The sequence below is a fragment of the Ochotona princeps genome, chromosome 4 (assembly GCF_030435755.1).
Source record: "Ochotona princeps isolate mOchPri1 chromosome 4, mOchPri1.hap1, whole genome shotgun sequence".
NCBI classification, from domain to species: domain Eukaryota; kingdom Metazoa; phylum Chordata; class Mammalia; order Lagomorpha; family Ochotonidae; genus Ochotona; species Ochotona princeps.
The window spans coordinates 54,580,752-54,719,562 of NC_080835.1; the positions used below are offsets into that span (position 1 = coordinate 54,580,752).

Sequence of the window (138,811 nt, forward strand, 5' to 3'; positions counted from 1 at the left end):
TTTACTGATCATATTATTATCATGAATAAATTGTATACTTTCATTTAATCCCAGAGGAAAAACATAAGGTGATCATTGTTTCAGAAAATGAGATGTCATTACTCATGAGCTTGGAGCGTATGTCAGGAGCATGACATGTATGACCAGGAACACTCTCGTCACCTTGGAGAGTGCAGGTAGAATTAAGCCTTTTGTTTAAGGTGATCACAGAGCAGGTGGCAGAACCAGACATCCAGTCCCAGACCTCCCGGGCTGGGACAGGAGCCTTTCAGGGGAGGCCTGAGTGCTGGAGAAACAGACTGTACAGGCGGGAAGGAGGAGAGCGCACTCTGAGGACAGGGATGACGTCAGCAGGGACACACGGACCTCTGCGGCAGCTGGAAAAGAACAGGAGGTGATGACCGAGAAGCGGGGCGGCAGGGTCAAGGCTGGGATGGCCAAAGGTTCAGAGGGGGCTGAAGGACGTCCACAGGAGCATGGGGCCTCAGATGGGTGGTGACTTACCTGGAAGACTAGTGCTGGGAAGTGGTCCAGGGACAACTCAGGTTCTAGAACCAGACCCCAGGGGCTCCACCCTTCCACACCACACACACACCCCTTCTGCCATTCCCCTTCTGCACAGGTGTACAGCACAGATTCCGATTCTTGATCCTCGCTGCTGATGTGGATAGTATATATGCTTCTAACATCTCCGGGAAAGAATCCTGACACGGACAAGCATTCAACAAATAGCAACCGTATATATTTTTTTCCCTTTTTTAATTGTTATTCATTACATTGCATTATGTGACATAGTCCCATATGCACTGGGATTCCCCCACCCCTCTCCAAACCCTCCTCCCATGGTGGATTCCTCCACCTTGCTGCATTACCACAGTTCAAAATCAGTTGAGATTCTTTCATTGCAAGCATATACCAAGCATAGAGTCCAGCATCTCATTGCCCAGACAAATTGAACGGCTTGTTGGGGAGGCCATCTCTGGTTTGAAGGTAGAGCCAGCAGAGCACCATCCCTATCAATTAAAAGTCCCGACATAACATCAGCAACAATTTATAACATCATGGAATTAATTGGCATAGTATTGAGCAACCAACATGTTAAAAAAAATGCAAGTTTTTGGGCCCGGCGGTGTGGCCTAGCGGCTAAAGTCCTCGCCTTGAAAGCCCCGGGATCCCAAATGGGCGCCGGTTCTAATCCCGGCAGCTCCACTTCCCATCCAGCTCCCTGCTTGTGGCCTGGAAAAGCAGTCAAGGACGGCCCAATGCATTGGGACACTGCACCCGCGTGGGAGACCCGGAAGAGGTTCCTGGTTCCCGGCTTCGGAACGGCGCAGCACCGGCCCGTTGCGGCTCACTTGGGGAGTGAATCATCGGATGGAAGATCTTCCTCTCTGTCTCTCCTCCTCTCTGTATATCCGGCTTTCCAATAATAATAAAATCTTTTAAAAAAAAATGCAAGTTCTTTTTTTTTTTTCCTTATTTTATTTTATTTATTTATTTTTTTCCATTTTATTGTATTGTTGTTGACAATCTTTACATAGTTAACTATAGTTGAAGGAAAAACAAGAAAAAGAAAAAAAAAAGGTTCAGGGGGATAGGGAGGTGGGCAATGCTATTATGTCAGTATTGATTCCATCATGTATCTGAGGTAGAGTGGGACACTGATGGAGAAGCCCCACCTGGTTTCCCGCCCACCCCAAGTCCTGGATGTGGGGCATGCTCTGAGATATGTGCTCAAGTGGTGTTAATAGTTCTCCAGTTATGAGTCACTGCCAGTTTCGCTCGATGAGGTGGTCCACTGATTGATATGGTCCATCATGAAGTCTCCATTTGTCCCATATTTCGCTGCCAACATGTAGCTGAGATGAATGATTGTCCTATTCTGTCTTCTGTCTTTTCTTGGTTAGAATTCTGAGTCCAGCAGTTCAAGTGGGGAGATCTCCAAAGATACTTTGAGGTATTCCCAGATTAGTTTCTTGTATGTTCTAGCAAGCACAGGGCCCGGCACAGTCCATCACCCTGATCAGCTGGTGGTTGCAATTGCTGTGTTGGTTCTGTTTTCAGTCCCGAGTTGCACTGGAACCAATGGGTGTTGCAGTTCAGTCTGGTTCGGCCCTTACATCAACCAGTGGGAGCTGCAGCCTAGTTGGGGCGACCCACAATAACCCCCACCAGACCGCCCCCTACCCTGGTTTGCCAGTATGTGTAGCAGAAGACCAATCTGTCCCCCATCCCATTTGGCTCTGGCCCTTGTCAATGGGTATTAAAGCTTAGTTCCATCTAACCAACTCAACCATCCAGCCCTCACAGATATTGTTGAGTACCTCTCTATCTAGCCATCCCAGCCCCCGTCCTAGTTTTCATGCCCTCCCACGGGAATAGTGACCCAAGAAGGGGGAACCCACTTTTTCCCTCCCAGGTCTCTCTGTCCCGGTTTATGCACTCTTTAGGTGGTCCTGTGATTTGACTCGACAGAATTAGTCCCCAGTGCCAGCTTCTGCCAGCTGATGCTGTGGCCCTGATCTAGTCCACATGCAGCGCACAGGTGTTGTAGCCTTGCTTAGTCGTGTCTGTCTCTATCCCAGCCCACGCTCTCCAGTGGGAGTGGCTGTCCAGCGAGGGGACCAGCCCCTTAACCCCCCCGCCAGTTCTGCCCCTCCCTTCCTGGATCTCACGTGTGCTGGATGGGTGCTGCATTCATATCCAGTACAGGCAACCACGCCCTGGCGTTCCATAATGTGTACTGGTTTTGTCGCAACCAAACCCGGCCCATTCCACACTCTGTTCTGGTGATCGGATTTGCCAGAGGATGACATGAACTGATTCAGCCTGGTCTGCTCCTGACCCATGCTGAATGCATGCCAATGGGAAACTTTCCATGGCCTATTCTGGGCTGTTTCCAATCATGCTTCTTGCGCTTACCTGCAGGGACTGTGTCCTGCCAGAGGAGTTGCCCAGGCTCCTCCATCAGAACCCCTCCCAATGCCAGATTTTGCGCTTGCCAGGGGGTTCTTGAGCCAACCCTACTCAGTTCACCTCCTGTCCTAGCAGGAACAGTGGCTTTTCCTGGCTGGCTTTCACCCCATTCTGACTCTTGTTGTTGGATGTTTCAGCCCGGCCATGGCTCGTCCATACCCACATACAGCTCACGCATGGCTCAGAAGAGGAGTGAGACCCAGCCTAGTCAGTCCCACATCTACCCTGGTTCTCCATAACATGGTGCTGGGATCTGAACCGGCCTGGTGCATCCAATCCCAGCCCACACTAGTGCCTCGGGTGACTGCAACTGTTTCCTAGATAGAACGCAGCCCCCATTCCAGCACATACACCCCTTGGTGGGAACCTCATCCCAGCTGTGGCATCCCAGATTGGGACCGTTCCTAGCCGTAAATCACGCACCTGCATGTGGTTGCTCTGAGGACCATTAGGTGCCAGCCTGCTAGACAAGAAGGAGCTTATCTTTTACTTGATAGGTGTTCAAAGCTCAGCATTATTAAGGGATTGGAAGTTCTTCAAAGGAAGAGTTACTGGCATTGGGAATCTTTAGGATTGACTCAGATCCCAGAAACAGTGGGGTCACTCTAGAGCTATCTCAGCAGCGATTCAGACGTCCAATACCCCAGAGCTCCCCGGCCGGGCGGCCAGCAGGCACAGCCTGGCGCCAAATGGCATACTGGCTGCCCGGGCCCAGCCCGCCATGAGCCATGGGCACATGGCGGACTGGGTTCGGGATCCGAGCTAGACGTCCTCTCCAGCAGCCCTCGGCTCGCCTCTGGCAGCCGGAGGTTAAATCCTGCAGGCCCAAGGTTGCGCCTCTCCCCAATCCCGTTCACCACCCAATGAGGGTGGTGGGTGGGCCCCGGACATGCCCAGTCACGGAGGCCTCCCCCCTCGGCGTACTCACCCCAGAAGGAAGCAGGCCCCGCACCCAGGCATGTCCGGGCCCAGCCCGCCATGAGCCATGGGCACATGGCGGACTGGGTTCGGGATCCGAGCTAGACGTCCTCTCCCTCAGCCCTCGCAAAATGCAAGTTCTTTACCACGTACTGTGACTCCTTCGCCGTCACTTCAACTTTGGTTTATACATGACCAGGTTCTATACACCTTAAAATGACCATAGGCTACCACTCAGCTGTTTCATGTCTATTTTCATTATAGTATTACATTTTACATATACTGTTTTTCATATTGACATCGTGTCATCTTAAATTAAGGCAAACATGTGGTATCTAACCTTTTGCAATTGGCTCATTTCCCTTAGCATAATGGTTTCCAGTTGAGCCCATTTGGCCACAAAGAACTGCATTTTGTTTTTTTTAATAGCTGAGTAGTATTCCATGGAGTATATGAACCATAGCTTTCTTATCCAGTCTTCCGCTGATGGGCATTTCGGTTGCTTTCATGTTGTTGCAATTACTGATTGTGCTGCTATGAACATAGGGGTGCATGTTGGTTTCTCATGAAACAGGTGTTTTGGATATATTCCTAGGAGTGCTATTGCTGGATCAGATGGTATGCAGATTTTGAGTTGTTTGAGTATTCTCCATACTGTTTTCCAAAGAGGCTGTACCAGCCTGCAGCCCCACCAGCAGTGGAGTAGGGTTCCCTTTTCCCCGCAACCTTGCCAGCAAGTGTTGTTGGTGTTTTTTTGTATGTGGGCCAATCTTATTGGTGTTAAGTGGTATCTCATTGATGTCTTAATTTGGACTTCCCTTATTGCCAGGGAACTTGAGCACTTTTTCATGTGTTTGTTTGCCATTTGGGTTTGTTCCTTTGTGAAATGTCTGCCCATTTCCTGTGCCCATTTCTTGAGTGGTTTGTTCGTTTTGGTATTTTTGGTTGTTTTGGAGTTCTTTGTATATTCTGGAGATTAGCCCTCTATCACCTATGTAGTGTGCAAAGATCTTCTCCCATTCTGTGGGTTAATAGTAACCATAGATTAGCAGAGAACTCAGCTGTTTTAAAGGGAGGTTATCGAATGGATCATCTTTATGCTGCTAGAAAATTGGGGGTGGCAGAGGACAGCTAAAGGACAGAGAAGGACCTCATCACATCCCAGTACAAGCAGCACGGACCAGGGTTTGCCCAATAAGAGGCCTTGGGGAAGCTCCCAGTAGCTATATTCACATGTTCTGTCAAACAAGGATTGCTTTAAAGTGCCTCACTGTACTTTTGAAAGTGCAGATTTTTAGCCACACATACTAGTTGTGGTCTCACGATGTGTCAAGCACTATTGTAAGTACAAGAGGGCTTCCCAAAGACTACTTTATTGCTGAGCTTTTTGAGGATCACCAGCAGGCACAGAATACAAAATATTTTGTGCAGTAAAACGCACATATCTTTTTTATTATTATTGCAAAGTAGATATGCAGAAAGGAGGAGGGACAGAGAGGAAAATCTTCTGTCCCATGATTCACTCCCTAAGTGAGTGCAACAACCGGTGCTGCACTGATCCAAAGCCAGCAGCCAGAAACTTCCTCCAGGCCTCCCACATTGGGTGCAGGGTCCCAAGGCTTTGGGCCATCCTTGACTGCTTTCCCAGGCCACAAGCAGGGAGCTGGATGGGAAGTGGGGTGCCGGGATTAGAACTGGTGCCCATTTGGGATCCTGGCCCATTCAAGGTGAGGACTTTAGCCACTAGGCCACTGCGCCAGGCCCAAAACACACATATCTTTGCATTCCATTTTCCCCCAACTTCTTGTATCTCATTTAATTCTCACAACAACATAGGTGAATAAGGATTGTTGTTATCCCCGCTTTACAGATGAGGACACTGAGGCTTTAGGCCATGTCCTCTAAGGTCATGCCACTGGGGTGCATCCACACCAGGCTTTGTGAGTCCAGCATCTGCTCCCTTCCCTCTCTTTGGATCTGCTTCTCTGGGTAGGAAATTCGATTAGGGATCCATGCTGTGGGCTTTTCCTTGAAGCAACCAGATCAAAAGTTACTTGAATCCTGTTAACTTTGGACCTCAGACCAGAGGATAGGAAGGGGCTGAGGAAGCTGCCTTCTAACCCAGTCCCCACCAGTGGCCCTGGTGCAGCAAGGAACCTGCAAAGGAGAGACGAGAGAAGGTAACAGCTGGGAACATGTTTGGGGAAGGCATTGGATGGTTGTCAGTAAAGGCTGAGGGATGGCACCAGGAGGAGTCCCCACTCTAGTAAGCCCTCCTTGTCCTGTAGCAGATACTTGCTCAGTGGGCTAAGTTGACCATAGAGGGGGGTCAGTGCTATAGTAGAGCAGATAAAGTGATCACCTGTAACACTGACATTCCATCTGGGTGCCAGTTCTGTGTCTCATCCAGCTCCCTGCTAATGCATCTGGGAAAGCACTGGATGGCCTAAGACCTTGGGTTTGTGCCCATATGGGAGTCTTGGATGAAGCTCCTGGTTTCCGGCTTTGGCCTAGCCCAGTCTTGGATGTTGAGACATTTGAGAGGTGAACCAACAGAATGAAGACTCTGTCTCTCCTTCTCTCTCTGTAATTCTACTTTTCAGATACATTAAAAAAAAAACAAAACCTAGAAAGGATAAAAATTGAGAAGCAAAGAACATATCAGAGTTCAAAGAGTTAGCATCTAAAGCTGAATATGTGATGGATAAAGGATATTTATACTAGATGATGATGAAATAGCATTTTTGGATTTATGGGGTTCAATTAAGAAAAGTAAAATCCCGGCCCGGCGCAGTAGCAATGGTTAAAGTCCTTACCTTGCATATTTCCAGGATCCCATATAGGTGCTGGTTCAGGTCCCAGCTGCCCTGCTTCCCATCCAGCTCCTTGCTCGTGCCCTGAGAAAGCAATCGAGGATGGCCCAAAGCCTTGGGACACTGCACCCATGGGGGAGACCCAGAAGAAGCTCCTGGTTCCTGGCTTTGGATTGGCTCAGCTCTAGCCGTTGTGGCCACTTGGGGAGTGAGACAATGGACAAAAGATCTTCCTCTCTGTCTCTCCTCCTTTCTGTATATCTGCTTTTCCAAGAAAAATAAATCTTAAAAAAAGTAAAATCCATATTGCTTGCTGTTTTTTCCTTAAAAAAAAAAAGATGCATTTATTTGAAAGTCAGAGTGACAGAGAAAGGGGAGAGAGAGGGACAGAGGATGGGGGGAGGTGTCCTCCATTGCTGGTTCACTTTTAGGTGCACTCACTGGGCAGTTTCAAATTGCATAGCACAAATGGATAGGATGAGGCAGTTAGCACGTTCATTTCTGCTCTTTCATGTCTTCAGGCAACTACTCCTGTACTTCCTTTGTGAAGTGACTACTAGGAAGTTTGAAACGCCACCTTGGCTCATGTTGTATTTCTTTTGGGCAGCGCAGGTCCCAAACAACCCCCAGCTCCTGCGCCAGTGAGGACTGGGCTGGCCTTGGCTTTGCAAGTTGGGTTGGCATCTGCTGCGGGGCTCTGTCGCCCCCTGTTGACCTCTCCTCCAAGTCATCCTTTGGCTGGCAATCCTTATCTGCTTGTTCTGTCCTCTATTATGGTAGCAGATTTCCTCTGCAGGCTCCAATGTGCTGCCATATTCTCCATGTGCATATGGATATGCTGTCCACTGCTCCGTCAAAGCCATTGAGGAGGCCCAGACCATTGAACCTGTACTTGGCCCCATGGTTGGAGTTCTGAATCCAATTGTTCGGTTGGGGAGATTCCCAAAGAAACTTCCTCTGAGGTGATCCCAGACCTGATTCATGAGTGCATGCCAATACAGGGTCTGACACAGTCCGTCACCCAAATCGGCCTATATGCACTCTGTTAGCTGTAATTGCTGGGTCAGTTGTCTCCGGCCCTGTTTTCTACGCAAACTAATGGGTATTGCAGTCCAGCCCAATCCTACCCATCGCACACTTGGCCCCTATGAAAACCAGTGGGAGCTATAACCTAGTTGGAGTGACCTGCAATAACCCCCACCAGGCCCACCTCCTGCCCTGGTTCTCATGCTTGCCAATATGTACAGCAGACTGATGTCTGTCCCACATCCAATTTAGCTGTCATATGTGCCAATGGGTATTGAAGCCTAGTTCAACCCAACCAGACTCACTATTCAGCCCACACACATGCTGGCGGGTACCACTCTGTCTAGCCATGCCTGTCCTAGTCCTAGTTCTAGTTCTCACTAGTCAGAGTGGCATCCCAAGAGGGAGGTGCCCACTGTTCCCCTACTGGGTCCATCCCATTCCTGGATCTTCCACTCTCCAGGTGGTTCTGCAGTTTAGCTCAACAGAGTTTTCCTCCTGTGCCAGTATGTGCCAGCTGATGCTGCGACAAAGCCCAACCCACCCTCACCCACTCTGACTTATGCATGTACCAGGTACAGTCCACCTAGCCTGGCTTGTCTCTCACCCAGCTTACATGCAGGACAACAGGTGTTGTAGCCCTGCCTGGCCTGATCTGCCCCCATCCCAGATCTCATGCTCAACAGTGGGAATAATGCCCCAGAAGAGAACTCCCTGCAGCCCCCTATCGGGTTTGCCCACTCTTCCCCAGGTCTCACGTGTGTTGGTTGGGTGCTGTGGCCCAGTCTGGCATGGCCCACCTCACCTCAGCATTTGCCAGAGCTAATCCAAAGCCAGGATTTTCTTCCAGGTCTCCTCCATTGGTGGCAAGAACCCAAGGACTTGGGCCACCATCCGCTACTTTCCCAGGTGCATTAGCAAGGAGCTGGATTGAAAGTGGAGGAGACAAGACTTGAACCAGTACCTATATTGGATGCCAGTGTCACAGGCACTATGCCACCTTGCTGGTCCCAAATATTTAATCTTCAAAGGAGGACTGAGCTGTTCAAACTAGTTCTGAAGAGCTAGGCATTTCCAGGGCAAAGCGTGGATCAAGGAGAGATCCAACCAAAAGGAAGAAGGAAATTCCACAAGGCCACCCCCACTGGGATGATCAATGCCCAGCTCTGTGTTCCCTCAAGGAGCTCTTGTTGTTTGTCACAAGCCAACCCCCCCCCCCTTAATTTTTGCCTTCTCTCAGATTTTTCTCTATTTCTACACTGAGCAACAAGTGTTGCCCAACCTGGACATGACAGCATTATGGGGCAAGGATTTCATAAATCCCGCAACGCAATGCCTGCCACATTGTAAACTAACCAGTGGGCTTTGAAATGAAGTGCTGTTTGTGCAAGCTGTTATGTGTTGAGGGTGCCACTTGGCCCTAGCATCCCAAAACCTCCATTCAGATCCTTCCCGATGCCTCAACAAAGGAAATGGAACTTTTCATGATACTAACTTTTCATGGGTCACACGGCTGGGAAAATGGCCAGCTGGTCAGGACCTTCCTGGAAAAGTCCTCGGCAAAGCCAGCTCAGGTCACTGGGCCAACCAGGGCAAGGGGAGTGGACGTAGGCTAGGTGACGGGTCAGCTCCACTGGGAACTTCACATTTTCCAGGCTGCACGAAGACATTCCCAGGGTCATGTGGGATGGAAATACAAATTCAAGGGATAGGGGTGGGGGGGAGAAGGCAACACAAAATGTCTTCAGTAGTTAATTATGGGTAGCAAGCCACTGTGGCAGTTACACTGTTATAGATCCAGTACTCGAAGAGTGACTAACTGCCTTAAAGGTTTGATAGAATGATAATGCCAGAAATTACAGCCTTTCCAAGTTTATTTAAACTTAGGTATAAAATCTTCCCAGGTTAGAGTTCCACAACACTCAAAGGGCACAAAAGAAACCCGCATTCCCAGCTGGCAAGTTAAACCTCAGCTTGTGACGCTAGCATCTTACATCAGAATCTTGGGTTCAAGTCCTGCCAGCTCTGCTTCTGCTCCAACTCCTGCTAATGTGCCTGGGAAGCCAGCAGAGAATGGCCAAATGTTTGGGCCGGTACCATCCACGTGGGAGACCCAGATTGAGATCCAGGTTTCTGTTTGCAGGCGTTTGTGGAAACTCTTACTCTGGCTCTCTCGCTTATAGACAAACGAAAAATAAATCTAAAAACAGAGCGCCCTCTGCTGCCTAGCCCCTGTCCTAACCAGGACACCGGCAGGCGGCTTTGACTTGGGCAGGCAGTAGGGCAGTTGGCAGCCCTGGCTCATCACCTCGGCAGAGGACGCGGTGGCATGCTGGGAGGTTCCCGTCCTGCAGCCCAACGTACCCCTTATTGCTCTCAGATCCCCAAAGGGGCTCACCTGAGGGCGGGCAGCGCCCCTCACACTTTCTGGGAAAGCCCGCGACAAGGCGTCTGTCGGCTATGGCCACCGGAGGGCGCAGAAACGCGCTTCAGGAAGAGCCCGCCTAGGAAAGGCGGCACAAACCTGTCCCCTGTGACGCCGGGGCTCCGCCGCGCGCCCTTCAAGAAGTGTCCAACAGCGTGGCCCCTGGACTGTCCTCCCGCCCCCGGCCTTCCTGGTTCCAGGGAAGGCCCTCTTGCTAGCCCCCTGGAGAAATTGAGGGCTTTGGGCTCCCTAGGTTCTGTGTTGAATCCTAGGTGGGAGCAGGGTGCAGATGATTGGTCCAAGAATCAAGATGCTTGTGTGTGTGAGTGTGTGTGTGTGTGCGGGGTACCTGGGTTTGATACACAGCTCCAGCTCCTGACTTCAATTTCCTGTTAATGCACACCCTGGGCACCAGCGGGGACAGCTCAAGTGGCCGAGTCCCTGCTACACACATGGGGCACCTGGATGGAGGACCCACTCCCTGTTTCGGCCTCCGGTCCACGCCTGGCGGCTGCGGGCCAGCCCTTGGGAAGGGAGGCAGCAGACCCAGTGCTGCTGCTCTACAGCTGTTACTTTACGGTAGCATCCAGCGGGTGTGTTGAGCCACTGCAAAGGCCACATTTGCAGATTAGCAACCATACAGGCAGCTTGCTCAGGAAAAGCTGCTTGAGACTGTGTTTGCACTCACCAGCTTGCCTCGTCATTCCGTGAACCTTGGCATCGGTGGGTGGATGAGGCGTGTGTGTGTGTGTGTGTGTGTGTGAACAAGCAGGCCAAGGCGGTCTCATCCCCCTGACTTCAGATCACCAGAAACAAACCTGCGTTCCCCTTACCCGGGCTCCTGCCCTTCCTCAGGCTGAGTCTCCGTGCCATGGTGGGTCCCAGGAACCGGCTGAGCAGAATCTCACTTCTGAAAGGCTGGCGTTGTGGCATAGAAAGCTACTGCCTGCAATGTCTTAGATACACTCTGGTTCAAGTCTTGGCTGCTCCACTTTCGATCTAGCTCCTTGATCTCCTGGCTTCCAACCAGCCCAGTCCCGGCCTGCAGACATTTAAGGTCTGAACCAGTGGACGGAAGGTCGCTCCTCTCTGTAATTCTGCCTTTCAAATAAAAATAAATGTCTTTTTCTTTAAAAAGAGCCTCAAACATGAGATTTTCCAAGAGCGATGTGAAAAAAGCACACATAAACAGAGTTTTAATTTCTTTTTTTAAAAAGCTGTATTTATTTTTATTTGGAAAGTCAGATATACAGAGAGGAGGAGAGACAGAGAGGAAGATCTTCTGTCTGATGATTCATTCTCCAAGCGGCCGCAATGGCTGGAGCTGAGCCAGTCCGAAACCAGGAACCAGGAGCTTCTTCTGGGTCTCCCACATGGGTGCAGGGTCCCAAGGCTTTGGGCTGCCCTCTACTGCTTTCCCAGGCCACAGGCAGGGAGCTGGATGGGAAGCATGGCTGCTGGGATTAGAACCGGTGACCATACGGGATCCTGGCCCGTTCAAGGTGATGACTTCAACCGTTACACTATCGCACCGGGTTTTATTTTAATTTCTTATTTATCTATTTGAAAGGAAGAGTATACAAAGAGAGAAAGGGAGAGACAGAAACATCTGTTTGCTTACTCCCCAAGTGGCCGCATTGGCCAGAGCTGAGCCAGTCCGAAACCAGGCAGCTGGGTGCCTCTTTCAGGTCTCCCTGTGCTCGCAGACAACTAATGACTTGAGCCATCCTCTCTGCTGCTTTCCCAGGCAGGCTGAACCCGTTCATTTGGGATTTATCTCACCTTTGATTTTTGGTTCATCTGCTTCATTATTTAAGAAAGACACACACAGAAAGAAATAGGAAGACTTTCCATCCACTGGTTTATTCTCCAAAGGCCTGCAGCAGTTGATCCCAGATCCACCAAAGCTAGGAACTGGGAATTCATCTAGTTCTCCCACGTGAACGGCAGGAACCACCACTGGAGCCATCCCTGCTCCCTCGCAGGGCTTCCCATAGCAGGAAGCTGGAGTTAGGTACCACACCCAGCCACTGCTACAGCATGGGATGTACCTGGCTTAATCTGCATCTTAAAAGTAAGGCTTGGGGGCCCGGAGGCGTGGCCTAGCGGCTAAAATCCTCGCCTTGAACGCCCCAGGATCCCATATGGGCGCCGGTTCTAATCCCGGCAGCTCCACTTCCCATCCAGCTCCCTGCTTGTGGCCTGGGAAACCAGTCGAGGACAGCCCAAAGCTTTGGGACCCTGCACCTGCGTGGGAGACCCGGAAGAGCTTCCAGGTCCTGGCATCGGATCGGCGTGCACCGGCCCCTTGCGGCTCACTTGGGGAGTGAATCATCGGACGGAGGATCTTCCTCACTGTCTCTCCTCCTCTGTGTATATCTGGCTGTAATAAAATGAATAAATCTTTAAAAAAAAAAAAAAAAAGTAAGGTTTGGGCCAGCGGCGTGGCCTAGTGGCTAAGGTCCTCGCCTTGAATGCGCCGGGATCCCATATGGCCGCTGCTTCTAATCCCGGCAGCTCCACTTCCTCTCTGTCTCTCCTCCTCTCAGTATATCTGACTTTGTAATAAAAATAAAATAAATCTTAAAAAAAAAAAGTAAGGCTTAAAGCCCGGGATAGCAATCAAGGACGGCCCAAAGTCTTGGACCCCTGTACCCGTGTGGGATATCGGAAAGAAGCTCCTGGCTCCTGGCTTTGATTCGGCTCAGCTGTGTTGTTGTGGCCATTTGGGGAGTGAACCAATGGATGGAAGATCTTTTAATAAGAAGAAGAAGAGGAAGAGTAAGGCTTAAATGCTCACCCACATTCACTTCTTTTCCCTTCTCTGGCCCTTGTGCTTAGCTCCCACGGAATTTTATTTTATTACGACGCCAAGATTATAGGACCAGTTGTTTTGTATCAGAGCTATTTCAGTGCTACAGTTAAATTATGAGCACATGAGCCACCCCTCTGACCTGTTCTATAGATCGTGGAAGTGAGATTGGGAGCAGATGAGCTAATAAACAGAAAGAGCCTGGAATAGTCTCTAGAACATTAGTACCGATTAGACACGGTCACCATTCGGACTGGAAGAAATGGGGTACAGATTAGGGAATATGGGAGCGTTAAATAAATATCATTGAGGGAATTTGAAGATATTCGTTAGCATTGATCTGAAAAAGTAGGGACCAGGGTTCCACGCTGGTCAAACTCTTGCTGTATCTTTGTGCCTCTTCTTCCTTCTTTTTTCAAGTATAGACCTACAGGCTAGGACTGCCTTGTAGTTCTAAACTACAGGCGCTCTATTGAGTTAAAACTACATTTCCCATGAGCGCTCGCAGTCGTCGACGCGCGCGCTTTTTCGTCATGGCGCCGAGCCGTTTATACCCATTTCCGCCAGCAAGTTACTTCCTTTCCTTTCGGCTGCGAGCGGCGTCAAGATGGCCGTGCAGATCTCTAAGAAGAGGAAGGTGAGGGTCTGGATCCCGAGTTCGGGGAACTGCCGTGTCGTGCGGTTCGGGGATTGTGGAGCTGCTGGCGCGAGAGATGCAGCCCCTTGTCCTTCCTTGGGACGTGGCCTGGGCCGCCTGATGTTGCCGCGGGGCCGCGGATGGCGGCGGATTACGTGCTGGGCCCGGCGCCGGGCGAGCGCGGGCTTGTGTGGCCGGGAGCGGAGAAAGACTAGGAACTGGACAGAGTTCCGGGATGAACATGGGGCGGCTCCCCTGCCCCCGAGATGGCTCTTGTGAGACTTTGTCGGGCCGTGTGTAGTGGCCTGGAAGACGTGCCCCAGGACGCTGCTTGTGCCACACATCGCGGGTTCGAGTCCCGCGTGCGGACGGGGAGCCGGGACCGGGGGCCCCGGCGGGTTCTCCCCTGTGAACGTTCAGCCCTTCTGTGAGGAGGCGATGACGAGGCTGACCGGGGCGTGCTCTCTTTCCCGGTGTTGGCGTTCTGCGACCCCGGGAAAGAACCTTCCCGAAGATGACCTCGAGGCATTTGTCTGAGAAGGGCGGCGGCGTCCCTGTAGGAGCGGGCCGTGCTGGGCTGACGGCGTGGAGGAGCTTGTGGGGGGCTAGGGGAACGTGACTCTCACCTTTTTTTTTGGTCAGTTCGTAGCCGATGGCATCTTTAAAGCCGAGCTGAACGAGTTCCTGACCCGCGAGCTGGCTGAAGATGGCTACTCCGGAGTGGAGGTCCGAGTGACACCAACCAGGACAGAAATCATTATTTTAGCCACCAGGTAAAAAAAGATCTCGTTGAGTGAGGGGGTTCGGCTGCATCCATTGTGGCAAGTGCATGGGTTATTGCGCCCACATACCCTAGGCAAGTTTTAAAGTTTTGGCCTAGGATGCTACTAGGGTCTGCATGGGTGGTCTCTGTGTTCCCCCCCCCTCCCCCCAGGACGCAGAACGTGCTTGGTGAGAAGGGCCGGCGAATCCGGGAGTTGACTGCAGTTGTGCAGAAGAGGTTTGGCTTCCCCGAGGGCAGCGTGGAGGTGAGTGCTCTTCCCTCAGGCCAGGGGTTATGGACACAGAATGGTGCTTCCCCTCTCTGAGTTATCAACGGGTATTACAGTTGGGGTTAGTATTGGCTGAAGTTCTCAGTAAGCAGTGGGCCATCTTGAGCTCAATTCTGGTGGTTAAGGATTTTATGTATAACTTGGGTTATAACACATGACACAGTGGGTCCTGGTGGGCCATTGGTCTCCCTGCTTTTGCTGTAGGAGGAGCCACAGGTGGGACTCTGGGGTTTGGTCGGCTTGTGTCTGTTACACATGTGGGCAGAAGTGTTCTGCTTGAGGGATGCTATTATGATAGAATTCAGAAGGGTTTTAAGAAAGTGGAATTAAAAGATGATTTATTTTTTTATGACTGTTCATGCAAGCATTTCCAAAATATTCGCACTGAAATAATCTTAGCTTTGAATCCCTTCCGCAAACCCTGCACCATGATTTTGTATATGAAATGTAGGAAAGCTCATCATTGAAACCGGGGTGAAGGTGACAGTGTGCTTTGGTTCCTTTAAAGCTGTATGCCGAAAAGGTGGCCACGAGGGGCCTGTGTGCCATTGCCCAGGCAGAATCCCTGCGCTACAAACTCCTGGGAGGGCTTGCTGTGCGCAGGTAAGTGCTGTGGCCTCAGGATCATGCAGCAGAATATGTTGTGTGCATCTGTTAATTTAGCACATGAACTCTGTTGTGGCAGAATCTGCTAGTCAGGAGTTGTAGAGTACTGTTACTCCGTGCTTTTGCTGAATTAAGATTGGGAAGACCAGCGAGGAAGCAAAATCCTGGGAGTTGGAGAGTGTTCTGCTTGTAGAGCAGAAAGAAAAATGTCCAAGGAGGGGCCAGGTCACCTTGGTCCCTGGGTAATGTTGAAGTATTCTGGGTGGGAGCTTTAGTGGTGGAGCAGGCAGAGTGACCCATCAGTGGCTTTTACTCCTATTGACAACTGTAAGAAGAGAAAGCATTCCTGATGAGAGAGCTTGAAATTGGGATAAATAATTCTGTGGGCTATGTGTAGATAGTGAGGAGACAAGTGATGGTATAAGTGACGTGGAATTCTGGTGCCTACACAGCCAGGCTTGCTAGCAAGGTTTTTTTTGTTTTTGGTTTTGGTTTTTTTTTTAAGATTTTTTTTATTTTTATTTGGAAAGTCGGATATACAGAGAGGAGGAGAGACAGAGAGGAAGATCTTCCATCCGATGTTTCACTCCCCAAGTGAGCCACAACGGGCCGGTACGCGCCGATCCGATGCCAGGACCAGGAACCTCTTCCGGGTCTCCCACATGGGTGCAGGGTCCCAAAGCTTTGGGCCGTCCTCGACTGGTTTCCCAGGCCACAAGCAGGGAGCTGGATGGGAAGTGGAGCTGCCGGGATTAGAACCGGCGCCCATTTGGGATCCTGGGGCTTTCAAGGCGAGGACTTTAGCCGCTAGGCCACGCCTCCGGGCCCTTGCTAGCAAGGTTTTGATTGGCTGTTCTCTGAAGTAGTTGGAATGCCTTGCCTGGGTGTTTTGGAATTTCATCAGCATATAGAGCGCTGGGATTTAGCAGAGGAGTGACTTGCCAGGTGTGTTGTAGGTTCACCTGGTTTGAAGGCTGGTTCTACCTGTAACAGGAGTTCTCAAAATTTGGTTTCTGGTTTAATGTCATTGTCATCTGGGAATTTGTTAAGAAACAAACATTTTTCACCCCACATCTGTTGAATTGGGAGGATGGCTCAGCAGTCATATATAGCTCTACTGTGTAAATTTTGTGCACGTGGACATTTTGAGTTAGAATTTCTGAGACTTAAATTGAGCAAGTTGCTGAATTTTGAGAGGCACAACAGGGCAAGGCACTGACTCTGTTTACTTCCCCAGTGGCTGCAACAGCTGCTTCTATCCCAGGCTGAAACCAGGAGCCAGGAACTCCAACTGGGTTTCTGATATAGATGACAGGCCCAAGTACTTGGTCCATCTTCTGCTACTTCCCCAGGTATATTAGCAGGGAATTGGAAAGGAAGTGAAGCAGCCAAGACTCCAAACTTGTGCCAGCACAATAAGTGTCTGCTTGACCCAGCGGCATGGGAAGCAGAGGCAAGCTGGGATCTTTTTAAGTCTGGGTTGATTTGATGCTGAGGTTAGCAAGCACTGACATCATTTCCTGGGAAGATTAGCCTCAGGTATAGGAAGAGGAAAGCACAGATGGTTTTGTAGTCGGGCTCTTGTCAAAGTTAATCTTCATTAAAGGGATAGTGAAAACAGTTGTAATTTGTGGGATATATTCTGTCTTGGCTAGTAACCCCAGTTTCTCTCCCTGTTCTTCCTGAGGGCCTGCTATGGCGTGCTGCGGTTCATCATGGAGAGCGGAGCCAAGGGCTGTGAGGTTGTGGTCTCTGGGAAGCTCCGAGGACAAAGGGCCAAGTCCATGAAGTTTGTGGATGGCTTGATGATCCACAGTGGGGACCCCGTGAACTACTATGTCGACACGGCTGTTCGCCACGTGCTGCTCAGACAGGGTGAGCCACCGAGAATGCTTGGGACAGGGGCGTTCGTGACTGGATGTTGGCAGAGATTTAGGGAAACTCAGTTTGAAAGTAGCCAGGGTTTATTGCCAACCTGCCTTGAACTGCAGGAATTGACATTGCTGATGAGTGAGATCCAAAAGTTGGTTAGTTCTTGTTTTAGCCATCTGTGTACCCTTCGGTGATGACACGATGACGAGTCAGAAAGGTCACATCCTGCTTTTGGTCCTTGTCGGTGCCATGTTCTGTGGTGCTGTGCATGGGTGCCTTTTGCACAAGTGCCCTGTTCATTGATTGATTTAGAGGCATTTGTCTGAGAAGGGACCAGAATCTAGGGGGAGTTTTTTTTTGTTTGTTGGGGTTTTTTTGTAAATTGCCTTCTGTTTAGTGAGGGTTGGTAAAGCGCCAGTAAGGTCCAGAGTGTGCTGCTTCCTAGGTGTGCTGGGCATCAAAGTGAAGATCATGCTGCCCTGGGACCCAAGTGGCAAGATTGGTCCTAAGAAGCCCCTGCCTGACCACGTGAGCATTGTGGAACCCAAAGATGAGATCCTGCCCACCACCCCTATCTCAGAGCAGAAGGGTGGGAAGCCAGAGCCACCTGCTATGCCCCAGCCAGTCCCCACAGCTTAACAGGTATGTATCCAGGGACACTTGGCACTTGAGAATAACATTTGGATTATATTTGTTTTGCATAGGAAAATCCAGGTTGGAGCTCTTTTAGTCCACAATTGCCTCTGTTAGGAGTTCCTGTTTAGATTACAGGGCTTGAAACAGCTCCTTTACTGAAATTCCTTTGCAGAAGGTTAAGGCACTCTGTAGTAATTAGGTCCTGCTACTTAGGTAATAATTTTTTGTCCCCTTGTGCACATTGGGAGTTTTTTGTTTCCAGGTGCTCTCTGTAACTTACTGTTAATTTTCAGACAAGCTGTAAGTGGGACTAAGTGTATCTTTTTGGTAGATGAAGGAACCTAATAATACTCAGATGGCTCCTCTTACTCTGTTGTGCTTTATTTTGGTTTCAGGGTCTCCTTGGCAGCTGTATGGCGTTTGGATGATACTTTGTAAAAGATCTTTAATAAAATCTTGCACAAAGACAAAACCTGACTAGACGGCCACTCTTCAGCCTGAGGAGGGTGTTGGTCTGTGGACATTATTTATCCTGTTGGACCCATTCTTGCATTTGCAAGAGCGGAGTGGGAGGACCCAGGCAGAGCTAATCAGGAAAAATTCTACATGTGGTCATCCAGTGACATGAAGGCTCTTGGCTAGCAGCACTGGCATTGTCTTGCGGTTCAGGATAGTGAGTTTAGAAGAGGACCTTCCCTTGTGCTGTTTTCCTGATGTGTAGGGTTTTGTATTGAACATGGAAATTACATATGATGGTGATGTTTGTGTCCCATGCAAACTCAAGTAATCCTGCATGTGAGCTCAAAGGGGATTTGGCTATGGTGACAAACTTCAGCTCAGAAGTACATAGGCCTACACGGTATAAAGCTTTATACTGCCTTTGGGATCCACATTCCTAGGTTCTGTGTTAAGTGTCATTGTTCTGTAAAGAATAGTTCATCTGCCAAGGTTTTGGGTTTTTCATTTTTAGCCAATGTTTGTATTTTTCAAGAGGTTGAATAGTTTATTGAGAACTTAAAAGGGGACAAGTTGGCTTGGGAATCTTGTAGGACTGATGTGCAAGGGACAGTCCTACCTGATGGTAGCTGGCAAGGGCTGGGGCCAGGATGCAGGACCATTATGTCTTTTTTCTTTTTTTTTTCTTTTTTTTTGAGTTTTATTTATTTTTATTGATAAGTCAGATATATAGAGGAGAGACAGAGATCTTTCGTCTGTTGATTCACTCCTCAAGCGGCCGCATTGGTTGGAGCTGCGTTGATCCAAAGCCAGAAGCCCAGAGCCTCTTCTGGGTCTTTCGCGTGGGTGCAGGGTCCCAAGGCTTTGGACTGTCCTCGACTGCTTTCCCAGGCCACAAGCGGGGAGCTGGATGGGAAGTGGTGCTGCTGGTGTTAGAACCAGCACCCATATGGGATCCCAGCACGTGCAAAGTGAGGACTTTAGCTGCTAGGCCTGCCATTTTGTCTTTATATGCTGTTGGCTATTGTGGCATTACTAGGGAGTAGGATCTATTGCTCCCATGGGTGGCAGAATCTCCCCTGCTGAAGTGCCAACTGCTTCATTTCATGGAGCCTCTGTTTACTATCCTGAATGCATGTAAATGTGTTGGATTTGTCAGAACAAAGATTGAGTTCTGTTAAAACTGACCTTCAATAAAACGACATCTTTACTGCCTGCCCACAGTCTGACTTCACCCATTCCAGGAACAGGCCTTCTATCAGGCTAATGAAAGGTCTCTGGGAATAGCTGAGAATGCTGAGCCCTCACAGTAATTGTCAGGTGAATGGCTGGTTCTGCTGGCCTACCCCCAGCTCATCTCCCAGATCTAACAGAAGCAGCTGTCAAGCTGTTGCTTGCCATAGGAACTAAAAGTCTATAAGATATTACTTAGTCTTTGTGTGTAAGGCTGCTTTCTATACTTCTGAACTTGTGGGTTAGTTCAGTTGATTTGAATATTCACAGTCCTGGGTGCTAGAAACAGCTTACAATAGTCTTAGCACCACATAAGATCTTAATGTGGCACTGGGGCAGCCAGTTTTAAGTCTTGGTACATTAGACAAGGTGATTTAAATTTCTTGTCTAATAGGTTTTCTATATTCAGTTTTACACTTAAAATTGGAAAGTCTGGGATGTTTCTAATGTTCCACCAGATGGTGCTATAACAAAGGAAATGTACTTCAGTAGTAACGGACTTGTGTGCCAGGAAAGTATGGAAATTATTAGGTTGTAGCTTGATGAGTTATGAAACACTCCTGTGACCAGTAAAAGCAAGTCTCAGTCTTATACGATCTAAGGAAGTTTGGGAGTTGGTCTTCCAAATCCTTTCAGAAATCTATGCAAGACAAATGAGCTTGGGTGAGAGCTGCCTATTAAATACAGTTCACCTTATAGCCCCTCTGTGTCTCACTCCAGCCATGACCCTTTCAGAAGTTATTTTGATGGTTCTTGATTACATCTTAAAGAACCTGTTTCTTGATTGAATGGGTTTATTTTTGGAGCCAGAGCAGAAGCTGAGTGGTTTGTTTCCTGCATGAAACTGTTAGGGAAGATGGTGCAGGGCTGCTGGCTGGGGGGCGGCTCTAGGTGGAGCCCTCCCATAGTGCCAGTGAACTACAGCCATCCAGTGGTCCTCAGTAATGTTTAGCCTGTGCAAATAAGTAGATGAGCACCCAGGTAAAGCCCACCTGCTGTACCCTTCAAAGTGCCAAACAAGGACATATCTCCTATCCCTCACCACTTCCCTGTGTGCTGTTGCCCTGTTGTGTTCTCTGCCTGCGCCCTTGCGACAGACCTAGAGTTTGCTTTTGACACCTTCCCTGATTTGTCTGCCCAGGAAGAACTAAATTGTGTCCCTCAAAGTTTATAGGTTGAAGCCTCACTCTACAAAGTAGCTGTTTACAGGAAGATCCTTTTCGGAGGAAATTAAGTTTTTTTTTTTTTTTAAGATTTATTTTATTTTTATTACAAAGTCAGATACACTGAGAGGAGGAGAGACAGAGAGGAAGTGGAGCTGCTGGGATTAGAAGCAGCGGCCATATGGGATCAAGGCGAGGACCTTAGCCACTAGGCCACGCCGCTGAGCCCAGAGGAAATTAAGTTTTAATCCGGTTGTGAAAATGGGGTCCTGATCAGAAAGGGCAGGTGTCGTTATGGTAAGGAGAGACCCTCAAGGTAGTTGTCAGCAAGCTGCGAAGAAGCCAGTGTCCTCTTGTACTTTAACAAGCTCTGGGTGGAGGGATAGGTACAAGGGGAAGCAGGCTGTACCTTTCCACTCATGTTGGAAGCCCACATCTCACCTGGGCTGAACCAGGGACAGCTGCTGTGATGGGTTCCTCCTGCCCACCCAGACCGCAGTATCCTGCAGCCCTTGGTACTTGGAGATAAAAAAGCTGGACCTTTTGGGTGCCAGGAGACAGTGCAGAGCACTGCTGGCCTGTAAGGTGTTTGAGCCCTTGAGGAGGAGTGCGGGCAGCACCAAGACACTAAATATGACCCCATGTGGCAATTGCAAGACAGTAGTACGTTTAATCTGTTTGGAATAAAAGAAGAGACTAAAATAGTAGTCCTAACAGATGGCTAGAACTGCTTTAAAGAAACCTAAAAGCTAAACTCGGTCTGTGGTGTCTTTTGTTAAATTATATACCCTGAGACAGGCTTGCTGCTCTTAGGGAGGGTGGAGGACCTGTGTGGCCAAGGAGTTGGTGACTTGTGGTCTGGGTAGCTACCCCTCCCATGTAGGAGGTGGCCAGGGGTCTGATGTGCAGTGGACCCTCTCCTGAGGTCCTCATTCCGGGACGTGCAGTGTCATCTTTGCTTATTTTCCTGTGACCCATGTCTCCTAGTTGCAGGCCTCCAAGGACAGGGATGATAGCTATCCCAGCAGGCTGAGATTTCCCAGGGTGGAGACTGCAGCACCATCCACATGACAGCCTTGTGTTACAACAGACATCCTGCTCTGTCAGGTTAGAGACAACATGGCCGAGTTGGCTGGTCCTGGGTTGGAGTCCTGTCCTTGCCAGCCTAGGAACTTTAGACATATGCAACTCCACACCTCCCTCTCATTCTGAGTCCCTGGTGTGTCCACAGCAACATAAATCTAGATGGGGGTATAGGCTCAAAGGAGGAGAGGTGGGGAGCAAAGATTCCCGAGAGGAGGGGAAGCTAGCAGAGCTGCCCAGGCCCCATCTGCAGCTTCTCTTCATTTGCACTGTTTGCCTTTTGAAGAGCTGTCATCTACTCCCGTCTTCCTCCTGACACCCTCCCCGTTGTCTAATGCCCCAGGGCCTGCTCTGCCTGGCCCTCCAGCTGGGGCTGGCCCTTCACAGCCTGGCACAAAGCCCCGACTCCCTGATTATCCCAGATTAGGGATGCTGTGGCCATCTGGACATGGCTGATAATGGTGGTGGGGGGGCAGCATGGATCCCCCCAGCCCAAACAAAGTTCCAGATGGCCTGCTTTCTCAAGCCACAGGAGGGTAGGGCCAGGGAAGTTTGTGTTTCCCTGCAGAGTGCCCCGTTCTCCCCTGGACTGTGTCCCCAATACTCCTGTGCAGGTGTTGACTTACTGCCCTGCTCTGTCGGCCTGAGCTCAGCTGTACCCACAACAGAACCTGCTATGGAGTACAAGAGTTGGATGACAGGGTCCCCAGGTCTGGCTCTGGCAGCCTCTACCCCATGGCTGCTCTGGGTCACACCACAGTTTTTTTGTTGTTTGTTTTGTTTTTTAAGATTTTTATTGGAAAGTTGGATATACAGAGAGGAAGATCTTCTGTCCACTGATTTACTCCCTAAGTGACTGCAACGCCTGGAGCTGAGCTGATCAGGAACCTGGAGCCTCTTCAGGTCTCCCACAGCCTTGGACCATCCTTGACTGCTTTCCCAGGCCACAAGCAGGGAACTGGATGGGAGTGGGGCCACCGGGATTAGAGCTGGTGCCCATGTGGGATCCCGGCGGGTACGAGGCGAGGACTTTAGTTACTAGGCTACCGTGCTGGGTCCACATCAGTTTTTTGTTGTTGTGTTGCTTTAGCTTCCATGGAGAAGGGGTTCCACCTGGACCTGGCTTACAAAAGGAGCCCTGATTTGCAATCCTAAAAGGAACCTGAATTTGCATGTCTGTTCTGTAGCCCTTGATGTGTTTGCTTGTTTAGAAGCCTGTACTTTTTTTTTTTAAGATTTATTTATTTTTATTACAAAGTCAGATATACAGAGAGGAAGATCTTCTGTCCGATGATTCACTCCCCAAGTGAGCCGCAATGGCCGGTGCTGCGCCGATCCGAAGCTGGGAACTAGGAACCTCCTCCAGGTCTCCCGCATGGGTGCAGGGTCCCAAGGTTTTGGGCCGTCCTCAACTGCCTTCCCAGGCCACAAGCAGGGAGCTGGATGGGAAATGGAGCTGCCGGGATTAGAACCGGCGCGTTCAATGCAAGGACTTTAGCCGCTAGGCCACACCGCTGGACCCAGAAGCTTGTACTTCTGTCTCTAGTTTCCTGGTTTTCAGGTCGTTGCTAGGTGTTTCATTTGGAGAGTGCACTTTGAAAAGACCACCCAGGTCAGCAGGGCGCATGGGCAGTTCTTGTCATTGTTCTGACATATGAGGCAGGTCCTCATCTGTAGAACATGGAGGAATAGTGAGTTCATGGCATGATTCTTCCAGCATGTAAGCGTAGTGCTTATCCCTGTGAGGCAAGTGGGGAGAGTCTGCAGAAGCATTTGTCACTGTTTATTAACCTCAGGGATAGGAGCAAAGATCCTATCCCTGTTTGCTTAATTTTTTTCTCTGCTGGAAATGGCTTTTTTTTTTTTTTTTTTTTTTTTTTAAGATTTGTTTTTATTGGATTTGTTTACATAGAGAAGGAGGGGAGAGAGAGATCTTTCATCTGCTGGGTTAATTCCCCAAACGGCTGCAACGGGTAGATCTGAACTGATCTAAAGCCAGGAGCTTGTGGTGCAGGGTCCCAGTGCCTTGGGCCATCCTTGACTGCTTTCTCAAGCCACAAGCAGGGAGCTAGATGGGAAGTGGAGCAGCTGGGATTAGAAGCAGCGCTCATGTGGGATCCCAGCAGCTGCAAAGAAGAACCTTAGCCACTAGGCTACCACGTGAAACTGCTCATTTTTTTTAATTTATTTTTTTATTTTTATTTATTGTATTTGACAATCTTTACATAGTTAATTAGGGTAAAAAGGTTCAAAGGGCTATAGGAAAGTGGGTAAGACTATTATTTCCATATTGATTGTTTCCTTCATGTATCTGAGGTAAAGAGGGTTTTAAGGGAGAAGCCCCACCCAGTTTCCCACCCACCCCAGGTCCCGGATGTGGAGCATGCTCTGAGATTCTTGCTCAACTGGTTTTAATAGTTCACCGGTTATGAGTCGCTGCCCATCTCGCCACTCCAAGCACGATGAGGTCCTTGAAGAATCCACCGATTGACATAGCCCATCTTAGAGTCTCCGTTTGTCCAGTATTTCGCTGCCAACATATAGCTGAGGTGGTTGATTGACTTGTTCTGTCTTCTGGCTTTTCTTGGTTAGGGTTCCGAGTCCGGAATTTTGATTGGGGAGATCTCAAAAGCAACTTTGTCTGAGGTGTTTCCAGTCCAGATTCTTTTAAGTACTAGCAAGTACAGGGCCCAGTACAGTCCATCACCCTGATCAGGTGGTGGTTTCAATTGCTGGGTTGGTTCTGTTTTCAGTCCCGACTTCCACTGGAACCAATGGGTATTGCAGTCCAGCCTAGTTCTGCCCAGCACATACTCGGCCTTCACATCATCCAGTGGGAGCTGCAGCCTAGTCAGAGCAACCCGCAATAACCCCCACCAGGCCCGCCCCCTACCCTGGTTTGCCAGTATGTGTAGCAGACTAGTCCAGTCTGTCCCACATCCCATTCGGCTCCCGTACGTGTCAGTGGGTATTAAAGCTTTGTTCTCTCTAACCAACTCCACTATGCAGTCCACACAGATGGTGTTGGGTGTCTGTCTAACCACCCCAGCCCCTGTCCTAGTTTTTGTGCCCTCCCGTGGGAGTGGTAACCCAAGAGGGAGGAGCCCACTGTTTCCCTCCCAGGCCTCTCCCACTCCCAGATTATGCACTCTCCAGGTGGTTCTGTGGCTTGACTTGACAGAATTAGCCCTCAGTGCCAGCTTCTGCCAGCTGATGCTGTGGCTAAGCATCACCCACTCTAATTTTGTTTGCACCAGTAGGAATAATCAGCCCAGCCTGGCTTTTTCCCTGATCTAGTCCACATGAGGCGCACAGGTGTTGTATCCTTGCTTAGTCTAGTCTGCCCCCTTCCCAGCTCACGCTCTCCAGTGGGAGTAGCTGTCCAGCAAGGGAACCCCACTTATTTCCCCTGCCGGCTCTGCCCCTTCCCTTCCTGGTTCTTACTCGTGCTGGTTGGGCGTTTCAGTCACATCCAGTACAGGCAACCTCACCTTGGCATTCTGTATTGTGCACTGGTTTTTGTCGCGACCATACCTGGCTCAACCCACACCCTGTTTTGGTGCTCAGATTTGCCAGTTGATGACGTAAACTGATTCAGCCTGGTCTGCCCCCGACCCATGCCAAATGTGTGGCAGTGGGTAACTTTCCATGGCCTGTTCAGGGCTGTTGGGGTCTGTGTCCTGCCGGAGGAGTTGCCCAGGCTCCTCCATCAAAACCCCTCCCAATGCCAGATTTTGCGCATACCAGGGGGTCCATAAGCCAGCCCTACTCAGTTCACCTCCTGTCCTAGCAGAAACAGTGACTTTTCCTGACGGGCCTTCTATCCAAACTGGTTCTTGCTGTTGGATGTTTCAGCCCAGCCATGGCTCGTCCATACCCACTTACAGCTCACACATGGTGCAGTAGGGGTTGAGACCTAGCCTAGTCTGTCCCACATCTACCCTGGTCCTCCAGAGCACAAAGATGGTGTTGGGGTCTGGCCCGGCTTGGTATATCCAGTCCCAGTCCAACACTTGTGTCAAGGGAGACTACAACCATATCCTGATCAGAATAAAACTCCCATTCCAGCCCATGCGCCCCTTGGTGGGAACCTTAACCCCCCAGCCAGGCCTGTTCCCAGCCATAGATCACACACATGCAAGTGGTTGCTCTGACTCGGCTTGGCTCAGCCCCTAACCTGACCCGACCTCTGCCTTAGACACTGGCTTAGTGTCCCTGGCTCACACAGACCAGTAGGTGCAAGAGCCCAACTCGGCTTTACCTGTGCTACATGCTGGTTTCTAGTTTCACTTCTGGGCTAAGGTTTGCTCAGTCCTGCCCAGTACACCCTGTTCCGTTACCGATCCACACATTAGCCAGCTGTTGGAGCTACTTTGCCCAGCTTGTCCGACCCCCAGGTCTGAACCACATGTTCACCAGTAGGAGCTATGACTCACCAGGGGAGTTTCCCTAGTTCCTCAACTTGATCCCCTCCCAGACCCAGTTCTCATACATGCCATTGGGTTTAGGCCAGGTTCCGGCAAAGTCTGGCCTTCCATTTGGCCATGTATGAGCTGGTGAATGTTGCAGCCCGGCCCACCCCACACTCCATTCAGGATGCACATTTGGGTGCTGCTTCCTTGACCAATCCAGACTGTTGTTGGTTCCTTTACCTGTGAGTGATGGCTGGCTCCTGGGTCACATCTAGCTTAGTCCATCACCATCCCAGCTCTTGAGCTAACCAGTCAGGCTAGAATTTCCACAGAGTTTGGCCCACATATTCCCCACGGAATCTACCCCCGGATATGGTTCTCAACTGGTAGTGGCCCCGCCTGATGTGACCCTTCTCCTGATCCATCATCATGGCAGGCAATAGGATATGATCTTGCTGGACAAGCCTCGAGCCTTAGCTTTTGCATGGGCTAGTGTTCGGTGGTAAGCATTGTCATTAGGAATCTTTAGAATTGATTCATATCCCAGAAGCACAGTGGGTTCAAACGGGAGCTACCTAAAGAGCGATTCAAAGAACCAAAACCCCAGAGCTCCCCAGCCGGGCGGCCAGCAAGCAGAGCCTCCCGCCAAATGGCGTGCTGGCAGGCCTGGGGACAGCTCACCACATGCACGTGGTGGCTGGGATCTGGGCATGAGACGCCTCGTCCTGAGACCCCCTCCCAGCAGTCAGGAGGCTGCCGGAAGTTTAAGCCCCTTCCCAGTCCCATCCACCATTCAATGAGGGCAGTGGGTGGGCCCCCGACCCCAGGTCCGCCCAGCCCCGGAGACCTCTCCCTCGGTGTACTTACCCCGAAGGGAGCAGTCCCTGGAGCCCAGGCAGGCCCCGGGACAGCTCACCACGTGTACGTGTTGGCTGGCTCTGGGATCCGGGCATGAAACGCCCTGGCCTGAGACCCCCGAAACTGCTGATTTTTAAAACTTCCCTCAGTACTATTATGGGAGTGGCACTAGCCAGATTGAAATGTGTGCCTTGGGCTGAATGTTGGTGTCCTGAGATTTTACTAGCTGGAATCTCACACCTAGTGTGACTATGAAGGGGTGGGCCCTGGAGGAGATTTCATTATTTGAGCAATGAGGGTGGAGTAGTGCCCTTTAAAAAGAGGTTGCCGGGCACTTCTCTGTCCCCTTCTATCAGGTGAGGTCACAGCAAGAAAGCAGCACTTGGGACATGGCCCTGACACAGGACAGATCTGTGGATACCACGGAAGCCTCTTGGACCGTAAGAAGTAAAGTCCTAAGTTCTATTGTTGCAGCAGCCTACACAGACTGGCAGGATATAGGTGGTTTGTAAGGAGCAAAAACTGGGAGCCGCCCTGGAGCCATGGCTCCAGGCAGAGCAGGCTCTGGAACACAGACTCAATCTTTGCGTGAGGTTTTATTTCCACAAGAAGGGTAGTATTTTCAGAATTGGTTTATAAGGCAGTGTCAGAAGAGGAGCTGAATGTGGTGCAGAGTCACCTGCTCAGGCTCTGGAGGATTGTGACACAGCCGTGGGAACTGGTGCAGCGCTGCAGGGCTGGCTGGGCCTCCACCTGCCCGCTGCTGGGGTCAAAGGTGAAGACTCGGTCGCTGCTTTCCCCGCGGTCATCCCGCCCGCCCAGGATGTGTACCTTCCCGTCACACACAGTAAGGCCGCAGCTCTCCTGGGGAACAAAGGGAAAGACAGTTGGGCTTCAACATGGGCTTCTCTTGTCCTGCCCTGGCCAGGCCGGCTAAGAGAACCTGGGCAGATTGAACAGGCAGTCTGGCTGGCACAGAGGCAGGAAACGGGACAGACCTGAGTTCAAGGTTTGGCTGGACCCTTCCTAAGTGACTGAACTGGGGCCTTCCCTTTGGCCTCTCTGGGCCTTGGTGTCACCTGTGAGGTGAGAAGAGTAACTGCAGTACCTTCTTGACAGGGTTACACAGAATCGCCAGTGCCTGGGATGCTGTGAGCATACTGACAGCAGGCAATGTGTGTGCACATGCATGTGTACACACACACACACACACACACACACACACACACCTGAGATGCTACAGATCTCAGGACTGGCCAGCCACTGGGTTCTCTCAAGTTTCAAGGGGAGCAGTCTCCAGGATGGGGCCTCCCTTCTGATAGCCACTGTTCCCACTTTCTGCCCCAGCCAGCAGCTGTGGCCTTTTAGGCAGTAGGAAATACAGGGTCATGGACCAGACTCCCTAATCCAAGTGATAGCATGGAGCTGGGATCTAAACTGCTCCAGTGTGGCCGACTATGGCCATGGCCCAACCTCTCCAAGGCCATCTTGTCATCTGAAATGCAGGGTGATGATCCTCTGAGGACAGTTAGGAGAACTCTGCAAGTACCCAGCAGGGAGTGTCAGGGCTCCTTTGGGGAGTGAGTTTCACTCTTGAATGGAACCAGTGCCAGGCCCTGCGCCCTACTCCATGGCCTCCACTTACCACAGGGCTGGGAAGAACAGCTGCCTCCCCCCAGACATCTGTGCCAGGGTTATAGGTGAAGATTTTGCTCATGAGGCCGCCCACCACGTAGATGGTGTCCTCCAGGGACACAGCCTCCAGGCACCGCTGAGAGAAGGGCGCTGGTGACCGCAAGCTCCACTGGTCCTCTTTGAGGTTAAAGCACTGCACCTGAGGAGTGGGAACCATGGCAGCACTGAGGCCTCAGCCCCCATTGCCCTGCTGCCTGCTTCCTGCCACCTCTGTCGCCAGGACACACATGCACCGCAACAGTCACTGTCCACCAGACCTGAGCTGGGCCAGGAAGGCAGAGGAGACCCCACTGTCCCTGTCCCCAGGGGCTCTGCACCTTACTCTGTTCTTTCCCCAGCCCTGTTCTCGCCTTGTGGGAAGCTGCCTTGTCTTTCAGGGTCCATCTCAAAACCCAATCCTCAAAGCCAAAACATTAAAGTCTAGGTGAGCTGCTGATCTGTACAACCTGTGGGCGATTTTCCTGATTTTATGAATTTATTTCCTTGCAGAACCTGAGGGTGACAGGTGATGGGATTAAGGGAGGAGGTAGACAAGGACCTGAACATTCCCAGCTGTGCAGCTGGCACAGGGCAGGTGCTGGCTCCTTGCCCTGTCTGCAAGCCCTCTCTCACCTGCTGAGGTCTCCCCGCCCAGGCCAGCACCCACCTTGTCTGTGTTCACGCCATCCTGTCTTGCGCCTCCGATCACATAGAGCTGGCCTGCGCAGGTCGCCACTGCCGCAGAACTCACAGCCTCTGGGAGGGGTGCAGCAGCTGCCCAGGTGTTGGAAAAGGGGTCGTAACGCTCCACACTGTGCAGGCGCTGCAGGCCGTCAAAGCCACCCACGGCAAACAGCTGTGAGTAGGGACACCCACGGGGTGTGGGGTTGGGGTTGACTTGATCCCACTGCTTCAGTCTGTGATGAGAGAAACTATCCCACCCCCAGCTTCAGGACTGAACCAACCTGTGAGGGCATCCCAAACCGTGTTGCCACCACTTCCCAGGGTCAGTGTTCTCTGGTTAGCCATAGATAATGAGAGCCATCTCTGGGACATGTACTGAATTCACATTAGATCCATGAAATGCCGCCTGGTGGCACCACACTGCTTAACAGTAATAGGTAGTTCATTAAGGATTTGCCTCTAATAATAGCATCCAAGAAGCACTTTTTTTGTATTTTTGAATTCTAGTTTGCAGGGTTCTTTTTTTTTTTGTTTTGAAGGCCAAGTCAAGAGTCAAACCTGTACTGTACTATTTGGCCCAGGGCTCACACCCTTGACTGGGAGGCCATACTGTTACATTACTGCTATTATTATTAGCATCAGTGTTACTGTGTGACCTTGGGAAAAGTCCCTTTTCCTTTTACCCTGGCCCCCCATCCCTACTTACAAAGGTGGCCTTAGGTAAGGACCTCCCCCACCCCAGGATATGCACAGATGGGTGCCCTGCATTCCTGGGCAGCAGCTACAAGTCCCTACCTGTCCATGCACAACTGCCATTTTGTGCCTCCACCTGCCCGTGTGCAGTGAGGCCACCTTGATCCAGGTGTGCAGATGGGAGCTAAACATCCACACATCACGGCTGTTGATGTGGCCTCCTAGGGATGAGAAAAGCAGCTAGAGAAAGGGCCTCCAGATCCAAAGGAACAGCTGAGAGCAGACAGCAGGAAGGACTTCCCCCTTGGCTGGTGCTAAGACTGAGTTTGTGATTCAGTGTGCTTTGAGCAGGAGGTGAGGACTTGAGTGGAGAGGGGACTGATGGCCTGATGCTCTGCACTGGGTTCCAGTGCTGGCCTGCCAGGCCCTGTGCCCAGGGCAACAAGGAGGGAACAACATTCAGAAGGTACAAGTACAGAGGGGACCTGAGGCAGGCTGCAGAACTGCACTGGGCACGGAGAGATGCAGGACCACCTGCCCTGGTCCCTGGGAGAGGCACAAGGGGTCCCAGAATTCCTTCCAGTCTCTGTACAGGAAAGCCAGGTGAGGCTGATAGCAGGACTGACTGCTGAAAGCCACAGGGCTTCCTGTCAGAGCAGCGACCAGACCTGCTGGGCCTGCTGAAGGACACAGCCCGCCCTGTGGGTCAAGGCACTGGGATGCAGGCTTAGAGCCCCCCTACCCATACTGGGGCAGCACTGCCTGTGCCACTCTGCCTGAGCCCTGGACCCAGCCAGAGCACCTCCTCATCCTCGTCCATTAGGTCTCTGCCCGCAAGGGGCTTCACCCAGAGCTTCCCACCGCTCGTTCAGAGCATGGGACAGCAGCTTGGGGACATATTCCTGCTGAGCCACATCTGCTCTGCACCCCACTCTATTCCCAGGGACGCCCAGCAGAGGCCTGGCATGCTGCCCTGAGACTGCAGGTGGCCTTGAGTCAGTTATCGCCTGGTAGCAGTGGTGCAGATGGTCTCCGAAGCCTCCTTCGTTTATTCTGCTCCACCTATAGCTCACCTCGCTGTCAAGTGCAATCTCCCCCAACCTGGAATTACCCATTCCCATGCTTCCTGCCTCAACTACAGTAACACCTCTCCCATATGCATCCTAAGGGCAGGAACTCCTTCATGCACACGCCTGCCTGCCTTTTCTTACGCTGTCTCCTTGTTCAAGATCTAGCTGTTCCCATGAAGCCAGGCCAGACCCCCTGGTCATCATTTGGGGATCCTGAGTACCCCAACCAGTTCTGCCTCATGGTAAAGCCAGACCAGGTTCCCCTCTGCAGGGCACTCCAGGGAAGCAAGCACTGTGTTCCCATCCTCTGGGTATTGGGGAGGGCATGGGTGTTTGGGATCACATAGATGGTGTGTCTTCTTGCGCTGCCATTTTTTGAGATAAGGAGAACTTAGCCTCCCTGAGCCTGGGTTCTCCCATATGTTAAATGGAGTCGTAGCTGTAGTGGGGACTCCATGGTAACACCAGTAAGCTGACCAGGCCGTCTTGGCAGCTAAGGAGTGGAGTCACGCCTATATCCAGCTCTGGGCCCTTGTGAGAAAGCCCTGCTCCCAGCAGCCCACCGGAATCGTGCCCTCACCTGAGATGTAGATGTTGTTGCGGAGGGCACAGGCAGCGAACTCAGAGCGCGGGTAGCCCGGCAGGCTGGGCAGTGGTGTCCATCGCCGGCTCTCTGGGTGGTAGGTGTCAGCGAAAGGCAGCTGCAGGAGACCCTTGCGGTCACAGCCACCAATAACCACAATCACTTCAGCCAGGTCCATGAACCTGGAGTGAGAATAAGCCTGATGCCTGCTGGCCCATGCCCATCTCGCAGTTCCCAGAGGGACCATGACACTGTAACTTCCCTGAAGCCAGGGAGGGCTCACTGCCTCTCACTGCATCCTCCCGAGAGCCAAGTTACAGAGGCAGCGCCTTCCTGGAGCCCTGCTGGGTGCAGGTCCTGCACTCAGCCCGATTTAAGTACTAAGACTTGAGTGTCTCCCGTGGGTGTCACACCATCTTGGACTGCGCCATACCCCATCTCTAGGTGTGTGTGCCAAGGGACAGAGCAGGCCTTGTTCCTTTTTCCCATGCACCCTCCTACTTAAGTCCCTCACTGATCTGTGAGTTGCTGGAGGATAAAGGGTCTTCTCCAACACTCCCGAGTGTACTAGTACAGGACCTGTATGGGCAGGCATCAGGACCTGGACAGATGGGTGAGCAAGAGAACATGTGCCAGGTGTGTCCTCCTTGCGTCTCCCACCCTGGAGTGCTGACTCGAGACCAGGACAGAAGAATAATGGAATGAGTGGCTGGAAACCACACGAACAGCAAAGGGCAAGAGGGTTGTGGTTGTACCTGCGCGGCCGGGCCCGCAGTGAGCCTGCCTCTCTGCCCAGGATGAAGCAGGTACGGGCCTCGAGCAGCAGCGGTCGGCACTCGCCACAAGACTGCAGCAGCTCGTCGGCCTCCACCTTCTCCACGAAATAGGCAGGTGCCAGCAGTGGCAGGCGCACGTGCTCCAGCAGGCGCGACAGCTGGCCGCGGCGGGCCGGTGCGTCGTGGCGCACCCAGCGCATGGCCGCCTCGAACACCACCTCCTCGCGCGCCACGCCCAGCGCGGGGTCCGCCAACAGCGCGGCCACCTCGTCGGGCCCCAGCTCCAAGAAGTCTGCGTGACGCGCCACCTCGACGAAGGCCTGGCGCAGCACACGGCTACAGCGCTCGGCCAGCGGCGCGAGGGAGTAGGCGGCGGCCACGCGGCGCAGCGCCAGGCTGTTGTGCGCGCGCAGGCGGCCCTCGAGGAAGCGCGCGCAGACGTCGCGCAGGCCCGCCACGCCGAGCCGCTCGGCCAGCGCCAGCACGGCGGCCGCCTCGTCCTCGGCGCGCAGCCGCACGCCCGCGCCGTATACGTAGTCGAGCACGGCACCCAGCACCGCCGCCGCGGCAGGCCCGCCACCAGGCACTTCCACGGGCACGAGAACCGGGCTGCCCTCTGGGTGCCTGGCCGCGGCGGAGGCAGCGAACAGGCTGCAGAAGTAAGTGCTCCCCGCGCTGAGTGCGGCGCGGTGACATGGGAAGTCACTGCCGCCAGCGTGCAGCACCACATCGGTGAGGGTGCCACTCCGCCGGAAGGCGTTGAGGGACTGCAGTAGGCGCTGCGCGTGGCAGGACCCTGCGCACGGAGCTGCGCAGCCCGACACCGTCTCCTCGCGTCCTGGGAGCTCCCGCATCCTTCTGGGGAGAGAGTACAAACAGGGACCGGCAGAGGCCTCATCCATGCGGGTTTCCATCACTTGCCCTTCCTGCCATTGGCCTGCGATCCAGGCCCAGCCTGTCTGCTACCTACCTATTTGCCTGGCTGCCCGCCCACCCCAAGGTCTAGGCCCAGCGGTATCTATTCTGCGTTCTCCCTCGCCTGCTCAAAGGTAACAGCACATTGCATTCTGCTTTTCAGACCAGCCCGCCAAGGTGTTTCCTATCTTCATCAGCAGGGTACAGATGGCACCTGCAGATACAGGTAGGAAACATCTGTGCAAAGTCGAGTGATGATTGTTCCACAGGTATTTTCTCAAGTGCCTCTTCTGTGCCGGGCAGCAAACAAGGCAGCCATGGTTCTCACCTTCCAGAACTCCTGGCTTGGCAGGCGTCCCAAGGGAAGTATAGAATACTAGGGGAGCTGGTGGAGGGGTGGGCAGTAAGCCCATTTGGAGGAGAGGCAGGGGAGGCATCCTTGAGGGAGGGAGCCTTCAAGCTGAAAAGGAGGGATGGGATTAGGCAAGGGGCTAGGAGTGGATGGAGTAGAGCGCATCCTCTTTGAAGGTGTAGAGGTAGAGTGTAGGGGTGGAGTACCGGGCGGGACGGGCAGCTGCCCTTTTCCTGGGGCATTCTCTTGTTTTCCTGAAGGCGGGACCTTGCAGAAACTATAGCAAACTCTCTAGGGACCAGGTTGGGGTCCTAATCCTGCCGTTCCCTCTGTGTGAGATGCGTCTTTGGACTGAGGCCATCTGGGTTTTTCTATTTTGTCACGGGGAAAGGCACATAGAGGGTGCCTTTCCGCCAGGGGTTTGCTGCGAGGACCAGAGGCATGGCCTTGGTGGATGCAGGTCACAGCCAGCGGCTCCTTGCTGCTTACCTTACCACTAGCTGTGGTGACCCCACTGCCTCTGCTAGCACACCTCCCAGACAGGAGGTCGCTGCTCTGATCCAAGCTGCTTTGCTGCTCCCCCTGCAGGCAGGCCAGATCCTTGCCCTGGGAAGGGCGGTCAGCCTGGGCCACTGTAGGCAGTGTCACAAACAATGAGACCCTGATGGATTCAGGAGTTCAAGTGCAGGGGCTGGCCAGACTCCAGGATCTGCAGGCCTGGCTGCCTCTGCCTGGGGACAGCAGCCTGAGGTCAGCTGAGAGGGTCAGCAGGGTCATCAGAGCGCTCCCCTCCTCCTCTGTTCTGTGCTGGCCCTAGGGACAGCTCCTTGGAGACCCAGGAAGGGCAGGGGTCATCAGCCTAGCAGTTGACCCTCCCATTGGGTGTCTTGCAGCACCAGAGGATTCCTGCAAGGAGGGAGGGCGTTCCCTCCCAGGAAGTGTGGCAGTGCGCTCTTGTTCGTTCTACTGCCATCTGCCCCAGGCGCTGTGGACACAGGGGCATCAGACCAGTTTCCACCGCGGGGGTTCCCAGTTTGGGGGCCAGAGGACCCATGGAAAGTCAGGATTCCCTGTAGGGCTTGGTGAACAGCCTCCCAGGGTGGCTAAGTCTAGGCACTTGCAGCCAAGGGTCACAATGCAGATCCATCCTGTAGAAGTTGACTGAACCATCCCATCCCACTGTCTTAGACACACGTACCACACAAGTACACATAGCACAGCCAGGGCAGCCCTGCCCCAGAAGTACCTGGTGCTTACCTGGCCAGGCCCTTTCCCAGGTGCTCTGCAGCTGCTGCTCTTGCAGGGATTCCCCCGGCTGTGCCTGCCACACACACCCCTGACCGGCCAGGCTCTAATGTCCCTGTGCTCTGCCCAGACTCAGACTCTAATGTCCCTGTGCTGCAGCTCAGCTGAGGGAGGACAAAGAGACTGGACTCCAGGGGGAGGGGAGAGCAGCATGGGAAGGGGGGCAGAGGGGGATGCCAGGCTTTTGTTCCACTCTTGGGCCAGCCCCAGGAGGGAGGGAGGGAGGAGGCAGGAGTACGTGTTGGATAGATTGTGTGCCTGCAACTCCGGGGTCTGATGGGCTTAGGATTGGGGTAACCCAATGCTGGCCTGGGCAGATGGGGTGTAATTGTGTGGGGTGGTGGTGACCATGCAAGTGTGGCTATGGATATGTCCTGCCACAGTTAGCAGTTGTGGTTCGCCTGCTTCTGCCCTGTCCTGCCACGTTCCTGTTCATCTCTGAACCTTCACTTGCTCCAGCACTGGCTGGACAGCAGGCGTGATGTTGTGCAGCTTTGCGTGACCCAGTCTCTGTGATAGTCTGTGTGTGTGTGGCAGAGGTTTGTATCTCTGTACTGTGGATGTCACAGTGTGTTAATTCATGGTCCGTGTGGTGCCAGAGGCAGGTGGGCTGCGTGCACAGTGATCAAGAGAGGGGTAGGCCTCAGTACTGGGCTGGCTGGGCAGGTGAGCTCATGGCAGCTCTGGGGTGGTGCTGGGTCACTCCCTCCCTCCACAAAGGACTATGGGGCCCATGATGGAACTGGCTTTCCTCAAAGCCAGTAGTATGGCTTGGGCCCTGGTCCTCCTGACAGGAAAGAGAGGGACCCCTGGCATTTGCCTGTCTTTGCAGGCTGCTAGGACACTCAGGAGACCAGGGGCGCTGCGGGAGGGCAAAGCAGCCCTGCGCCTCTGGTCTTCACTGGCTCAGTTGGTCAGCAGCAGAAGAGGAGGGGGCATCCCTGTGCCCGAGTGGAATGTGGGGGCCCAGGGTAGGTTCTACACTGGTAGGAGGCTGGCTCTTCACCTTCTCTCAGACCCAGAGACGTTTTGCCAGAGGTCTGGAAGCACAGCATTTGTGTAACACAGGCTGGGACTAGGGGGCCAGCCCACCCACCTTTCTCCAGTACACACTTGAGCCCAAATGGACTCAGAGAGCCAAGATCCCACTTACAGACCTACCCTGACCTACCCTGACCTGCGCCCCCTCCCCTGCTCTGGCCCTTTCCCACAGAGGGCAGAAGCACCAAGAACTGGGCTGGGGGCTGAGCAGCTGTGGTCCCAGGCTGTATTTGGCTTTCAGCCCAGATGCCTGCAATGTATTGGACATAGGGTCAGGTCCAAATACAAACCCTGCTTATGGGAAGAGGTGTCTCTGGATGGAGAGCTTGTCCCTGCTCCCCCCGACCCCAACCCCACCAGGGAGCTTAGACTGCCCCTCTGTGGCCACAAGGGGGCCTGCTAACCCCTCTCTACATCAGACCCAGGAGCCCTCCCTATTTCCAGCGCCATTCCTAGCTAGGATTCTGGCTTTGCCTGTTCTCAGCCATGTGGCCTTGGGCAGTCCCCTCCCCTCTCCCACTGTGGTTCATCACAGTAAGAAGACATGGGTTCCTGAGCCCAACACTGCTCCAGTAGGGGCCTAGCTGTCCTGTCATGTTGCTGTTCATCCTTGAACCTGGTTAATTCTCAAGTGATGCCCAGGCCCACCCTCCCACTGGCGGCGCACACACAACACGTGTCCAGATGGCAGCTTTAATTGTCCTGGCCAAGGCCCACAGGCTCTCTGTGCTGCAGGCCCACTCTTGACCGAGCCCCAGGGACACTCGTCCCAGGTAGACTGCAGCAGGGAGCTGCAGTCTCCCAGTATGTGGATCTCAGTGTCTCTCCACATCAGCTGCTCCTGGGGCACACGGCTCGGGCCCTCTCCTTGGCAGGGCCGTGATGCGGGTGGAAGGCCAGTCTGGGAGGAGGCCACACCACTGCAGTTGGCCTTCCTTCTGGGTGAAACCTCGTTGTGCTTTGAGACTGACCAGAGGGGAGAGCCTCCGAGGGCAGAGGCCCAGCCCAGGCCCGTGAGGCAGGACACATGGGAGAAGTCAGTCACCTTGTGGGCATGGACAGGACAGATGAACGGAAGTGGGGAGGGACAGCGGAGTGAGCATCCTTTCTTCCGTAGCCCAGAGAACCTGGCCTTGTTTCCAGGCATAGATGCAGGGAGGGATCCTGGGCCCCAGGCCCTGCACTTCTCAGAAAGAGCCCCAGGCCCGCCGGGGCAGCCAAGAGGCAGGGGACCTGACCCAGGGAGGATCCCATGCCATTAGAGGCCATGGAGCTAGCTGCCAAAGCACCGGGATTCCAGATCCGCTCCTGTCCGCTCTCCCAGGTCCCCCCAGTGTGTTGCCAGGCTGGGACACACAGGTCTTCAGTTAACGCCCACTCGAGTCTGTGAGGGTCCTGGTGCGGCCGCCACCCCCTCGGGGGCCCAGAGGGGTAGTGGAGCTGTTGGCATAGGTGTCGTAACTGTTGTCCGAACACACAGAGAGCTCATCGGAGACTTCCACGCCATCACTGATCTCTGAGAGGAGGAGGAGGAGACAGCAAGTGAGGGGGAAGCGGGAGGCTGAGGAAGCTGCTGAACCCCCCACAGTGAGGGCCCTGCTCTGTCTCTGATGGAACCTCTGACCTCACCTCAGTTTGCTGTGTCCCTGGAACCCTACCTGTCAGTCCCAGAAAGCCATCTGCACTGTCCCCTAAGCTCAGCCACCCCCTTGGGAGTGACCTCCCTGTCTTAAAATCTGGCCCTGGGAGGCTTTTGGTGCTGGTGTTGTGGCTTGACAAGTCAAGCCTGAGCTTGTGACAACAGCATCATATGTCAAAGTGCCTGTATGGGACACCCATATCAAGTTGTGGCTGTTCTGCTTCCGAGCTGGTTTCCTCCTAATGCATGTAGGCAAGCAGCAGATGATGGTTCCAAGTACTCAGACCCCTGCCACCCACATGGAAAACTCAGATGTAGTTCCTGGCTCCTGGCTTTGGAATCTTGCAGCCCTGGACATTATGGTCATTCAAGTAGCGGCCCAGCAAACAGAAGATCTCTGCACCTTTCCCTGTCTGTCACTCTACCTTTCACATAAATAGAAATCTTAGACACCACTCGTGATGCCTGGACTGCATATTAGAGTGCACAGCTCCGCCCACAATTCTGACTGCCCGTTAATGTGCACCCTGGTAGGTAGCAGGTGGATGATGATTTAACTGCTTAAGGCGCTGCCACCCATATAGGAGACCGGGGCTGAGGTTCAGGCTCCTGTCTCTGGCCTGGACCAGCCTCGGGTGCTGTGGGTATTTGTGGAGTGAACCAGTGGTTGGGTGATCTCCCACTGTCAGTAAAATCTGGCTTAAGTCTCATCTGTGTCTCTTTAGCCTTTCGGGCAATCACAGCCATCAGGGTGGCAGCACCTGCTTTCCTCTGCTCTGATTGTACCCAGCACCTCCAGGACAGGGTGCTGGGCACAGGACAGGGGCTCTGGGAGGATCTGTTGCATGGGGGCTCAGCCTGAGGAATGGTGTGGAGGGGCGTCTCAGCTCCTGCGTACAGCACCTCTCCTCATTCCCACTGCCCTGTCAGTCACCCAGACCCTCCCTCACCATCCCAGGAAGCTCCAGTGGCCCCCTCTGTCCCTAGTCTCCCCTTCCTGGAGAGCTCTGTGACACCCCAGTTTTGCATGTCTTGGTTTACACAGCTGCCTTCTCCACTAGAGCGGGCATGTCATCAGGGACTGGCAGTGAAGAGGAGTGGAAATGAACACCTGTGGGGTGTGTGTATGAGCTGGATAAGCAGAGTGGGCTTCAAAACAGGCTCCTCCTCTGACCTGACACCCTGCCTACCACTGATGCCACACGGGGATAGGCAGCTGATAGCTGTGCATGGGGAGGGGGTGGGGGGTGTGTGTGTGAGGGGTGCGGGTTGAGCCAGATGGGTTTGCGTTCACCTGTGCCCTTACCTAAGTGTGAATATGCATGCACATGAGCAGATGCTGACACCTCAGCCCCGCTGTGGACCACGCACCTGAGAAGATGAGCTTCTCCTTCATGATGCTGACGTCCCGGCTGCTCCTGTGTACCGCAGCACTCAGCATGATCTGTTCAGGGTTGTAGCTCCGGATGCCACCCAGGCGCCACCTGCAGGGAGGGCCCCGTGGGCATCAGGTCCTTTCCCCACCCCTCGTTGCATAGGTGGGGAAACTGAGGCCCAGGTTCAGTTGACCAAGTCCTGGCCAGGGCCCTCCTGCCTTCACTCCCTCCTCCGCAGAACCCTTGAGTAGTATACCCTGGGCCAGGGAGATGGCTTGGGGTTGGTTACACATTTGGCTCTCGGGCTAGGACAGATTTGGGCAGGTCAGCAGGGATGACTGCCCTGGGGTACACACAGCAGTCTCACAGGGACAGCTAATGCAGCAGAGCCAGAGGGGAACCCCAGAGAGGAGGGGAAGGAGAGCAGGGGAGGGCAGGTGTGAGGCTTTGCTCTGTTACAAGTTCCTAAGGCAAGGAGCCTCAGAGGGACTCGGGGCAGGGTTGTCTGCTATTCTGTCCAAGTGTCTGTCTGCGGAGAGACAGGTTGGAGCAGAGTCCCTCTGATGGCCAAGATGGGTGGGACAGGATGGAGAGGAGGGTGATGAGTCAAGGGCAGGCTACAGGTGAAGGCCCCAGGCCATGCAGGTGTACCAAGCACAGGCCAGGGTGGACTCAGCTCTTGTGTCCACCCCAGGGCATGGTTTTTGCGGCCTCTGCTCCTCCATGCCAGCCTCAAAGCCCTGGTCTCTGAACTTGGACTCTTTCTGGGATCTAGACAGCCCACCCTATCCAGGCTACTGGCTTCCTCCCTAGGAAGCTGGACACTGCTGGAGTGGGTGGAAGGAGCCAAGACTGCTGAAATGGACAGACAGGTGGCTAGTTGGACAGGGCAGACAGACAAGGTGGGCAGCCAACGGGGGGGTGGGGTGGGGGGAGACGCCTGCGTCCTGGCTGGGCTGACTGCCCCACGGGTCCTTGAGGGTGTGTCTGGGTCTCACACTCACTGAGGTGTCCCCAGCATCAACCCCAACACCTGCTTTAAGGGTGGCCTGACAAGTACCAGGAAACTTCAAAAAGTTTGTAGAATTAAAAGAAGTACATTTTAGGGCAACAGATTTTAAATTCATGCATAGTTTCTTTTATAATTTTTTTTCATGCATTTTAATGAAGGTCCTTTATATACATGAAATTTAAAAAATGGTAGCAAAATGACTTATCTTTTAATTCTATTTCTATGAACTTTTGGAAGTCCCTGAATGGCTGTTCAGTGAGCCAATGAGTGGAGGAATGAAGCCCCCAGGGCCTTCTCCCCTATCAGGTCACTGCTGATCATCGCCCTCCCCACCCAAGGAGAGTGACATGGGCATGGCTGTGCCACAAGGCGAATTGTTTCACAGGGTGGCCTCCCAGCACACTGCGGGCCGTGGGAGACTCCAGGCTGCACTGAGCAGGTACAAGGAGGCAGGCAGTGGTGGCCTTTGTTGGGCCTTGTCTCCCAGAGAGCTTTATCCTTGTGTAAGTGACCAGCTAATCCACCTGACCCAGGAGGGCCTGAGCCACCTGACCAAGGGTGGGGCTCCAATCCCTAAAGATGGTGGTCTCAGCTGAGAATTAGGGTTGAGGCCACAGTGTGCAGCCAGCCATCCCCAGGACAAGAAGCTCACCACTGTGGGGCCTGTCCCAAGGGGAAGGGGGAAGGGCTGGGTGGGGGAGGAGGAGGAGTAGGGGTGTGAGCCAGAGGCAGAAAGTGGAGGAGACACAGGAGAGAAAGTAGTGGGGTGGGGAGAGACACGGACAATGCGGAGATAAGAAAGTGAGTGATACAGGTGAACCCAGGATAGAGACAAACAGGGCAGGGCCTGCAGGGGGTAGGTACTGGGCTCCTGGGAGACAGGTGCTGAGGCAGGGCCCAAGAGGGGCCAAGGCAGGAACCTGCCATAGGACACTTGTCCCCACCCACAGAAAGGGCAGCAGAAAGGAACGCGGAGGGACACAGGGAGAGTTGAAACGCACAGGGTCAGGGAGGCTGCAGGCAGGGGAGACCCAGGCAGGGCTTCAGAGGGAACTGCAAAAGAGAGTGGCCAGAAGGGACCAAGAGGAGGAAGAAGACCACACCAGAATTACCTGATCAAGTGATAGCTGTGACATGCCAGAGTGCAGCAGAGAGAGGAGTGGGGGAAGAGAGAGGGGGAGAGAGAGGAGGGACATGCGCCATCAGAGCAGGATGGGACAGAGAGAACGTCAGTCAAGAATAAACCCCCCCCAGACCTCCCCCTGCAGCCGTGAGCCCCAGCTGCTGTTCTTGTGTGTGTGTCAGAAGTCCACAGGGCACGGGGAAGCTGAGTGCTGGGGCGGGGGGACTCAGTCAAGGCCATCAGCAACATGGGCAGAGCCCACATGAGGCCATAACCCAGGGAGTCCACACAGTGGGGGCAGGGCAGGGCTTGGCCATGGGCCTCTGGACGTCCCCCACCCTTCTCCCTGGGTCTGGCCTCTCGAGGGCCCCGAACTCAGGGCCTGGGGCAGGTCAGAGCCTACTCACTTCTGAAGCACAAAGATGCCCACGATGAGAGTGAAGGAGATCAGGTCAGCGGCCACCCACAGGAGACAGTACTCTTCTGGAGGCTGCAGATAGAGGACCCAGCCAGCCCCAATCAAGCCCAGGGCCCAAGGACCCATGTGACAGTTGGGGAATGGGTTAGCAGCTGGCGATGGTGGCTGGCAGGGGTAGGCACTGCACGGGTATGCTTGTATGTGTGTGTGCGTGCATGCACATGTGCACACCTGTCCAGTGTGTGTGCAGCCTGGAGAGCCTGCTCTAGCAAGTCCAGCTAAGCAAAGACACTGTGGACATGGCAGGGAGCAGCCACAGTATGGCAGCTGCTTGGGGTAGGCGTCCACATATCCCTGCTGGAGAACTGCAGCGGGGGTCCCACCACTACCACCCCCAAACACCCAGGGCGCAGAGGAAGCACTGGGAAGGGCCTGGGGCCAGGTACTTCTCACTCTTGGTCATCTCCCTGTGGCTCCAGAACCCCCATAATCTCATCACTGTAGCAGTCCCTGAGCTGGCAGGCCGTTCATTGCAGGGGGTTTTCAGGAATTCCAGCATCTGAAGGCCACTTTGTCTTCCTCCTCCCTTCTGGCATCCCCCTAGTCTCCCTCCTTCCCTAGGTGTTATCCCCTTCATTCCCTCGCCCGCCAACCCCAGCTCAGATCTGACTCATCAACACTGGTACAGTCAGCCCTAAGGATGCCCTCCACCTGCCTTCTGTGTCCTTGAAGGTAGGGGTGAGCAGAGGCCAAGGGCTCCCAGGCCCCAAGGTCTAAGCAGGGCGTGCCAGTGCACAGCAGCCAGCTGCACCGTGGCTCTGCTGGCGTCCTAGAGCAGGTGATAACATTCCCCATTTGTGTCCCAGTCTTACCTGCCCTCCCCAGCAGCCTCCAAGTCTTTCAGACAAATCATAATCAACACCTCCCAACCTCCCAACCCTGTCGGAAACCCCATGGAGCTGTCTGCCCACCAAGGCCCTGCCGGTGATGCTTCTCTGGGTTTCATGCTCAGCCACCTTGGCACAGACTCCAGAGGCCAGGAAAGTCCTCATGCCTCGAGTGCACCCCACACCCCAGCCAGGACTCCCCCAGCCCTAGACCTCACCAGCAAGGGCCCAAGAGTAAGGCTAGCTAAGTGACAAGGCCAGGGCACAAGCCACTCCACACCAGCCCCCCAGCAATCTCCCACCTCTGGGTGCAGCAGGAACACCAACCGCACCTGAGGTGTCCACATCCCACGGCGCAGTGTGGTGACTAAGTCCTGGCTTCTCCCCCGGGTGAGCAGCACAAAACAGCTGCAGCACTCGGGCTGCCTGCTACCCTTGTGGATGACCCAGATGGAAAGCCAGGCTCCTGGTTCAGCTGCCAGCTGGTGCAGCCATTTGGGGTATGAACCAGCACACAGAAATGTGTACACGCTTGCTAACTGCCTTTCAAGTAAAATGGGGGCAAAAAAAATCCTCAATTTTAAAATGTTTTCCAGCTTACCATGATCCAGAGTGGGGAAGGGACTTGGGACAGGGCGTGGGAGTTGTCGGAGGTGACTGAGGGGACTCCTGCACACCACAGCAGAGAGAAGAGCCAGGGCGCGTTGACAGTGTAGAGGTTCACACTGAGGTTCCAGGCTGCATAATCCCTGGGGGCCGGGGTGGGGCAGTGGACAGGCTGAGCCCCGGCGGGAAGCCTGCCTGTGAGGCATGGTCCCTCCTCAGCCCACCTCACGCCACCCTCCCAGCTGAGCCTGGAGGAAGGCCACACTCAGGCACAATACCCAGGCCTGCTCAGGGGTGCTCTCGCCCTCGTATCTCCAGGCCCTGCGTGCTCAGTTGGGTGAGCCTGGGGCAGGGGTGGGGGGGCACCTGAGCTCCTGGCCGGACACCTGAGTGTAGCGCAGGTTCAGCCACTGGATGTGACCCTTGCGCAGGCTGGCAATGGCCTCCTTGGAGCCCGATGTCTGCTGGAAGCCAGGTGCCACCTTGCGCACCAGGGGCCGTTGCCTGTTGGGTAGCCACATGACCTGCAGGCAGGAGAGAACATTCTAGTGTACATACATACAAGGGTCAGGTTGCTGAGGTGGGATCCATCCACAGCGAAAGCTCAGCTGACACATGATCAGGGGACGCTTCCCTCCAAGTGTGCTCATGACACTACAGTAGCCAGGGTGCTGGCATGAGTTAGTGTCCAGGGGCCAGCACTGTGGCTCAGTGGATAAAGCTGCTCTCTGCTTTACCCGTATGGGTGCTGGTTCAAGTACTGGCTGGTCCACTTCTGATCCAGCTTCCTGATAATGCACCTGGGAGAGCAGTGGGGGATGACCCGTTTGGGATCCTGCCATGCAGAAGCAGCTCCTGGCTTTGGCCTGGCCCAGTGGACACTTAAGGGAGTGAACCAACAGTGGAAGAGTTCTTCCACCCTTCCCATTCTGCCCTATAGCTCTGATTTTCAAATAAATCAGTCCTCAAAAAAATAAAATAAAAAGGTGTCTGATTTCTTCTGTTCCAAGGGAGGAAGGGACCAGAGCCCGGCCCCACTCCTGCCCCCATGTGTGTCACAGGATTTGGTTGTCCCCGGCCGTGGAGGCCAGGGTGCATGGCTGTAACATGGCAAGTGTGGCCTCACCTGGTGCTGGGGGATGCCAGAGCGCAGCAGGGCCTCCAGTGTGATGTTGAGAAAGCTGCTGCGGAATGGGTGCTCCCGAGGTGGCTCCCGCAGGCTCAGCAGCAATGTGGCGTTGCCCTTGACCAGCTCCAGGAGCTCTGCCAGGCTGCAGATGGACTGGTTCTGGGCCTCCCTTTGATCAGCGGGTGACAGGGAGCTGGCCGTCCAGAAGGGGTCAGTCTGACAGAGGCGGGACCACACATGGCCATGTCAACAGCCCTTTGGCCCCCTATTCCTCCTCCACCCTGATCCTGCCCTGTGCCTTCCTGGCTCCCAAATGTGGGGACCTCTGGACCACCATGGCTGCTGGTGCCCCACAGCCTGCTTCCCCAGGGGGTAGGCAGTGGCTTGGGAGACACCAGCAGGTACCACCTTCTCTTTCCTGCCCTCAGGTGTTAGAGCGCTCAGGGCTCTACCGCCACCAACACCAGCTCTTCCCAATGAGGAAGACGCGCCTGGGGCAGCAGAGACAAGCATGGGATCTGGGCCTGGGTTGCTGTGCTTGGGGCCCGGGGATGGTCAGTAACTAGCCTGGCTGGGGCATGTGCTTCACACGGGGGCTGGGCACAGCCACACCTTCAGGAACCACTGGCCAGCGTTGAGCCTCTGCAGGATGGTCCAGTTGAGCATGGCGGCTGGCCGGCGGGCCAGTTCCGGGAACTCCTGCTCCACATTCGTCGTGCGCCGCAGCGAGGTGTCATGCATGAGGAAGGGCACGCCGTCCAGGCTGTAGGGAGGCGGCCAGCAGCTGTGTCACCCTGACCAGGGTTCACCTCTGTACCCACCCACACACACCTTCTCGGGGCTGTGGGCTCCCCATTGGCATGGGGAAGGCAATAGCAGTAGCTGGTGGGCCATGTGGAAATAGAGTTGACAACCCTAGAAGGAAGGTGCAGCCAGGAGAGGGGTGCATCTGGATTGGAACCACAACTGGGTGATACCATGATAAGGGCAGTGTCCACGCGGCCCCCTTGGACACATGCTGCCCCACCTGTCCCTCACCAGGGCTGCTGGAGACCCCAGTGTGTAAACTGCCCCAGAGTGCATTTCTGACACTAGAAGGTGGTGAGACATGCAGTTCTGACAGTGTCCTCATGTCTGTGCTCACCTTGAGCAGTGCACAACCTGTCCCCCAACCCTGTCCCATTCTTACAGGGGACCTTTTCTGCTACTGGACAGGCAGCTATGCTTTAGTGAGGTCTCAGCAGCATCCTTGCCTCTGCTCGTCTGCCCCAGGAGCCTGTGTGAACCTCGCCATGTAGAGCCATACTGGTCTGAGCATGTCTGTGGCAGAGTACCTGAGCTCCAGCCCCACCCCTTCTTGAACCAAGAGCATCTGTTCTTTTTCTCCCTTCTATATCCTTCCAGGAACAGGGCACCTGTTCTGCCATGGCTGAGACACAGCTCCCCCCAGCCATCTCCAAGGCCCTGGGGCCTGGGGTGCCAGCAGCAAGGGCCCAGGCGTGGGTGCTGTGAGGTGGAGGAGAGGTGCCATCCTCTCTGCTTCCCCTCCCTTCCCCAACACCTACCTGATGGTGACATCAGCCTGCAGCCCATGCAGCTTCTGCTCCAGGGCCTTCCGGAAGGACATCAGCGTGTGTTCTGGAGCCAGCTGGGGACAGAGGACGGCAGGGGAGACCCAGGGTTCAATGGAGGCCACCCTGCCCAGCCAGTGGGCAGTCCTGGGGGCAGGGAATGCAGAGGGCAGTGTTGCCATGCTGATTCTGTTGCTTTAGCGGAACCTAATTCAGTCTAGGTGTTGAACTAAACTGTGTGTGTTAGGGTGTGGGGGGAACCTTACAGTCTGCCTGCATGCAGAGTTTCAGGCTCATGGGGAGAGCCTGGAGCACAGGAGGGGGTGAATGTGGAGGCTGAGGTTCAGAGAAGGTTGCACCCCTTCTCTGGCGCAAACCTGACACCACCACCTTCCTCCCTCCCTCTCAGGTCACACAGAAAGTGCTTAGTAGATGGCAATCTAACAGACGACTCATGACCTGGGTCAGAAGATCCTGGCTGCAACCCCGCCCCTACTGTTCACTAGCTGTGTGCCCCTGCGTGCAGTTCTCCCTTTTGTGGGCCACATTTTCCCTAGCTTCTGACCCAGGGTGCTAGGGTCCCCTTTTCAGAGGTTCAGAGGTCCCGTCATACCCTTTACTGCCGCTGAGGGGCAGCACCAGACCAAGGCCAGGGCTAAGACCAGGCATGAGGATGAAGAATGGAGGGAGGGAGGGCAGGCTCTCCTGAAAGGCCTGTGGTCATAGCACCTCACCCAGGCTGTTTTCCTGAGTTCCTCTCCTCTTTGGGAAGTGGGTCCCTGGCTCCGCTTCCTGATGGCATCTGGGGGCCTCCATTGCTTATTAGAAAATGGGCTGACATCATCAGTCGTACAGGGGAGGCGCTGGGCATTAAGACCCTGGCCCAGAGCCTGGTAGAGTGGGGTTCCCATAATGTAAGTTCTTTTCTTCCCCGCTCCAGGGCAGAGCAGACTCCAGGTGAGGGAGCAGGACATGCTGCTTGTGTCCCAGAACAGTGGAGCACCCCCACCCACCCACCTACAGGGAGCAGGGCTGTGGAGCTCCTGTCCATCTTCCTGTAAACACCACCACCCTGGACTGTCCCCAGCGTGGGTTCATAGACGCTGAGGAGGGGCTGTGCAGTTTCTGGAAGCTTCTATACACAGGTTAGGCACTTCCTTGGGGTTAGGTGCCAGCGTTTTGGAGAAGGCATGAAAGCTGACCCCCCTTCCTCCAGCCAAACTTGGGGTTCTACCGAGAGCTGTGCCCTCAGCCAGCCTTGTACACCCAGGTGTGTGGGGTTCTCTGCTCACCTGGCCCCCTATGGGGGGCAGGTGTGAAGGGCAGGCTGAGTTCCAGGGGTGGGGTCATCTCAAGGCCCCTCCTCAAAAGGATGGCACCACCCCCACCTCCAGGCACTTCCTTCTAACTCCTCCTCGCCTACATCACAGCTAGCAGTGCAGGCACACAGGCAGCACAAGGCAAAACAGACCCAAAACCCAGATCCTGCTGGCTGACTGGGAAGATGGAGAGCTGGGCCAGCGCAGGCTTGGTGGGAAGGCAGCAGGGTCTGGCCTAAGGGTGGTTGCCTTTGTGTCTTACGTGGACAGTAACGCCCACCCTGTGCATTGGAGGAGGGGCTTCCAGGGTACTAGGCAGTCCATCGGGGCAGTGACTATGGGAGATGCGGCCACTACCACGGGTAGCCCAGTGATGCTGTGGGACTCCCCCTGGTGGTGTAGCTGGTACGTGCCACCCCATGGGTGGAGTGCCTGGGTCCAGAGAGGAAATGGCAATGTGCAACCCTTACTTTGACATGTGGGGTATGAGGCAGGAGGTGATGTATCCTGGCATGTTGCATGCTAGGTCCCATTCTCACCCCCCAGCACATCCCGGTACTGTTCCCAGGCTGCACAGTGAGGGAACCAGGCACAGAGACGATGCCAGGGGCCGAGCCTGCCATCTTCCATGGGGTCACTGGGTGCTGCAGGGGATGACCAGGGCCCTGACTCTGTACTCCTTCCTCTCTCTCCAGCTCAAGCCACTCCAGCTGCTCACTTTCACAGCCGGTTCCAGGCTGCACCGACGCTCTTCAAGATCCAGGCCCACCCAAGCATTCCAGATCCTTTCCACCAGATACCTGGGAACTGTGGCTAATGCTGTGCCACCTTGCTCACCTCTAATCCCCAGAGCGGCAGCTGCTCCCACCTGCCCTGTCCACCATGCCACTCACCATGGGGGCCCCGCGGTGGCCGATGAGGGCGGGCTTGGGACCCAGGTCCTTTTTTTCCATGATGCAAGGAGAGGAGATGGCGAGAGGGGCCAGGTAGAGCAGGAAGACCACGGTGAAGAAAGTGCAGAGAATGGTCACCTGCGAGGCTGCAGACACAGGGCAGGCCACCTGCTGACCTGGTGGGTTCCTGCCTGCCCTAACCAGGAGGTCTGGCAGGGACAGACCTGACCCCACCTCCACCCGACCAGCACACTCAGTGAACAGGGAGGGCAGTGGGGAGGGGGCAGGGAAGGGGTCCTCTGTGAGCCAACTCAGGCAGCACTGGTGCTCCCAGGGGCTGGAGGGGCAGGCCCCCATCTGTCCAGTTATACTCACAGGCACGTTCTGCCCTGGCAAACAGTCCTGCCACAATCCAGGAGATGGCAGTGGTGGCGGCCAGGGCCCCCACGTGCAGGAAGGGTGCGGTGCCCTGCACAAGCAGAGGGGGACACCCTGTAGTTTCTATCTGCAGGCCCCTGAGGGTCCCTGCCCCTCCCTGGCCTTGGCCAGCACAGAGCCACATGGCCACACTCACTTGTAGGGAGATGAGCAGCACTTCCCACTCGTCCTCCCACAGCTGCGCCACAGTGGCCACGGCCACCACTGTGCAGGTCAGGATGACCACCAGCCCTATCTGGAAGGGGGGAGAGGCACCAGACAGTGGGTTAGAACAGGGGGGAGGGTCTCCAGTGCGATGGGAGAGGTAAGAGGGGATGGAATGTGTTGGCAGAGGGAGGGACCAGAGACAGTTGACGGGGTGGGGGGATGGGAGAAGAAAGCACAGCTAAGGAGGGAACACAGACAGTGAAAGAGGTAGGCGCAGGCCACTCCACGGCCCTGCCGGAGCCTCCCAGCCACCTCCTAAGCAAAATTCTGTCCTCAGGTAAGCGAGAGAGGAGCAAACGGCCTTAGCAGGCACCTGGAGCCAGGGCTTTGGTTAAGGTCCCGAGCTCAAGGCTTGCCTAGCCCAGCCCAGCCTCGGGGCCACCCTCCTGCAGCCTGTGCTGGAGAGGTCAGGTCACAGCTGTGCTGGAGCACAGGGCGTTGGAGCGGGGTGGTCATCTCCGGAGGGCAAAGCTCTCTGGGGATGAAGCAGAGACTGAGCTGCTGCCTCTGACACTGGAAGGCTGGTTAGAGTCCCAGCTGCTCTGCTTCTGATCCAGCTCCCTGCTAACATGCCTGGGAAGGCACAAATTCTTTGGTCCCTGTACCCACGCAGCTCCAGGTTTTGACCTGACCCAGTCCTGGCTGTTGTGACCATTTAGGCAATAAACCAGTTAATGGGAAAGTATTTTCTTATGATCTTTCTCCCTCCCTCCCTTCCTAACTCTCTCTGGCTCTGGTTTTCAAATGATTTTTAAAAATATGCTCAGGGGTCCAGTGCAATGACTGAGTAGCTAAATCCTCACCTTGCATGTGCCAGGATCCCATGTGGGTGGTAGTTCATGTCCCAGTGGTCCCATGTAATACCCAGCTCCCTGCTTGTGACCAAGGAAAGCAGCAGAGGACGGCCCAAAGCCTTGAGACCTTGTACCCATGTGGGAGACCCAGAAGAAGCTCCTGGCTCCTGGCTTTGGATTGGCTCAGCTCTGGCCATTGTGGCCACTTGGGGAGTGAATCAGCAAATGGAATATCTCTGAGCCTTCTCTGTAACTACCTTCCTTTTTTTTTTTCCTTTTGAGATTTACTTATTTTGCAGCAACTATCTCGGTGAATGGAGACTCTGGGATGGACTGTGTCAGCCAATGGACCTTGGAAAGATTTTCTCATCCTTGGATCAGTGAGATCAATAGCATTTCAGAACTGTTGAAACCAGTCGAGTGGAACCCTCGGAGCATGCTACTCATCAGGGACCCTGGGGTGATATCCAGTGGCTGTTTCCCACCCCTGTGTGGATACAGTTGGGAGACTGAGTGTGGCGTCTCCCCTTATTTCTCCCCTTCCCCAAGATACAGGAAGAAGGGGAAAATCTGGAAACAGTGGTCTCACCCGCTTTCCCCTAATCCTCGACCCTTCCCACCGTGATTAACTGTGTAAACATCAAAAATAAAAATAAAAAGATGTATTTACTTTTATTTGAAAGGCAGGTTTTTACAGGGAAGAGAGATAGAGGCCTCCTATCCACTGATTCATTCCCCAAATGGCTGTAAAAGCCGGAGCTGAGTTGATCCGAAGCTGGGAGCCAGGAGCTGCTTCCCAGCTGTGAGGTTTTGGAACTTCCTCTGCTGCATCAGAAGTGCAGCAGCCTGGACACCAGCCAGAACCAATATGAGATGTAGGTGCTTATTAGCAGAGGATTAGCCTGTTAGGCCACTGAACTGGCCCTGTAACTGTTCCTTTTTAATCTAAAATTAAAAAAAAAAAAAAAAAGGGCCCAGCGGCGTGGCCTAGCGGCTAAAGTCCTCGCCTTGAACGCCCCGGGATCCCATATGGGCGCCGGTTCTAATCCCAGCGGCTCCACTTCCCATCCAGCTCCCTGCTTGTGGCCTGGGAAAGCAGTTGAGGACAGCCCAAGGACTTGGGACCCTGCACCCGCGTGGGAGACCCGGAAGGAGGTTCCAGGTTCCTGGCTTTGGATTGGCTCAGCACCGGCTGTTGCGGCTCACTTGGGGAGTGAATCATTGGACGGAAGATCTTCCCCTCTGTCTCTCCTCTCTGTATATCTGACTTTGTAATAAAGATAAATAAATCTTAAAAAAAAAAAAAGCTCAGGTTTCTGGTTCCCCAGCCCTGCTCCCTCCTCCCCCCACCCCGCCCCACACACTGCCAGGCCTGCCCCTCCAGTGCCCAGGACATACTTCTGTGCTGCCACACTCAGACCCCCTGAAATTCCCCAGGAGGACCTGGCCTCCCTGCCTCTCCCAAGCCATTCTCCCCACATTCCTTTCTGCAGCTGCAAGGCCTTTGCTGGGGGCAGTGGGCCTGGAGAACCTCCAGTGACTAAGCCGGGCCCAGGGGGTGCTTGGGGCTGGGGAGGGCAGGGGCTGCCTCCTGTCCCTGCCAGGCAGCTGGGGTCCTAGGAACACACTCCTCAGCTGCCACCTCCAAACTGGCACCCGCACAGTGGTGCTGGTGGGAGACCACGAAGGTCTCTGAAGGGTCGTTTCTTGTACGCCTCAGAACAAATGCCGCTGGAAATACTGGCAATAAAGCTGATTCCTCATAACCCAACACAACTGAAAATGTCATTAGTGCTGGGCTTGGCGGGCAGCAGGCTTAATTGCTTTTTGCCTGGGGATTTCCCCTGCCCTCCCCAAACCTGGTGTCCTCAAGCACTGGTGACAGCACAGCCCATTTCCTTAAATCTGACCCTGAAGGCCAAGTCCCACCCCAAGAGCCTGGTGGAGACATCCTCCCTCTTGGGCCTGGGTTTTCTGTCGAGCTGGGGCTGTGGCTGGGGGAGGGGCACCGGATGCGCAGGTGCAGGCCTTCCCTGGATCTTGTTTGGATCCCTCCTTGAGGAAGGACGAGGGATAGGGGATGTGCCTGGCCTCTGGAGTGTCTGAAGATGTTCTTCACCAAGAAAATGTATGGGAACAAAGGAAGACCACAAAATAATTTGAAAAACAAAAAAAGACTTAAGTGCTTATAAAAGTGAAAACTTAACTGCTATAAATGATAGCCTAGAGATTTTCTTTTTCAGTCTTGGGGTAGGACAGACCTTTCTGACGGATGATGGATTAAAATACTTTGGGATTTTTTTTTTAATCCCTGTGGCAAAGTATAGGCAGAGTACAAATGATGACTAATAAACTGGGAAGAATCATCTGCACTCATGAACCAGGGACAGGGCTCAGTGCAGTAGCCTAGCAGCTAAAGTCCTTGCCTTGATTGAGCTGGGATCCCATATGGGTACCAGTTCTAATCCTGGCAGCCCAGCTTCTCATCCAGCTCCCTGCTTGTGGCCTGGGAAAGCAGTTGAGAATGGCTCAAAGCCTAGGGACCCTGCACCCATGTGGGAGACCTGGAAGAGGCTCTGGGCTTCTGGCTTTGGATCAACACAGCTCTGACCATTACAGTCACTTAGGGAGTGAATCAATGGATGGAAGATCTTCCTCTCTGTCTCTCCTCTTCTCTGTATATCTGACTTTGCAATAAAAACAAATAAATCTTAAAAATGAGCCAGGGACCAACATCCCAAACATATGAAGAGCTAAGAAGTCATGAACACAAGGCAGATCCATGGCAAGAGAGAGAGGTCTGGAGAGACAGAGATGAGAGAACAGTTGACTCACCCAGGAGATGCTGAACACAACCCATCACTTAAAACCAAGGAAGGTGATGAAGTCTCCCACCTGCGGTCCCAGCAACTCATATGGGCTCTGGTTCGAGTCCCAGCTTCTCCACTTCTGATCCAGCCCCCTGCTAATATGCCTGGGAAGGCTGCAGAGAACGGCCCAGGTGCTTGGGCCCCTGTCCCCTTGTGGACTGGCCAGTGTTGGCCATTGCAGCCATCTAAGGGAGTAAACCAGCAGATGGAAGATCCCTCTCTCTCCTCGTTCTCTGTAACTCTTTTAAAATAAATGAATGACTCTTGAAAACAAATACAAAGCCAAGGGGTGGCCTGTTCCCCAGGAGATGGGCACAAGTCAGGACATTGGCCAACAGCTCCTAGGCAAGGATGGCTGCACAGGTGGACTGGGAGCATGCACGGGGTGCTCCTAACTCCCCCCAAGGAGAAGAAGCAACTCCGAGAATTTCATTTAGGGTAAAACAGAGGATGTAAGTTACCGGTTGCATTGCCAGCAAAATGAGCAACGCATCGATTCTTAACCACTTTGCCAAGAAGCTGGGGACAATGGCGTGGTATCCTCGGGCTTGTGAACAAGGTATCAGGTAGTCAAGCAGGAACAGAAGCCAATGAGAAAGAACAAGCATCCCTGAGACTCTCGGGGTCAAATGACAAGGCTGGAATGAGGACAGAGAGCGAGGGTGTCCTGAAATGTGCCCTGTGGTCAGTTCTGCCCTGAGCTCCCTCCTGCCAGGATCTCCATGTGGGCGGTAGGAAGCGTGCCTGGCCCCTGGGCAGCAGGCAGCTGCGTAGCTGCCAGTATCTGACTCCCCATATGGATCCCCCCTCTGGCTGACTGCCTGTGCCACGCCACCAAGATCAAGCCATGGGACCTGACCTGCTGGGAGCTGGCTGGGGCCCCAGAAGGTGGCCACAGCGAGTGCCAGCCCCAGTGCCGAGCTGCCAGGTGGCACAGAGCTTTCAAATGTCAGCTTGGCAGCTGGGGGAAGGCAGGGCCTCCCGGAAGAGACTCCAAGGCAGAGACCAGCAGGAGAGAGGTAGGAAGTGACCCTGGGCTGCTGGCTGCTCCTCACTCCTTCCAGGCTCTGAGCCTACTTGATTACCCTGCCTCTGATGAACCGCCCCCCGTGCCATGCAGCCCAATCCCAGGTCCCCAGCCCCTCTTCTGCTTCCTGTTCCGCGTCTCCCCTCTGGCAGGAAGCACATTCTCCACTGCTTCAGACTCGCTCCTGGGAGCAATGGCTGTGGCAGAAGAGGTTTTAAGTGAGAATGACTTAGTCACATCAGCACTGTATTTAAAGGCTCATTTACTAGAAAGGCACAATGACACACAGAGAGGAGAAAGCTATCTACTACTTTGTTCCCCAAATGGCCACACAAGCTAGGATTGGGCCAGGTGAAAGGCAGGAGCCAGAGGGGTAAGAACTCCATCAAGATCTCCCATGGGATGGGAGGGACTTGGCTACCGGGATCATCACATGTCGCCACCCAAGGAGTGCACTAGCAGGGAGCAAGATTGGAAGCGGAGCAGCCCGGGCTTGAATCCGTGCTCTGATATGGATGTGGACATCCCTAGGGGCCGGTTAACCTGCTGGGTGGGCCACAAGGCCTGCGCCAACCTCAGGATCTTAGAAAGGGCTCACTGGAGCCAGCACAGTGGAGTGAGTTTAGCCATTACTTTGTGGGCTAGCCCCCTAGGTATTGGAGTGCAGGTTCAAATCTCAACTATACCACTTCTGGTCCAGCTCCCTGCTAACCTGTTTGGGAAGGCAGCAGAGGTTGACTTAAGCACTTGGCCCCAGATGCCCCTCTGGAAGGCCAGGATGGAGTTCCTGGCTCCTGGTTTCAGGCTAGAATGGCCTGCCTGTTACTGCCATCTCCCAGAGCAGCCATAGGCCTGAATCCTGAACTTTCCATACCTGAACTTGGAGACCCCTGGCAAGATCCTTAACTTCTCTATATGTCAGTCTTTCTGACTGCAAAATGGGATGATCACAGTCCCCTACATCTGTCGGGTTGCTAAGAGGGCTGAGAGAGGAGGCGCAGACCTGGGCCACAACTCTTGAACACATCACAGTCACAGCCAGGAGACCAGGAGAGGGCTGACTCGTCCAGGCCACTCCTTTCCCCCTCCCAGCTCCAAGCAGGTGCCCTTACCTTGTGCAACCAGTGTAGGTTCATCTGCTGCCCCACGGCGATGTGACATAGTGCCAGGACCTGAGGAGGGCGCCAAACAGGGACAGTCAGGCCTCCTCCAGGGCTCTGCGTGCCCTTCTCCCCACTGTTGCTGCCCCAGGCCCAGGCAAGGTGGAGTTAGCAGCCCTCCCCACAGGTAATGGAACACCCTATCCAGCCTCTTCCAGCTGCTCCTGCAGTACTTGGGCTACCTAGTTAATTTCCCAAATGCTTGGGGATCTCCAAATCCCAGGATTGTGAAAGAGCCCTGAGCCCTGGCCTTCCCTTGGGAACCCTAGATCCACAGGGAGGAGCAGAACCCTGGGGAGAGGAAGAGGAAGTCGGCGGTGGCCTTGGCTGCTGGAACGGCCCCTGCTGGATCCCAGGAAGAGGAAGGTGACTGACATAAGCACAAAGACCTCCAACCCACCTGAGAAGACCCAGGCCTCAGCGTGCAGAGCCCAGGGTGGGCATCTGGGGCCAGCCAGGCAGCCACTCACCGCCGCTTCCCTAGTCAGCCCAACCCCTCATACCAGGAGACCTGCGATGTACGTGAAGGCGGTGGCTGTGGTCACAAGGATGGGCACAGACCAATCGCTCCAGTAGCCCATGCGATTGTAGAGGTACCTGTCAGGAGAAGGGATAGGGTCAGGACCAGTATGGCCTTAGCCCTCGCGCTTCCCCCAGACCCGTGTGCTTGTCCACAGCAAAGGTGGGATCCCCACCCCTCACTGGTGCACACCAGGGGCAGTGGAAGGGGTGTGGGCTTGGTGGAGGGACACGCACTGGTTCATATCCCCACACTGCCTCTCGTAGGACCTTGTGGAGGTTGCCAGCTTCATGGAGCCTGAGATGTCCTCAACTGGGACGTTCAGTTTAATGTCAAGGTGAAAGCTTGACAATACAGGATCTCGGGGCCAGTATTGTGCAAGTTAAGTCACTGTTTATGATGCCAACATTCCACACTGGAGCACTGGTTCGAACCTTGGCTGCTCCACTTCCCAACCATCTCCCTGCTTATGCACCTGGGAAGCCAGTGGAGGATGGTGCAAGTGCTTGGGGACCCTGTACCCACACAGGAGTACCAGATGGAGTCTCGGGTTCCTGGCTTTGGCCTGGCCCAGCCCCAGCCATTGTAGCCATGCGAGGATTCAGTGAATGGAAGATTTCTGTCACTCTTCTTTAAAAAAAAAAGGGGGGGGCAATTTGGGGAAGACCTGTGGCATAGAAAGTGGCACCTGACCTCTCTGAGGCTCTACATGTTCCCTGGATGAGAGCATTAGGAGACCACCTTCACCCTGTGAGTGGTGGGAGGGAAGGCGAGGCACCCATTCGCGGAGTACTCGGCAGACTGTGGACCCTCCTAATGCAGCACTGACTGATTGGGCACAAACACCCAGCAGCATGAGTCAGTAACAGCTCAGCTCTGGGGGTTTTCATGGCATCCGTGTACCACACACAGCCAGCCCGCTGTGGATGGAGCTTCTGACTTCCATGCACTCACACCTGCATGTACACTAGTCCAGGAATGGCAGCTGCATGTACAGAGGCCTGCATTTCCCATGGCTTCTGTAGGACAATGGTGGGCTCAGAGGAAAGGGACTACCAGGGAGCTGAAGGGGGTTAGAAGGAAGAGGGAGGGAAAGAGCATCCATCCTCTGGTTCACTCCCTCAATGATCTCAACACCCAGAGCTGAGCTGATCTGAAGCCAGGAGCTTCATCCAGGTCTCCATGTGGGTGGCAGGGGCACAAGCACTTGGGCCATCCTCCAGTGCTTTTCCAAGGCCATTAGGAGGGAGCTGGATCAGAAATGGAGCAGCCAGAACACGAATCAATGAATCCCGTATGGGATTCCAGAGTCATGGGCAGTGGTTTTACTCACTGCTCCGTAGCGCCAGGCCTAGAGAAGGTACTCCTTAAAGCTCCTGACAGACTCAGCTTTGTTGCTCTCCAGAGACACTGAAACACGTATACCCATTCCCTGCAGCTGGGAAGGCAGGCTCACAGCAACTCACTCTAAGCGGTGAAGGAAGCTAGTCTGTGCTGGGCAGTGTGAGCCACTGCTATCTTGGGTCTCAACTGGGGGCACCTGCTCTTCCCTTAACCTCACTGTCAGAGACTGGAGAAGCTCACTGTATCCCTCCTCTTACTGTGCAGCTGGAGAAACTGAGGCCCAAGGAGGGGCAGGGCTTGCTCCTTGCAACCATTCCCGAAAGATGCTCAGGTCCCACAGACAGGTGTGGCCACCTTGGGCAGGGATCTGCCTAGCATGACGACAATCCTGCTGGCCCCTCCTCAGCCTCCTGGTGGCCACGTGGCCCTCCACCACAGGAGCCCCCTGAGAGATTCTCCTGAACCGCAGTACGGAGCCCCAGAGCCTGGAGGCAGGAAACAGGGCTGCAGGCCCTGGGCATGCCGGAGTTCCTCTGGATGGGTGGGACCCCCCTCCTCTGCTGAGTCTGCCAGCAGGGGCAGCTTGCTCTGAGCAGGCACATGAGTTCCTGGGCATGATGCAGTGGGCTGTGCCTGCCTCTTCCTGGGTGCCTTCAGAAGGCCCACGTCACTTAACCCCTGTGTCCCATGGTCTGCTATGTCTGGTCTGTCTGTTTCTGGCACTAACTGGTCTTATGGCCTGGGTCTCAGTCGCCCTATCAGTTCATGATCAGGACTAACCCCACGAGCCTCCAGTTTAACAGAACTGTCTGGCATCCGCCATCGGGAGGTCAGCCCAGAGTGCACCCCACTTCCTCTCACTGGTGTCTGAGCCTCGGACACCTGCAAAGATGAGTAATCGACTTGTGGCATTTAAGGAAGGCCAGAGGCCAATCCCTGGGGCTCCAGCTCATCTTTCCAAGGCGGGGGGACATGTTTTTTGCTGTGCTCATTGGTGCTGGGGCTCAGTTGGACACCCCATCCCTACCTGGTCCCAAGAACAGAGTGGTCATGTTATCAGTGAATCTTAGAACTGCGACCTGCCAAGCCTAGCAGCTCGGGAGCCCTGATTCCAACACAGGCCGCAGCCCTCCCACTTAGGGGAGGGGCGCTGAGCCCCACCTCCCTGTGCCCACCTCTCACTTTGTCCTCAGGGACCTGATGAGGTAAGAGCCACCACCGCATCTCACAGGAGTCAGAGGGCCCCAGGACTTGCTCCTGGCCTCACCCACCATTGCTTCTGACCCAAAGGAAGAACTAGCACTGAACGGGGAGTCGGGAGGGGGCTTGAGCCTCAATTCTGCCTCCAACCGGCCATGTGACCCCGGACCTTGGTGTCTGAATCTGTCACGTGGGCTCCTCCTCCAGGAAGCCTTCCCTAAACCCCCAGTGGGGACCCAGTCAAGGCACAGCTCTCTTCATTTGCCTACCAGCCTGTGATGTCCTTCCCACCCACACCCATTCCTCCATTCATTCCTTCAGCCTGCCTGCAGCCACATGCTGAGTTGCTGGCAGGGCCCCCTGTCCTGACCCCCATCCCCACCCCGCACTCACCAGTTGAACTCGTCATAGTCGTTGTGGACCTCCCACCAAAAGTAGAGCCAAGTGAGCGTGAGGCCAAAGGTGAAGGTGAGCAGCAGGAACCACAGGCGCTCCCACTGGAGGAGCAAGCAGGATCAGGAGAGGGTCAAGTCAGCCTGAGGCTACTCAGGACCATGCAGGTCCCTGCCTGCCACATGCAACCCATCCCTGCCCCCTCCTGGCCCTTGTGGGCTCCTGAAGCTTAAGAGCCCCAAGAGCCCCAATTCACAAGACAGCAGGGTCTGGGCCCATCCCAGGGCCGAGTTCATCTTGCAGCAGCCTCAGGCCTCCCAGCGCTGGTGAAGGTCCCCAGAAGCAGAGTTCACTTCCACCCAAAGCTCTGCCACGGCCCCGAGGTGCAAATGGCAGCCCTCACTGGCTGCACCCTCACATCTGCCCAAGAAGTGGGTGCTGGCCTTCCCAACCTCTGCCCAGAGGACTGTAGGGGCCAGACGACTTTGCCCCCTCGGGGCCAGACCAGGTCAGCCCTGTGTGTCCAGCTAGGTGGGAGGGATGAGGCCAAAGTCTGCAGGCGCTTCCGCAGAGCCCTCCCAGCATCCTCCCTGCTTTCAAGAGTCCCCTTATCTTGGAGGCACAGCATGTTAGCAGCTACATCCTGCATCCTGAGAAAGTGCTGAGGTGGCCAGAACAAATCAACAGACTTAGGGGGAGTCAGGCCCACCCTGTCCTCCAGCTCTGCAGTAGGGCCCATCTCCCCTTTGCCTGCCCACCCTCCCTTCCCCTGCCCCTGCACAGCGCCGTGAGTCAGGCGCTAAACAATCACAGGTTAATCTCTTCACAGCCCCACTCTGTTTAGCCAGAATTTACCCCCTGCCTCCCCCCGCTCTACCCACCCAAGGGGCTGGTAACCCCAGAACAGTCAGGCCCATCTGGGGGTGTAGCTCCCTGCAGTTGAGCCACACCAGCACCTTCTCCTGGCCAGCACCCCTGAATTTGGCTTTGCTCCCAGCAGCACGCCTGCCTAGGGTACAGTTGGCGGGTCAAAGGCTGGCTTGAACACCCAGGTCTCCCACAGGGTGCCCATGTCCCCAGTCTGACCTCTCTCTGGTCACACTGTGCCCCAGCTCCTGCTGTCCAGGCCCCATAGCACACACATAAACATGCAGCCCCAATCCCGCACAGGCTGATCTCTGCCCTCCAAGGGCCACCATGTCCACACTGTGCCAGGCACCCAACTCACTTCTGCTGCTTTCCCAAGTAAGCTCTTTCCTGCCAGGGCTTTGGACAAGCCTCCTTACCCGGTCTCCCACTCCCCTCTGACCCCCAGCATCAGCATAGCATGCCAGCTCCTGCCCATCAGGCAGAGTCCACTCCTACAGCCTTCCTGTCCTCTGGGGTGAACCTCTCTTCTCAGCCCCTGCACCTGCCCCAGCCGCAGTGCAGATGTCATGGCTCTGCAACTGTTACTCTTCCCTCTGCTGGGAAGGATTTGGTAAGAAAATATCAGATGAGCAAAGATCCTGAGATTCCACTCAGAGTTTAGCACTCCCAGTCCTCCCAGGAGCGCTGGGTCTTCCATGCCTGGACCAATGGGGCTGGTGGCCATTTGTCCAACTCCATGGGGCCTGAGACAGGGTCCTGGGGCAAAAATTGACCTGGGTTTGAGAAGGCAGGCAATGCTGCTGCAGGTGCTGGAAAGATGACCTGTGCAGGTGCAATGCAGGACCAGGTGCAGTGCTGGGTAGGGGTGGGGTGAGTACTGGGTGAGAATGAGGAGCTGCAGGCCAAGCCTGGGAAACATCCTGTCAGGGGGCCGGGAGGGGCAAGGTCTGATCAGCCAGGTGGTGGCAGGGCCTGAAACGCCAGGGATCTGGGAGTCCCATGATTAGCCCCCCGCATGGGCTGGGAGTCCTAGTGATTAAAGCCCCATGGGCTGGAAGGTGATGTGGGTGAAAAGGCCTTAGCTGCAAGGGTCACTCCTGAAACAATCAGAGGAAAAGACTGGACGGCAGGGGCTGGAAAATGGGGGGAAGGGGGACTGGCAGAGGAAGCAGCCTACAGAGCAGCTGAGCTGATAAGGAGGCTGCAGATGGCACTCAGGACCCAGCGTACCACATGGGAGCCAGGCCTGAGCCCTCCACCCCGGCAGCCTGTGTGGCTCCATCCCTAAGATGGGCGCATAGCAGGGTCCACTGTCCCAGCCACAGCCACATTGAGAGGAAGAGGGCTGAGACCTTAGCCCACCCACCTGGCCTTCCATGTGCCACATCAGCAGTGGCTACGTAGGGTCTTTGCGCCTGTCACACAGAAGGGCCACCGAGGACTGTGCCTGGGGCCACAGCAGGCAGCCCCGCACATGGCCACATAGCCAGTTCCAGAAGAGATGCTCTGCTGTCTGCAGGTGGCAATCGGAGTGCCGGGGAGGGGGCTGATGGGCACAAAAGGCTCCATGTGGGCAAGTGGAGGTGGGCCAGAAAGCCATCACGCAGGAGTAGGGACACCATGGTGCTCCAGGGTCTGGCCTGGAGCTACTGTGAGAGGCTACTCTCGCCCTCTGCTACCAGGTCTAGCCCAGCCCCTGCGATTCCTGTCATCCTCTCCTGGGCTAGACCCTGGCTCCCTCAGGAAGCTCTCCCTGCAAGCCCTGAAAGGCTCCTCCCGGTACCTGTACAGACTTTTGGTCCTGGTTCTGCCCCCTGGGTAAGTTTACATGGTACTCTGAGCTTGGATTTGCATACCTGTGACGCACTGTGACATGCATATGGCAACTCCTGCCTGGGAGGAGATGCTGTTCAATGAATGAATAAACTGCAGGTAGCGCACAATGGGGCAGCTAAAGGTATGTTTCACAGGGTCAGGGACTCCATCAAAGCAGGAATGGCTGAGGTGTCTCTGATTCCCCTGGCCAGCATGGGAGCAAGGAACAAAAGGACCAGCGGGAGAGAGTGGGAGGTGGGCGGCAGGGAACACCATCCAATCCCCAGGTTCTCAGGCCAGGGGCCCCCTGGAGCCCAGTGGAAGGAGTTTTCCCTGATACTCAGGCCCTCCCCACCCTGGTCAGAGCCCTGGTAGCTGTAAGGGACCAGGATGAAGGCTGGGTCAGCAGGCCCCAGCAGGCCTAGGCCCTGGAAGTAGTATGCCACGGGAGTCTGCATAAACAAGCAAGCAAACAGGAGAGTGGCCAGGGACAGAGATGGGCACCAGCTCTGGATGGGAAGGGAAACCCCAGCCCTGTTCCTGGGGCAAAGAAGCTGCGGGGGGTGCAGCTGTGGTGCAGCCTTCAGAGAACACCACTCTGGGGGCTATAGGTGTTCAGCCCCACCCACTCCCTAGCTCCCCTCATGCCCGCCACCTGTGTGTGCAAAGGGCTGCAAGACAGTGGGGGTTCAGACGACACAGGAAGTACAGGCACCAACACTGCAGCCCCAGATCAGAGTGTATAGCTTGTTCCCCTACCCTCCCCCACCACTAGGGACCCCTGTGGGGTTTAGAGCAGCCCCTAGCACCTATAGATAGCACTGGAGCCTGGACCCCATGGCCCCAGGCAGGTGCTGCCAGCCCACCCTGACAACTTCAGAACCACGGGTCTCAGGGCCAGAGCTGAGATGTCCACCTGCTGTTTCTTTGCTCACTCCTCCTCTGCCCCCAGCCTTGCTGGGGCTGGCATCGGGGCAGGCTGGGCTCAGGAGTTTCATGACACTGTGTCTGAATCCCAGAGGCCACTGCTAAATGATGACCTTGGTGGGGTGGGGAGGACACTGAATCTCTTAGAGCCCCAGCTTCCTGCTCAGCAGACAGGGCTGCGATCCGGGCCTCTCACGTGCAGAATGCCTAGCCACAGCCAGCCAGGCAGGATGAATCACTTCCCTTTGGCTACCCCTCCTTGAGGTTGGTGCTGAAGCTGGCCTCCACCCACTGCTACCCAGCGGCCAGCTTACTTTGCAGGGACCACACAGAGTAAGTTAGGTAAGTGGCTGCAGGGTTAAGTGACCAAGGTCAGGGGAAGGCACTCAGCTGGGGGGTTTAACCCGGGGCCCTGCTGCCCACAGGCCACGTGGCAGGGGGCCGAGCTCCCCATAAACCTCAGCTTCCCCCACTGTTGGCAGTGATGACATCATCTCAGCTCGTGGAGGCCTGCCAGGCCCCAGCACACTCACAGATGTATGCTACGTCGCCAAGCCCACCGTGGCTCCTGTAATTATCATTTGGCGTCTGACAGCCCTTTAATTACATGATGACAGCGAGGAGCAAGTCTTCCCTGCCTCCCACCCCTGCTCCACACCAAACTCAGCTCCTGCCTGATTGTGTGGTGCCTCCTGCCTGATGTGGGCACCATGGTCAGCTCCCCTCACACCAAGTCAAGCCTGGCTCTGCAGGCTGTGGTCCCAGAGGCCAGCATGACATGCGGGGCGGGGGGGGGGGGGGCAGTGGTGGCAGATAGAAGATGATGGATGGAAGGCACCCACAACCCAACCACCTGACCCCCTCATAGCTTCCAGGAAGCAGGGCCCTCCAAGGCAAAGGAAGGGACAATGGGTGGGCTTCTCCATTTCTTGGCTCCATCTCATGTTGCAAAGCAGGTGGTACCATGGGGAAACAGAGGCAATGGAGACAGGGTGGAGAACCAGCAGGAGGGTCATAAACCTAAGGGAGGAGCCAGAACTCACGCTCAAGTCTGAGGCCTCCAGCATCCTCAGCTGCCTCACGGCAACAAGCAGAGGGATGTGTAACTATCCCAACCTGCCAGCGGAGGAAACAGGCTCAGAGGGGCAGGACCTTGTTCAAGGTCACAGGCAGGGCCAGTGCAGAGTTCTTTTCCATTACTGAGCCCCCTGACTGAGTAGCTCAGGCAACCCAAGGCCTGGGAATGAGCATGGGGCTAATGCTCATGAAGAGAAGTGCAGGTTCTACGGTCTGCCATGGAGTGCAAGTGCCAGAGCCGAGCCTCCTCAGAGGCTCACATGGAGCAGTGGAGAGCACAGACCAGGTGCACATGGAGGATATGGCAGTCTATCGGAACCTGCAGAGGATACCTGGCACCACAACAGAGGGCAGAACAAATCAATCAACTACCCCAGCCATATGTTGGCAGTGAAAAACTGGGCAAACAGAGACTCTAAGATGGACTATGTCAATCAGTGGATTTTGCAACGACTTCATCGTGCTTGGAATGGCGATATTGGCAGCAATTCATAACTGTTGAACTACCAAAACCACTTGAGCAAGACCCTCGGAGCATGCCCCACATCGGGGACCTGGGGTGGGTGGGAGGCTGGGTGGGACTTCTCCCTTTACCTCCCCCTTCACCCCAGATACAGAAAAAAAGAGAATGTGGAAATAGTCTTACCCACTTTCCTGTAGCCCTTGAACCTTTGTGCCCTAATTAACCACGTAAACATTGTCAAAAATAAATAATTAAAAAATAATGCATTTTAACAGTAGCTAGAAAGGATTTTGAGTGTTTCCAACTGAAACAAATTACAAATATTTCAAAAAAAAAAAAGGAAAAAGAGCTACTGGGGTACTCAGACGCCAGAACCCCTGCCCCCCACCTTCCTGTACTGTGTGCTGTAGGAAGAGGGGGTGGGCTGGTGGGCTTCCTGGAGGAAGGGATGCAAAGTAGAGAGACATTGTGGACTCGCTGGGAACTCACACCCAGATGGCAAGAGACGGAAGGTGTTTGGCCATAGAGCAGGGCAAGCTTTGTTGGGAGGAAAGAGGGGAGATTGATTTATCTTCTTGTGGGCTTATGAAAGCTTCCTCTGTGTAACCGCTATACATATTGTTCTATTTTTATGTCTGCCTTTGGTCTTATGTGAGAGGAAAGAGGCCTGAGAACAGAGAAATAAGCATGATTTGATATAGAGGAGTTTTGGTTTCATGCGGTACCCTGCAGCCTGGGATCCCCCATTCCGCTGCAGCCCCAAAAATCTGGTTGTGGAAACATGCCCCAGGCCGCCTTTGCTCTCTACCCCCTCCCAAGCTGCTTGCATTTTCTTAATTAATGTGTGCTTTCCAAATGGGAGGGAAAATGTAAAAATGGGGGAGAAAAAAAGAAAAAAGAAAAGACCTCAGCTTCGCCTGGCATTTATTGTGGTGTGAGAGGCAGGGTTCTAATTTTATACGCACCACATGGAAGTGTCAGCTGGCCTGAGGCCACATGTGACTCTTGTGCTAACTCAGAGCCAGCTCACCACACAGTGTGGTTCCCAGATGTACACGCACGTGTTTCTAGGCTTTCCTGTCGTCCCAAGGTGGGCCACTGCCGGCTGCATGCTGGCTCAGCCTGGCATGGCCCCTCCCTGTGTGGCCAAGCCCTGCCCCTAGTGCTTCTCCAGACCCCGAGCCTGGGAGGAAAGATGCAGAGGTTCCTGTCAGCTTGAGTCTGCCCACCTGCAGGCCACATCTCAGGCCCAACGCCAGTGGTCCTCCCATCGTCTGTCCTTGGCTCCCTGGTCAAGTTCCTAATGGGGAAGGTTTAGGACATGGCAACTGGAAAGGGTGAGGGGAGATGGGCAGGACCTAGTGGTAGGATTATCCTGGCCCTGGCCCAGGAGCTCTGGGTGGGGTGGTGAGGGCACAGCCTGGGAGGTTTGTGATGGGATGCGTCTGAGCATTAGGGCCAGGCAGGGAGAGACATTAGAAGCCCCACCCACAGCCAGCTTCTGCCAGCCTTGCTTCTGCCGAGGTGCACGCCCAGCACCTCATTAGGATCAAGAAGGAAGTCAGGCCCAGCCTGGAGCTCCTTACTTCTCTTTGCACAACCCTGAGGTTGCATTAACCCCTGGGGACACAAGGCAGAAGGGCTGAGGGTCCTCCAGCTGGCCAAGGCTGGGTACCAAGCTTGGGTGAGGGGATGGGTGGGGACATCCCTAGTCCTCAGGGAACACTCTGCCAACTCCTGCATCACCCCACTCCCTAAACAGATGCCCCAGTGTCATCCCTAAGAGCTGAGCCGTTTCCCATGTGGGGTGGCATGGCCAGGCCAGGTGCCCTCCACGCTGTCTGGAGAAGTGCTGGCCAGGAGGCAGGGGGTCTAGCTATTGTGAGAAGAGCTGAGGCTCTGCAGGCCCCCACTCTCCTGCGGGTTGGGTGACATCATCCCCTATTTTCCTGTCCTCATGGCAACCCTGAAAGAGGTGTTTTCATCTCTGCCGCTGCCGGAGATGGGAAAAACAAAGCTCAGAGGGTTCCTCTCTCCCCCCAGCAGGGTCTCCTTCCTGCAACGAATGCATTCACGCAAAAAGGAATGACCCGACCCAGAAAGTTTGCCGGGAATGAGCCTCGTCCACCGGTCACAGCAGGGGTCACCTATGCAGCACACAGGCGGCACATCACATCTATATCCAGGGAGTGAGGGGAACCCTCATCCCTTTAACCCACAAGCAAGCAGGGGCTCAGAGAGGGGACCTGGGCTTTGCTTGGGGTCACTTCCTCAGGCACAGAGCCAGCTATTGCAAAGTTCAAGCTCTGAACTTGCAGGGATGCCTGGCTGTGACTGGTCGGGAGTCCATCATACCCTGAACCCATCTCGAAGGCTGCTTCCTCTAGGAGGCCCACAATGACTCTGCAGCAGGGCTCCTGCTCTCCAAGCCCTGCAAACCCTGGATGATTGACAGGACAGGAGGTGGAACACCTGCCTCTTGCCCACCTGAGGGTGGCTAGGGAGCTGCCATGGACTGTTAGCATCCTCCCCTGGCAGCCACAGCCAGGGACCCAGGCAGCAGCACCAAAAATGCAGTGTGCGGGCCCAGCTTGGTAGCCTAGTAGCTAAAGCTCTTGCATCCACTGGGATCCCATATGGGAACTGGTTCTAATCCTGCTGGCTCCACTTTGCATCCAGCTCCCTGCTTGTGGCCTGGGAAAGCAGTTGAGGACAGCCCAAAACCTTGAGACCCTGCACCCATGTGGGAGGCCCAGAAGAGGCTCCTGGCTCTGGCTTCAAATTGGCTCAGCTCTGGCCATTGTGGTCACTTGGGGAGTGAATCATCAGATGGAAGATCTTCCTGTGTCTCTCCTCCTCTGTATATCTGACTTTGCAATAAAAATAAAATATTTTTAAAAAAAGAAGAATGCAGTGTGCATCAGCCCACAAACACATGCTTGCACTGCTACACTGCTACGTGCAGACCACCCAATGCCCTGGAGCTCGGCGGTGGTCCTCTCCCTCCCACCACAGCAGGAGGACCTACGTGGGGGTCCTCTCCCTCCAACCACAGCAGGCGGAGTCCCTAAGCAGCTCCCTCACTGACTTAACCCCAATCCCTCCATCATCCTCCCCGCTGCACACTTGACCAGCAGGGCCCGATGGCTTCTGGGGACCCACAACCCATGCCCTGCCCTGCAAACACTGCTGAGTCCAGTGGGAGAACATTGTGACCCATGAGGCCAGCACGGAGCCAGACAGGTGGGAGCCCTGGAGAGGGGCTAAAAGAAGAGCTGCTGCTGGGCACATTCACAATGAGTCTTATTAGAGGCTAGGAGGAGAGTGTGTGCGCTCCAGGAAGAACCACGAGGCTGATGGCGGGGTGGGAGGAAGTAGAGATGCGGGGATGTGAAAGGCAGGTAAGGTGGGCTGGGTCTCCCTACAGTGGGTGACTTCCTGCCATTGCTCACCCTGGCCCCTCCTAGGCATGGAGGAGCTTCTCTTGTCACCCGCTCCAGCTTGACCTCCTCCAGCCACCCAGGGGCGATTCAGGGAGCTGTGGACCCAGAGGCACCTGCCTCCCTCAGTTGCATCTAACCTCACAGGGTCACCAAGGATGAAGTGCAGAGGTTCCTCAGCAGGGCGCCTCCTCAGGGCCACACCCTCCACACCCACACACCTGGGCTCCAGAGGGCTGTGTGATTTTCAGTTCCCAAACCCAAAGCCCAGACAGGTCCCCGTGTCCAGAACATTTCTCTTCTGTGGTGAGGCGGGCTTAGCTCAGGTGCAGCTTGCCTAGCCCCTGGTGGTCTGTCTGCTTTCCTCACCATCCTGGAAGCCCTTCAAGTGAGGTTGAAGGGAGAACGGGTGCGCTATACCTGTGACCCCTGGACCCAGAGCAAGTATGGAGCTGTCATTTGTACACAGAACCTCATGCCTCCAGGACAAGCCTGCTTTCTGCGGCACAGGGCAGAGGGCCCAGGCCTGGAGGCGGAGCAGGAGGTGGGGCGGGCTAGAAGAAAGCCCCGACATCTGGCTCTGTAAGGCAGAGGGCAAACATTAAAATGATGACAGCCCTTCTGAGGCTGACGGCTGCAGAAGTGCAAGGTAACTGTCTGTCTTCCCCCACCAAGGTCTGGCTGGGAAGTTCCACAAGCTGTCTGACCTAGATCCCTCTCGCTGTTGGGGTGGGAATGGGAGGGTTGGTTTCAACCCGGTGTTGCCTCCTGGAGACACGGTCTTCAGAGGGGTCCATGGGGACAGCTTCTGTACTACCAGGGCCTTCGTGGGTAGCACTGGAGTAGTGAGTCACAGACAATGAGCAATTAATTAGCTCAGGTTATAAAAAGCTCCACTTCCCCTGCCTGCTGCTGCAGTTGCCTCCACCACCCAGGCCCAGGGGCTGCAGAATGGGCCCCTTCCCTCTCAGAGTCTGGCTTCCTGTGACCTATTCTGGGGGTGTGGGAATGTGAGCTAAGGCCTGGGAGAACAGGGGGTAGTATCTGGCTGGTGGGCAGGAAGGAGGTGGCCTGGATGGACAAGAAGGGGGAGTGCTCCTTCCTGAGTGCTCCAGGCCCCTCCAAGCCCACCCTAGCATCCTCTCGGTTCCGTAGAAAGCTCCTAAGTGGAGAAACACTGAGTTCCTAGCCTGGCATTTGAGGACCTCTCCCTGATGCCCCTGGTCCAGTTCTCATCCTCCTCCAAAGGGAGCTGTCCAGCCCCCCACCCCCACCCTGTTCCAGGGTACCCTCTTTTCTTTTTTTTTTTTTTTTTAATATTTATTTTTATTGGAAAGTCAGATATGTAGAGAAGGACAGACAGCATGATCTTCTGGCAGCTGATTCACTCCCCAAGCGAACTGGAGCTGCGCCAATCCAAAGCCAGGAGCTCGGAGCCCCTTCCGGGTCTCCCACGTGAGTGCAGCGTCCCAAGGATTTGGGCCATCCTCGACTGCTTTCCCAGGCTACAAACAGGGAGCTGGATGGGAAGCAGAGTAGCTGGGATTAGAACTAGCAGCTACGTGTCATCCCAGCACATGCAAGGCGAGGACTTTAGCCTATAGGCTACCACACTGGACCCGGAGCATCCTGTTTTGAACACACAGTACATCTTTCTTGGCCCGTGACCCCCGCACCCCCACCGTCCTCCTGAGGCTTGTGCTGAACATCTGTCTCTGGCTCCCTGTCTGATGGCTCCTGGTCTTGATTTCTCCTTCCACATAATGGGCACACAATTCACTTCGGCCCATAGTAACCAGTGCTTAAGAGTGGACAAGGGTAATACACGGTCAGTGTTTGCTCCTGCACATGGTGGGTGCTCCATGGCTGTTCCTGTCCTCTTCACGCCACAGCCCAAGGACAAGAAAAAGCCGTTTCTGTGACTCAGCCATCTGTCATTCAGTCAGCTGTCCTGTTGCACAGATGAGGCCCAGAGAGAGAGAAGTGCAGGTGGGACAGAGCAGAGTTGGGGCACGGCCCTTAGTGGGCCCCATATACCCCCTTGCAGAGAAGTACCTCCTCCAGTGCTGAGCATGAAGAAGCTCCCTCCCTCAGGGCTGTCCTCATGGCACCCTTCCTGGGCACCAGCAGATCACTGCTTCCCTCTGTCAGGCCCAGCTGTGGTGGCAGGGGAGGGGGGACTGGGCAGAGGAAGCAGAAGAGGATGAGGGCAAGGAGCCCAGGAAGTGGGAGGAGGGGCATGACGTCAGCTGCAAGTCCTGGCACCCAAGGTAAGCTCACCTCCTCTGTGGGCAGGCGCTGCAGCAACAGCCCATCCCCTGCTCACCAGCCTGGCTACTCCTGCTCTTGCTGCCCCATCAGCCTGGGCCCCAAACCTGGCGTGGCAGGCCTGGGCGCTTGCAGGGCTGCCATAGCTGCAGTTCTGGGCCAGCCCCTGTCCCCCAGCTTGGGCTGTGAGCTGCCATATCTCTTCCGGCCTCTGGTGCACGGCAGGCTTTCCTCCAGTGGCTACCCCATGGCAAAAGGCTTAGTCCTTCACCTTCTCTACACCTCCATATCCCTCCTGGGGCCTCAGCTGAGCCTGGTCCTGCAGACTGGGATAACCAAGGTCACACACAATCCTTGTTGGTTCCTGTGTGCACATGAGGAATTTCCAGGCTGTGGGGAGGAGCACGGACAGATGACTATCTGTACACACTGACCACGCGGAAGGGTCAGTCCCAGCCCAGCTCCTACCTTTTCAGACGAGGTGCGGGCCTGCTGCTTGCCCCCTGCCCCTCCGGGGAGCGAAACAGAGGGGGCCTGAAACCCTGAAGTCACTTACCCACAAGCCCCTCCCATTTCAGAAGAGGAGAGCGGGCCAAGGAATGACATCTGCCAATGCACACCTGATCCTGCTGGCACCTTCCACCTCCCACTCTTGCCCTGACAGGTCGGGGAGCCACCAGGCCACTGAGCCCATCAGCTCACTAGATGTCAGAGCCAAACCTGCCCCACCATGAGGAAGTCCTGCACCCATGTTGGAGGAGAAGGTACAATACCCAGGATGTTGCTGGAAGTGCTGCCAAGGGGGCTAGGGGCTCCAGTCCCCGCACTGCCAGGGCCTGCCTGCTCTGTAGCCTTAGGTGGGCACGGCCTGCCTCTCTCCCAGTTCCCAGTGCATAACTTGGGCTTGCTCAATGCCAGCACTGCCGGGCAGGCAGGTGGGCGGACAAGCTTCCTGGACCTCCCCATCCCGGGCGCCCAGCCTGAGAGCCGCTGGGCCTCTGGGCGCCACTGACCTCTTTGTTCAGAGCAGCAGGAGGGAGGAGCCAAAGCGTTTCTCCAGGCAGCAAAGCTCTTAGATAAACACCGAGTAGGAATTGGGTTCCTTCAGAGAGGAAACCAGATCCGCTGGCTGACAGCACCCGGGGGACAGGGGAGCTGCCTCTGGGGGAGGCCTCTTTATCCGTTTCAGCACCTGCTGCTAGCTTCACAGGGCCGGGAGCTCAGGTGACCAGGCCTGGGCACCAGCCCATGGCCAGTCATGCTGTGCTAGGCTCTAGGCTCCAGGGGTGATGGGACTCACCTCTCCCAACCTCTCCTCCAGCCCCGCCCAGCTGCCCACTGCCTGCCTTGGAGCAGCCCAGCCTCCAATGCTGCCAGAGTAGAGTTAGCAACAGCTCTGTCGCTGCCTTGCCCACCTGGCCAGCTAGATCAAGGAATGAATGACCACAGGCCCATTTCTCAGAGCGCTACACAGTTGCAGAAGGGTCATGCCTCTGCCAAGAGTCACACAGTAGTCAGAGCCAAGACATGCCCCCAATAGACCACCACCCTTGGGCTGCCACCCTCAGACGGGCAAACCCTCTGACCCTCCACATATTGATTGCCACCCTCCGCCTGGCACACTCCCCTCCCCGCCCCACTCTCCCACCCTGCCTGCAGGCTCCCTCTGAAGCTGGCCCAGGGCAGCTCACCGGAGTGGTGTCATCATGGGAGCGCTGATAGCGCTTCCAGCGGCAGCCGTAGATGCCCGTGAGGCAGGAGAGGCACAGTTGGGGCTCGTAGTACTGTAGAGGCTGGTGTCTGACCATGCTCGCGCCCGTGGCCCTGGTGCCTGGCCCTCAGGCGCCCATCGAGGCCAAAGCCCTCCAGCTGGTCCTGTGGGAGGAAACGTGGGGCTGTGAGGCAGGGGAGACGTGAAGGGTGAGGCTGCTCTCATATCCAGAGGCCCGCTTGGGTCCCAGCCACCCAGCCCTTCCCTGCAGCCACCCCAGCCTAGCACACAGCAGCTGCTGCCGCCAGCAATGCTATCCCCTTAGGAAGCTCCCTCTTTCCCCTGCTCTCCTCCTCTATGAAGCCACCGCTCCCTCCAGCTCCCTCCCCATCCTCAGCTACCTTTTCCCAATCCTGCGTTTTAGTTCTCTAGTTTGCTTCTTGTCTGCCTATCCCCACAGTACTATAAATTTCTCAGCAAGGATTGAGGTCTGTCTGGTTCTCTGCCATCTCCCCGAGAAAGAGAACAGGGCCTCGCACAGGAGACTTTCATAATCAGCACTCCAAAGCAAGTGATCAGAAATGCCTTCTGAACTGCGCAGCACTTAAAACACGGCCAGCGCCAAGTAAACACTCCCTTAGCAAGTTTATGGCCACAGCTTAGGTAAGGCATCAAAGGCTGTGTCCCAAACCCATCTGACAGCTGAACAAACCAAGGCTCTGAGTGAGAGTGAGAAAGAGACAGAGACTTCCTCCCTGGCCATTCTGGAGATGGGCTCCAATGGCTACCCCAGGCCAAGGCTGCAGGCAAGGGAGTGGCTGGCCTGGTGGGGGCGGGTGTTATCACAGGGAGGCAGCAGCCTAACCCTCTTGGTACTCTGCGGCTATGGGAGGGGCTCAGCCCAGGACCAGGGAGGATCACATGTGCACAGGTTGGCAGTGGGTGTGGTGCAGCTGATGCCCTGAGCCAGGTGCCCTTGCACTCTGATACCTGAGTGCTGAGGGCTCACTTGGCAGATGAGGCCCAGCGAACTGTAGGATGGCACACAGCAGTAGGGAGCCCCAAGGACTCAGCCCCTGGCCTGGGGCCTTCAGAATGTGAAGTTCCTAAGTAGCCACAGGGATAAGACAGACACGGTAGCCTGTCCAGGGAGTGACAGGAACAGCCAGGCTTTTTATACACTTCCAGAAGCCCCTGGAAGAATATAACATTATTTCCTTGTGACAGAATTCACATGAAAGGTTTTTGGAGGACCCACCTCTGTGACTTATCAGGTAGAACTGCTAGCTGTGGGGCTGGCAACCCATATGGGGGCTGATTTGAGCTCTAGTTGCTCCACGTCTGATCCAGTTCCCTGTAAACGTGCCTGCAAAAGCAGCAGAGGATAGCCCAAGTGACTGACCTCCTGAACCCTTACGGAAGGTCCCGATGAAACTACTTGTTTTGGCCTGGCCCAGTCCCAGTCATTAAGTCCTTTTAGGGAGTGAATAGAACTTTCTCTTAGGGCTTTGTGCTGTGGCATAGCAGGTTCAAGTCCTGCCTGCTTTACTTCTCCATTTATTTATTTATTTATTCATTTTTATTGGAAAGTCAAATATACAGAGAGGAGGAGAGACAGAGAGGAAGATCCTCCATCCAATGATTCACTTCCCAAGCAGCCGCAATGGCCAGAGCTGTGCAAATCTGGAGCCAGGAGCCAGGAGCCTCCTCTGGGCCTCTCACACAGGTGCAGGGTCCCAATGCATCGGGCCATCCTCGACTGCTTTCTCAGGCCACAGGCAGGGAGCTGGATGGGAAGCAGGTCAGCTGGGATTAGAACCAGCGCCCGTATGGGATCCCAGAGGGTGCAAGGTGAAGACTTTAGCCATTAGGCTACCGTGCCAGGCCCCCCTCTCTTTTTTAAAGATTTATTTATTTTTATTTGGAAAGGCAGATTTAGAGAAAAGGAGATGCAAAGATCTTCTGTCTGCTGGTTCACTCCCCACGTAGTCTTAAAAGCTGGAGCTATGCCAATCTTAAGCCATGAGCCAGGAGCTTCTTCTGGGTCTCTCACATGGATGCAGGGTCTCAAGGCCTTGGACCGTCCTCTACTGCTTTCCCAGTCCACAAGCAGGGAGCTGGATGGGAAGTGGAGCAGCCAGGACAGAAACTGGCCTCCATATGGGATCCTGGTGTGTGCAAGGTAAGAAGCTCGCCACTGCGCATCATGTCAGGCCCTGCTCTACCTCCAATTCAGCTCCATGCTATGGGCCTGGGAAAGCAGTGGAGGAGGGCCCAAGTCCTTGCATCCCCACAGTCATGTAGGAGACCAGGAATAAGCTCTTGGCTCCTGGCTTCAGACTGGCTCAGCTCTGGCCTTGGTGGCTATTTGGAGAGTGAATCAGCAAATGAAGATTTCTTTGTGTTTCTCCCTCTCTTTGTAATGCTGCCTTTCAAATAAAACAAACAAATCTTAAAACAGCTTCTGAAAGGCTGATGTTGCAGCATAACATATGAAGCTACTGTTTATGGTATCTGCATCAGTTGCTATGTTTCCCATCTAATTTCTTGCTAATGGTCTGGGAAAGCAGGTGATGATGACCCAAGTGCTTGAGCTCCTGCTACCCACGTGAGAGACCTGGACAGAGTTCCTGGCTCCTGACTTTGGCCTAGCCCAGTCCTGGCAATTGCAGCCATTTGGGGAATAAACCAGTGCATGGAAAATCTCTTTCTGTGTTTTCCTTTTCTCTTACTCTACTTTTCAAAATAAATCCTTAAAGGACTTTCTTGGAGAATTTACCCCTTAAAAAAAAATAGGGTGCTCCATTTTTAATTTTTGAAAGATTTATTTTATTTATTTGAAAAGCAGAGTTACAGGGAGGGAAGGAGGGAGATGAGAATAGGAGGAGAGACTGAGAGGCCCCTCTCCCTGGCTTCCTGCCTAGGCCCTGGCAGCCCCAAGGCTGCTTGCTGTCTTGCTGGACTTGCCCATTCTGCAGCTTGCATAGACCAGGAACTGCACAAGGTGTGGGTGGCCCTCCACTCAGCCCACTGCCCTCTGACTGTTCCACACTGCGGCCTACATCAGGTCTCTGCCCTCCCTTTACTTTCCATACAGCCTGAAATTGTCCCTGGTGGTGGTGGCGCTGCTGGGGAAGCAGGTGTAGATTCCTGAAAACAGGGGCTCTGAGGCCCTGACCAGGCTGAGCCAGGCCTGCCGAGGGCAGGAAGCTGTGGGCACTGAGCAGAGCAGAAGCCTGCTTCCCGGAGACAGCTGAGGTCTGTAAGCTGAGCCCGAGGATGCCACTAAGTGTGCACTGGCTGCTCCAGAGGCGCGTGCTGGGCTTCAGGCCCACTCACCACTTCCACCACTGGGGACCACTGGGGGCCTCTGCCTGCCCGCCACCCACCCCCAATGCTAACCTCAGCTCTGGGGTTGCAGCCTCCAGGCTGTGGCAGGGGGCAGGTCTAAGACCTATTAGAGCTGCCTGGGAAGGCTGAATGACAGCCCTGAGCTTCCCTAATTGCTGGGAAGTGTCTGCCGCAGCCTGTGCCTCAGCAGCTCCCAGAGCGAATGGCGCGTGGACACGTGGCCCATGGTGAGGGGCAGTGGGGGTCAAGCCCAGGGGCCAGGGCCCAGGGCCCAGGGGATGGCCATGGGGCATAGAATGGGGATGTTACTGCCTGCAGCTTAGCTCCTGTGGGGCTGGAGAGGCAGTCAGGACTGAGTATTTGTGGGGGATGCTCTCAGTTTAATTGCACCCCAAACATGGGCAGCTTTGTGCACCCACACATGCACTCCCACACTTGTAGCCTTCCAGCAGGGATGGAGAGCCTCAGTCCATCGCCAGGGGCCAGATTGTCTCACTTTGTGCACCTGGCAGATCAGGGCCTGGACTCTGCCCCGCGCTCCACCTCAGGGAAGGCAGGAGGCAGCTGCTCCTGACTGGTCTCCTTCACACTGCCACATCTGAGACTGCGGAAGGGCTCACAGCAGCCTTGCTGTGCTGCTTCTCAGGCATTTGGGGAGAGAAGGAAGTGAGGCCTGGGACGGGCAGCAGGTGGACGTGCTGAGCGAGGCAGCCCAGCCAAGGCTCCTGTGCCTGCACAGTCTTGTCCCAGCATTCCCTGATGTGGAACACATCCCCATGGACCCCTCCCTGTCCACAGCCTTACCCCTGCTGCAACCCCACAACCGAGGGTCCCAACCTACCTGGGAATGGAGATTCCGCTCCCCCACTGGAAGGGAGAGAAGCGGAACTGTACCCCCCTGCCTCTGCCTGGGGCTAGCTGTCTACGCTCCCAGACTCTCCTCTTTCTGGGCGAGTTTCCAGCCTGCTCTTGACTGGAAGCAAACCCCTTTCTCCCTGCTTCACATTCTCCTGCCTGGGCTGTAACATCCCTCCCCATGGCTTTGGTTACCAGGCGCTGCCAGGGCATCCGGGCGTCTGCAGGAACTGGCCTGTGGCTGTCTGCAGGGGTTAATGGCATCTCTCAGCACTGATCAAACTCTCCAAGCCCATTCCCAGGAAATCCCCTCCCAAGAGGCCTGCTGGCCCTGGGACAAGAGAAAGCCTCTCCCCAGCTTGAACCTGCTTCCTGTCTGCATTCCCAGCCCCTGCTCTAAGCATAAACAGCCTCCTGTTTGCACAAGGAAAGGCCTTCAAAGAGTCCACACCTGTGACAGCATACACTGTCCCCCACCCCCTTGGGGAGCGAGGGTGGAGACTAGGGGATGAGGGCACCCCTCCAGGGACCTCTCTACTCCTCACTGGCCCCTGCTGGCTTGTCTTCCTGTGTTTCACCTGGTGTCAAGGCCAGGGTCCCGAGTCTGACTTGTTTGTGACCTTGCACAAGTCACAAGCTCTCAGGCTTACTTTACTCCCTGGAGAAGACAGGGCTGGCTGGGACAGCCTAAGTTGGCACCCACACCTACCACCAAAAAGGAGTAAGAGGCCAGCGCATGATGCCCCACAGGCAGATGTGGGATACAGTGTGCCGAGGGAAAGGGGTTGTCAGAGGGTGGTGGTGGATGGGCTCACCCATCAGCAACGCCCACACAGGCAGACTTAGAGACAGTGAGCAGATTCGTGAATGTCAGGGGTTGGTGACCAGGGGCATGGGGGAGTGGCTGCGTCCAGGGGCAGGCTTTCTTCTCAGAAGTGGGGATGCCAGGAGTCAGTGGCAATGGTTGCACAATTCTGTGGATAAAGTCCGCGGCACTGCCGGCCTTGAATGGAAGGACTGTTTGGTATGTGAGTTTTACCTCAACAGAGCTGGTTTTTCTAAGTGTGTGGAGTCTGGGAATCAATTGAAGATGAACCACTTGGCTGGAGGTGGTGTAAGTCCAGCAGCAGCTGCCCCAGGGAGCACAAAGGCCGGAGGAGCTGGGCTGTTCCTGGTCCCCTTCCATTCTTCCTTGAGCGGGTCTCCAGGGCCCACAGGTGCTGCCATTCACCCCTGCTCTCTTCCCAGGGACTCCCCTACTGCAACTACCCCAGCTGCGTCTCTTTGCACCCCAAAGCCTTGACAGGTGAGAAGATAGTCCTGTGCGCCCGGTTCTCAGCTAGTTTGAGGCTCTTGACAAATGTGTCCAAGAAATGGCAGCACTAACAGGATCATCACGCTGCTGCTTCAAGCCATAACGGGTATTGTCTGTCCTGCGGTCAGCTGCAGGGGCACCTGGCGGTGACATGGGGCTGGGCACCATGATGAGTATGGGACAGGTAGGACCTCCTGTTGGCAATCTTCCAGAGTACAGGCCGACAGTCTTCACGGATTTAAAAATACGGTGTGGCTGTGGTGAATGGGAAAACGAGCGGTGGGACACGCTTGCACTGGAATATTACTTGACAACAGAACAGGTAACCCAGCCATGGAGAAGCCTCAGCAGCACGCTGGTGAGGTGGGGAAGGGGCAGGGCCAACCAGAGATGACACATTGTGTGGCTCTAATTGCACATACTTCTAGAAAAGCCAAAACCACAGCAGCAGTGAGAAGAGGGGGTGCCAGGGGCTCAGGGCAGGCAGAGAGGAGGCAAACCAGTGGGGACAGGGAGTTTTTAGGATAAAATCAGCATTAGGATAACAATGGCATACACCCATCAGCACACATCTGTTACACTGCAGGGAACACCTAAGGCAAAGAATAACCCCAAACTTAAACTAAGAGATTTAGCTAATTACAATGTAGCAGTCTTCTTTTTTTTTTTTTTTGATTCATCATTTGTAATAAATGTATCACACAAAAGCAAAATGAAAAGAACAAGGGAGACTGGGGAGGCAGAAGACAGGGAAGGATGTATGAGACTGCTCTGGATTCCACAACCAGATTTTTCTGTTAGTTTAAAACTTCCCTCTTTTTCAAAATTTGTAATGTGGGCCAGTGCTGTGGTGTAGCACATAAAGCTACTACCTGCAGCACTGATGTCCCATATAAGGGCTGGTTCGAATCCCAGCTGCTCCATTTCCAATCCAGCTCCCTGCTAATATACCTAGGAATGCAGTGGAGGGTGGCTAAGTGCTTAAGCCTCTACACCTGCACAGAGACCCAGCAGTGTCTCGCTCCTGGTTTCAGACCAGCCTAGCTCTAGCCATCGCAGCCATTTGGGGATGAACCAGCAGATAGAAGATCTCTCTATATATAACTTTGCCTTTCAAGTAAATAATACACATCTCCTAAAAATAAATAGTTAAAGGGCCCGGCACAGTGGCCTAGTGGCTAAAACCCTCGCCTTGAACGCACCGGGATCCCACATGGGCGCCGGTTCTAATCCCGGCAGTTCTACTTCCCGTCCAGCTCCCTGCTTGTGGCCTGAGAAAGCAGTCGAGGATGGGCCAAAGCCTTGGGATCCTGCACCCACATGGAGACCCAGAGGAAGTTCCTGGCTCCTGGCTTCAGATCGGCGCAGCACTGGCCGTTGCGCTCACTTGGGGAGTAAATCACCAGATGGAAGATCTTCCTCTGTCTCTCCTCCTCTCTGTATACCTGACTTTCCAATACAAATAAATAAATCTTAAAAAAAATAAAGATAAAAATTTTAAATTTGTAACTTATTTGCATCTCATTTGAGAGACAGATGTAAAGAAATCTTACTCCTGCTGATTCACTTCCCAAATTTCCCCTCAAATAGCCAGCATTGGTCCAGGCCTAAACCAAAAGCCCAGAATTCAATCCAGGTCTCCTCTATGAGTGCATGGGACTCGAGTACCTGAGCCATGGGGTGCTGCCTCCCAGGGTGTGCATCAGCAGTAAGCTGAAACAGAAGCAGAGCAGCAAGGACATGAACCTAGACTCTCCCAGAAGAGATGTGGGCTGAGTGGTCTGCCCGGGGACAACCAGCTGCTCAGGGAGGAGAGAGGCCTTGAACCCACAACTGCTCACTTGGCAGCTGGGACTCTCCATGGCCCTGGCCCCAGCAGGAGGGCATGCCCTCAGTTCTGTCCTCTTCTACTCCCACACCTACCACGGTGTCTGTGTAGCCATGAGCAGCACCTCCAAGGGTGGAGATCAATATTTGGGTTGACACCAAGAGAGGGCAAGGACCAAGTGAAGCCAGCAGCCTGGGGCAGAAGCAGGGGGCAAACAGCAAAATCCCTGGTGAGTACCAGGACTGGGCAGTGCTGGCCTGACCTTTTCTGGAGACCTGCCAGGGCTCCTGGGAAGGAGGAAGCACTCACTCTTAAGCCACCTGCTAGCTCCTCATGCCCAGAAACCCTTCAGCAGCAGGCTGCTGGTGGGGTGTCCTCACACTTCAACAGGCAAGCAAGGGGCCCTAGCGGCTGGCTTCCGGGCCCATGCAGCTGTGGTGGGATAATGGCAACGAGGGCAGCATGGCCCAGGTCCCCATCCTGCCCACTTGTCCGCAGGGAGAAGCTGCTTGGTGGCCGGAACCTAAGTGCACTCAGCCTGGGTGCTCCAGCAATCCATCAGGCCACACCAGGGGCAGGAGTAAGCTCTCTTCAGCACAATGCCAGAGCCTCATGTTTGCCCAATACTTCTGCCCCAAGAGAACCTGGATGACTCTTCCTCCTGGAAGGAGGCCAAGGGAGCCCTGGGGGTGGGGGTTGGCTCAGTGGGTTCCCCCTATAGGAAGTGGTCTTCCTCCCCTTCTCCTGGTGGGAAGGGCTGCTTTCCCACCTGGGATACACAGCCTCAGTCTCCCATCTGCCCCCTATCTCAGGCTCATGAAGCACATGTTTGCTGCTCTCTAACTTTTTAAAAAGAACTTAATGAGGGGCTGATATGGGGATGTAGCCAGCTAATACTTCGCCTGTGGCACCAGCATCCCATGTGGGTACCAGTTCTTGTCCAGGCTGCTCCACTTCCCATCCAGCTCTTTGCTGATGATGTGGGAAAGCAGTGGAAGATGATTCAAGTCCTTGGGCTCCTATGCCGATGTGGGAAACATGAAAGAAGCTCCTGGTTTGGACAGGCTCAGCTCCGGTTGTTGTGGCTATTTGAGGAGTGGATCACTGGAATGGACAATTTTCTCTCTCTTTCTCTGTCTCAAATCTGCCTTGCAAATAAAAATAAATAAATCTTGAGGGGTGGGACGGGGAAGAACTTCATGATTTACTTGAGAGACATAAAGATAGAAAAATCTTCCATCTATTTTCTCACTCCCCTAAGTGTTCACAACAGCCAGGGCTGGCCCAGGCTGAGGTCAAGAGCCCAGAACTCCATGTGGGGCTCTCATGTGGGTGGCCCAGGCATGTGTTCCACTATCTCTTATCTCCCACGATGTGCATCAGCAAGAAGCTAGACTGGAAATGGAGCAGTGGGACGGGATCTAGGAACTCTGATATGATTTGGCGGGGGAGAGGATCCTAAGCAGTGACTAACCCACTGTTCCAAAGCTCTGTTCCTTAGTACTTTATTGTTAATTATTGTTATTATTAATTACTGTTGTTATTATTATTATTATTTAGCGATTCATTTGAAAGGCAAAGTTAGAGACAAAGACAGATGTATATTCTATCAACTGATTTCCTATCCCAGTGCCATAATGACCAGGACTGGGCCAGGCTAAATCTGCCTCAGGATCTTCCACATGGTTGATCAGGGTCCAAACACTAGGACCAGCCTCTGCTGCCTTCCCAGGCTCATTAGTAGGGAGATGGATTGGAAGAGGAGCAGTTGTAACTCAAATCAGTGCTCCTATGGGACTCCAGCATCGCAGGCAAGCACCTTCATTTGCAGCACCATGGCCCTTGCCCCTTCAGCATTTAAGAAGCTTCCACTAGGGCCTGCAATACGGCCACTACCTGCGACTCTGTCATCTGCATCAGTTTGAATCCTGGCTTCTCTGCTCCCTAGCTATCTTCCTGTCAATGTATCTTGGAAGCAGAAGATGGCCTAAGTACTCAGCCCTGCCACCTGTGTGGGAGACCTGGATGGTGTATTAGGCTCCGGTGTTCTACCTGGCCCGTACTGGCTGTTGTGGGTATTGGGGAGTGAACCAGTCAATGGAAGATCACTTTCTTTCTTCCTCACCCTCTGCTTTTCAAATAAATAACTTAAAAAAATAAAAAAAGAAGAAGAAGAAAAGAAAGAGAAAAAAAGACCCTGGCATGGTGGCCTAGTGGCTAAAGTCCTTGCCTTGAATGTGCCAGGATCCCATACGGGCGCCGGTTCTAATCCCGGCAGCCCAGCTTCCCATCCAGCTCCCTGCTTGTGGCCTGGGAAAGCAGTGGAGGACAGCCCAAAGCCTTGGGACCCTGCACCCACGTGGAAGATATAGAAGAGGATCTGGGCTCCTGGCTTTGGATCGGTGCAGCACCGGTCGTTGCAATCACTTAGGGAGTGAATCAAAGGACGCAAGATCTTCCTGTGTGTCTCTGCTCCTCTTTGTATATCTAATATTGCAATAAAAAATAAATAAATCTTAAAAAAATGGATTCACAGAAACACAGCAACATGAACAGCACTTCAGAACCAGCCCTGCAAGCCACAGTGCCATTGCCCCCGGCCCTCCTGCCTGGGTGGCTCCCAGTATTGGAGCCCCAGCATAGCCAACAGTTTGCACACTCCCAGCCATAGGCCCCTCCTCTCCTGCAGAGCATGCTGCTCCTTCCAGACAACCAGGACATGGGAGAGCTGTCCTGGGAGGACCACCTGCCCTGTCCCCTATTCCCCTGGCACTGGCAAAGCCAGCCAACATCCCCCTGAAGACCAGCCTGGGAGCATGGGGAGTAGAGACCTCCAGCCACCTTCTCATGCCGGGGTGGTCACCCCAACCCCCCCCAAGGGGCCCTTAACTTAGGCACAGTGGCCTAAGTTAAAGGGGCCTCTTCTCGGTCACAGGGAAATAGGCACCACCTTTGGGGATAGAGGTGGGGAATAAATGGAATCTGACAGATTTTCCACAGGGCCATGCATCAGTGCCCAGTTTCTGACCCCTTGAATGATGGTTGGTTGCGTCCATTTACAGCCAGTAGCATAGATGCTATACCAGCAGGACATGGGGGTTAGGAAGGGCTGGGAAGATAGGCAGCTGTGGCTGTAGATGGAATGGGCCTTCCTGGTGCTTCTTCATCAACACCTGCCTGCCTGACCCTAACATGGCTAGTCCCCCTCAGCACAGTGTACCAGGGTAGCTTCACTACTTCCAAGCTCTGGCCAGGCTGGGCCCTCTGAGGACCCTGTGCAGAGCTGGATCTGAGCTGCCCCATCCCCCACCACCACCACACACAATGGGAAGCACACTACCTCACCCCTGTGGACTCAACGGGCCCAGCAGATCCCCTGAGAGTGGTCCTGGGGTCCAGGGCCTGGTCATCATCTGCCTCCAGGGCTGCCTCATCTACCAGGCTGAGACTTGGGTCCACTGGGCCTGTGGCACTGCCTGGGGTGAGGGGAGCATGGACCCCCACCTCAGCCTCATCCCTGCTGCAGGGGTCCCTATATGGTAGGGTCGGGGGTGGGGCAGGCTCCTGCACTGGGGCCTGCCGGGCCCCCAGGATGTTCTCTTCAAATACAAATCCCTGGGGGGGATAAGTTTTGGCCTCACAGTTAGGACTGTCAGTTGAAATGCTTGGGTTCCTTATCTCGGTGCCTGGGTAAAATCCCCGCCTCTAGCTTCCTCTAAGTACAGACCCTCTCAGGGAAGACAGTTGATCATGGCTCACCCATGTGTGAGATGTGTGGAGCTCCTGGCTCTGCCTGCCCCAGCCCTGGCTGTTGCAAGTGTTTGGGGAGTTAACTGGCAAATGGGAGATCTCTCTGCCTCTCAAATAAATGAAAACTAAAATTAAAATACAATAATTCAGGCCCGGCGGCATGGCCTAGCGGCTAGAGTCCTCACCTTGAACGCCCCGGGATCCCATATGGGCGTTGGTTCTAATTCCCGCAGCTCCACTTCCCATCCAGCTCCCTGCTTGTGGCCTGGGAGAGCAGTTGAGGACGGCCCGATGCACTGGGACCCTGCACCCGCGTGGGGGACCTGGAGGAGGTTCCTGGTTCCCGGCTTCGGATCGGCGCACGGCAGCCCGTTGTGGCTCACTTAGGGAGTGAATCATCGGACGGAGGATCTTCCTCTCTGTCTCTCCTCCTCTCTGTATATCTGACTTTGTAATAAAAATAAAATCTTTAAAAAAAAAATACAATAATTCCCTGAAGTTGTAAATCCCCAAAGTGGAGGTCAAGAAGAGAGTTAACACTTGGCTTGGGAGGAAGAGTAAGTCAGAGGGGTGACACGGAGGCCAGCTGGCCAGGCTTGGGGACATGGCCACACCCATTTCCCACAGGACTTGTCATCTATGAAGTAGTGTCAGTATGGGCACCAACCCCAGGCAGCAAACGAGCCAAGAGGAGGACACTTTAAAAAGTTTGTGGAATGGACCAGCGCTGTGGTCTGGTGGGTTAAGCCACTCCTGTGAAGCCAGCATTCTATGTGAGTGTTGGTTCAAGTCCCAGTCTTGCTCCCTGCTGATGCACTTAGTAAAGCAGTGGAGAAGGGCCAATCCTTAGGCTCTTACCATTCATGTGGGAGACCTGGAAGAAACCCCTGGCATCCGACTGGCCCACCACTGTGGCCACGTGGGGAGTGAGCCAGCAGACAGAAGATCCCTGTCTCTCCCTCTGCCTCTGTACTTCTCTCTTTCAAATAAATAAAATAAATCCTTTTCTAACAAATGTAAAAAAGTAGAGTTCATGGCAAAATAAAATAAAAAAGCAAGTTTGCTCTAGTACAAAACATTTTGAAATGCATGCATGGCTTTTACATACCCGCAGTTTGCATGAGCTGTTTGAAGGCCCCTCATACATGCAGGGCTGGAAGAAATACCTCCTCCTACAGCTTCAGGTTTTCTTCGTCTGTGCAACGGGATAGTAACTCCTGCTCCTCTCACCTCTTTGTCATGAACCGCAGTCTTCCGCCACAGGACAGGCCCACCCTGATTTAGCTCCAGCGACTGCTCTCCAGAACCTGTCTCCAGCTCCCTCTTCGTCCCCTCACCCCTTTCTTTCTTTTCTTTTTTCTTATTTTCTTACCTGGAAGAAGGCAGCAGTGGCAGTAAGCTGGCTCCTGGGAGCGTCCACGCAGCAGGGGTGTCCTGTCACTGGCAGAGCTGAGGGGACAAGGAAGACCAACCCAGTGAGCCCCTATATCTCTCCACCCTGCCTGAGGCTGTCCCAGCTGGCGCTTGGCGAGCCCTGCCCTGTGTCCTCCCCGTGCTAGATGTGAGACCCCATGGTGGATGGCAGCTAGTCTCAGACCTGACCTGGACAGGGGGACCATGAGGCTGGCAGGGCCAGGGCTCCGCCTATGCCATTCAGAGAGGCAGAGCGGAGCCAAGACTTGGACGAGAACTCCGCCCCAGCCTGCGGGACCCAGGGCCCCATGCCAGCAGGAGACTCACTCCACCTCAGGCCATAGGTGGACAGGGCTGGGCTTGGAGATAGCTGAGACATAACCTCAGCTACTGAGACACAGATACCAGAGCCAGCAGGCCTATGTCCCTGCACTGCCAGTTCCCGGGTTTCTGTGTCCCTAATGCTTGGCACGTCACAGGCTAGGAACATGCACTGATTGCCTTCATCTCCATGAGGATGCCAAAAGGGGAAGCGGGGATATAAATAGGCTGGGGTACAGCCCGCCATGCACATGCGCACACACCTGGGGATCCAGCTATGATGCACCTGACGCAGCAGGTCTCAGCTAGGCCCAAGCTGACCCAAGGGAACACCAGGGCTGCGGGTCAGGAGCCTCCGAGTGAATAGCCAGAACAGAAGAGGTAGAAGATGCGGCAGGGGGTGTGTGTGGGGGAACTAGGAAAGAATTTCCCTTCATCCTGAGTGCCCCCTGGGAAAGCTAGCTGAGCTGTGTTTCCATAATAAAAAGCTACTTCACAGCATGGATGTGGAGGTGAGTACTGCAAGATTTGTGATTTCAGGCTTCTCAGAGGCATATGCTCCCAACAAGGCAACACAGTCAGAAAGCAAAGCCAAATCTCGTCACATAATTCCTGCCAGCACCAAACTGCACAGCCACCAAGCTCTCCCAAGTCCCCCATGGGGCCCAGAGAAGGGCTAGGACTAGAGAGAGTCACTGGACAGCTGGTGCCAGAAACCCAAGTCCACACCTCCAGGAGTCCACTGTGTGGTAAGACAAAGCACTGGGCCCGGCATGGTAGCCTAGCGGCTAAAGTCCTTGCCTTGCACATGCTGGGATCCCGTATGGGTGCTGGTTCTAATCCCGGCAGCCCCGCTTCCCATCCAGCTCCCTGCTTGTGGCCTAGGAAAATAATCGAGGACGGCCTAAGGCCTTGGGAGCCTACACCTATGTGGGAGACCCAGAGGAAGCTCCTGACTCCTAGCTTCATACTGGCTCAGCTCTGGCTGTTGAGGCCACTTGGGGAGTGAATCAATGGATGGAAGATCTTCCTCTCTGTCCTCCTCTATATATCTGACTTTCCAATAAAAAAAAAAAATAAATCTTTAAGAAAGAAAGACAGACAGACAGACAAAGTGCCAAGATCCTCCCCAGGGTGTCAGCCCCTAGAAACGAGACGTGTCATGGTGGTGGAGGTGGAGACGGTCCCCATCCCTCTCCTGGTCCCACCCCCACATCTTCCCAGCACCAGCCCAAGGCCATGGGGAGCCATCAAGCTCGGGGTCACCCAGGGTCCTGGTGCAGTAGAAGCTGATGCCGGAAAGGAAGAAACCGGTAGGAATTTACATGACACGCCAATATGGCACCTACGACCGTAGGCCAAGGGGCTTCTCTGCCATGGACTGGCTGTGCAAGCTCAGGTTTATCCATGTCCTTCTCTGAGCCCCAGTCCCCTCATCTGTGGGATCCTGGGCCACATCCTACAGGAAAGTCAGGGATGGCAGCATGCGATCAGAGGGTTTTACATGAACAAACAGATCTATGAATGGCATCAGTGAGGTAGGATGCCTGGACTTCACTGGAGCTATACTGTAAAACCTGTCATATGGGGCCCAGCACAGTAGCCTATTGGCTAAAGTCCTCACCTTGCATGCACCAGGATCCCATATGAATGCAGGTTCTAATCCTGGCGGCCCCTCTTCCCATCCAGCTCCCTGTTGTGGCCTGGGGAAACAGTAGAGGACAGCCCAGGGCCTTGGGACTCTGCACCTATGTGAGATGCCCAGAAGAAACTCCTGGCTCCTGGCTTCAGATCGGCTCAGCTCCAGCCATTATGGCCACTTAGGGAGTGAATCAGCAGACGGATCATCCTCTATATCTTTTCTCCTCTCTGTATATCTGACTTTACAATAAAAATATATAAATCTTAAAAAAAAGATCTGTCATATATCTATGATAGAGACTGTCTCATTGGCAAAATGATCCACCCCCAGTACCATGTACCCCGTGTACCCTGGTACCATGGGCAAAGAGGCCAGCGCTGCGAGCTCCACGTGTCACATACTCCAGCAGAGCAGAGAACAGACAGCAGCCTGTGTATACAACACCCATGAGTCCCTAATCCCAAACACCCGCCTCCCCGGAGACCCAGGCCCCAGCTGAACTCCTCTCCACATCTCTGACCAGAAGGACACGAACATTTTGTCCAGAACTGATGAAGCTCCAGGTTGAGTAAGTGGCTCCAAGGGCGAGGGGATGGAGGCTGCGGGGAACCCCTGCGTGAGGAGGAGGACGCCTCCTGCCCGCACAGCACCTGTAGCGGCGCCATGCTAACCCCAGCAGCCACGTTCAGGACTGCTGGGCATTCCCCATCAACCAACACCCAGGCACAGGCAACGGTGGATCAAGCATCCTTGATACTCTGTGACTTTTAGCTATAAGCAGCCATAACTTAGCATGTGTGTTTCAGTTTTCACTGTAAAGGTGTTATTTGTCACATGGGAAAACCAAATGGGTTTTCTTTGATGGATTTACCAAATGAGCTGTCTGGGTCGCAGGACTCCCTGGCTCCCCAAGCCAACCCTCCCAACCGTAGCCACCTGGGTGGGGTCAGTCACAGGCTTAAGGGGATCATGCCCTCTCAGATCTAGCCTGGGCTCCCCAGCCAGTCCAGGCACCTAGAACTGGCAACCATATGGGATCCCGGTGCATTCAAGGCGAGGACTTTGGACACTAGGCTACTGCACCGGGCCCAACATAAATAAATCTTTTTTTTTTTTTAATTGTTTATTATTTAACTTCAGTAATTACATTGTATTATGTGACACAATTACATAGATACTTGGGTTCTCCCCCCCCCAAACCCCCCCACCATGGTGGATTCCTCCACCTTGTTGCATAACCACAGCTCAAGTTCAGTTGAGATTCCCCCATTGCAAGCATATACCAAACATAGAGTCCAGCATCTTATTGTCCAGTCAAGTTCAATGGCTTCTTAGGTATACCCTCTCTGGTCTGAAGACAGAGCCAGCAGAGTATCATCCCAGTCAATTGAAAGCTCCAACATACCATCAGCAAAAATTTACATCATTATGGAATTAATTGACATAGTAATGAGTAACCAATATGTTAAAAGTAAATGCGAGTTCCCAGCCACCTTCTGTGACCACCTCACCTACACTTCAATTTTAGTTTATACACAACATATAACATTCAAAACATAACATGTTATACATAACATCATATCATCTTAAATTAAGGCAAACATGTGGTATTTAACCTTTTGGGATTGGCTCATTTCCCTTAGCATTATGGTTTCCAGTTTGGCCCATTTGGCCACAAAGAACTGCATTTTGTTTTTTTTAATAGCCGAGTAGTATTCCATGGAGTAGATGAACCATAGCTTTCTTATCCAATCCTCTGTTGATGGGCATTTTGGCTGCTTCCATGTTTTTGCAATTACTGATTGTGCTGCTATGAGCATAGGAGTGCACCAACATAAATAAATCTTAAAAGAAAGTATTTATTGGACCCAGCGTGGTAGCCTAGTGGCTAAAGTTCTTGCCTAGCATACAGTGGGATCCCATTTGGGCGCTGGTTCTAATCCCGGTAGCCCTGCTTCCCATCCAGCTCCCTGTTGTGGCCTGGGGAAGCAGTCAAGGACGGCCCAAAGATTTGGGATCCTGCACCCGCGTGGGAGACACGGAAGAAGCTCCTGGCTCCTGGCTTTGTATGGGCTCTGCTCCAGCCATTGAGGCCGCCTGGGGAGTGAATCAACAGTTGAAAGATCTTCCTCTCTGTATGTCTGACTTTCCAATAAAAGAAAAGGAAAATAAATCCTTAAGAAAGAAGTATTTATTGGAGCTGGTGAAATCCACTGCCTACGACACCAGCATCCCGTATGGATGCCACTTCACGCCCCAGCTGCTCCACTTCCCATCCAGTTCCCAGTCAATGGCCTAGGAAAGCAGCAGAAGATGGAAGATGGCTCAACTATTTGGGCCCATGCCAGCCACATGGGAGACATAACAGAAGCTCCTGACTTCTGACTTCAGCCTGGCCCAGTAGCAGCCACTGTAGGTACAGGGTGAATGAAACAGCAGATGGGATATCTCTGTCTCTCCTTCATTGTCTTTCAAAGTCAACAAAAAACATCTTTTTTTAAAAAAAAAATTTAAATGTACTTATTAGAGAGAGAAAGAGCTGCCAACCCCTGGCTCACTCCCTAATTGTCCTCAATGACCAGATCTGAGCTGTACCAAAGCCAGGAGCTGTGAACCCAAACCAAATCATCCTTGTGGGTGGCAGGAACCCAACTCCATGAGCCATTAACCCCTGCCTACCAGGGACTGCAATAGGAGAGAGGGGGGGTCAGGGGTCAGGAGCCCCTACACTCCCATGTGAGACCCTGGTGCCTTATCTGTCAAGCCAAACACCTGCCCGGCACCCTCCATGCTTTATTTCACATGACCCACACTGGCCTCTCCAGGGCAGACACCAGCTTGCTACATCCATATCCCCTGGGACCCTCACACAAGCACTTGGGACCTAGCAGCTTCCTTCAATTTCCCTAGTGGCATAGCCCTCCCCAACACAGCCCCCCACCTGTGTAAGCAGAGCTCAACCTCTCCTCCCTGCTCCCAGGGAGGGTCACCCTGGGCTGTCACCCACACTGCTCCTGGATCTCCTCAGTGGGACTGAACCGAAGCTGCCTGCCTGGGGACTGCCGGCAATAATCTCCGGCCTCTCTCCTCCTCTTCCTGTGTCTCCACCCTTTGCAGTTTTCATAAATCACTTTCACAGGAATCCTGCAGTCAGGGTTTACATGTGTGTCACCCAAGCCTGACAGCTGTCGGGAAGCTGTCTTGAGCTCTCGGAGTTGGGGAACCTGGAGCTCCGTGACCTCAGAGGCTTATACAGAACTTGAGTCCCAGATGCAAAGCCACAACACCAACTGCTGCCCACCACCCCGGTCCACCACCTGCATCTTCTAGGCCTGTTGATGTCCCCCGCTACTGCATTGCCCTCTTGGTCATCCACACTGACTTCCCTTCTCCTCTGCCTGGAAGAAAGGCAGAGTCCACAGATCCAAGGAGATGACTAAGCCCTGGTCTGGCTCCCCTTGGCGCGGCCCCTGTTGTGGTCAATCTCGTGAATCAGGGCGGGTCTGACATGCGGGGAATGCAGGCCGACTTCAAGCAAAACAAGTTGTGAAAACACGGACAGACGCCGGCTGCTGCCGGCGATGGGCCTGGCTCCACCAGGCAGGGCCAACCAAGTTCACAGGGCGGGAACAGGCCACAGGGGGGAGACTCGGATTAGCCCCAGAGGAAGAATGCCCAGCCAAGGGGTACATGGCCTGGGCTGGGGCTGGGCAGAGCCTCCCTGGAGCTGGTCTACCAGGTGACATGGTTGCAGGGTCTGTGGGGCTTCTATCTCCTGGGACCCTCCCTTGCAGCCTGGCTAGGTTCCAGGGGAGGGCCTCAGCGGGGCTAAGGACCACCCATCATGGCCCCTGCTCTGCCTCCTGTCCACCAGCTAGGGGCCTTTCTCCCTTCCTTCCTTATCACTCCAGTGACCCCGTCCCCAGCTCCACACCTGTGCACAGCAAAGCCCATTTGCCTCTGCCTGGCTGAGCTCCTACAGATCCCTCAGAACCCAAATGCAAGACAGCAAGCTAGGTCCTCAAGTGCATGGCCAATGGTCCAAGACACCCTCGGCTCTATTTCCAATGCCCAGACATTGTTTCTGGACTTTTCCTGAGTCTAACTCCTCTAACCCTCCAGAGACAACCATGGCAGCTGGGGGGGGCTGCCAGCCCACCTCTGTGTGTGCATCTCACAGTGTGACTCCCCACAGCCTCACTGTCAACAGGAGACTACCATGGCGATGTCACCAGAGGCTACTCCTGCTGGGGGCCTGGGTTGCCAGAGATGCTGTCCATTCGGGCTGTCATATCGTGGGAGAGCCCAGTAAGTCATACAGACAGGAAGCTGAAGACACAGGGAGAGAAGGCCCTGGCTGCCTGCTCACTATTCCAGCCATCATCCCAGGACATCCTAACCCCGAGCTACCTGATCTACCTCATCTGCAACTCCTATCTCAGACAAACTGTTCAGCACAGGCATGGCTTTGGACACTTGCATCCCACATAGGAGCATGTAGACCTGATCTGTGATTCAGCTTCGATTCTGATCTGGCTTCCTGCTGATGCAACAGGTGACGGATGGCTCAAGTACTTGGGTCCCTGCCACCCAAGTAGGAGACCTGGATGAAGCTTGGGCTTCTGACTCATTCTCCCTACTCCAGGAAGAACCTGAGCCACTGAGCTAGGAGTTGGTGGAGCCAGGGCCTGAGCCCAAGCCACAGTGTCCCTGAAACCACACTGCTCACAGCCGCCAAAGTCAGCCTGGTGTCCCAGCCCACAACAGTTTCAGGAAGTCGCTGTTGAACAAATGAAGGAAGAAATAGACCAGTGAATGACAGAACAAGAGTGAGCAAAAGCATCAGCCCCCAGGTGCACAGCCAGGGAGCTTGGCTGAGGCTGCACCTTGCAAATGGTTCCGACAGGGCCTTTCATCACAAGCAGCTCCACGGTCTACAGCCTTGGGAGAAGTCAGGTGGCGGAAGGAGCCCAGCAGGTTGAACACCCACAGAGTTCTCCAGAGGGCCTCCTCTTCTCCCTGCTCCCCACCTGTCCCAGCCCTGACACTGCAGAGGACACAGTTTAATCTCCTAGTGTGACTCTGCTAACAAGAGACACCCTGAGTTGTCATCAATTCCATAGGAACAGAAACAGAATGTGGACAAACACTTGGCACTGCTGCTAAGACGCCCGCATCCCACAGCAGGGTGCTTGAGCTTGCCTCTGACCCTGGGAGGCAGTGGTGATGGTTCAAAGAATTGAGTTCCTGACAGCCACGTGGGAGACCCGCATTAAGCTGGCTCCCAGCTGGGGCCCCTGCGTTGCAGACATCTGGAAAGTGAGCCAGCAGGTGTGAGCTCACTCTCAATCTCTCTCTCTCAATCTCTCTTCTCTCTTTTTCTTTCCCTCCCTCCCTCTCTCTCTCTCCCTCCCTCTTAAATAAATAAAATTTTAACAAGAGTAGTTGCCAGGGGAAACAGGGAGAAGCTGTGAATAGGCATGGGGTTAACCCCTAGTTCCACAAGCCAACAGAGGGAGATCCTTCGTCCTTCCACAACAGCGTGGATGCAGCTACCACGACAACGCACACGCTTCAAGTGGCCAGGTTCGTTAGGAGCTTTTTCACACAAAAAATAAACATTTAGAAGTGCTCGCACTCTTCGGGTAGAGAGGAGGAAGATAGGCAGAGGGGGAGGGGGCCATGGTCCAGGAAGGTGGCACAGAAGAGGGAGCACTCTCACTGAGCAGGATTTAGAGCCAGCACTATGGGCTTGGGGTGCTACACAAGGGAAGCTTAGAACACAGGCTCCTGCCAATGGTGTGGAAGGACTAGAGAGCACCTGAACACCTGCTGAGTGCTCCCGAGGCCTCCTGCTGAGTGCTGCCGAGGCCGCCCGCTGAGTGCTCCCAAGGCTGCCTGCTGTGTGCCTCTGTCCTTCTGGGGCCACAGTCTTCCCATCTGCACACGTACCAGGGTGAGCTAGGCATCCTGCCAATGCCCACATGTGGAAGAATCCTGGCAGCAGGGATCAGAGCCCTTCCTGATCAAAGCACCAAGAATCACTGCTTTGGGTTCTTGTGCCAGGCAGTCTCCGCCCATTTTGCAGAAGGAGAAGCTGAGACCCAAGCAGATCTGACTTAAATCAAACTCAGCAGACACAGTTTATGTACCTGCTATGTTGTGATTGGGCCACAATCCCTCCCCACTGCCATGCCTCCTGTTCTGTGTTGCCCACACAAGCATGAGCCCCTACAGCCAGGGACACGGCACCTCTGTGCCCAGGCTCCCTCTGAGAAAACTGGCTCTCACTTGTTTCTTTACCACAGGAAAAGGGATGGGTCAGCTCTTGTTCTGGCACCAGCTGCCAAGCATGAGCTGGGGGCTCCCACAGGACGAGGATCCCTCCCTCACAGCCCTGGAGAGGGGTTGTTAGAGGCCAGGGGATACAAACTCAAGTCCAGACCCTGGCACACTGTAGGTGCTCAAAGCATGGTCAAGCACTGCGGGTTCCCTCTTTTCTGACCTGGCTGTTTTCATCTATCAGTTTGTTCCTCTGGAAGGCCAGCTAGTGTGTTTCTCTGCATGCTTCCCAGAAGGCAAGCTCCCCCAGGAAAGCAGGAAGGCGGGGTGGCTCCACTGCCCCGAGGAGGGAAGAGGAGGGCCCTGTCTGATGCGCAAGGGAAAAGTCACCATTGCCTGAAAGGAGAGAGTGACTAGGGAGCCTGGTGGCTGCTCTGGCACCCCTCACCCCCCTCTGCCCTGGTAGAGACTCAGGGCAGCCCTGGAGCCTGCTTAATAAGCTCCTCGGGGCCTAGCCGCGAGGCTTGCTCTGATCAGGCTGTTACTAAGCCGGCACAAAGCCTGCTATACTTGACTGAGCAGGGGCTACCTTCTTTCCAGCTGCCCCTCACTTACCAGCCTCAGGCATGGTTATGCCGCTTACAGGGTATGTGTATGGGGGAGGTACAGTACCCAAGGGCCCCAGGAGGGTCACACAAGAGCCCCCACATCCCGAAGATCTCATAAGCCAGTGTTTCCAAGATCGGAGATCAAACAGGGTACCAAAAGACTAGGGGGCATGGGAGGCTGATCAAGACTTGACCAATCACAGTGCAGGTCCCAAGTGGCCTCTGAGGGGCAGAGTCTGGGCCAGCTGTGTCCTGGCCCTGGGGTGCCCCCAGCAGGGGAGTGACACAGACTAGGGGGACTCAATACCGAGGTTCTCCACCCACACCACCCCCAGCCTGATGTGGAATTTCTGGGCACTGCAGGAGAAAGGAAGTGGGAGGAGTCAAAGCTGCCAGCAAGTCTCCCTGCCAGACACAGCTGGGCAAGGTGTCCACAGTCAGGGTCGGCTGTGCCATCGAGGTCTGCTGCACCGTCAGGGATAGCACTTGGCACAAATGCGCCCTGAGAGGTAGGGCGGCTGTTGGAGGTCCCGTGTTGGAAGAAACTGGAGGGAGAAGCCCAGGCCAGGCCACCTCACTGTGGGCTACAGCTGCCCAGAACTTCCTCTCCCAACATCCTCTTTCAGACGGGAAAATCAAGGCCTAGCGAGAGAAGGCCACGGATTCAAGGTCACGAGGGGAATTAGTGGCTGAGCTGCCCTGGCTTCCTTCCACCTGTCTGAGAGCAGGGCTCAGCTGTCCCCAGCTCCTGCAGCCCTGACACAGTGACCGTGCCACCAGTCATCTGAGGGCCAAGCCAAACTTAAGGTGGGGGGAGGGGACAGAGTCACAGTCTCGCTGCCAAGGCTGGCCAGCTGGGCATGCACATGGCCTGGCGAGGGCTGCCCTAGGGGACACTCAGAGGTTAACTGAGCAGCTGTCCCACTAAGGAGAGCAAACGCAGTCCTACTCGGCCCCACATCACAGAGCCTGTCCGTCACTGACACAGAATGTGGCCTCAGCTCCTGAGCCCTGGGCCTGCACCCATCACTTACGGCTGCTGCACTTCCTCACCAGCACCTCCAGCAAAGCCTGGGAGGCCCAGGGATTTGCCCAGCTACCTCAGGACCTGCCCCAAATTCCACAGCCAAGGTCAGCTGATCACTTCCAGGAGCTTCACAGAAATGTCCTCTTGACTGCTTGCAGCCCATGTATCGTGCCCTCCCAACCAGCCCACTTCTCTGCTCTGACCCAGGAAGTGGATCTTCCTATGCCCCAGTGGCTTGCTGTGTAACCAGCACCCTCCTGGGCATGTCACCTGCTGGGCTACATGACATAGCTCCATGTCAGCCATGGCAGGTGGGCCTCAAGAGCAGAATCTTACAGATAGGGCCTGGAGAAGGTCAAGTCACAGAGGTGGGGCTAGGGCAGGAATCCGGGGATGTGCCTGCTGGGCCTTTTGGAGACTGGAGTCAAGGACCTGTTCAACTGGATTGCTCTTCAAGGACAAGCTTGCTAAATGTCACTGTCCTGCTACACACTCCATCCCTGTCTGTCATTCCTCCCACCAGCAGCCAACCCATGCACAGGGAGCCTCTGCAAGGCCTTGGGGGTGTCAGCCTTGCCAGCTGCTGTCCCTGCACCCAGCCTGGTGGGGCCAGGACATCATCTGGGAGCTGCCCAGGAATTGGAGCATGGTGGGTGGGGCATCCCTTAGAACACCAGGAAAGATGCTGTCCTTATGTAGGGTGGCTTTACTCCAGCACCTACTCTGGGTGGCAGGCGGGCCATGGGACATCACGGGACAGCAGAGGGGAAGGTGCTGGGATTAGCATCTTGCTCTGCCCTGCAGGCCCTGTGTCCAGCAGCTCCAAGTACCTACTGCCTTGCCAGCCACCCAGGGATCCAGGACAGAGTGCCCTGTCCATGAACTAGCCCGGTTGGACCCAGACTGTGAGATGGAGAGACTAGTTGGGGAAATGGGCTACAGAGCCCCTGCCCCAGGCACCTCATCTTCCCTAGCGAAAGGGGAGGGGGTAGTCTCCAGCCCCTGGGCTCAGCAGGCAGGAAGGTCAGCATCTCCTCCCTCCTATGAGGTCCTGGGCTGTATGTGCTATATGTATGATGCACCAGCCACCTGCTGCAGCCTGGAGAAATTGCACCCAGGAGGAGAAGCCTGCAGCCGACCACACAGAGTAGCACTGGAAACAGGGCGAGTGGATAGAGAACTGGGGAAGCAGAGCAACTGAACAAATAAATATCATCTGTGACAAGAACTGCATGCCCCCGTGTCCAGGTCAGTCCGCGTACAAGGCACTCCCACACCCCATCTCACTGCATCTTCACCAATGCTTCATGCGTGTCCATCACAAGAGAGGGAGCCAGACCCAGAGGCCGAGCAACCCGCCTGGGACACACTGCACGCTTTCCTAAGTTGTGCACGCTGTGGCATGCTTGGATCCCCAAACCCCAGCCTTGCTGGACTCCCCTCTCCCACTTTCCTCCTGTCTCCCCCAACAACCTGAATCAGGGCCAAGGCCTAGGAAGAGCCAGTGGCAAGGACTCTTAGGCGGCATTTGCTCAGCAAGCTTTTGGATTCTCAGGGCCCTCACTGCCTCCCCACCCCCAACCACCACCAAGGGAGACCCAGAAGAAACTCCTGGCTCTTGGCTTTAACCTGGGCCAGCTCCAGCTTTTGTGACTATTAGGGAAGTGAATCAGTGAATAGATCTCTTACTCTTTCCTTCTCTCTCCATAAACATGTCTTTCAAATAAAAATAAATACATCTTTTTTAAATTCATTTATTTTTATCGGAAGGCAGATTTACAGAAAAGGAGAAGCAAAGATCTTCCATCCACTGGTTCACTTCCCAGGTGACTGCAATGGCTGAAGCTGACCAATCTGAAGCCAGAAGCCAGGATCCTCTTCCAGGTCTCCCACATTATTGCAGGGTCCTAAGGCTTTGGGCCATCCTCTATTGTCTTCCCAGGTCACAAGCAGGGAGGTGGATGGGAATTGGAGCAGCCAGGATCAAACTGGTGCCCATATGGGATCTTGGCACTTACAAGGGGAGGGTTAGCAAATTAAGCTATTGCACCAGTCCCAATACATCTTTAAACAAAATAACCAAATAAAAAAACTTCAGTGGGCCTGGGGAGGGCTAAGTCTCTGGGGCTTTGATTTGGCATTTCCCGGCACACAACAGATGCCTGAGACATCTACATTTGGTAGATGAAAGAGCAGAAATACCCACACTCTCCCCTGGCCCAGGTGTCTGAAGCTATGCCACAGTCATAAAGTGTTTCCTGGGGGTCACACAGTACTCCAGATGCGTTCTCAAAAACAATCAACTGGTCCTGGGCTAAGACATTGGTTCCCAGCTAAAGCCTCTATGGGCAGGACAGCCGAGAGAGGACTTGTTCTCAGCCCTGTCCCAGACCTGACTGCATCAGAGCAGTGCAGCTTGGGGAGCTGGCCACACACTGGTCACATGATCCCTTCAGAGATCCCTCATTCAAACCAACACACAAAAGGTCCCAAGAAGCCCTGCTCAGTGCTTCCTGAATCTGTGTACCCATGCACTCAAGTGCCTACCTCTATCCTCTGGAACCAGGGCTCTTTGAAGCATAGTTTGGGTAGTGGACACTGGATGTGGCCCTGGCCCACTGCAGGGGCAGGGAGGGTGTATCAAAGGGGGTTGGGGACTGGCACCAAGCTGAGGCCACCTCCTACCTATGTTACAGAGGCAGAACGTCTGACTCAGCGCCCCCTGTGGCAGTCCTTTGTGACGGCAGCAGAAAATGAAGGTGGCATCATTGTGTGGCTTGCACAGAAGCAGAGGAGGGAAAAGCTCCTGGCCCAGGGGGAGACCCGAGTGAGCTTCTAACCCAATTCTGTGCGCTCTGCTGGCCACTGGGTTGGGGACCTCCCCCTGCTTTGCTTCACTGTCCACAAAACAGGGACATCGCTGTTCTCAAGCTGTTGGGTAGCTTCGGTGCAGCAGTAATGCGAGCCGCGGCAGGTTATAAACGGCACCATCCTTTTCCAGCTCTCACCACATGCGTCCTAATTTCCCCTGTGCACTGCTGCGAGGGCGTGGCCATGCCATGACTGATCATGAACTACTGCAGCAGTCCTCAGTCAGGAAGGACAGGTGCACGGGTGGGTGGATGGGATTCCCAGCAAGGCAATGCTCACCAGAGGCCAGGTGAAGAGGTATGAATGAATAAATGTATGGATTCTAGTAAGGTCAACCGTCTCCCTGCTCAGTCCCCAACTTGTAGAAGCTGTATACAAAGTATGCACATGCACACACTGGAGGGGAGAGAGTGGTGCCAGGCTGCCAAAGGCTGTGGGGCAACAGACTGCAAGCACTGGATGGGAAGAGCCAGAAACCGGAGTGGAACACGTGCAGCCACCCAGGGTCAATGGGTGCCGGGACTGAGGGGTGTCCACTTACCAGCGCACAGCCCCTCCCTGCAAGGGGACCATGTGGGGCTGCGCTGGGCTCTCCCACCCTCTTCTCAAGGGCTCCCACCCAGAGCTCTCAGAACTGGGTATACAGGTGACAGGAGCAGAAGGAAGCCTTCAGGGTGTGACACAAGCCAGAGCTGCCTGGGGAAAATGCTACTTCTATTTTACACCACCTCATCAACATGCTCTTGCACAGGACAAACCAATTAAAGAGCCTCTGTGTGTGCCCTGCCAGGGGACACAGGCTGGCCACAGACAGCAGATTGCAAGGGAAGGTTCTGGATCAAAGAGGTATCAGGTCACTTGAGGATAGAGAGGGACAAACAGGAAGTCTAGGGGAACAAGCTAAATCACTGTATGACCTCAGGCAAGTTGCCTTCCATCCCTGAGCCTCCAGGGTCCCATCCACAAGGTGGGCCTGATAAATCATAAATATGATGCGTCATCAGGCACTGCCCGGCATGACCGGCATCCCCTTGCCTGATGTCACAGCCAGCCAGAGAAGTGTCACTATCGATTGGCTGTTGGGAAGTTTGTCCCTTTCACAGCTGAGCAAACTGGGGCTCTGCTGGTTACTAACCTGCCTGAAGGCAGAGGCTTGGTGGGAGGAGCATGCAAACGCAGGTCTGTCTTGCTTCCAGACCTCTCCTGCTCTGTCCTCCCAGAGACACTGAGGCCCTCTCCTTGCAGCCTACCTTGGGACCCGGGACCCGGTGCTCTTCAACGCCAAGCTCTCCTGTGGCCACGGCAATGAGAACCAAGCCTTGGTTCCTCTAAGTGCTGAGGTTCACAAGGGCCTAGGGAACTGGCCGCAGCCCACAGCTCCTGCACCATGACCCCAGTCCCAGGAGCCCCAGCAGACCCCTCAGTCTACAGATGCCTGTGGGGTCCTCTCCCAGACCAGAGGGGCATCTGGCTCATGCCCCATTGCTGACCTAGAGGGCAGCCTTGCCCAGGGGCCATGGGATCCCCCTCCAGGGTTCTCAGTGTTCCACATCCAGCGGCTGCAGGGTCTTGGGCCAGGCCCTGAACTTCTCAGAGGTTTCCCACCCTCTCCAAACCAGCTCACAGCAGATGTGATGGGTGAAAAGGTCTCCTCCTAGACCTGGCTCAACCATGAGAACAGACCTCATTGGATAAGTCCAAGCGCTTCAGGCTCTCCCAAGTCTTGGTCAGCAGAGGCGGATGCTACCTGGTCCTAGTAACCTCAATCTGACCTTGAACTCAACTCTTGGCCTTGGAAGCCCAGGTCTAATGAGTGCACTCAGCTCCTGCCTCCAGCTGCCACCGGCAGGGCCCTGAGCTGTGGCTTCCCAGGCTGGCTAGAGTCCCAGCAAGGGAGGGAGAGGAAGAGCAGGGTCCTCAGACACCCCCTCAGAGGCTCACTGCAGCACAGGGTGGTTCCCTGGCTCCAGGCCACACAGCACAGGACTGGGTGGGGAGGTGCCAGGACCCAAACCTTCCAGGCATGGCATAGGAACCCCCTCCACTGTCCTAGAATCACTCTCCTGGAACACAGAGGGAGAGGAGTGTCAGTAGGTAGGAAGAAGGCACCTCCACTGCCACCCTGCCTTGGGCCACCAAGTCCCACGGTGAAAATCACAATTGCTCCCATCCCCAATTTATTCCAAATGTAACACAACAGACTCCAGCTAGCCACAAGGAAGAACTTCCAGAAAGGGCACTCAGAATGGACAGCACACGGAGCAGAATCTGGGCATCCCTAAAATTCAGGATGCTGCATTGCATCATTATATTACCTTGCAAACAGCCCGGAAGGTAAGCGTCTCCACTCTCACACCATGGATGAGTGATCAAGGCTCAGAGAGGCTGGGTGCTTTCCCTGGTGCCTTTGCAGTTCTGCTCAGAGGCAGAGCTGGAGCTCTGGGGCCTGGGCTCCCACACTGAGACCTACATACCTCCCTCCTCAGGAAGCCTCCAGGGTTTGAAGGCTCCCCCTCACCACACGGGCATCTCCCTGCCTGGCCTTCAGGGACCAGGTGGGGAGTACTGGGGAGGCCAGGGGAACCTCCAGGGTAGGGACGGCTTATATGCACTAGCAGCTAGTTGGAGAGGACTTGGCATGATAGGCCTGCCCAGCCATGTACCCACAGACACCACCCCTTGGGGGCCCCAGGGACTTCCCACGCAAAGTGGCCCAACTCTGCTCTTTGATTTGTTCTTGCTCCTGCCCTCTCTGTGGTTCAGTCCCAGCTCTTGCAGCAAGAGGCGCTCTGCTCCCTACTTACCAGGGTTCCCTTGCCCTCCCTACCCTGGGGCCCTGGTCTGACCAGTCCCCAACTCCCCTTCGCCAGCCTGTTCCAGAGAGGAGAAGCTGTCTTGGGCCCAAGGTTGCTCCAGAAACAGCAACACTGACCCAGCTCTGTGGAGGATGTACCGAGCAGCCATCCCAGCGTTACCGGGCCCAAGCTCCCCTGACACCAGCTGACCTTCGCCTCACCCAGAGTTAAGGCTTCCCTCTGGCAAGGTCACCCTGGAAACCAAAGGCAGCCCGGTGGGGGGAGGAGGCAAAGATGGCTATCCTGAGGGACTGGGTAATGGGAGTATTTCAGGTCCTCTCTGGAGTGAGACAGCAGGGTTAGTAAGGGGGTCCTTAAACTGTGTGTCAGGGAGCCCATAAGTAGGGACTCCATGCTGCCCTCTGCTCCCTGCCTACGCCCCAGGGCTGGCCTCAGGGTAAGACACTGGGCTCAGCAGGCTCTCCCAAAAGGGACCCAGGAACAGGGCTGGCGGTGGGAGGAAAGAGGATAGAGATGTACCCTCTGCTGGGTATCCCTGCAGCTGCCCACTTCTTCCACTGCCAGCCTTGGGAGCCGTGCTATCCAGCCACCACCCCACCTCAAGCTGACCTGTACCCTCTACCCTCTCTCTGGCTGTGCCAGGGCACAAAAGACCCCACACTGCCCTATCCCAGTAACCCACATAGCCTCTGTATAACACACCAACAGAAGCTTCCAGAACAACCCTCTGAAGGGATACACAGGATCGACTGGGCAGGCCTCTGCTGGGGCCTGGCCAGAGTCAGGGAGCAGAGGAGCAACTGGGATGTGCAGAGCAGTGGGTGGGTGGGGCAGTGGGTGGGTGGGGCAGAGTTCAGCTCTCCAGGGTCGCACTCATGGGCACTGAGCATACCACATCAGGTTCATGCAGCCCAGGCAGACCAAGTCCAGCCGACCCATGCATGGGAGAGGAAGCAGCAGGTGTTCGGAATGGTAGAATGACCTGCACAAGGTCCCATCACTCCCCAGCAACAATGCCAGGACCCAGACCCAAATTCTCCTGTGAAATAACCATATCAGCCTGACTCCCAGCAGAGGTGATCAACTTCAGCCGGGTCAGCTAGGGGTGAAGGCCCACCCAAGGGCCTCGGTGCCAACCCCTACCCTGTACCCTGGCCCTACCCTAGGTTAACAGAGAGCAAACCTTCCAACTTCTCCAGGTGCAGGGTGATGCGACTGGGTGTCTGAGTTGGAAAAACAAGCTGCTTCAAACAAAGCCTCATTGTGCAGGAGGCTGCGGCTGGCCACTACCTCCAAACAGAACCCTCTCGCTCACTCTCTAGCTTGCTCACTTGCTGCCTGGTTTTAGCCTTTAGGAAGTAGGATCTCAGACTGCAAGCTGGCTGTCCCCTCCCCCAGCAAGCCAACCAGCCAGCATCCCAGAGGTCTGGCTTTAGGTGGCTGGGGCGGGGAGGCCTAAGCTCTTGAGTCCAGCCCAGCCCAGCCACTGCACACCCACCACAATGTCAGGCCCTGCATTCTCCATGCACGGTGGTGCTTTAGGTGGAGGTGGCTGTGCATCCCATTTTTCAGATGAGGAAAGCAAGGCTCAGAGTTGACAGCCAAGCAGGGAGCAAAGGAGTGTTGGCACCACGGGGTGGTCTGCTTGCAAGGTTGGTTCATTCCTCCAGACAGAGGAGCCACAGTAGAGTAATGAGCTTCTGGCCCTAATGGTGTGCAAGGGTACTGCAGTGGGTGGCAAGCTTGAACCAGAAATGCCCTGGGAGGCTGGACAGACTGCCGACGCCTGGAGCTGGCCTCAACAGTGATGGGGTGGGGCTGGGCAGGGTTTCTCAGCCACCCAGATGATTGCCCTGTGCAGTCAGCCAAGGGTGAAAGCCATGGGCCTGGGTGTCCCCTGCTGTCCTTCCTGCCCCAGGCATTCCCTAACCCACACCTCTTCCAGACAGATCTGCATTTGCTCCCTGGGGAACACCCCACCTTCTGACAGGATTGGGATGCCAGCAAAACCCTCAAGCTGCCAGCTACAAAGAGGAGCCCTTTGTGGGGTCCTGGCTCCCTCCAGACGGGCAGGGAGAGGGGAGGTCACAGGCTGGGGGGAACTTGTTCTCTGAGCTTTCCAGGCCAGACAGTGAGATGAGGCCGCCCAAGGCTAACCAGTTGTAGGTTGAGTGCTGAAGACCCCACACCTACGGGCGTGCCTAGGGCACATGAAGACACAAGAAGGCAGAACAGGCCTGCGGACTGGGCAGATTTACAACCAGGCCTGGTGAGAGCTGGGTCTCCTGCAGTCATGGCTCACGCTTTTCCCCCAAACCCTTGCACCTGCTCATGCCCTCCAAGCTGAATGTCACATGTGGTGAAGACAGAAAAGCTTGAAGAAGCAGCAGTGCTGGGGGGTGAGCCTAGCTTCCCCATCGCTGGCTACTTTGGGGACTCACTGACTGATCCCAGTGGTCCCAACTCAGTGGACACATGCTGTTGGAGCGCCCACCTCCGGCAAGCCTTCTCTGACTCTCTGCTCACCCTGGCTTTCCTTGTCACACCCTGTGTTGTCGCAGCCTCTAGGCCCTCCCATCCCTACACCAGGCTGTCCATTCCCTTGCTCCGCGTGGCAGCCGCCCTTGGCCTGGGATTTGTTCCAAGCACCTGTTCTCTCTCGGCCTCTCCACTAAGGTGCTGGAGATAGTGGATGACAGCAGCTCACACACCTCCTGAGCCGACATCTTTCCCAGTACTTTACAAGCCTAATCTACTTAATCCTCACCACTGCCCTAGGCAGCAGGTTCTAGAATGATCCCCCTTTGACAGATGGGGTAACAGACCCTGAGAGGGCAAACCCAGCCACTTGTACTTTACCCTAGGCTACCAGCCACGGCTATCATGGTGACTGACCAGGTCACACAATTGGTATGTCCTGCATCTGTGTGTTCACTCGTTTGAGGTTGGTCTTCTCCACAGACGAGAACCACCAATCGCATACACATGTGTGTATATACATGTGCGTGCGTGCGCATCAGAGCAGTGGATGGAAGTGGATGAGCATGCCTCTATAGAAGGGAGGACTCACACAACATTGCCCAACAACCTGCTCGCTGAATCCCTAGGCTGCTGCCCTCGGTCATGGGGACTGAGAAGCAAAATGCAGGTCTCGGGCTCCCTCCCAGTCCCTCAGCTGCCAGCTCACACACCGCTGCTCCCTGGAGGAGCAGGCAACCACGGCCCCATCCGACACAGGCAAGGGAAGCCCTGCTCACCACCATTCATCACTGGACTCCTTCACCAGCTCGGCTGAGTCGCCCCTTCACGAGGTCATCAAGGGGATGGGATGCACACTGTTCCTAATACCCATCCCCTCGGCTCATTAAACCTGAACAGCAGCAAGGAAAGCAGAAGTGCAAGAGTCGAGCCCTGGTCCCACAGGCATCTGGCTCAGGGGCTGCTACCTTGTGCCAGGCACTCAAGGCACAGGAAGATCAGGGGCCACAGCATGCAGTTCTGACTAGCAAGCCAGACTACCATCCGTGAGCAGGGGTCATCGAGGGGAGACCTCGATTCTACCTGCTTGGGGGAAGTCCTGGGCAGTGTTAGAAGAAGGAGGCATCTTTGGACCTAGTAATTCCCAGCAAGAGAAAGGGCATGCTTAGGCCACCAAGCTCTGGTGCCCAGGTGCCCTTGTTATTGCCTGGAGGGGGGCAAAGGGAGGAAAAGCCGGCTGCCCTGCCAATGACCCCCCTCTGGGGCTGGGCCGGCCTGCCCCTCTAGTCCTGCCAACCGGGTCTGGCACAGCCAGCACCCAATCACAGGGTTGCCCCTGCCTCGCTAATGACCATGCTGCCTGCAGCCCAGGTCACCACCCTTCTTCTAGTGACCACAGGGCCTGCTGGCCCAGACGGCGGCCCCAGCCAAAAATCACAGCCGCTTGTCACACCACATCCGCTGACCCTGCTGCTGTGGTCTCCGGCCGCCTCCTGCCAGGGTCACCAAGGACACTGCAGAAAGCTGGAGCCTCAGGGCTCTTGCACAGCAGCCCGCTCAGCTCAGCCTACACGAGGGGCAGTCAGGACCACAGATGGGAGCCCATGGCACCAGGCCACAGAGCCAGCCAGCCAGCCAGCCAACACCATGCTTCTGCAAATGGCTCAGGGGCTGGGCTTTCTATATGCAAAGTCGTCTTTAATGGTGTTTGGGTCAAGTTGAGGAGATAGGATGTCTCCTAAAAAGCTGCCTAGCTGTCTAAACAGTCACAGACAGAAGCCCAGCTTTCCCATCTGCTTCCGGTTTTTCCCAAATGGGTGCCAGCCTTACTTCCCATTAAGGTTCCCACTGTCTATGTGATTTTCAGCAAAATAATGCACCTCTCTGAGTCCCCATTTGGGGAGTTGGGAGAGCAGCGTCTGTTGGAGTGTCCGGCTCCCAGACAGTCTCAACTATTGCTAATACAGAGTAGCATCACACAAGGAGGGGGGCCTGTTCTGGGTAGCAAGCCTGACTTGTTATCATTCAAGGTTAAAGATTCAGAAGGGGCATGAGCAGAGGAGTAGGTGATCCAGGAAAGTCACTGGGAGAACTAATGAACCAAGCTGGGCCTTGCCCAGATAGCACAGGGACAACTGCTCTGATGAGTGGGAACCTGTCAGCCACGGAGTGGCAGTTAGCTCTTCTGTGCGGAGGGGACAGTGTTGAGCAGAGTGTAGCCCAGAGCTCTTGCAACGCAGCTCAGTGGGCCAGGCCTGTCCTGGATGCCACAAGTAGGGGCTCAGGGAGCCAAAGAAGGCTCTACTGGGGTTCCATGATGTGTGCTGAACCATGAGTTTGCTCACAACCTCACACCCAGTTCTCTGTTCCCTATACCGGCCACAGCATGCCAAGGTGTACAGCTGGCCTGGCCCATGGCTCAGGTTGATGGTAAGGCAGCCCTCTCCACACCGAGGACCCATCATGCTCTGTGTGTGTGTGTGTGACACATGTGACCTCGCCATCTCCCATCGCCACCCTGAGGAGTTTTATGGCCCTCATCTCATAGAGGAAGACACAGAAACCTGGATGGGGTTGGGATGGGGAATCTCCCAGGTAAGCAGATGGTATAGCCAGGGTCCAACCCATGGATGGGGCAGGAAGGGGCCCTGTTCTCTACAAGCAGCCTTCAGCTCCAGTCCAGACCCTCCTGCTCCTCCCCTTCAGTTACTGCAGCCTCCCCCGTGGCACCAGAGGCCGACAGCTTGATCCCATCTCAACTGGCTGGGGTTGATAACAGGTCACTCTCCTGTCAGTCTGCCCTCCCCAGATAAGAACACCCCATGGCCAAGGCTACTCACAGCAAGACAGGAGCCACGGACACTGATGGGTTCAGAAGCTCAGCTGGCCACAGAGCTATCCCAGGAAGGGGAGTCATAAATGATTCATCATTCCTTTGTGCCTCCAGGGGCTAACCATGGGCCAGGGGGACTAGACACCAGCATCCCCCAGCAGGAAGCCAGTGGGTGAAGGGTAAGTGGCAGGTGTCAGAACAAGAGCTCCTTACCAATGGTTTCAGGTGGCTTCTAGAAGGCTATAAAATTAGGAGATTGGGCGGGGGGAGTGGTAGTTAAGGGGAGCTGACCCCCAGAGGAGTCAGCAACAGCCACTTGCATCCAAATCCAAGGCAAGTCTGAGTGTTTACCCCAGCTTCCTGGTCAGAACTCAAGCATCCTCTCCCTCGGAGGGAAGGCCATGGGTATTTGGCCAGGCTCTGTGTATACGCATCTCATTTAATCCCCTGCAGACCCGGGAAAGCAGGTACTCATTCTAATTATAGAGAAGCAGCCAGGCAGGGCTCAAGGAGGGAGCTCCTTGGGGCTGGCGGGGGAGGAGCAGAGACGCCTGCCCACCTGGTTCAACTTAACCTTGGCCTCACCAGTTGTGGGGGCTCCAGGCTGCTGCTTAGCCCATCGAGCCAACTTCTAGGCCACCTGGCATGTAAACCAGCACGCAAACCACTCCCAAAGCAAATCCAAAGGCCCTGGGGTAGGTGGGTTGCACCTTGTTGGGCATCAGTTTTCCACATAAGATAGCCATGAATACCTAGCCCAGCCTTGGCGAGCACAGCCAGCTCTCAGCACTGGCCAGCCTGCCCTGTGCACTCACCCCATTAGCTGAGCCTGCCCTGACCCCATTTTGACAGGTAAGGCTTAGAGTCGCACAGGGATGCCAGGGGGACAGCCCCAGCCCTGTTCTGTCACACTCGCTCACTCCAGGTTCCAGGTTTTTCCCACCTGGAAATGAGATCACAGGTGGGAAGCTAGTTCATCAAAGAGGAGCTTTGTTCTGCCGTGGGATTATTAGGAGCATTTAACCTCAGATCAAGGACGGGGAGCGGGAAGGCCAAGCCCCCAGGTCTTCTCTTGTTGGCTTTCCCACCCCTCCCCCACCATGCCAGGGACTGGCAGCCTTCAGCTGACCACTCTGCTCCCCCTTCCCCAGGAGCTTTCCAGGTGGCTTCCCCTTGACCCCAGGAAGCCCGGTACAAATGGAGCTAATGCGTCCTAGCCAAGGCCACAGAAACCAGACCAAGGCCACAACTCTATCCCTTCCTGCTCAGAGCAGCTACAGCACACCATAGGGCTCTTCCACAACACCCCTTCTCCCAGAACAAGCTCCTGGAGGCAGAAGCAGGACTCCTGCTGGGAAGCAAGACACCTGGTACTGTGCCTCCACCCCCCCCCCCCCCAGCCTGAAGAGCACCCAACCAGCCCTGAGGCCAGAGTAAAGGCAGCTAGGTTCTGCCCAAGGGGTGACTGGGGTCAGCCCTCCCATCTGGGCCACAGGCCCAAGCACCCAGCACGCAGATTCTCAGAGCAGCCTTGTGCAGGGTCGTCCCCATGTCACACCAGCCACTCCTTAAGAAGCTACCTGGAGGTGGGGGGGCGGTGTGGACACCCTGAGGGATGTTCATTTCTTCAACCTACTTCTGGCCCCACCACTCCTGGCTCTGGGACCTGTGGCAGGTGGTGCTCCTCCAGGTATCGCCGCCTCAGCAGCCTCACCAGCAAAGTGAAGCAGGCAAACGCCGGGGCCACATCTCCTGCAACTTCGCCTGGCTCCAATGTGGGGACCTCTACAGGGAAAATCCCCACAGACAGGCAGGCAGTGTCCCAGGTCCCTCCAATGGTCTTACAGACCTGGAGCACAGCATCCAGGACCCAGGGATAGCTGCTCTCCTTCCTGAGCGCACCTCTGCCCTCCACGCTGGGTGGCCTTTCCTGGGAAGTAGGAGTGGGGGGCAGGAAAAGCTCCAGTCGGAATGGGCGGGGGGGGGGTGCTCCTGCTGGCCGCCCAGCCCTCTCGCTACCAGCCCCTTAATCTTGGCTTCCTTTCTTCACTCTCCTTCCCAAATTCCAGCTCCCCTCCTCCCCCAGTGAAGACAACAGGATTACTCCGTCCGCCAGCCTCGGTTTCCCCATCTGTCAATGCCCACACGATACACGGGGAGATGCGCAGGGCGGGGCGCGGACCTGCACACAAAAGGCGCTCAATAAGTGCCTGTTTTCTCCCGCTCCCTCGGAGTCGGTTCCAGCAGCCCCCACTCCGTGCCTCCTGCACGCCCTCAGCTGGCCCCGGCGCTGCGGCCACGGGGTCGGGAGCTGCTTCTGCCCCGTGCCCGGCATCCTGGGTTCTCTCACCTGCAGCCTAGGTTCTCGTCGGGACCCAAGAAGCCGGGGTTCTCCTCCAGGCAAGCGCTGAATCCCGAGTCCAGGACAGGAGGAAGGCGGCGGCTCTCAGCACCAGTACGGGGGTTCAGTCCGACCGTGCTGCTCTTGGGGGCCCCTCCTAGGGCGCTGGGCTCATGGCCCGGGGTTTGCCGGGCGCTCCAAGTCCGAAGCGTTTGGTTGGAGGCAGCTGAAAGGTCGGGTCCAGGCGTCCTTAGGCCTGGAGCGGGGCGTCCGGGCTCCCTGGAGCCCAGGTCCGGTGCCACCTTGCGCTAAACCAGGGGCGCAGGGCTGGGGGCTCCGACCCACAGAGCGAGGAAGGCTGCCGAGCAGCCCGCAGCCGCCGAGCCGTATGCTGAAGCCAAGAGCGTCCTGCCCGCCCCGGGCGTCGTGGCTACACGCACGGGCTCGGAACCCGGGGCTGGGCTGGGCAGGGCAGGGCAGGCGCCGCCGGGGAGTCTTCCCAGGTCCGCTCGGCCACGCGGGGCGGACCCGGGAGCGCCGGCGGGCCAGCTCGGGAGCTCGGGCCGCGGCTGCACTTCCTCTTCCCCCCGCTCGCTCAGCCCCGCGCCGCAGCCGCTGTCATCCCCGCCGCGCACCCCCGCCCGCGCCGCAGCCCGAGCCGAGCCGAGGCGAGCCGAGGCAACCCCGCCCCGCGCCCGAGCAGTCGCCGGCGCAGCCCCGCCTGGACGGGGAGGAGCTCCCGCGAGGGCCAGCCCCCGGCAGGGGCCACCGGCTGGGCGGACGCGCGCCCGCTCCCCCTGCCCCGGGCCCCCGTGCGCTCCTGCAGCCGGGACCAATCAGAAAGGGGGCGAAGGGCGGGACTCTGAGGAACGTGGACTCCACCTTGGCAGGCGGGGTGGACAATGGAGGGGTGCGGTCGCTGGCTGGATAATGGCGGGGCTGGGGGACCCAGCTGGGGAGGGAGTCCACCTGAAGGCAGAGGGGTGGATTCCAGGGTGGAATCGGGGCGAACAGGACTGGTCTGTCTGGGATCAGGACCTGGGAGTGCCACGTGGAGGGGTGAAGGAGGAGCAGGGTTCCCAGAAAAAAGCAGCCGAGCGAGGCAGGGTAGGGGGCTGCGGGTGGGGGAGTCCCGGGTGGTAGGCCCCGACCTTGTGGCTTGGCAGCTGCGAACGCCCAGGACGCCAACGTGGAAGTTGACTGCTGTGAAATGTTCCGATTTCACGAAAGCAGTGAAAAATAAGTTTTTACAAATGAAATCTCGGATCCGTCTTGCACACTTCCCCCTCCTGGCGGAGGATCGTCAGTCAGGATTTTTTTTTTTCCCCTTTGAGGATGTGCAGTCAGGGCGGAGGTGTGCGAGGACCTCACGCTCTCACGCGCCTGGAAGCGAGTCGTGATGCACCTACCATGGGCTCTCGCCCTCGCAGGCCTGTCGCTGCGCCCGCGCGGGGTGTGTGGATGCGCCTTGAAGGTTGCCACGGAGGCGACGCGTGAGACACCAATTGGCCTGGAGAGCGACGGCCGGGGCGGCACAGTAGGGCGGCTTCGCTGTCAGCCTCACACCCTTCTGATGGGGCGCGTACCTCCTTCCACTGCTGGGATCCGTGCACACAGCAGGATGGCAGGGCAGTTAAAGAAATTCTTGGATTCTTGGAGGTCTCTCTCTCTCTCTCTCTCTCTCTCTCTCTCTCTCTCTCTCTCTCTCTCTCACACACACACACACACACACACACGCACCCCTGTCCCCACATGCCATTTTAGAGGTCTGGGTTAAGGCTCCAGTTTTTGTTCAGATTCCAGCTTCCTGCTTATATGCACTGTGGGAGGCAGCAAGTAACAGCTCCAGTCCTTGGGTTCCTGGGACTCAGCTGGAAGTTCTGGGTTGAGCTGCCGGTTCCTGGGTTGGGTACATTTTGGGGAGGAGGAGAGGGGAGGAGATTGAGTCAGCCACAGATCTCTGTGTCTGTTTCTCTCAGTCTCTGCTTTTCAGATAATTGAAAGAGAGTGACAGAGACAGAGCTATGCTGCTACCATCAGGGAAAGAGGGAGAGACTAGACAGGCCCCAGGCTTTAGAGGATGCTGGGAGGGGCATTGATGGTGTGGAGGACAGCATTGTGCAAGGGCATGGAGTCTGCAAGAAGCTCCAAGAGAAGAACTGAGGGTGAGGAGCCCTTCACCAGCGCTGTGATGCTGCAGGTAAAGCCTCCACCTGCCCTCGGACATCCCAATGGGGCATCTATTTGAGTTCTAACTGCTCCACCTACAAATCAACTCCTTGCTCATGGCCTGGGAAAAGCAGCACAAGATGGCCAAGTGTTTGGACCTCTGCCACTTCTACAGGAGACTCAGATAAAGTTCCTGGCTTCAGCCTGGCCTACACCTGGCTGCTACAGTCCATTTGGGGATTGAACAGTATATGGAAGATCTCTTTGCTCCCTCTCTGTCACTCTGCCTTTCAAATAAATAAATAAATCTGAAAAAAAAAAAAGTTCCTTCAGGAGTGGAAAGACAGTGCTTGCCTGGCTTGAGCCAGACAGTGGGGGGAAGGGTAGAGAGCTTGCTTTTGCTGATGAACCCAGGAAAGCGAGGTTAAGTGGAACCTGAGCGGACAGGGTTTGGGTCTTATGAGCTCCAAAGGCTGTCGAGGTGTCCAGGGATCCTGCTGAGGAGCAGCAGAAGGAGCTGAGGCTGGCACCTGAAAGAGCCCCAAGGCGGCTTGCCTGATCCAGAGACCCTGGCCCTGACCGTGCTGGTGAGGGCTCTTCCTAGGGCTGGGAGCCAGGTGGCTGAAGTCTAGACTGGAGGGTCGGAGGGGGATGGAGCGGGTGCCTTCCCCCCACCCCAGGCCCTGGTTGGTCCCAGGAAGCCGCCCTCCGCAGGGTTGCTGTGGCTTGAAGGTCACTGCTCCGATACACCTGCCTTACACCTTAAACTTGGCCATGGCCCTAGGGAGCCTTGTGCCTTCCCCAGCTATTCAGGACCTTCTGACGCTCCAGCTGCCAGCACCATCCAGGCCTGAGTGCCCAGCCTGGTGACCCATCCCCTACAACACTGCTCTGGGTCAGTGCCCTGGGCCTCTCCCTACATCTTTCCTTTCCCCTCTTGCTGCAGACTTCTCTGTGGGACACCTGCTGCTGGCCCTCTTCCCTCCTGGGCTCACTCTAGCATCCTTGCCAGGCCCAAGGGAAGAATCTTAGGGCCTGGTGATTACTGTGTGGGTACCATTGCATCCTCAGAGCCCGGCATACAGCAGCTGGTCAGAAAATTGATGTTGAATATCCCATCTTCTGCATCAAATGTTGCCTCCTCTGAGAAGTCCTCCTGAATGGCCCCTAGGCAGCCTGCCTTGGGTCTGTCTCCCTTGGCTTAACATGCTGTAATTCTTTAGGTCCAGGTCTAGTTCCCTCCCCCAACCACAGGGCTGGGAGCACCTTGCAGCCCCAGCAGCCAGCCCAGGGCCCAGCAGTGAGAGCCCAGCCGTGGGAGGTGAATGAATGAGGCGGTCCACTCCATTCTTTGCTGGGAGAGCCTCCTCGGCCAGAGGGTGAACAGAAGGTCAGGATGAAAGGCAGCTTTCAGAGCGGACCCTCTGAGACCCCTAAGGAATGCCCAAGGTCACCAGGAAGTGACAGCAAGCAGGTCATTGCAAATGCCCACATCTGCCCTCAGGCCGCCTTTCTAGACTGTGGCCTTCTGGTGGCTAGGGTGGGCCCCCAAGCCTGACAGGGACGTGGTCAGGGTGGTGCAGCCAGGAGGGCGATGGAAGGGTCAGAGACCCCTGCTCCCAGGCCTGGAGCTGACAGGAAGTGCATGCCTCTTCTGCCCAGTGCCCCCTCCTCTGCTCCTACCCACGATTGCATCAGCACCTAACTGCCCCCACCCTGCTTCCTGGTGACCCCTAAGGGCAGGGTTGCAGGCTGAGCACTGAGTCCCTGCGTTGTGCCTCACAGGTCTTCAGTACTTTAAGCTGTGCTGGGACCTTCAGCAGACATCCAATAATGGAACAAACAGCTCAGGACCCACCCTATGCCTCTTTCTCTCCCAGAGACCCCAACCCCAGGGCCTTTGCATGCAGCTGCGGGCTGTCAGAGGGCCCCCCAATGCAGGCAAGGTGACCTTGGGCTGGATCTCCAGGTTGTTAGGAGAGGCAGGGAGCATTGAATGCAAAGCCCAACTGCCCTGGGTGGACCTGGGCTTCTTAGGACCCTCCCCACTGCAGTGGCCTCACTCATCGAGCGAAGAGGTGCGGAGGGGGGGCACAGGGAGAAACTGAGGCTGCACAAGAGAACTGGAGGGTGGGCAGGGGCATGGTAGGTGGGTTGCATCCAAATTTTATCTTCTGGACTCAGGTGTACTTGGATGGGGAGAGTATGGGGGATGGTGGCTTGGCTTGGATGCAGCCCAGCTCCTCCCCACACATGCACATCCAGAGCTCCCCCGCTGCCTGTCCCACCTCCCCCAGCCTACTGGTACCCCCAGAGGTCCTGCACACAGCCTCAATCCATGTGCAGTGGGGCTGAAGGAGTGATGTCACTTCCATCCCAACACACTCAGGGCAGACTTCAGACCCAACTTCTTACCCAAAGAGGCCAAGTAGACACTTCCCCACACCCCAGGTGTCTGCACACCCAAGCAGGTACAGCTCTTCACGAGGTCCCAGCTGACAAGAGAGAGAGTGCTTGTGGAAAGAGAAGCCGAGGGAGCCTGGGGGTGGCCAAGTCTCTTGCCTGGCTGGAGAGCAGGAAGTTAGGGGGAGCATCCTGAGACACAAAGCTGTGGCCTGTCAGTGCCTCCCCTTGCTGGTGGGTCACAGTGCTGGCCCCTCCCAGGATGCAGCACCCCGGAGGCCTGGGAGCCATCAGGGAGAGCTGAGGCCCTGGCCATGGGTGGGGTTCCATCCCTCCAACCCAGGGAAGCCAAGAGAGCCTGGGGCTGGGAGGAGTGTGTCACACAAGAGTCAGACCAGGGGAGCCACAGGCAAGGGGCCTGACGTATCAGGGCAGCAAGATCAGGTCTGGAGAGGAAGCTGAAGTAGTGATACAGTTTGGGATGTGAGTAAGGGTGTAGCCAACAGGGAGAGATGAGGGTGAGGGTCTTGTTATGGGCCCTGGATGTGACCCAGGAGAGTGAGGGGATATAGGGATATTTAGGAAGAAAGGTAAACCCAGAGATGGATGTACTGATGGTGACCATGGCCGTGACAGCAAAGCTCAGCCTGGATAGCGGACTCAGGCTGTCCCCTAGGTGTGGAGCCTGCAGGTGCAGGTGTGGGAAGAGGTGACACTGTGGCTGTGGCACAGTGAGTTGGGGTGAATTGGGATGTGTGGACAGGGGGCTCAGGCTAGAAGCCAGGGCTGGAGGAGGAGACAGTGAGTAGCCACGATAGAAGCAGTGGGAAGGGCGGACAGCAGGGGTGGGGGGCCCTGAAAGAACCTGAGGAGTCCCCGTCAGAGTGGCAAGCAGCATGGGGGAGGGGGCCTGGCGCTGAGAGGAGAGGATGATGGGAGCTGATGGCCATGGGAGCAGGGGAGCCCCGGACCACGTGGAACAGCCCTAGCCAGGGGTGCGATGGCCGGTGCTTGGGCAGCTGCAGAGGAGGAGTTGCTAGACTGAGAGCTGGAAGCTGAGTGGACCCAGAGGTGTCTGAGCAGTGGAAGGGGCTGGATGGGACAGGGAAAAGATGATCCGTCGTGGCCTTTTGGGGCATTTGGACAAATTTCTGCGTCGAGTTAAATTTTTTTTGAAGTTTTTTTTTTTTAATTGGAAAGGCAGATTTAACAGAGAGAAGGAGAGACAGAGAGGAAGATCTTCTGTCTGCTGATTCACTCCCCAAGTGGCCACAAAGGCCGGTGCTGAGCCGATCTGAAGCTAGGAGCCAGGAGCTTCTTCCAGTTCTCCCACATGGGTGCAGGGTCCTAAGACTTTGGGCCATTGTCCACTGCTTTCCCAGGCCACAAGCAGGGAGCTGGATGGGAAGTGAAGCCACTGGGATACGAACCAGCGTCCATATGGGATCTCAGCGTGTGCAAGGTGAGGACATTAGCCATTAGGCTAATGCGCTGGGTCCCTGAGTTAATTTTTAAAAAGAAAATTTTAATTATAATAATTCACATTATTAATATTAATTTAAAAGAGTTACAGTGAGAGAGGCAGAGAGAGGAAGAGATAGAGAGAGGAAGAAGGTCTCATCTGCCATCCTTTGGTTCACTTGCCCAAAGGCTGCGTCAGCCAGGACTGGGCCAGGCTGATGCCAGGGACGAGGAATTCTTGGCCCATCCTGTGCTGCTTTCCCAGGCACATAAGCAGAGGGTTGGATCGGAAGTAGAGCAACTGAGACTTGGAGAACTGACACCCTTATGGGATGCCCATGTTGGAGGAGGTGACCTAACTGGCTATGCCACAGCACTGGCACTTGTGTCAAGTTAATTTAAAGTATTAGCTGTGCCCTCTTCATTCTCCTGGCTTCAATCTTTAAAGGTCAGAGCTTCAGTTCTCTCTCTGACTTAAGATCCTGGGTGTCCTTTCCCTTTACCAGGGAATGCCACCTGCCAGTGTGGGACACAGTGCACGTGGCTCCTAGTTTGTCCCTTTAACTGCTCTGTCCCCACCGCTGTCAACTGCCAGAGTTGAATTCCTTGTCAGGAGACACTCTTGCGTCCCCAGCACAGGATGGGGGTGCCACACCCATAAGTCATCAGTATCTTGAAACTAGGGGGAAATCTTCATTTGGCTGCCTCTGCTGCCCTCTGCTGCCTAACAATGGTTAAAGCAGAAATTGGAACTGGGGTTCCCAAGAATCTGAGCCATTATCTGCTGCTCCCCCCAGTTAGCAAGAGGCTGGAGTCAGATGTGCAAACCTGCATCAGTGGGATTTAATCTGGCAGTGTTTCTCACGACAACATGATTCTTCACGGAGAGATGGCCTGGTTCAGCTCACAATTCGAGCCATTGCGCAGGTGCTGTCACGGGAGCCAGCTGTCACTCGAGGTCCCCCGGTATTCCGTGCTTCCATGCTCAGGCAAGGGGCAGTATCCACCCAGAAGCTCGGATTACTTTATGGAAGGCTTTTGTGGGGTGACTAACTGGATGTCTCCACCAGGGAAGAACGTGGTGGCTTCTGGGACAGGCAGCAGTGCTGCTGAGATTCCGGCTGAGGCTCCACACCTCAGCTTTTACACCATCCACTATTCCAGGCCCATGAAAAGGGCCAGTGATGCCTGTGGTCACTGTGAAAAGGGCCTTGACTTTGAGGAGACCATGGGGTCTGGTGTGTTTTCTTTTTCTTTCTTTCTTTTTATTTTTTAAAGGATTGATTTTGTTTATTGGAAAGTCAGAATTACAGACAGAAACAGAAAGAGACATCTTGCATTCACTGATTTATTCCCCAAATGGCCACTACAGCCAGAACCCAGAACTGGGCTTGAGCCCAAGCCAGGAGTCAGGAGCTTCCTCCAGCTCTCCCATGCACGCACAGGGACCCAAAACCTTAGGTCACCCTCCAATGCTTTCCCAGGTGCAGTAACAGAGAGCTGGATTGAAAGTGAGGCCGCCTTGCCCTTGCGGAGCCAGAGCCATCGGCGGCTTCGCTTGCTTCCATGAGCACTGAGGTTTGGGGACTCGTGCTGGGGGCTTTCACAGCAGGCCTGAGATTGCCCAAGAGTTTCAGTCCAAGGGCGGGAAAGGATGGGGGAGGGTAGGGCCCCAGCTAGCAAGGCGTGTTGGTGGGCCATGCCTGGAGTCTCATGTACACACTTGTGTTCCAGGAAAGCGGGAAGCTGAGGTCCCAGACCTACACATGCCAGAGGACCGGGTCTGAGAACCCATCTATGATCTTGCCAGTCTGCTGCACACATTGGCAAGCACAGGAACCAGGGATGGGGGTGGGCCTAGTGGGGGTTATTGAGGGTCACTCCGACTAGGCTGTGGCTTCCACTGGTATACATGAGGGTCGAGTGTGTGGGGGGTAGAATAGGTTTGGGTTACAGCATCCATTGGTTTATGTAAGAGATGGGGCTGGAGACAGAACCAACCTAGCAATTTCAACCACCAGTGTGTGCATAGACTGATGTGGGTGACAGATTGAGCTGGACTCCATACTGACAAGCACACACAGGTCAGGTCTGGGATCACTTCAGATGAGGTTTCTTTGGGGATCACCCCAAATAGACCACTAGACTTAGAACTCCAACCATGGGGCAGGATTGTGGACTGACCATGGAGTGCATGTGTCAGAACTGGGCCTCCTCAGTAGCTCAGATGGAGCAGTAGATGGCATACCCAGATGCACATGGAGGATATGGCAGTCCACTGGGGCCTGCAGAGGATGTCGGGTACCATAACAGAGGAAGGAGGGTAGAACAATTGAACAACTACCCCAGCCAGACGTTGACAGCAAATATCTGGGTGAACGAAGACTCCAAGGTGGACTGTCAGCCAATGGACCTTGGAAGGATTTCGTCAACCTTGGATTGGCAAGATTGACAGCATTTCAGAACTATCGAAACCACTTGAGCAGAATCCTCGGAGCATGCTCCACACTGGGGACCCTGGGATTACATCAGGTGACCGTTCCCCATCCTGGGGTACTAAGGCAGCTGGGAGGCTGGGTGTAGCCTCTCCCCTTATCTCCTCCCTCCCCCCAGATAGGGAAGAAGAAAGAGAAAAATTTGGAAACAATGGTCTCATCCCTAATCCTCGACCCTTCCCACCCTAATCAACTATGTAAATACCATCAACACTTAAAAAAAAAAAAAAAGGAACAACCAAAACAAGCACCCGTGCCCATATGGGATGGTGGCATTGCAGGCGCCTCTGTGTCCCCAGCATGTTCTCTAGGGTGTGTATTGTCTACTGAGCATTGGGTCCAGCATTTGACTCTTTCACAGTATGTTAAAATGGCCATGATGAACTTTTTTTTTTATTAATTACATTGCCTTATGTGACACAGTGTCATAGGCACTGGGATTTCCCCCACCCCTCCCCAAACCCTCCCCCCATGGTGGATTCCTCCATCTTGTTGCATTACCACAGTTCAAGCTCAGTTGAGATTCTTTCATTGCAAACATATACCAAGCATAGAGTCCAGCATCTTACTGTCCAGATAAATTCAACGGTTTGTTGCGGAGACCATCTCTGGTCTGAAGGTAGAGCTGGCAGAGTATTATCCCCGATCAATTAAAAGCCCCGACATAACATCTGCAACAATTTATAGCGTTATGGAATTAATTGACATGGTATTGAGTAACCAATATGTTAAAAAAAAAAAAATGCAAGTTCTTGGGCCCGGCGGCGTGGCCTAGCGGCTAAAGTCCTCACCTTGAATGCCCCGGGATCCCATATGGGTGCCGGTTCTAATACTGGCAGCTCCACTTCCCATCCAGCTCCCTGCTTGTGGCCTGGGAAAGCAGTCGAGGACGGGCCAAAGCTTTGGGACCCTGCACCCGCGTGGGAGACCCGGAAGAGGTTCCAGGTTCCCGGCTTCGGATCGGCGCACACCAGCCCGTTGCGGCTCACTTGGGGAGTGAATCATCGGACGGAAGATCTTCCTCTCTGTCTCTCCTCCTCTCTGTATATCTGACTTTGTAATAAAAATAAAACAAAAAAATAGTTCTTTGATGTAGATCATAAGCAGCCTGACTCACATTGATTGTTGGTTCATTGGTTACTTCACATTATCTTATTGCATGTGAGATAGGCTGTTTGAGTTTGAGATAATGCGACATTTTACAGGTACTATTTTTCATATTGACATCATTTCATCTTAAACTAAGGCAAACATGTGGTATCTAACCTTTTGGGATTGGCTCATTTCCGTTAGCATTATGGTTTCCAGTTGGGCCCATTTGGCCACAAAGAATTCATTTTGTTTTTTTTTAATAGCTGAGTAGTAGTCCATGGAGTAAATGAACGACAGCTTTCTTATCCAGTCTTCTATTGATGGGCATTTCAGTTGCTTCCATCATTGGAAAATTAGAATATAGAGAGCAGGAGAGACACGAAGATCTTCCATCCGATGATTCACTCCCTAAGTGACCGTAAGGGCCAGAGCAGGGCCGATCATGGAGCCTGGAGCCTCTTCTGGTCTCCCACATGGGTGCAGGGTCCCAAGGCTTTGGGCCGTCCTCGACTGCTTTCCCAGGCCACAAGCAGGGAGCTGGATGGGAAGTGGGGCTGCCAGGATTAGAACTGGCGCCCATATGGGATCCTGGTGCCTTCAAGGGGAGGACTTTAGCCACTAGGCTACTGAGCTGGGCCCCATAATGAACTTTTTGTTTAGCTGTGTTGCATGGTGCTGAGCGTATTCTCACTGCAAACAGAAACTCGTCCCTGCTAAGTTCCCCCATCCTTCTTACCCGCGCAGCAGCCCTCTCCAGTCCCTCTCCCGCCTCAGCGCTGACCACACCTCTTCCCTCTACACCTACATCCATCAACTAAAACTCTGGTGGTTCCCACCTCTGTGTTTTCTCTATGGGGACTACTTTAGTGCCTCCTCCTCCAGGAAGCCTCCCGTGTGCTGGAAGGAGGAGTAACTGAATCGGGGAGATCCTCCGATAGTGGAAGGGCAGTTGGGAGGGTCTGGCAGCCCATAGTGAGGAAAGAGGAGATGCCTACTGGCACAGATGCTGGGCCCTTTTCTGCCCGGCTGGTGACCACAGGGACTGCGGCTGGAGGCTGTGCCAGCTCTGCGCCCACTCTGCATGTTCTCTGCATGGGCATTCTCAGCAGCAAGCATCCAAGGCTGAACCTAGCTGTCTGGGTGCCGGGCTCTGGCAAGAGACTAAAGGCCAGCCACCAGAGCGTTCACGGGTGAGGGAGCATTGAGGTCTAGCCAGAGGAAGTGATTTGCCCAGAGTCACCCAGCAGGAAAGCCACATGCAAAGTCCGGCAGCTCAGACCCTATCAGCTGCCTTCTCTCTTAGTCATGCACGGGGGACGAGAAGGAGTGACAGTGACCACAAAAGTCACCCTCTGCCCCCCCCCCCCCGTGGACCCACACACCGCCTCTGCCCACCTGCATGTCATCATGTGAGTCTGCTTCCTTCAGGTGCCCCCTTGATCCTCAGCACAGGCCAGCTCCAGCCACACCCCTTGTCCCCACCCCACACACTCTACTGCGTCCTCTGGGCAGCCCCTTCCCCATTCTTTTCTTCCTTTCTTTAGTCTTGAAACACGTTCTTTTTAAAAGAGTTATTTGAAAGACAGAGTTACACAGTTGGGAGGAGAGAAATACACACATACACACAGAGATCTTCCATCCACTGGTTCAAGTACCAAATGACCACAAAGGCCAGGTCAAAGTAAAGAGCTTCTTCCATGTCTCCCATGAGGGTGCAGGGACTCAAGGACTTGGGCCATCCTTTGTTGCCTTTCTGGGAGCATCAACAGGGAACTGGATAAAAAATGAAGCATCAAGGACCTGAACTGGCACCCATATGAGTTGCAAGCTTTGTTGGCAGAGGCTTAACTTGCCCCTAGAATACATTCTTACCAAGTGGTTATGAGGGGTTGGTGCAATGGCTCATTTGGCTAGTCCACCTTGCAGTGCTGGCATCTCATGAGTGCACCGGTTCATGTCCCTGCTGATCCACTCCCCTTCTGGCTCCCTGCTTGTGGCCTGGGAAAGTAGTGGAGGACTGCCCAAAGCCTTGGGACCCTGCCCGCATGTGGGAGATCAAGAGGAGACTACTGCCTCCTGCTTTCCGACCAGCTCCAGCTATTGCAGGCATTAAAAAAAAAAAAAAAAAAAAAAAGATTTATCTATTTTTATTGGAAAGTCGGATATATAGAGAGACAGAGAACAGACAGGAAGATCTGTCCGTTGATTCACTCCCCAAATGGCCACGGCGTTTGGAGCTGTGCCGATCTGAAGCCAAGATTCAGGAGCTTCTTCTGGGTCTCCCACTTGGGTGCAGGGTTCCAAGGCTGTGCGCCATCCTTGACTGCTTTCCCAGGCCACAGGCAGGAGCTGGAAGGGAGTTGGGGACTCCGGGATTAGAACTGGCACCCAGATGGGATCCTGGCACATACAAGGCAAGGACTTTAGCTGCTAGGCTACTGCACCAGGCCCTTTTGCAGACAGGTTTTTTTTTTTTTTAAAGGATTTATTAATTTTTATTGGAAAGGCAGATTTACAGAGAGAAGGAGAGACAAAGAGAAAGATCTTTGGGCCCGGCGGCGTGGCCTAGCGGCTAAAGTCCTCGCTTTGAACACCCTGGGATCCCATATGGGCACCGGTTCTAATACCGGCAGCTCCACTTCCCATCCAGCTCCCTGCTTGTGACCTGGGAAAGCAGTCGAGGACGGCCCAATACATTGAGATCCTGCACCTGCGTGGGAGACCCGGAAGAGGTTCCAGGTTCTGGCTTCGGATCGGCGCGCACCGGCCCGTTGCGGCTCACTTGGGGAGTGAATCATCGGACGGAAGATCTTCCTCTCTGTCTCTCCTCCTCTCTGCATATCTGACTTTGTAATAAATAAATAAATCTTAAAAAAAAAAAAAAAGAGAAAGATCCTCCATCCATTGGTTCACTCCCCAAAAGGCCACAATGGCCGGAGCTGAGCAGAAGCCAGGAGCCTCCTCTGGGTATCTCACACAGTTGCAGGACCCCAATGCTTTGGGACCTGTGTTTGGGAATCACATGCATAGGGCACGCTTGGTGCCAGGATGAAGACACTGCCTGAGGCACTCACATCCCATCTCAGAGTGCCAGAGTTCGAGTCTCAACCACATGCCCTGTTTGAGCTTCCTATTCATGTGCAATCTGGATAACAGGAGTTTGAGTGCTTGGACCCCTGCTGCCCACATGGGGGACCAGGATGGAGCCCTGGCCCCTGGCTTCAGCAAGTGCTTGAGGAAGGAGCTCACACTCACCAGGCACTGTTCTAGGCACACAGGGTGTACCCTTGTGCTGAATTCCCAGTGACAGTATTCCTGACTTCTGCCTGGGCGCACAGGCCCTCCAAGCAGTGAGCACACCTCCCAGACCCCCAGACCACCAGGGAAGAGTGACAGCACTCAGTCTGCTGGAAAGACATGGGGCAGGGGGTACCTTCGTGGTACATCACTGTGTGGGAGGCGTCCTGGCTGAGCAAGGACAGAACAGTGAGACCGACAGAACTGCACCTGCAGTGAAGGATGAAGATTCAGCCTGTTTGGGAAGGGAACATGGAGGAGGGGACAGCTGGGCTGACCGAGGCATGGCCCAGCTGCTGTGGCCCCGCCACTGCCTCTGCGGTTGGCATCCTGCATGTTCCTGGCGAGGTTTTCCCAGCGTCTTTGCCAGGGCCAGCTCTGTCTCATCAGCCCAGTACAAGCTGAGAATGTGGGCTCCCTGTGAAAACTGCCTAAGGATACCAAGCTGGCAGCAACAGAGTGTTAAGCCAAAAGCAGGACCCTTTGGCCGGGGTTTCCAGATCTAAGAGGACATGCACTAGACACGTGCTGGAAGTTGGCGTTCAGATGGCTAAGAGCGTCTTGGGCGATACAGCTTTTCCATTGTTTATCTGGAGTCCACCCTTCTTGACATGCTGTCTGTTCTCTGATGACCTTAGGATGTGGCCCTTGTCTCTTCTGTCACCTGGGGTTCCTAGGAACAGCCCAGGCTCTGAGAGAAAAAGGTGCTCACACCACAGCCTACAGCAGAATCTCCTGGAAGGCTGCTAAAACCTACACTTCCGGACGCTTATCTTGAGCCCAAGAAGGCTTATTTACAGCATGTTTCGGGGTGATGCTGAAGTTCCTGGCCATCTGAGAGTCACTGTCCTGTAAAGTCCTTAAGAGAAGAAAAAGCATCATGGCCCAAAAATGACCAGCAGAGGGCAGAAGCGTATGCTAGTCAGGCGTCTGGATCCACCCACCGTCTTGATCTGCTCTGTGCCTGACCTGAGTTCTGGGTCCAGGACTAGAGGGATGACAGAGACATGAGTCAGACTCGATCCCTGGCCCAAAAATGGAAATGGAAACAGATGCACTGCCAGGCTGAGGGAGGCCTAGGGTGTGGAAGCCAGAAGAGGTGTTGCTAATTTGGGTAGTCTTCTGGTTGAACAGGCCACCTGAAACTCCAGTAGGGGTCCTCCATGTGGGAAGAAGAGGAGGACAAAGGGCATCGTGCAAGTGAAACACATTGGTCCAAGCATGCATGGGCTGGAAGCTGCCAGGTGTGCTCTGAGAGGAGTGTGGGGCTGGAGGGGAGCATGCATTAGTTTGAGTCTGCACAGTCTGGCAAAGCTGGCAGGATGCTGACCCACCAGCCTGGGTGCCTGGCAAGGGGGCCTGGGCCCAAGAAGGATTTTTGGCTTCATGGCGTGTTAGAGTGCCCCTTATTCCTGTCCCCCTGGCTACAGGATGACCGGAGGACAGGAAGGTGCTAAGCAGCCAGGGACTATGGTCAAAGATGAGGTGCCCATGGAGTTAGTGCCATGGTGTGGTGGGCTAAGCCTCAGCCTGCAGTGCCAGCATCCCCTATGGATGCCAGTTCGTGTCCCTGCTGTTCCACTTCCCACCCAGCTTCCTATTTGTGGCCTGGGAAACAGTAGAGGACAGTCCAAGGCCTTGGGACCCTGCACCCTGGAAGGATTTCTGACTCCTGGATTCAGCTCAGCTCAGCTCCAGCTATTGCAGCCACTTGGGGAGTGAACTGGCAGATGGTAGATCTCTCTCTCTCTCTCTCTCTCTCTCTATATATATATATATATGCATTTAAAACAAAGATAATAAACAAATAAATAAAGGAAGACCAGGTGCCCGAATGAAGCCAGGAGGCCAGCTGTGGCTTCTTCATCCATTCAGTTTCTCATCACGCGTGTCTACGAACAGCTTCCCTGAGCCAGGCCTGGTGGATGCTGGGTGCTGCATGTAGGGGTGACCAAGACAGACAAGCCCCTGGCTTACTCAGGAAAGACCACCAGCAAATGCCCACCAGCCAGCTACAGTGGTGGGCCTGAGGGGAGGGGACAAGAGAAGTCCACCATGCTCCTGGCAGGGTCCGGCCAGAGCTGGGCTGCGTGTAGGGGGAGGAGGGTGGAGGCATCCCCCGAGAGAGCCTCCAACCTGGGCATCCCAACCTGACAGGCACAGATGGCTCATTCAGCAGCCCCTGGCGCCCTCTCCACTGCTGCCCAGAATGAACAATATAGCCATTGAAGGCTTCTGCCAGGACTCAGGGCCTGGCCCTCCTGCTCCCCTAGCTCCCCTGGGCCACATACCCCTGGCTCCAGGCAGGAAGAAAGGGCAGGATTATACTCAGAGAGCACCTCACCTCCTTGGAGTCAGCCTCGGCCTGGGGCCAGGGGACACCCAGGCAGGCACCTTCTTCAACATCTTGCTTTGAGCATGCCAAGAGGCTGGCAGCTAGAAGCAGGGGTGAGGTGCTGAACCTCAATGCCAAGGGCATGCCCTCTAGGGGTGGGCCCTTGGCATGCAGGGTCCCTGGAAGCACATAGCACAGGAGTGGGATTGTTACAGTGATGAAGTTGGTTAAAGTAAAGTGAACTAGAACATGACTTTCCTTTAAATGTTTATTTACCCTCATTTTATTTGAAAAGTGGAGAGGCCTTGGGGGAAGGGAGAAAGAGATAGATAGAGGAAAAGAGGCAGAAAAAAAAAAAGGAGATCCATCACTTGCTAATTCACTCCTTAAATGCTTGCAACAGCCAAGGTTGGACTTGGAAGAAGCCAGGAGCCTAGAATTTAATCCAGATCTCCCACGCAGATGACAGGGACTCAGATACATGCCTTCCCTGGGAGTGCATTAGCAGGAGCTGGATTGGAAGGAGAGTTGAGAGTTGAGTCAGGCACTCTGGTTGGGGATGCTAACAACCCAAGTGGGAGACGTAACTGCTATGCCCATGCACACCTCATGAATCACCTCTCTCTCTTCTCTCTCTTTCCTTCTTTCTTTCTTTCTTTCTTTCTTTCTTTCTTTCTTTCTTTCTTTCTTTCTTTCTTTCTTTCTTTCTTTCCTTCTTTCTTTCTTTCCCTCATTTTAAAGATTTATTTATTTATTGGAAAGGCAAATTTACAAAGAGAAAGAAAGGGAGGAAGATTTCCTATCTGCTGGTTTACTCGCCAAGTGGTTGCAACGACTGGAGCTGAGCTGATCTGAAGTCAGAAGCCAGAAGCTAGGAGATTCTTCCGGTTCTCCCACATGAGTGCAGGGTCCCAAGGCTTTGGACCATCCTCCACTACTTTCCCAGGTTACAAAGAGGGACCTGAATGGGAAGCAGAGCAGTCGAGACACAAACTGGCGGCAATATAGAATCCTGGCATTTGCAAGGTGAGGATTTAGCCACTGAGCCATTGAGCTGGTCCCAACTTTTCATTGTTTCTTTAGCTTCACCTTCCTATATGGTTTGACACAACATTGTTTGACTTTCTAGAACTGGCTACATAATTAATGGACTATAATTTTTTGCCTTTAAAAGTGATGACGGGATAAATGTTGAATCTAGCCAGAAAGGGACCAGTTAGGAAACTCAAAATCCCACCGGAGTGTCTGGGAGCGTCAACTCTGGCGACCACTCCTGCCTCCAGCTTTCTCCCAAGACAGATTCCTGGAGTCTGTGGCTCAAGCATTTGGGTCCTTAACACCCACCCAGGAGACCTGGGTCGAGTTCTTAGCACTTGGCACCACACTCAGTCCTTACTGTCGTAGGCATTTGGGGAATGAACCAGCAAGTGTGACCATTGTCTCTCATGTCCTGCCTTTCAAATAAATCACAAGACATTTTCCATTCATCGGGTCATTTCCCACACGCCTGCAATAACTAAGGGCTGAGCCAGGATAAGGTCAGGAGCCAAGAACTCCATCTGAGTCTCTGCCTTGGGTGACAGGGCTCCAAACCCTTGCATTATCATGAGTTGCCTTCCCTGGTAAATTAGCAGGAAGCTGAATGGGAATCAGTGCAGCTAGGACTTCAGCTGGCGCTCCGACAGGGGATGCAGGCGTTAGAAGCAATGGCTTAGCCCACTGTGTCACAGTGTTGGCTTATACTTAATTTTTTTATTGCAAATATTTTCAACATGGCAAACAGGCCAGCTCTTTCTTCTTTATGGCCCTGGAAGGCTGGGTAGGGTTAACAAAGTAACCAGTTTGTGGGGAGTGGCCCAAATGTGGGTGCCTCCCTAAGCCCTGGCATGCCTAGTGCCAATATGAGCCTCCAATGTTCTTAGGCAGCAATGGGCACAGCCCTGGAGCCCAAGCCAGCAGACCTGGCGTCCAAGTCACCTCTCACCTTTCCAGGCTCTTTGCCGATGGGGGATTAAAATGCTCACCTGGTAACAGGCTTGGGATTCAGTGGAGAATGTCAGAGCTCCTGTCACACAGCGTGGGCATCAGGAAATGCCTGCCCCTCGCTCCTCTGCCTGCTTTGGCCAGCTGGGTCTCTGGTGACCCCCTTCCTGCCCTGCCTCCCTTTCCCGAATTCTTGTTTATGGCTTTCCATTCCAGCTAAAATGATGAGGGAAACTGAGGCTTGAAGGAACCAGTGGTTCCTGTCACATGCAGGCTCAGAGGCTGAGTGTGGCAGGGAATTGGGGGTCACTCCGCCAGAAGCCTGGCTTGGGGGATGCCCAGATTCTCCTCTCCCAGCTGGTTGTGAGCCTGCCAGGCCCAGCTGGACCCACGGCACTGGCTTCAGCCCTTGCTCCACAGGCCAGGACGCACAGCCGTGCACAGCCGTGCACAGCTGAGGGCCCTGGGCGCTTCCATGAAAGGTCTGCTTCCCTTCTGAGTCACAGCAGATCCCGAACAGACGGCCTCCTCATGGCCTGCCTGGGCTGCAGTCCCAGCGCCACTCCAGGATGCCTGGCAAACCGGCCCCCACCCTGCTGGAACCGCTGGACAGCGGCCAGCACAGCTGCATCCCCTTAGCGCGGCCTTCAGGGATAGGCCCACGTTGCATCAGCTCGGCCTGTCTCTGCACAGATCGGCCCCCCGACAGCCAATGGGGCCGGGCCGAGTGTACAGACCCCAGCGCCGGCCCACCCCACGCACTCTCAGCTGGGGAGGCGTTGGGAGGGGCCCTGCAGCCAGGCATCCCGCCCTGCCTGTCCCGCCCCCACCAGCTGCCTCCTCTTAGGTTTCCCCTCCTGCCTGCAGAAGAGGCCTCCATTCTGCCTGCCTTGGGCCAGCAACTCAGCAGCCTCTGTCCTTCCTACAGTGTGTTCGTGTGATGCTCCCAGTCCACCGATCCCGGGCTGCCCCCTCCTTGCCCCAGGGGCCAGGCCCAGGGATGCTACAGTGTCCTAGGCATTTCCAGCTCAGACAAGGAAGCTCCCTATTCTGCCCAGTGTCCATCTCAGGACACGGGCTATGTGCCAGGTCCACCCAGGCCAGAGAGCCCTCCTGTACCCATCAGCCGCCAGGCCCTTTCCGGCCGCACAGCCCTCTGCCCTAGGCCAGCCAACCCCAGCCTCTTGGTCTGGGTGACTGTGACATCCCCTCTCTGCATTCTCTCTTTCCATCTCTCCTGCACTGGGCAGCACGAGGATTCTTTTAAGAACACTCTGTGTCACCCGTCCCTTCCCTGCTGAACCACCTTCAGAAGGAATCGTCCAGCACCCTGGCCTCCAAGCTCCTGGGTGGTTTTATCCCCCGCCTGCCCTCCAACCTGCTGCCCCTCACGCCGTCTCCTCTGCAGCCCCTTCTTCCTGGCCTGCTCTGGCTGCTTCACATGGTGCCCAGCTGCAGTCTGGCTCCGTTTGGCCTGGGCTGCTGGGGAAGGCCAGGCCTGACTGGGGACGGAGGGAGTTTTCTGCCAGCCCCCAGGCTCCAACGCCTCAGCCATGCCCCCTGGCACTCCCGCGCTTAGCCTCCTGCCACCTGCTTCTTTTCTGTTTACTGTTTGAATGGCTTAAAAAATTATAAAAGTAATATGTCAGGTGAATAGCTTATAATACATGAAAATAATGTAAGTGGTTGAAAAACTCAAAGCAGAGAAAATAGAGATGACAGTATTTCCAACTGCAAAGTTAAACAATGAGATCATGGAAGAGTATTTCTTTCTAACCTTTTTTAGGTATATTATACAATCTTTCTATAATTCTACTCTTTATAAGGCTACACGTTCATTAAACCAAATAATAAAAAAAGCAAAAGCAAGCCTTTAGGCAGCAGAATTGCTTATAAAACTTGGTGGGAATCACCCTAAAACCACCAATGACTTTTTGGACACAGGTGAACATTCTGCCAGGTGTCAGTAACTTTGCCCAAAGAAATCTGATAGACTTGCTGTTTTACCCATTTTTCTTTTATTTTTAAAAAATATATTTTGGGCCCGGCAGCGTGGCCTAGTGGCTAAAGTCCTCGCCTTGAACGCCCCCGGGATCCCATATGGGCGCCAGTTCTAATCCCGGCAGATCCACTTCCCATCCAGCTCCCTGCTTGTGGCCTGGGAAAGTAGTCGAGGACGGCCCAAAGCATTGGGACCCTGTACCCTCATGGGAGACCCGGAAGAGGTTCCAGGTTCCCGGCTGCGGATCGGCACGCACCGGCCGTTGCGCTCACTTGGGGAGTGAATCATCGGATGGAAGATCTTCCTCTCTGTCTCTCCTCCTCTCTGTATATCTAACTTTGTAATAAATCTTTAAATATATATATATATTAAGAAATATGTGTTTATTTTATTTAAAAGGTAGAGTTATAAAGAGAGATGAAGAGACAGAGAGCAGAGAGGAGAAATCTTTCGTTTGCTGGCTTACTCCCCGGATGGCCTCAATGGCAGGGCCCAGGCCAGCTGAAGCTGGGAGCCTGGAATGCCATCTGGGTCTTCCACGTGAATGGCAGAGGCCCAAGTACTTGGACCATCCTCAATTGCTTTCCCAGGAGGATTAGCAGGCAGCTGGACTGGAAGTGTAGCAGCCAGAACTGCTATGAGTTGCTGGTTTGCAAGTGGCAGCTTAACTTACTGTGCAGCAATACTAGCCCTTAACTTCTCTTCTTTTTGATATGCCATCCTTGATTTTGTCTGTAACCTTGTGCTGATGTAAAGCAGACACTGATGCCCATTCTTGCACATGGACAACATCATTCCTTAAGCATCTTTGTCTTGAACCAAATTCCCCCAAATTGATTTTTTTTTCTCTTAAAGAGATGCAGATAATTTCCAATTTTAGAAAGGTGTGGCTAGGTGCAGGCATGCAGCACAGCAGGTTAAACTGAGCTAAAAGCCTGGCCTATAGGGCTAATGACAGCTTTACATGTAGGCCTGAAAGAATGACTTGCACGAAGGCCACAGGGGAGCCTCTGAGTCACCAAGGGACAAGGCCGGTATGGCCGGTCGGCTGAGATGAAATGCCATCGAAACGGATAGGAAATACCAGACACTAACAGCTCCCGAAGTTCCAAAACTGTGATAGCTCAAGGGTAGGCTAACCAATGCTTGTTTGCTTCTGTACACCCACTGCCCTCACCCACCACAGACACACACACACACACACACACACACACACACACACACACGAGCTTGCTTTGCTTCTGACAGTGCTGTGAAAGCTTAGGACAAAAACAGCCAGGGGTCTGGCCTTTTGGGAGTGATCCCAGCTGATACTCTCTGGAGAATGAAGTGGGTATCTGCTCCCAGGTGGCCAATTTTCCATAACAAAACCACCACCAGAGATGGCAGCTTCCCATCTCAGAGTCCTGGCTGCTCTGCTTCCAATCCAGCTTCCTGCCAATGTGCCTGGGAAGGCTGTAGAAGATAGTCCAAGGACTTGGATCCTGACCATCTGTGTGGGGTACCTGGATGACGATCTGGGATCTTGACCTTGGCCTGGCCCTGTCTTAGCTGTTGTGGACATTAAATTTTTTTTTTTTTTTTTATGTATTTGGAAGTTGGAGTTACAGAGACAGAAAGATCTTTTGACCACTAGTTCATTTCTAAATTGGCTGCCATAGCCAGGGCTAGGCTAGGCTGAAGCAAGGAGCTTCTTCTGGGTCTCTTATGTGGGTACAGGGACCCAAGCATCCGGGCTGTCCTCCCCTGCTTTCCCAGGTGTGTTAGCCGAGAGCTGGATGGGAAGTCAAGCAGCAAGAACTTGAATGGGTGTCTATATAGAATATCGGTGCTCTAAGCAGCTGCTTAACCAGCTGTGCCATAGCACTGTCCCCTGTTGCATACATCTGGGGAGCGAAGCAATGAAGCGAAGATCTCTGTGTCTTTCCAAGAGAGAGAAACGTGTGCACAGGTGACGCATTCCTATGATCCAAAGGCTCACAAGTCAGTCTCATGCTTCCCCTTCAGTTCTCCCCCTGTCCTTCCATCAACATCGCCATTTCTCACTCAGCATCCAGGGCCAGTCTGTGCACATACAGGGTCAGCTGTGACAGTGGAGACACAAGCTCCTCTCTCTTCTCTCCCCTCCAAGACCAAAGCAGTTCCAGGAGGTGAGGAACCTCTTCATTTCCTGGTCCCCACAGGTAGGCTGTTTCCCATGTTCATGCTTAGGAACAAGTTGCAGTTCTGGACCTGCAACCCCCCTCTCCAAATAAGTGCATCAGCTGCCTTTCCCTCCTGCCGATAGCACACAGGAGTCTCTACGCCTGCAGAAAATTAAATGCCAGACCTTGATCCTTCTATTCCCATGTTACAGATGAGGAAACTGAGGCACAGTGAGGTCACTCTGGGGACTGGCAGGGCTAGGTCCCAGCTCAGATCCCAGGCTGCGTCCTTATCTTCTGCTGCGCTTCCCCTGGGAACGCCCTGGCTCCAGACACAGCCCTTTGTTTGCCCTTGGGTATACGTTGCAAAGTCAAGCATGAGTGTAGCTGGCAAGACGACACTCAGAGGACAAAAATGGTTGGAGGTGGCCTGTTCAGGGGAAGCAGGCGAGTGGGGCCAATGAGGCTGGTGCTATTTCACAATGGAGTCTTTTCTTTTCTTTGTTAAGATGTGTTTATTTTTATTGGAAAGGCAGATTTACAGAGATAAGGAGAAACATAGAGAAAGATCTTCCATCTGCTGGTTCACTTCCAGATGGCCACAATGGCTGGAGCTGAGCTGATCTGAAGCCAGGAGATGCTTCCGGGTCTCTCATGTGGGTGCAGGGGCCCAGGAACTTGAGCCATCCTCTGCTGCTTTTCCAGGCCACAGACAGGTAGCTGGACAGGAAGTGGAGCAGCCAGGACACAAACCACACCTGTATGGGACACTGGTGCTTGTGGGTGGAGGATTAGCCAGTTAGCCTATCACACTGGGCTCCAAGGGGCCTTCCTTCATCCTTCCTTTGTTTCTTCCTTCATCCAGGTATCTCCCTGCTGCGGAGCATGCTTTTTACTTCCAGTAACTACGATGTGCCAGAGCTGGGAGTAGAGGACTCCCAGGGCCTCTGGAGCCCAAAGGCAGGGCTTTCTGCAGGCCACAAAATGCAATGGCTGAAGCAGATCAGGGCTGGGGGAGGGGTGCAGAGCTCTGGAGCCAGCCCATCCTCCTTCCCCTTCCTCCCCAAGATGCTAAGGCTGGGAGCACAGCACTGTGGCCAACCTGAGCATCACCCTTACACAGGTGCCAGCAGCTTCTGGAGAGGAGAGGAGGACGCAAAGGAGGGGAAAGGCCCACTTTGGCAGGCAGCCGGAGCCATGTTCTTGGGTGCCAGAGGAAGTCTGGGAAGGGCTGGGGAGCACACGCCTGTGTCCAGGTGAAGCTTACACACATATGTGCGTGCTCTGCAGGGTGTACTGGGTATCCACGGATGGCCTGGAAGGACTGTCCCCACACCTGCATGTGTGCAGTGCAGGCACACGTGGATGCATCCGTGGGTGGCCATGGAGCATGTCTGTGCTTCCTGGGTATCATGTCAGGCATGTGCGTGGGGGAAGGCACTGCAGTCTGTGTGGCTGGTTACCCCCCAGCCCCAGAGGGCTCCAGAGAGGGGCAGGGAGGGAGGGGTTGCCGCAGGAGGAGGAACCCTGGGCCCGCCTACCCTGCACAGGCCAGCCTTCCACCATGCAACGTGGCAGCTCACACACAGGACGGCCCTGTTGGACAGCAAGGCCTGTGCTGGGCGGGAGAGGCTGAGATTGTAGCAATCGCATTTCCCTGACTCATCGCCTGGGCGGGGAGCCCCCGCTCAGCTTTTGGGCAGCATCTCCAAGAAGAGCTGCCTGGAGCGTCCCGCCCCGCCCACCATGCCTTGGAGGCCCCAGTTGTGTTCCACGTGGGAAGGACCAGAAGACTCAACTGTCTTCCCAGTAACGATTTCTGAAGTGAGAGGCACGAGGATGCCCAGCGACAGCCCAGATGCCCTGGAATCTCACTTCCTCTGCCCTATGAGACTGCCTGTCTCCCTCAGTCAGACAGAGGTAGTGTTGGAGGGGACCTAGGGGACAGGCTCCAGCCCAGCTCCAACTCAGGTTTGCTGTGTGACCCCAGGTCCATGCTGGCCTTCTCTGGGCCTCATTTTTCTCTCTGGAGGGCGACTGCAGCTGGGCTCTGTGGCATCAGGCTTCCTGCTGCCCATTCCTCTTGGGTTTTACGGAGCTTCCAGTTGGGCACCCACTGTGTCTGCAGAGAGCCAAGGTTGTGGAGGAGAGACCCAGACTGCCAGCACCACGCTCCCCCACCCTCCTCTTTCAAAAGATCTGCCTTTTCCAGAAACTCAAGGGCTAGAATGTGGGGGAAGGGCCACTTCCAGGACTGGGCTCAGAGCTAAGAATAATGTGGCAAAGGCTCTTGACATTTTTTTCGCTGATCCTGGGAATTTAAAGGAGCCGTTGCCTTTTTCTCCCTGGGCAGGTCACACTTGCAGTTCAGAGTCAGCCACTCCCCCAGGCCTGACTGGCTGGCCACCCCTTCTGTGTCATGCCCAGTCTGGTGGATCCAGGGACATAGAGCAGGAGAAGGGAAAGGGGAAGGCCATGCCCTTGCTAAAGTCTGACAATGGGGGGAGGAGGCTTCAGGCCCCATCTTAGCCCCTTAAGGGCTTACTGAGGCTGGCAGGGTGTCTGCAGACCTAGGCAAGATAGAGGTGTGGGCATGGGTTCCGGAACCTTGGACACCGTGGACTGAGTTTTTTTTTTTTTTTTTAGGTCTTTCATTCACTGGTTCACTTTCCAAATGGCCATAATAGCTGGAACTGAGCCAATCTGAGATCTGGAGCCAGGAGCTTTGTCTGGGTATCCCATGGGGGTGCAAGGAGATGCAGGGAGATGTAAGATGGCCCCTAAGATTATGGGTCACCCTCCACTGCTTTCCCAGGCTACAAACAGGGAGCAGGGAAGTGGGGCAGCTAGGACATGAACTGGCACCCATATGGGATTCTGGCGCTTGTAAGGTTGAGGATTTAACCATTGAACCATCATGCCGGTACCAACTAAGCCTTGAAAGCAACACATCGTTGAGGCAGGAGAACACACACAGAATCAAGACAGGCATTGCACCCCAAAGATTCGGACAGAACCTCAAGGCCAGAGGTTTTGTTCATGATCACATCTATGTTTAAAAAGATAGGGCTGTGTCCAGCACCCTGTCATAGCAGGCTGCAATGCCATATGGGTACTGGTTTGAGTCCTAGCTGCTTGTATTGTTTAAAAGATTTATTTTTTTTTATTTATTATTATTATTTTTTTTTATTTTTTATTTTTTTATTTTTATTACAAAGCCAGATATACTGAGAGGAGTAGAGATAGAGAGGAAGTAGAGCTGCTGGGATTAGAACCAGTGGCCATATGGGATCAAGGCGAGGACCTTAGCCACTAGGCCACGCTGCCAAGCCGAGATTTATTTATTTTTATTAAAAAGTCAGATATATAGAGAGGAGGAGAGACAGAGAAGAAGATCTTCTTAGCTAATCTGAAGTCAGGAACCCAGAGCCTCTTCCAGATCTCCCACGTGAGTGCAGGGTCACAAGGCTTTGGGCCATCCTCCATTGCTTTCTCAGGCCACAAGCAGGGAGCTGGATGGGAAGCAGGGCTGCTGGGATTAGAACCAGCACCCATATGGGATCCCAGCATGTTCAAGGTGAGGACTTTAGCCATTAGGCTACTTGCCGGGCCCAGCTGCTTCACTCTTGATCCCGCTTACTGCTAATGCCCATGGGAAAGCAGCTAAAGATGACCCAAGTGCTTGGGGTCCCTGACACCCCCATAGGAGAACCAGAAGCTGCTCCTGGCTTTGACTTGGCTCAGCTCTGGTTGTTATGGTCATTTGGGGAGTGAACTAGTTGATGGAAGGTCTCTCCCTGTCTCTCTGTAACTGCCTTTCAAAAGAAATAAAATATGTATTAAAAATACAAAAGATAGTGAACAATTTCTTGGCTGATTGGGTGAACAGTGGGGTCACTCCACTCCATCCCTCCCTCATCATCTGCCCACCTGCTGCTGTCTCTCAGGTCACTACTAAAGGTGAGGGTGAGATGTCCCAGCTGCCCCTGCTGTCCCTCACTAACACACCTACTCTCACAGCCAGCATCCCTGAGGGCGGGCCTTTGGTCCAGTTAGCACCAGGAACAGTAATGAGTACCCAGCTTAAGGGACTACTGGAGCAGGAGGGTGGGGTCGCAGAAGTTGATAGTGAAACCCGGAGCCTGTGGGAGGGACCCAGATAGGGAGGGACCCAGATAGGGTCAGAGATGGCCAGAGAGGGAGACACAAGAAAGCGAGGAATGACTTAGCACCACCTTTCTTTTTCTTTTCTCTCCCTTTAAGGTTGTTTTACTTATTTATTTATATTGGAAAGGCATATTTATAGGGAGAAGCAGAGACAGAAAGATCTCCCATCTGCTGGCTCACTCGCCAAGTGGTTTCAGTGGCCAGAACTGAGCCAATGTGAAGCTGAGAGGCATGAGTTTCTTCCGGGTCTCCCACGAGGGTGCAAGGTGCCAAAGACCTGGGCCGTCTTTTGCTGCTTTCGCAGGCCACAAGCAGGGACCTGGATGGGAAGTGGAGCAACCAGGATACAAACTGGTACCCAAATGAGTTAAGCCACTGAGCCATTGCGCCAGACCCTAACATTGTTTTTTTAAAAAAAATCAGAGTGGAGGAATTAGAGTGGAGGATAACACAAAGCCTTGGGACCCTGTACCTGCATGGGAGACTCGGAAAAAATTCCTGGCTCCTGGTTTCAGATTAGCTCAACCCTGGCAGTTGCGGCCACTTGGGGAGTGAACCAGTGGGTGGAAGATGTTTGTCTCTGTATCTCCTTCTCTCTGTGTATATGCCTGCCTTTGCAATAAAAATAAGTAAATCTTAAAAAGCAAGTAAGCAGGGCCCGGCAGCGTGGCCTAGTGGCTAAAGTCCTCGCCTTGAAAGCCCCCGGGATCCCATATGGGCGCCGGTTCTAATCCCGGCAGATCCACTTCCCATCCAGCTCCCTGCTTGTGGCCTGGGAAAGCAGTTGAGGACGGCCCAAAGCATTGGGACCCTGCACCTGCGTGGGAGACCTGGAAGAGGTTCCAGGTTCCTGGCTTCAGATTGGCGCGCACCGGCCGTTGCGGCTCACTTGGGGAGTGAATCATCGGATGGAAGATCTTCCTCTCTGTCTCTCCTCCTCTCTGTATATCCGGCTTTCCAATAATAATAAAATCTTTAAAAAAAAAAAAAAAAGCAAGCAAGCAAACAAACGAACAAAACCAGAGTCAGAGAGAGAGAGTGCGCCTCCATCTGCTGGTTCATGCCCCAAATGGCCAGAACAGCCAGAGCTGGACTGGGCCTAAGACAGGAGCCAGGAGCTTCATCCAGGTCTTCCCACATGTAGTCATAGCTCAAGGATTTGGGCCACCTTCCTTTGCTTTTCCTAGGCACAGCAGCAAGGAGCTGGATCCAGGTGGAGCAATCAGGACCCCACCAGGAGTCCATATGGAATTTCGCAGCCAGGATGTAACTGAAGCCCAGGAAGGGCAATCAATTTGTTTAGGGTCCCATAGTCCACCACTGGAGAGCTAGGGGTCTCTCTTCCTGCCCCCATTTCCAAGCCCACTCTCCAGGCTGGGGTGGGGAGGGTTCTGTCTCCACTGCAAGAAGTGGGTCTCCCAGGGGAACAGGTCAAGGGCTGGGCATGCACAGACCCTTCTCCCTCTCTGGGTGAACATGGAGGTTGGAACTCTTAGGTGAAGCCTGGATGGATAAGGGATCCTGTCTGAAGGGCGGGGAGGTGAATGAGAGAACATCTCTGTCCCAGGTTCTTGGGGGTTCCCAGGCTTTGTGGATGCCGGGGTCCCCCTGCGGCCCTGCAGTGCGGGATGAGGGGGGCAGTAGGACCCAGGGTCGGAGGGGCGGGAGCCGGGGAGGTTTGGAGGAGGTCTTTGAATTTTTTTCTATTTGGCGGAGCGGGGCGCCCTCCGGAAGCATTTCCAACTTTCCAGAAGTTTCTCGGGACGGGCGGGAGGGGGAGGGGAACACCATAAATAGGCCGGGGCGCCGGGGGGCGGGCGGAGAGCAGGTTCGACCGCGGCGCTGCGATCGTGCTCCGACCCGTGCGCTCCAGCCCGCCAGGTGAGCGGCGGGGCAGGAGGGTGGCAGGTGTGGCCAGGGGTCCGGGGAGCCGGCGAGGTCGCGAGCCTGAGGGCCAGGGCGGAGCGCACAGGATGCGGAGAGAAGTGCGGGGCGGAGGTCGTGGTGGCCGCCGGGAGGGTCAGGCGGCCAGGGAGCTGGGCCTGGGGGTGTAGAGGAGATGGGGGACAGGCCAGCGGCGCCTGCAGCCTTGGAGTGAGCCTGAGAGGACAGCGTGGGCTTGGCTTTTCCTTGGATCGCGGGTGTGGGGGCTCTCTAGTCTCTGAGGGTGGTAGCTAAAGCAGGGCCTTGGCCCCCGCCAGCCTCTTCTCGACCTGGTAACCAAAGGGGGTACAGAGGCCGACAACAAATGTTTGAGAGTCCACCCCGCTCTGTCCACTGTCGCCAGGACCTGCAGGCTTCAGGCATTAGCGGGACTCCCTGCCCCCAGCTTTGGGCATTCCGAAGGCGGCTAGGGAGGAGGAAGAGGAGGAGGTAGAAGAGGAGGAGGAGGAGGGGGTGCCGACGGCGCTTCCAGCCTGGCCGGCTGCCCAGCCGCTCCTCTTCCCCGGTTTCCTGCGGGTCCTTCTGAGCTGTAGGGCCCGGATGGAGGCCTGGGGTGGAAGGCAGGGGGCCTCTCGCACAGGACAGGGGGACACACCCTCCTGTGCTCAGGGACCCCATCCTCTCCTTCCTGCCCCCGCTTTGTCTCTGGACTCCGGGGATTCCCAGCAGAGCTGTCCTTGCTGCCCTGTGTAACTGGACACCACACAGGCCGCCCTCTGTGCCTAGAACTGCCAGACCCCCTCGCTCATCCTCACCCGGCTCCCCTCCTCCACCTCAGCCCCATGGTGACCTGGGGCGGTGCCCTACCCTGGTCCTGGCTTTTCCCACTGCTCAGAGAGGTGGCCAGGTCCCTGAGCTTAGGGTCTCGTTGTGTCCCCTTGGCAGGGGGCTGGGCCTGCTGGAATCCCATCTGCTTCCTTCTTCTCTTTTCTTTCAGAATGAAAAAGGCAGGCCCTGACCTCCCTCTGGGGCAGTTTCAAGGTATTTTAGATCTTAAAAGTGTTTGAGACTTTCTGGGGGGTCTTCCCCAGCTTCTCCCCTTTCCCCCTACAGCCAGTGCACAGAATTCTGGGGGCTGGTGCACACAGGGCGCCCTGGGCTCACCGGCTGGGCTGGGCTGGGCTGGGCTGGGGAGGCTGGCTTGCAGTAACTTGCCTTCCTCCTAGCTCTGCTACAGAACAGGGCAGCCCTTGTCCCAACCATGCGACTCCCTTCTGCTGGGAGGCCCCTGTGCAGATGACAGGCTAGGATGGCGGGGGGGGGGGGGGGGGGGGCCTCCTGCCTCCCTGGCTAGAAGCCCCCCTCTGCCGGCCAAGGGAGATAACTCAGCCAGCTGCTTGCCACGTCACCATCCCCCATCACAGCAGAACTTGAGCTGCTGCGTGGCTGCGTGGTGGCCCCAGCCCCAGGAATCCCAAACCGGTCATTTGGAGCTTTCTTGAGAAGCCCCTCCCAGCCTTTGAGGTTGTGATTGGCTGGGGGTGGGGGCTTCCGCTCCAATGGATCCTGCCACGTGGCAGGGCTGGGAGCTAGGCTTCTGGGCCGCCCCCTGAGAGGGGATGCTGGTGGGATGAGTAGGGCAGCCCCGTGCCTGTTGTCCTGGCATAATCTTCAGTAACTGCTCCCTTTTTTCTGCTTGTCTGGGGCAGTAAGTGATCCGCTTTTGAGGGAAGTGTCCTGGGGCCTCGTATGGGCCCTGAGATGGCTGCTGGGCCCCATTGGTCCCTGTGTTCTGGATCCCTGCAGATTTCAGCGCGCTGGAGGTGGGGGGGTGGGGGGGAGGGCAGGTCTCCCTTCCCTCGCTTCTCTCCCCCTGGACCTCCACTGCATCCTCAGGCCCCAAGAACAGTGGTAGTCTCCCAGATGGGAGCAGGTGGGCTTGGTGGATGGCAGTGATGGAATTTTCGAGAAACCCATACTGGCCCGAGTCTCAAGGGCTTCTCTGCAGGACTGCATGTTTTTTCCAGGATGGCATCAGTCGGGGCAGTGGGGTCCCAGCCCACACTCCAGGTTCCTCAGGACAGTTCTGGCTTTTCTTCTTGCCTGTTGTATGAAGCAGACAGGAAATGATCTGCAACCCGGAGAACCCATGCAGGGAGACTGTCCTCAGTGGAGGCCCCACAGGGGGTGGGGCTTGGCCTGGGGACTATAGGGGGGAGCGTGGGGAAGGCCAACCCTGAAGGCTTGTTGGCCGGGGGAGGGCAGAGTGGGACTTCTCAGGGCGGATGAAGCGGCTGTGGATGCTGAGCCGTGATGCACCCGCTTCCCCAGGGTCCTGTCCTGGCTGCTTTCTCAGGAAGCACTTCCTCCCACCCCCCAAGTTCCCAAGGATCTGGCCTAGGGGTTTCCCCTTCGGTCCAGCCATTGGGGGTAGGTGGGCAGGCAAGTCTTAGTCAGGGTAGAGGCCTGAGACCCTTGCTGGGTGGACGAGGGAGCCTGAGGCTGGGTGGACACACACACACATTCTCTGTCCCCTGGGGCAGCAGAGGACAGCGTCTCAGTTTTAATGAGTGAACTGGCCAGTGACTCATTAACATCCCACAGAGGAATGAACGGCATGTACCTGGGCAGGACCGTCCTTTGTCCACACACTCCCCTCCCCCCTCCGGGGGGGCTTCCTGCAGACCCCAGGCTAGCTGGGCTCCTCCTCACTGACCAGAGCCCTCAGGATTGAGTGACGAGCAGAGCTGACTTGTGGTATCCCTGGCCTAGCCAAGGGCTCGTCCTGTTTCACTTCCCTGCAGGAATAGTCTTGTCAGGTGGGGGTGGCACTGTAGGGCACTGAAGAGAGGCCACAGCGTCCGCAGGTGCAGAGAGCCACAGTAGTCAGTATGAGTGCCTGAGTCAGGACCCTGGATGCTCTTGCTCCCATCCTTGGTAGTCCCCAGGGTCCGTGCTGGGGATGGCCGTAGGTTGGGGAAGGGTGGGTGCAGGGCTTCAGGGTGCCCTCTCTCTTCATTCTTCACAGGTCCCCCGCTGTGCACACAGCCCACCTCCCAGCCATGCATTACATTCAGCTACTCTCTGCCCTCTGCCTCCTGGCTGTGGCCCTGGCAGCCGAAGTGAAGAAACCCGGGGCGGCAGCACCCGGCTCCACAGAGAAGCTAAGCCCGAAGGCCACCACGCTGGCAGAGCGCAGTGCCAACCTGGCCTTCAGCCTGTACCAGGCCATGGCCAAGGATCAGGCGGTGGAGAACATCCTGCTGTCCCCCGTGGTGGTGGCCTCGTCGCTGGGGCTCGTGTCACTGGGCGGTAAGGCAGCCACAGCGTCCCAGGCCAAGGCGGTGCTGAGTGCTGAGCAGCTGCGCGACGAAGAGGTGCACGCGGGCCTGGGTGAGCTGCTGCGCTCGCTGAGCAACAACACTGCGCGCAACGTGACCTGGAAGCTGGGCAGCCGCCTCTATGGGCCCAGCTCCGTGAGCTTTGCTGACGACTTCGTGCGCAGCAGCAAGCAGCACTACAACTGTGAGCACTCCAAGATCAACTTTCGCGACAAGCGCAGTGCCCTGCAATCCATCAACGAGTGGGCGGCGCAGACAACCGACGGCAAACTGCCAGAGGTCACCAAGGATGTGGAGCGCACAGACGGTGCCCTGATCGTCAACGCCATGTTCTTCAAGCGTGAGTCCGGGAAATGGGGTGGGACCGTGGGGCAGCCCCTGACCCTGAGCATGAGGGTTGGCTTCCCTTAAAGTGCCGGAGACAACCTGCAGGGACAGAGGTGGTTCCAAGCCCGTCCCACCCACCGGAAGATAGGTGCAGAGAGGGTGTGGCCATATAGCCTGGCACTGCTGCCAAACCCTCTCCATCCCCAGAAGCTAAACTTGAAGGGTGTGTGGCTACACTCATAAAGAAAAGGCACAGGAACCCACCCTCGAGTGGAGGAAGAGGGGCAGGTGCACTTCTGTACTTAATCAAATCAAAGTATCAGTGTTAAGTGTCTTGGAATCAATGAAATTCCCTGAGTGAGCTGGGGAAAGGGCCAGCTTAAAGAATGCCTGGGAGTGGGTACAGGTGAGGATGCTGAGGGGCCCCTCCCCAGAGGAGCAGAGCCAGGACTCTGGCCCAGGCGCCTCAGTGCTTCATTGAAGATTAGATCTGGGGGTCCTGAGTCAGTCTTGCGACCCTTCCGTGTCGGCAGTGCTGACACTGTTTGATCCCTGTGGCCAAGCTGGTCTCCTAGCCAGTCAGTGTTGATTTAGGTTCCAGCAGAGGTCTGACGGTGACCAAGGGCAGGGCACAGGCTGCTGTCACTAGGGCACAGTTGGGGGTGACTGTGGACTGTGACTGTTCCTGGGGCAGGGCGTGTCTCTTACTGTGTGATCTGCCCCCTCCACAGCACACTGGGACGAGAAATTCCACCACAAGATGGTGGACAATCGCGGCTTCATGGTGACACGTTCCTACACAGTGGGTGTTACGATGATGCACCGGACAGGTAAGTGCCTTGGGGAGCAGGGTAGGGGCCAGTTCCCAGGGTGCCTGGGCGTGGCCTGTCCTGCCTCGTGTGTACCCAGTGTCCCTTGCTGTCCTCTCCCAGGCCTGTACAACTACTATGATGACGAGAAGGAGAAGCTGCAGATGGTGGAGATGCCCTTGGCTCACAAGCTGTCCAGCCTCATCATCCTCATGCCCCACCACGTGGAACCCCTTGAGCGCCTTGAGAAACTGCTGACCAAAGAGCAGCTGAAGATCTGGATGGGGAAGATGCAGAAGAAGGCAGTGGCCATCTCCCTGCCCAAGGGGGTGGTGGAGGTGACCCATGACCTGCAGGTGAGGGCTGGCCCAGCTCAGGGGCCTTCAGGGGTACCCACTATTTAGTTTGGCAGGTGTGTTCTGAGCACCCCCTGCCCCTGGGCAAGCCCAGGTGGTGCTGAACTGTGCCGGGTGGGGGAAGCAGGAGAAGGGGGCCCTGTCCCTGGGAAGGTGACACCAGCAGCCTGATGTCCATGCGTTTGGCCAGGTGTTCTTTTCAGCACTTTATGTGAGTTAGACCCTCAGTCCTCAGAGTGACTTTGTA

At 54.9% G+C, this 138,811-nt stretch overlaps 4 protein-coding genes and 1 non-coding gene across 11 annotated transcripts in view; 3 read left to right on the forward strand and 2 right to left on the reverse strand.

Moving 5' to 3' along the window:
• Window positions 1–13,476: 13,476 nt before the first annotated feature.
• Window positions 13,477–18,250, forward strand: RPS3 (ribosomal protein S3). Its single transcript, XM_004589887.4, has 7 exons — window positions 13,477–13,607; window positions 14,250–14,380; window positions 14,542–14,635; window positions 15,168–15,262; window positions 16,953–17,140; window positions 17,583–17,779; window positions 18,169–18,250. The coding sequence occupies exons 1-6, from the start codon at window positions 13,578–13,580 to the stop codon at window positions 17,774–17,776; spliced, it is 732 nt and encodes a 243-aa protein (XP_004589944.1). The 5' UTR covers window positions 13,477–13,577; the 3' UTR covers window positions 17,777–17,779; window positions 18,169–18,250.
• Window positions 17,323–17,468, forward strand: LOC118759600 (small nucleolar RNA SNORD15). The gene has a single exon (XR_004996290.1). It is a non-coding gene; the product is annotated as a small nucleolar RNA SNORD15 (small nucleolar RNA).
• A 9,304-nt stretch (window positions 18,251–27,554) lies between the features above and the next one.
• Window positions 27,555–33,341, reverse strand: KLHL35 (kelch like family member 35). Its single transcript, XM_058662505.1, has 6 exons — window positions 32,438–33,341; window positions 31,680–31,864; window positions 30,132–30,250; window positions 29,320–29,508; window positions 28,624–28,812; window positions 27,555–27,842 (listed from the first exon to the last, which is right to left on the reverse strand). The coding sequence occupies exons 1-6, from the start codon at window positions 33,310–33,312 to the stop codon at window positions 27,654–27,656; spliced, it is 1,746 nt and encodes a 581-aa protein (XP_058518488.1). The 5' UTR covers window positions 33,313–33,341; the 3' UTR covers window positions 27,555–27,653.
• A 3,409-nt stretch (window positions 33,342–36,750) lies between these two features.
• GDPD5 (glycerophosphodiester phosphodiesterase domain containing 5) lies at window positions 36,751–106,742 on the reverse strand. Of its 5 annotated transcripts, none has more exons than XM_058663590.1 (18): window positions 106,309–106,742; window positions 83,040–83,116; window positions 74,970–75,019; window positions 70,549–70,732; window positions 57,998–58,101; window positions 55,044–55,137; window positions 54,493–54,552; window positions 48,619–48,717; window positions 48,420–48,513; window positions 48,045–48,190; window positions 45,827–45,909; window positions 44,874–45,024; window positions 44,259–44,477; window positions 43,499–43,656; window positions 43,128–43,275; window positions 41,629–41,711; window positions 39,082–39,194; window positions 36,751–37,587 (listed from the first exon to the last, which is right to left on the reverse strand). In XM_058663590.1, the coding sequence occupies exons 4-18, from the start codon at window positions 70,663–70,665 to the stop codon at window positions 37,439–37,441; spliced, it is 1,818 nt and encodes a 605-aa protein (XP_058519573.1). In that variant the 5' UTR covers window positions 70,666–70,732; window positions 74,970–75,019; window positions 83,040–83,116; window positions 106,309–106,742; the 3' UTR covers window positions 36,751–37,438. The 5 variants fall into 5 exon arrangements, with proteins under 5 accessions (XP_058519573.1, XP_058519575.1, XP_058519572.1 ...); XM_058663592.1 differs by lacking the exon at window positions 74,970–75,019 and adding an exon at window positions 105,808–105,888; XM_058663589.1 differs by lacking the exon at window positions 74,970–75,019.
• A 26,788-nt stretch (window positions 106,743–133,530) lies between these two features.
• Window positions 133,531–138,811, forward strand: part of SERPINH1 (serpin family H member 1) — an 8,275-nt gene continuing 2,994 nt past the window's right edge. Inside the window, exons 1-5 of one of the 3 annotated variants that reach the window (XM_004589882.3) lie at window positions 133,531–133,728; window positions 134,729–134,772; window positions 136,760–137,412; window positions 138,131–138,229; window positions 138,332–138,564. In XM_004589882.3, the coding sequence (XP_004589939.2) occupies window positions 136,794–137,412; window positions 138,131–138,229; window positions 138,332–138,564 (951 nt within the window). In that variant the 5' untranslated portion in view covers window positions 133,531–133,728; window positions 134,729–134,772; window positions 136,760–136,793. Of the gene's footprint in view, window positions 133,756–134,728; window positions 134,773–136,759; window positions 137,413–138,130; window positions 138,230–138,331; window positions 138,565–138,811 lie in introns of all 3 variants that reach the window. The other 2 variants (XM_058663595.1, XM_058663596.1) reach the window with 2 other exon arrangements.

Coding starts and splice junctions, on each gene's coding strand:
- RPS3 (XM_004589887.4), top strand. CDS start 13,578: ATGGCCGTGCAGATCTCTAAGAAGAGGAAG. Junction 13,608..14,249: donor AGATCTCTAAGAAGAGGAAG/GTGAGGGTCTGG, acceptor TTTTTTGGTCAG/TTCGTAGCCGATGGCATCTT. Junction 17,141..17,582: donor CCACGTGCTGCTCAGACAGG/GTGAGCCACCGA, acceptor GCTGCTTCCTAG/GTGTGCTGGGCATCAAAGTG.
- KLHL35 (XM_058662505.1), bottom strand. CDS start 33,312: ATGCGGGAGCTCCCAGGACGCGAGGAGACGGTGTCGGGCTGCGCAGCT. Junction 29,509..30,131: donor TGGCAGTTGTGCATGGACAG/GTAGGGACTTGT, acceptor CCCTACTCACAG/CTGTTTGCCGTGGGTGGCTT. Junction 27,843..28,623: donor CTGTTCTTCCCAGCCCTGTG/GTAAGTGGAGGC, acceptor TTTGTTCCCCAG/GAGAGCTGCGGCCTTACTGT.
- GDPD5 (XM_058663589.1), bottom strand. CDS start 70,665: ATGGTCAGACACCAGCCTCTACAGTACTACGAGCCCCAACTGTGCCTC. Junction 54,553..55,043: donor CGTACATCGCAGGTCTCCTG/GTATGAGGGGTT, acceptor CGCCCTCCTCAG/GTCCTGGCACTATGTCACAT. Junction 43,276..43,498: donor GTGTCCGGCCAGGAGCTCAG/GTGCCCCCCCAC, acceptor CCCGGCCCCCAG/GGATTATGCAGCCTGGAACC.